The sequence below is a fragment of the Sceloporus occidentalis genome, unplaced genomic scaffold (assembly GCF_023333645.1).
Source record: "Sceloporus occidentalis isolate IW3139 unplaced genomic scaffold, rSceOcc1.0.p SCAF_2, whole genome shotgun sequence".
NCBI lineage: Eukaryota > Metazoa > Chordata > Lepidosauria > Squamata > Phrynosomatidae > Sceloporus > Sceloporus occidentalis.
Window position 1 is genome coordinate 53,267,655 of NW_028316982.1, and position 129,215 is coordinate 53,396,869.

Below are 129,215 nucleotides of genomic sequence, written 5' to 3' on the forward strand. Positions count from 1 at the left end.
CACAGCTCCATCCTACAGACTCCTGGGATTTATAATTTTGCAAGAATCAGCGAATCTCCAAAGTAGACTCCACTACACTCCAAGAATTTTAACCTTGGCAGAGAAGGTTAAAATTCTTGTAAAACTACAAATCCCAAAATCCCATAGGATGGAGCAACAACAACCAAAGTAATGTAAAGCATTGTTTCTACAGTGTAGATGCAACCTTAGTTATTTCTAGAACAAGGTTGTTCTTTTGCTGACACCAGGCATGAATAAGGATGACTGATAATTTTGTTTCCTTAAAAAGGGAATGTAGAAGAAAACAAAATTGATAGATCTCTGGACCTGAAGAAGGTTTGAAATGTGTCTGATTAATGTGTATTATCTCTCTCATTCTGTCTCTCTCTCTTTTTAAAGAACCTGGAGTTGAATTTCCACCACCTTATGAACACCTTATCTCAGAAAGGAATACTCGAGATTAGACAATTAAATTACGTACTAGTATCAATCACATGGGTCCATGAAAGCCTTTTTCGGGAGTGACCACACTCTTCAGTGACTGGGACTACTCTCCCCTGTTAAAGAGATTCCAACTATTTCCAGAGTCCACCCAGTCAAGGCTCTTCTTTTAGATATAACCAGCCATCATAGGTAACAGTCAAGCAAGCCGAGGTTGGCTCATCAAGAAATCCTACTGCAATTCTTTTAGGATGCCCAGGTAAAGGTAATATGGCAAGGAGCAGAACTTTCAAGCTCCTTGCCATATTACCTTTCCCTGGACATCCTAAAAGAATTGTAATAGGATTCCTTGATGAATCTTTGCATTTTGTAATTTTGCTTTTTCTTTTTTTATGAAGAGAAATAAATAAATGCAATAGCTAAATGAATAAATGTTCTTTCCATGAAACTGGACCACATCCATAGAGACTGCCTTAACTGCAGTGCCTAGATTGGATATAAATGACTTTATCCTTCAGGTGTCACAGCAGGCTTCTGAAGGCCCTTTCATTTCTTCTACTGGGTCTAACTGAAAACAAGTCCATAAAACCATAAATCACTCTTCTGGATAACTTCCAAAGGATTCAATGGCCATGGAGTAATATTGTTTTTCTGCTGCTCTCCTAAAAGAACATAAGAGAAAATTGATTTGTATAACATGTGCGTGATACAATATAAACATATGGGTGCAGATTTATAAATAATGACTATAATTTAAAGAGAAATATGTATAATCAGAGTGGGGAATACTATGACCAGGTGACCCAATTGCCTGTTTAGTCGATCATCCTAGTGCCAAGTTCACAGTCAATTCCTCTGAATTCACATCCTGTGATCCAGGACTTGGACCAGACTTGTCATCAAACTAAATTCAGCACCCTGGATGGCTTCATAAATTTGGACTCAAACCCAGAAGACATCCATTGACTCTGACACAATAACCACCAGATGCCATGATTTATAACTGTCTGTGTCAGAGAAATGTATCAGGGTATTTCTGTGACATTCCCAATGAAAAGGTGGAAATGCTAACTATTCTCTGAACAATAAAAACACAGGAGGTTCAAAGCCAGGCAATTGCAGTAGTTGTTGTCCACATCTGTGCTTCCTCAGCCTACCTGTGATATGGATAGATCCTATAGTAGTTCCAGTTTTAATGCACACCCACTGACTGATCAACTGGATTATCATGGTTCCGAAATCCAGTTCATAGAGCTACACATCCTAAAGTTCTTTGAAGAAATAATGACTAAAGATAGAGGAGTAGTAGTAGTAGTAAGATTTATTCGGTTGTTGACATGTATACAAAATAACTTGATAAAATAATAATTGCAAAATACAATTATTAATCATTGTTAAAAGCAATTTCAGATCAAATTCAAGGTCATGTTCTACACATATCAATTTTCACCAACCAATTGGGAGCATATTTTACATACAGTGTAACAAAACTTTGCTACATTGTGAACATCACTTGGCTTCTGATTGTCCACGTAAATAGAAAGTATCAGTATGTCCAGGATGTTTGTTTAGAAGAGGAGTAATCAGCTGGTGATGACTGTCTTTGTAGAATTGACAGTACAATAGAACATGTGCTGTAGTTTCAATAACAACTTCTTTGCAAGGACAAAGCCGAGTTTCATAAGGTGTTTTTTTTATATCTCCCTTCTAGCACTGCTGTTGGGAGAGCATTAAATCGAGCTAAAGATAGAGCTCTCCTAAATTTGGGTATTGTAACATGATATTGATAAGGAGTAGGGGATGAAACTGAGATTTGGTTATTTACCACTAGGAAAGTCAGAAATTTCCATCTAGCCTTCAGTGTCTAGGATTCTTTGTTTTGTAACCAATTTTGCTTGATCAATTTCTAACTTTAAAATGGTATCCCTAGAGAGTCCAAGAAGATTCAGATTCTTAAGTATAGCTGTTTCCCAAGAGGATTTATGGTTGTCTACCAAAATTAGCTGAGATAATCCTCCAATATTTTTATTTATCTTAAACCAATATGTGAAGATGTTAATCCACAAACAAGACTCTATTTTACTAATCCCTGCTTCCATTCGCATTACAGCATTTGGTACACAGCAAGCAACCTGAAATATATTCCTCAGAAACTTTGTACTCATTCAAGGGTAGTTATACCATTATAGGGTCCTAGTTGGGCTCCATATAACAATTGTGATCGTGCTTTGGCCGTAAAAAGTTTAATTGTGGCGGGAATAAACTGAGCTCCCTTGGTGAAAAAATAGTTGTGAATAGCATTAGCCATTCTTTGGGCATTGCAAATAACATAATCTAAGTGACCATTTCTACTTCCTGAAGCTTGGAATACAATCCCCAAATATTTAAAGGTTTTAACCTGTTCAATAGACTGCCCTTCCAACATCCATTTTCTCAGTTTAGGGCATTTTGAAAAGGTAAGAATCTTAGAGTAATTTACTATTAATTTTTCTTCAGCACAGAAGTGAGCAAGAGATTTTAATCCTCTCTTAAGGCCTGTAGGGGTCAATGATAACATAACTGCATCGTCAGCATATAATAGTAAATGAATATGTCTATTAGCTAATTTGGGAGGGGGGGGTGGAAAGAAGAGTTGCTCAAAAAGGAGATTAACGAGTTTATATAATAGTTGAATAGGATTGGAGCCAAAACACATCCCTGTCTGACTTCCTTCCTGACTTGTATCTCCTTCGTGACATGTCCTTGGGGGCTACATCTCACCTTTAAACTATTGTTCTCGTGGATTTTAACAAGTAACAAGAGAAAGAGAAGATAGATATAGAAGAGGCATCAAGTTCCTAATGCATCCCTTTGTAAGTCCAGCTCATGCTCTCTCTCTTATCTTCACAACTAACATGGCAGATTTGAATACGAGTAAAGTGAATACTGGTTCAAAGATCCTTCTGCCATATTTCAGCTCAGCTCAGCTAGTGTCCTGGACTGCGGCCAGCACACACAGACACACGCCGATAAGAATGGCTTAGCCCAGCAAGTGGAAGGAGGACATAGACCTTGCAAGGAGTAAGCATGAGAGCAGTCCGAGAAGCCAAGCCGAAGTCAGGATACCAGAAGTCAGAGCAGTCCGAAAGCCAAGCCGAAGTCAGGATACCGGGAGTCAGGGTAGTCAAAGCAGTCCAAGGTCAAAGCAGCCAGAAGATAACAAGGGTCCAGTCTGAGGTCAAAGCAACGAGGAGTCAAGATACAAGGAGCCAGTGCCAGCAGCAATCACACCAAGGGATCATGCAATAAACTCTGGCACTGAGTGGAGGCCTCTCTACAGTTTAAGTAAGGAAACTCTCCCCCGTGCAACCTGAGACTGGTTGGCTAATTGCCTCTCTGCAATCCTCTTGGATCTGCGCCTGCAAGCACTCTCAGCCCTTCTCTGTTTGTAAGTAGGCACATCCAGGCAAGCTTCCTCCCCAGAGTCACCACTAGACTGTTGCACCACAGGAGGCCTCTCACTAGCACTAGGACCTGGTTGGGCCTCCTTCTCTGGGGCTGGGAGAGCACAGCTGGGACCTGGCAGAGCAGGATTACCACCTGGTGTAGCCTCAATTAGCTCTTGCTCTGGAGGAGGCTCGTCCTCATCCTAATCCTCCGAGAGCTGATCTTGGCTGGCCATGACAGCTAGTGTATTATTATTATTATTATTATTATTATTATTATCAGCACATTATATGCATTTCTCTGTTGATTGATTGATTCATTGATTCATTCAATATTTTATGGAATTTTAAAATTATTTTTAAATTTTTTAATTTTTTTAAATTGTGCAATTGCTTTGCAACAGAAACAGCAAGTGGCTTCCATGTCAACTATAACTCTAGGTTTTATTTCATATTTAAAGGAAACTGTCCAAGGGCCTGAACTTCTTTGGAAAAGAGAGTAGCTCCTTTAAAGCCTCAAATGAAACCTAGAACAAATTCATTTCACCATTCCACAGAAGCTAGCAGCTGCCATTGCATCTGACGTCTTGAAAAAATTGCAGGTGTTATCCAGTCAACACTGTACATAGCCAGCATCTTTTCAGAACTTGATTTTTTTATAAAGCATGGCTTGAATCTGGAGAGAAATAGGTTTATTAATATTTTTATATAACAAAATTAATCAACATACTTGAATCAAAGGTCTTTTGCACATCATTCCAAAGTGGCCTGAAGCAGCTTCATTTTGGCCTGTCTGTTCGGGCCCATAGTTGCAACTTTAAAGGCAATTCATGTTTCTCAGAAGTGATAGATTTAGCTAATCCCTCCCTCATAAATCTGCATGCTACAAACTAAGAGCCCTGGTGGCACAATGGTTAAATGCCTGTACTGCAGCCACTCGTTCACAAAACTACAAGATTGTGAGTTCAATACTGTCCGGGAAAGCTGTCAAGACTGCTGATTATGGCTCAGAACAGCCTACCAGAGCTTTACAAGCTAAACCAAAGGTCTTTACAAATGCAAGAAATCAAATATAGTATCCAAGTACCAGAGCAGTACCCAATAGAGGTTTCAGGTGACAAGTCCAAGGGAGTCAGAGAAACATGATTTCACCAGGAAGCTCAGATAAGCTCTGAGAAAGGAGCTCAGCTTCCTGCACCTGTTTATATTACTCTGTTCCTAATCACAGGTGCTTCCCGATTTCTGAACATTTCTCATAAAGCCTCCTAGACCAGTGGAGGCATACCTTTTCAGACCTTCACTGACTAAAATTAGGTATCTCATTGTCCTGCTTGTCCATATCTTCTGTGCCTGGAATCTCTGCTGTTGGGAGGCTGGGCTGCTGAGTATCTTGACACAGAACAGGCTCTACTTGAGCTGGCAGAGCAGAGCTAGGACGCGGCTCAGCTTCAGATTCCCCCCTCCACCTGGGGCTCAAATACACACACAGACACACACATACACACGTATATATCTTCTGAGTCCTCAGCCTGGCTGAGCATGACAAATACCAGTCAGGGGCTCAGCCTCGACTCAGCCTTCTGAGGTTGCTAAAATGAGTACTCAGCTTCCTGGGAGCAATTATCTTACCCCTTATAAACTGCTTAGGGAGTGCTTAAGTGCACTGATAAGCAGTATAGAAATGTACTTGCTATTGTTGTGTGGTACAACATGTATTATCTCTCACACACACTCACTGTCACTTCAACACCTCCTGCAACAGATGGGAGCAGCATAAGCCAATAAATTAACCACAGATTGAATCTCCCTTATCCAAAATACTTGGGGCCAGACATGTTTTGGATTTTGGATTGTTGTTGCTGCTGCTGCTGCTGTTCTTGCTATGGGTTTTGGAATACTTTTATTTGCATATGCTACATAATGAAACATCTTGGAGATGGGACCCAAGTCTAAACACAAAATTCATTTAGGTTTCTTATATACCTTATACACATAACCTGAAGGTAATTTTATACAACTTTTTATATCATTTTGTGCATTCAACAAAGTTTGTGTAAACTGAGCCATTAGAAAGCAAAGATGTTAGTATCTCAGCCACTTATGAAAAATATTTCGGATTTTAGAATTCCAGATAAAGGAGACTCAACCTGTGCATGACTCTCCTCTTCCATCATTTAGCGAGCCCACATCCCATAACTATAAAAGGAACTAAAACTTGCCTTTGTATCACTAAAGGAGTGGAGGCATCTGTCGTTATGTTACAATTGTAAAACAATATAGTTGCCTCATCATTACTGTGGGAAAAGATTTTAAGAGTAACTAGTCATTTACATTTATATACTCTAAACTCTGCATCTTACTACATTTCCATTGATTCTTGCACCTCACCAAGACTGAAGCTGAGCTCCTCTTTCTTGGCCCCATGAGGGAGTGTTTCCTGCTTGGCCAGTCCCTAATTAACAGTGTATTCACAGAGGCTATATTATTATTGTAGCCACTGACAAGTATCACATACCCTGCTTCATTGCTCCATAATAACCTCATATATCAAACTGGAAGAGACTGCAGGGCCCTTGCTAGGAAAGTGCACACTTTTTACACCGAATATCATTATCCAAAGTCCCCCAACCCCTTGCTTGATATGCAAAAATGCTTAGGTTCCCTAGTGAAAATGCCCAACAAAACAGACATTTGTTATTTTCTAAGACTTGAGGCATAAGGTAATGGGAGAGGGAGGTAGAGATGGATTTCATCACATTGTTCCAGATGTTTAGGAACAAAGATAAAGGGTGACATCAGGTGGCAAAGAGGAGAAACACACTTGTTCAGAACTTTTAAAAATGTAGGTGTTTTAAGCTGAGAGAAATTATTAGAAAAAACAATAATGCTGAGAAAGTTGGAGGGAAGTAGAGAGAAAGGCTGCATACTAGATGGATGGACTCTATTAAGGAGGTCACGGGTATGAATTTACAGAAACTGAACAGTGGAGGACAGGGAGTCTTGGAGATGTCTCATTCACAGGGTTGCCATGGGTCAAGATCGACTCAAGGACAGTTAACAACAACAACGTTGAGAAGAGAGGGGAAGCAATATGATGTGTGTAGTAGTAAGAAAGTGTCGGATCAAGACTGGGGAGAGTTAGATGCAAATCCTGATTTGGCCAAGAAAGTGACCTTCAGCCAGATACTATCTTTTGGCTTAGCCTAACCTTCTTCACAGGGCTGAAGTGGGGGGAGAAAAGAAGAAACATGTGTGTCATTGTGACCTCCCCAGAGAAGGGAAAACACAATTGTAACAAACAAATGTGAGGTGCCATCAGGGATGGAAGGAATGACTTATTTCTATAGATTCCAAGGTACATATGTGTAGTTGCCTTTCTCTAGCCTCTCCGTTTCCTAACTAGAGGGAAGGCAAAAGAGTTGGTTGTACAATGGTTCTTAGAGAGCCTTGGCCTGCTGGCCTACAAATGAAATTCAGAGATACTAGATTTCTTTTCCAACTGCTGCTCCCAGGCGACAAGATCAACAGGACAAACTTCAAGCATTATTTGTCTTATTTCACTTTAACCCTCTTGGCTTCCAACCAAGTGGCACAGTGAACCATTCTGGAACATAAATGCACTCTGATACACTTTTTCACACAGCACATGCTTAAACTGTGGGATTTACTAACAGAAGTATTCACACTTGTTGATGTTAGCTGTTGCCATTGCTTGCCATTGTTAGTTGCTGTCAAGTTGGCTTTGACTTATGGCAATTCTATGAATGAGAGATCTCCAAGACATCTTGTTGTCAACAGCCCTACTCAGATTATGCAAACTCAGTGCTGTGGCTCCTTGATTGAATATGTGCACCTGTAATGAGGTCTTCCTCTTTTCTTACTGCCTCCCACTTTATTAAATCTTATAGTCTTTCTCAGAAAATAATGCCATCTCATTTCATGGCCAAAATGTGATAGTCTCAGTCTAGTCATTTTGGCTTCTAGGGAGAATCCAGGCTTAATTTGCTCTAAGACCCATTTATGGATAATTCTGTCAGTCCATGATAGCCGTTTGTTTTAAAGAAAAATATTGCAGTAACTGCCACTGATCAAGCATTGTTGTCTGAGGTTGTACAGGGCTGCAGGTTGTTAGACATGTACTTCAAGGTCTAGCCCTAGCAGTGCCACCTAGCTACAATCTTTATCACCCATGATCTTTCAGAATAACCATCCTAATGTCTGGAGCAATGTTCAGAGTAAATGGCTTGATGATGCTATCCAAAATATTTTTGTAATGCAACCTCACTCCTGCATCTCCATCATTCTCCTACAATACACACAGCAATACAATTACTGAAAATCTTGAAGAGGAGTAAAGAACTCTAACAGAGCCAGCTCAAATGTGCAAAGTTGTATACAGTACAACTAACATCATGTCACACCTCCCACTGGGAGAAGGGAGTGAGTCAATTGTTTGAAGGTACATTCTCTCACACACATGGACACATTAAAAGCTTTTCCCTCCCTCCCCATGCATAGACAGCCAACATGTTTTTTCTCTTCATACTAGGAATTTTATTTTGTAAGAGCATCAAAGTTTGGTATTTTACAAGACCAGCATAGACAGGAAAGTTTTGTGTCTAGACAGTCACATCCAAAAGTACTCCATCACTGTTGCAGTGTCGTGGGAGGGATTGCGCCCCCATGCAATGGTGCTTGCCTTTTTTATTATTGCATGGTTTTCACACCTAACAAGAGAGCATGGCAAGGTATTGGGCTGGATATGCCCTGAGGCCTTTTCAGATGCATCTCCCCACACTTTCATATTCTTTCTCTCTCTCTCTCTCTCTCTCTCTGCAATGGAAGGACAGTAGAACCTTACATTCCATTGAATGTGTTAAAAAGAGTCTCTGACTAGCTGCAACTTCCAGGTAATTGAGAACCCATCTGTGGAGAAGCCTGGTCTACATCCACAGCTATATCCCAATGTACTCATTTGGTCTACTACCTATAAGGGGGTTGCTGGCAGTGGGCCAACTAACATCCAGGTCTCCATCAGCATACTCAGATGCACTCCCACATGGTGAATGTGAATGTAATGAGAAGGGACCTCAGGATGCTTAGTGAGGATTGTGAAAGGGAATCTCTGAAATGGCTTCTGACCTCAAGAGGCTCCTGAGTTGACAAAGGGTGATTCTGCAGGCCTTCCCAGTCGCTAAATTCAAACAATGTTTGAATTGTGTAGAGGAGGGAGGGAGGGAGGGAAGGAGGGAGGAAGGAAGGAAGGAAGGAAGGAAGGAAGGAAGGAAGGAAGGAAGGACGGACCCACCTTTTGACTCCCCCTGCCAACCTTAGTCAACTATTATCTCCCTTCTAAAAACAGTAACTATTGCTCCCTGTCCCATAAAGAAGAGGTGGTTCTCCACATGGTGGGCTGCAATTTTCATGACCACTCACACCACTGGCTGCTATTGGTGGGAGTTATAGGCTAAAAACTATTTGCCCACTCCTGAGATAAAGGGAGAAAGATACCTCTGTTCTTGCTGTAATTCAGTCACTGTGCTAAATCTAGAATCCTATTGAGATGACATGCCTGAATAGGGTATAAATGTACACAAGTAAAATGAATGGGATGCGTACTCCACCTACATCCCCCTACATACCCTTTTTACATGCACAAAGCATGGCAAAGCAAGTTTTCTATTCACAGGGAAGCTTTAACTTATTCAAATGAACATAAGTAGAAGTCTTATGCAGACTTTCAAACTTATAGCTAGGTAGCAAACACTGGGGCTGCTATAGGCAACCCGCCCTTCTGTTATGTTCCAGCATTAATGCCTGAATGCCTAACACCTGAATCAGACCTTGGAAAAATTATCTTTCTGGAATATAGTTCCCACAGTCCCCCCACCCTCCAACTCCATTGACTGGAAGATTCTTAAAGTTATAGTCCAAAAAAGTAACCTTTCTAAGATTTATCCTGAACAGGGTGGAAGGGTGCCTGAAACAATGAGCCAGTTCCCTTAAAGGAAAAAAATGCTCAGAGACACACATTTCTCACAAACAACAACAGGCAGCATCAGGCCCACAAGTGCTTTATTGATGGCATCAAGTCAGCTGTGACTTCGGTTTTAGACTTCTTGTGGCTTATTAATCTGCAACACGACGGAAGGACTGGACCACTGGGGATGCAGCCCCCCATTCCATGGGCTTGTTGTACTCCCCTCTCTCCAGGAAATACTGCCTGCCACGGAAGTTGGGATGCTCATAGAAAACCCAGGCCCCATCCAGGACTTTGCAAGAGTGGATTTCCCGGAAATGAAACTGCTCCATGACAGAAGGGCAATCATCTGTGGATTCATACATCTGGCCACTAAAATCACCTTTCTCAAAGAACTGGATGTGGTATTTGCCTCCACCAGGCTGCAAGAAGAAAGAAAAAGAACACAAAAATGAGCATAAGGAGATGATTGCTTCATTGGCAGGCCATTGTACACAGCTGGCTATTGTGTGATTGGGTCTATTCTCATCAGCTTGTGTCTATTCTCATCAGATCTCCACTTTCTAAAGGTGAATAGTAAAAAGCTCTAGGAGTATTTCCATCCTGTAATGTGGGGGTGGGAAACTTGGGGCCATCCAGATGTTGGGCTCAAACTTCCATTGTTCCTGTCTACTGACTATGCTGGCTGGGCAAGCTGGAATTATCAACATCTGCTTTAATGAGTGTGTGTCTGTGTGAGCAAATGAATACAGACAAAAGGGAGGTGGATTCTCTTTCACTGGAAGTTTTTAAACAAAGGTAATCTCCTGGAGATAGTGTTAGCAGTGGGTGGCAGGGAATTAGACTAAAGGGGCCTTGAGGTCCTTTCCAGCTCTAGGATTCTAAATGTGTTGTCATTATTATTATTCACTTATGTGAAATAAAAGTGTATGAATACCTGGGCAAGTGAAGAATGGAGATATCATGTGCAAACATTTCTACTATCATTATCTAAGAATATCCAATTCATTCATGGAGATTTAGGCTGCATCTACACAGCAGAAATGCAGTTTGACACTACTTTAACTCCAATAGCTCAATGCTATCGAATTCTGGGATTTATAATTTTATACAATATTTAGCCTTCCCTGTCCCAGAAAACTCAGAATTCCATAGCATGAGTCATGGCAGTTAAAATGTTATCAAATTGTATTATTTCTGCTGTGCAGATGCAGCCTTATAGATAATCAAAGAAAAATCCAACTTACTAACTGAATGAACTTGCATGAGCTGACACGGTCATTCAGGCCCATCCAGCGCTGGTACTCAGGATACTCTCCATGAGTCAGCACATACATATTCCCAGCGAAGTTTGGCCTCTCATAAACCACCCAGGCACCTCCCTCCACACGGATGGAATTGCAACGGCTCAAGTCAGTGTGGAAATCCAAGCAGTCCCTGTCGGACTCATAGCGGCGTCCTTGGAAATTCTTGCTTTCATAAAAGGTGATCTGAAAAAACAAGCAGAGAAGAAAGGAAACATATTTCCCACTGAATGCAGCATAGTTTGGTTGAACTTCATGGAAAACATGCCTCCTGGCAACTTCTCTTGCATCTAAACATTAAAAGGAGTTCCACAAGAGCACTTGCTATAAAATATATACATACAAACACATATATGTACATGCCATGGCAATGCCCAAGCTGACAGGAAACATTTATGTGCTCTTTTTAAGGAAATATACCAATGGCTGTACACATAAGCATGAACAGTTATTGTGTGGTAAGCTGTGGTTATACATGATTTCAGCAATCAATCAAAGTGGGGTGAGGGTGGGTGTTGTTTCTGCATTCATTCTATGTGATGAGACTAAGTGAAAAATAATTAACTCAAGACGGTGCCATCTCATCCACTCACCTCTGTTCCACTGGCAAAGAAATGTTTCCTTCTCTAAATGTTCTTGAGTTCAGAAGTGTTTCTTTCTCTAATTGTGTTCTTAATTCCAGTTCAATCCTATTTCTTGTTTTCCTTGGAATGGGCTTGTGAATTAAATAGCTTTTTAAAAGGTGGGGTAAAGAGTGCAATTTTAAACATCTGCTCTTTTCAGAAGATGTAGTAAACAGGGCCAGACCTACAAATGGGTAGAGTGAGGCAGGTGCTTCAAGTAACAGCGAATGTAAATATGGAGGAGGCGGAGGAAACATGCAGTGCTGGCTGCTCCTTCCTGTTGGGAACAGAGTTATGTGTCCATTCTCCCTATCTTACACACATACAAACACATGCGCGCACGCGCGCACACACCTCAGTTTGATGATGAAACTGTCTCATCACCAGTGGTTTATATGTCAAGCCAATGAGCTTCTGTGGGTAGAATGGGGGCATCTCTGAAACATTGTCTGGGCCAGCGCTAACAGAAATCCCGTTCACACAATCTCTATTCATATAATGCCTCCAAGACTAAAACCATGTGAATGGAGGGAGGGGGAGATGAGATCACACCCACTGGCCCTGCTCCATTCCACTTTTGCCTATGAATTCTATGCAGAACTATTAACAGAGATTATGTGAGGCCAGGTTGTACAAAACATTCAGGAGATGCATAAGTGGTCACCTGGCAGCAAGAGGAAGGGGTTGTTCTCACATCCATTTTTCAGTTTAGATCCTTCTCTCTACAGAAGGACACAGTAACTGGTCTACCTTCCAGCACAGGAACAAACAAATTATATTTCTGTCAGCTCATTTCCCAACAGAAAATCCATCTCCTGGTTTTGCTAAGGTTTCATATTTTCTGAGGTCAGAAGCTGGGGACCACTACTGATCTGCACCATGCTTTTGGTGCAGAAAATGTTCTCATTTCAGGCCAACCTTCTACACCAATTACTTAACATGTTGTTAAATAGTTAACCACATGTCTTTAATTTTTTAAGCACAGTGGGATCCTGTTTTGATTGCAATCACAATGGGATAGAGGCTTGCTCTCTCTCTCTCTCTCTCTCACACACACACACACACACACACTCATTCACTGATAGAGAGAGAAGAGCTTTTTTTCTCTTGTAGCCACCAAAGTTATTATTTGCACTGGAGAGGTACTGCTACTGGTGCAAATGGCATGGGGGTGAGGGGTGTATTTTCATTGAGCAATTGGTGTCAGGGAGAGGAATGAGTTAATCATTCATGGGTTTGGATTTTGGCACTAACAACATCACAGATAATATCTGACAGGCACCCATTACTCTCACACAACCCTCCGCATTGCAATTACAGTCACAAAAGATATGCTATCTCTGGGAAACATACAATCTTCCCCAAGGAATGAAATATAACACATCCAGTGCTCCGAAAACAAAATAATTCAGCAACTGTTCTGTTACATCCAGAAAGCCACATGGACCACACATAACAGATGGATAACACATACACAATATCTGGCCTGGCAGAGAGGACTGGTACCCAAACCCACTGAAAGGCTATATGTGCTTTTAGGAATAATCATATAGTACAACACAAACACTGTAAAGGCACCCAATTCTATCTGATTTTGAAAGCTAAGCAGTCTGCTCTGGCCAATACTTGGATGGGAGAACACCGATGGCTACCAGGTGTCATAGGCTACATTTCAGACAAAGGAACTGGCAAAATCACTTCTGAGTATTCCCTAAAAAAATCCTAGGAAAGTCATGGAGTCACCATAAATCAACAAGAAATTTGAAGGTGTGTGTGTGTGAGCACACACACACAGAGACCCTTTGGAAACAGCCAGTGAAGTGTAAGCAATGTTAGACTAGGATTCTAGGACACCAGGGTCTAATCTATGCTCAGCTGTTGAAATCCAGTGAGCAACCTTGGGCAAATCACTCTTTCTCAGCCTAAGAAGACAGCAATAGCAAGTTCCTCTGAAAAAATCTTACCAAGAAAACCTCCATAAGTTGGAATCCACTTCCAGGCACATAACATCAACAAACAACCCTTACTGGGACACTGTACCTCTGGAGACATCAGATGGTAGGTTTCAACTCTGAATGTTCCCCCATGCAAATGACAAATGTCATGTGTGTAGTTTTAAAAGCTAGCAATCAAGGTGCCAGTCATAAACCAGACCTTCTCCATGTCATGGCTAGTTTGTCATCCTCCATTTGCATTTTAAGTGGTAGTCTGAACCATACAATGATTGCTCTCTTGTCACAAGGCTTCCAGAAAAACTTGGCTACAGGACTGTGCAGTGTTAGTGAGTCAATGCTAGGCCTAAATACACAGGCAAATCTGCCCCCTTGGTTTCTATTTTCCATTCTCATGATCATAAGTGGATAAATTATGAATTGCCTATACTGAGATTCTAATCCTGAATCTGCAGCCATTTGTGAACAGCTGCAGTTTGGCTTTCCAGTGATGTGAATAAAGAAACAATAATTTAGATAGTATTTCAAATACAACTGTTAACCTCACTACACATCTCCTATACCTTGTAAATGAATACAATTGCAGAAGCAGATGGAGGACTTATATCCTACAATGCATGTTGTACATGTTTTATCAAGTTGAAACACATCTTCTCAACACAATAATTCACCCTACAGCAAGAATATATCGGTATTTTAAAATCACCCCAGTAAATCTGGGTTCCTCTGTATTCCTCTTCCATATCTTCAGAAGAAGAAACAAACAAAAAGTAGGATTCATTTGGTACTTTCTAGTGTTGCCATTTCAGATATTGGTCCTAATTTCAAAAAATTTAGAATACTAGAGCTTTTAGAAGGAAAGCTAAGAAAAACCACCAGTATAGGTCCAATAGTTCATTTGTCCTTTAACTTAGTATGTCTTTAACTTAAAAAGGAGTAGACTGGTTTTTCCTAAGGCAGAGATACACTATCCCTCTGCTCTTTTCTCAGTTCTGCCAAGCTTGTGAACTTTTTTTATCAATAGATGGAAGAAAGAGGGGTAGCCAGAAGCTGCAAGCATACTTACCCGGTTTCCACTTTTGGACATGGTCAGTGCTGGATCCAATACTCCTGGAGGAGACGACAACCTAGAAACAACTGCAAGAACAAGAACCAGGAAGCCTAATTTTATAGTGAGCTCATTTTTAGACTAAACATTCGCTTTGTCATGAAAACAGGATCCAAAAATTGAGTCAGTGATTCTGAGGCTATTCATCAGTTCTAGAAAAGCAAACAGGATTACAAAATAATGACAAGCTTCATTGCTTCCTTTATTTTTCAGCATTTGGCTGTTGCATTACTAGGTTATGAACACTTTGCTGAGTCAGAAAATTGAACTTCTGTCAGAAATAGTCAAAATAAAGAGCTGTTGCAATCTTAGTGAAGGAGGGCATCCTTGTTCCCATCCACTAGAGTTCCCATAGAGGAACAGAGAACAACTTCTGAACTCTGTGTAAGTCAGAAAGTAAACTAGAGAACATCATCATAGTAGAGGGACAAAGGTGCTTTTACTTCATTTTAACAGGGTACCATCTGAAAGACATCACAAGGAACACTGGTAGGGCACTTACAGTCCCTGCCATTTTGCTGAAACACTTTCCTTCAGTTCACATACAGATTCATTTAGCTCCACAGACCCTTATGCAAAGGGATATTATGAGCCACAGGAGTTCTTTTTCTGGCCCAATTGAAACCTTTAAATATGAAAATGGAAACACTTTTACTTGAATAATCCCATTTTACTAACATTTAAAGTCTAAAAAGTCCCTTCCTATTGTAACCGCACATTATGATTGCCTGTTTTATTTCCTTAATAATTCAAGATAAAGGACACTATATCAAAAAGTAGAGGTTATTAAAACTGTAGGCTGCAAACCAGTGGCGGTTCATGGGTTCCATTCAGGTGGTCCAGGTAAAGGCTGCAGTCAATAATTGCTCTACTTGGCCCAGCATTCATCCAGATCAAGACCATTTTGAGCAGGATGTGATTAATGACTAGACTAGGAAGGCCTAGGTCCTGATACAATAATAATATAATGCTTCTTTTACCAATGACAACTGGCAATAGGTAGGTAGGTAGGTAGGTAGGTAGATAATCTTAGTTATATGTTTTACTTCATAGAACAAAAACATTACTAAAACATCCACTGAGCACCTGTCATATTCAATTGGTCCATGGAATGTGTGTGTGGGGGGAGAGGGATGAGGAGAAAGTTTGACATTGAGAACTGCTGCCTACAAGAGTAATACTTCCCACACTCCAAAAGAGGAGAGGTGTTTCATTTTGGTAAACTTTCCCCCTGAATTCTTTAGCGGCATCTTCATTTCCAGTGTAAACATGTTAAGACTGAAACAATTCCCTTTGAGATCATGTCTGGTCCACAAAATAAACACCATGAAGCGTTGTTATACTGCGAACTACAGACCCTTTGTTCTTGAATAATTCTAGCCAACTGGGTTAACTGTTCCCAGAACATACAGTAACTTAGAAATTATAGCCCTAAATGGGGCCCACTTACTAACTACTTCTTTCTCTGTCTTGATATTATATTCAAGATTAAAGATGAATATGCAACATAATCTATGAATATGTAATATAATCTATCTTCCACTTTATTATTTTACAGCATTGTATCAGAGCACACAAAAGTTGATTTCTTGGACTACAAATCTAGAATTCTCCAAATCAGCATGACCTGCACTATCAGTACATCTCATGATTGCCTCACTCAGCTGGTCAAGAAAGCTGCGCACAAAGTATTGCAGTTTCCATATGCAAGGCTTGGGCATCACTGTGAGACTATCTCTGCCAATTCTCCTTGCCTATATAGTAGAATAGAAGTTCTCTCACTATTGCAAGAACAACTTCTTTGGCTGTAACCTGTGGTAGGCTATAGCTTCCATAGACAGTGTAACAGTGAATGTCCTCCAGGTTTTAATCTAAACTTTAAAAAGAGCTATCCAAGCTGAACCCATCTGGGGGATATGGTTCACTAGCTTGGATCACTTCCTTTAAACCTGGAGTAGATTCACCAGCCCACTGATAGGGAAGCCACCATTTCTGTAAGCTCAGTGTGTGCAAATACACACACGCATTAGAATCACCTTCTTGTAGCATCCTGCAGTAAGATCCCTCATCCCTTAAAAATTGAAAATTCAAATGCTACATTCAGAAATCCACATTATAAACATCAGTTCTCCACAATATAATTTGGGGCATAAAGATTGAGATCAACCTCCAAGATCAGCTTCAATGCTCTCTTTGCCCTTCTTATCCATGAAACTCAGGGTCAGAAATATCCAAATACCACCAACAGAGGCAGAAGGATTGAGCAACTTTACAGAGGGTGGGGGAAACATAGGCCCCATACAGACAGGCCAAAATAAAGCTGCTTAGAGTCACTTTGGAGGTATGCTGTTTAAATGATTCAGGTGTACTAAGAGTCCAGAGGTTGCTCCAAAGCTGCGCTCCAGTCCTTAGGACTGGATCGTGGCTTTGGCTGGGCTTTCGGACTCTTAGTATGTATGTATAATTTAAACAGCATACCTTCAAAGTGACCCGAAGCAGCTTTATTTTGGCCTGTCTGTATGGGGCCATACACAGTCCCAAGATTTGTTCCTTGGTTCCAGTAATGTGTGCAGAGCAGGTCTGACAGACAACTAAGTCTAAGCTTCTAGGGGTCGCATGTTTCTGAAGACAACAATGTGATGTACAGCATACACAGAAATGCAGACAAAGCTCCTCTCATTTTAATGAACCAAATGTTGACAACAATATTTTCTAACATGTCAATTGGCAAGAAAACAAAAAGATGTGGTATGTGAAATAATACACACAATTGCTCTTGTATTGAATTTCAGTATAGAACTCTTCAAACCAATTTTTACATAATACATTGAGCTTTAATTATCTGCCTTTGTGAGAGAAGATATTGTTTTTAAAAGTCTATCAATGTCCACAGCTGAAAAATCAGCTAGAAACTTATTACCCTTCTTATTTATACTAGGTAGCAAAATATCCCTATATGCTTGGGACATTTTTTAACACTAAAATCCCAAGGAGGATTTATTGCAAGGGAAGAACAGGAAAATAAGACAGTAATTTCAAAAGACTGATAACACCCAGGAAATATTGGTCTCCAACCCAACAACAAAAACTTCCAAAACCCTCCTTGTACTCTCCTTCTTGCTATTTTACAATTATTTAGCACTTAAGAATACAACAAAGGTTTATAAGCATTCAGAAATTGAGACTAATAACTTCTTTGTGTTGCATTCAGGTGCCCCAAATCAATGAAAATAAGTTAGTGAGGACTAACTTAAGTCCCAGTGATCTCAATGTGTCTACTCTAAGGCACGTTACAAACGGGCATAAAGTATGGACTGGGTCCGTATTAGGATTGGAAAGGGGCGTCACTTCCGTACAAAATGACGGCGCCTGTTCCACACAGGGCCGCCATGTTTACGTAGCGGATGCGCTGCGTCCGCACATCACGCGGTGCAAATGATGCTGCAAGTGCGCCATTGGCATCTCACGGCATCATATCCGTGCCGCAAAGAGAAGCACCATTTTGGTGCTTCTTATTTGCAGTGCGGAGGAGCCTCATGGTTTGGACGCTGGGGCTCCTCCGCGCTGCAAATGGCGGCGGCGGCAGACCGCCCCTTCTAGGTGGTTTGTAACACGCCTAAGTATGACCAAATCTGGATCTAACCCATTGAGATTTCTTCCATTAATAAGTAAAACAGATTTAGGGGATTACTGGGACAAAATTTCTTTTAATCCCCCACCTAAGAAGCTAGTTGTGCAGAAAAACAATTTTTGATATTTATCTGTTCCATTATTTTCTAAAAACTACCAACTCTCAATTCATCTGGATGTAAACGTTGAAGGAGGCAGAGCATGCTTTCTTATTTGTGGAGAAATTTTTCATCTTGTCCATTACCTTCCCACCTTCCTCCACTTCGGTTGAATGAAACTTTCCACTAAATGAAGCTGCAATTGTCTAGTTTGAATTATTCCCTTTCCCATGCACCCAAAAAGCCATTGTGCCCTTTGCACATGACTGCATCAAATTCAAAAGGGTGAGAGGTGAGCAATGCTAACAGCTCTTATGAAACAAGTGGGATTGCTTCCAGCAAAAGCATTGTTATGTTTGGGTTGCACGTATCTTCATTCCTGCTTGGCCCTAACTTGAACTAAATCCAGACGCATCTCTTTGTGCTTTAAATGTATATCAAGTCAGAGCTTGGAAAAGTTACTTTTCTGAATGACAATTCTCAATATCCTACAGCAACATGCTCACTGGCTTGGAATTTCTAGAACTTACAGTTTTTAATAAAAGAACTGTTCCAAGCTCTAGTCAAGATTACAGTCTCCTTCATGTCTATTTCATGTTCACACTACACAGCCCGAATATGGGAATTCATATCTGGCAGAAAAACCATGAGAGGCAGCCTTTCTGTCATGGTAGGATCTAGTATGAATATTTCATTTTGAGCTACTGTAACCCAAGTCATCATGCTAAGGCACAACAAAAATTCAGATGTTCTTGAAAGGGCTTTTCTTCACCAAAGAGATAAGTAAAACTGCAACAAAGATAGTTAATTTCAATCTGGTGGTGATGACCCCAATACAATTAGAAAGAAAACAATCCCTCCAAACATGATGAAATGGATTTAGTTACTTAATTTCATCTTGGATGCCAAGATACCCATTAAACTTAGTTTTTGGTGTGCACTGCCTTGATTTCCTAAAAAAACCTCTGCAACAACTAAACCTTGTACAAGTAAATCCTCTTTTGCAAATATGACTCAGCTAGGAAAGTCTCTGCCACTTTAAATACATAGGAGTGTAAGTGGAAAATTTTGAGATAGCTCTTGCAATGCTGTGAATCCCAAGGATTAATCAGAACCGACATTTGTAGCATTAGACCAATTAGGCATCCATGCTTTGAAGCCATTATAGATGAGAAGCATAACAAAGCACTTCTGGGGTTGGGCGTTTTGAAAAGCAACCATATTAAAACCCTACCTCCCATGGATAGTTCTTCCCATCTGAAATGGAATTTGATGGTTTACTTTCATTACAAAAATGACCATAGTTTCAGAAGAGAACTATTGATTTTTGTTTAAATCATGTCACTTGATGTTTGTGACCACATACAGATAAAGCACAAGAATCATTTCCCCTCTTTTATTCATGAAGTGACATACAATCCATCGACAAGTTTTTTAAAAGAACACACTGCAATACTATCCTTGTCTCAAAAATAAACCTTAAGAATTTAACAGTACTCACTCTCAAGAAAGTCTGGATAGCATTGCAGCAAAAAGCTCAAATCCAACTGCTAGTTCCAACTAAAGTAGACCTGCTAAATTAAAGGGCTATATATAATTGTTTATTGATCATTCAGCAACAGATTTAAAGGGTCAACTCTGTTTGGGACTAGCAACTGGATTTAGGCCAAAGTGACTCCCCGTTTTACAATGAGCCATAGGAGATACCCGAAGACTAACTAACTTTTCATTATGACCGCCAGTTTTCAGAAGTAATCTAAAAAATTCCACTTTTATTTCTTCATCTTCCTATTTCTAACACTTTCCTGAGCCACCTTACTCTTCCACATCCGGGGGGGGGGGGGGGGGGGGGGCAAATAAGTCATCTTATGGATGCACACAAGTCCATACCCAATGCCTGCTTTAGTTTTGTAAGAAGGTGCGGCAGGTCTTGGGCAAAATGCATCTTATCCTCATTACTGCTGCATCTCCCAGTTTGCTTGATCTCACTCTCTACTTACAATCCACAAAACCATCTAGTGCTGGATTGGGCAGAGTGCAGTCCATGGGCCATGCATTGCCCTTCCAAGGCCTGCCCATCCCTTTAAAAGAGGTTCTCTACATTTTAAATGGAGAATAGAAGGTAGAAAGAGACTGCAAATCCTCTTCCTTATTCCTGTCACTGGTTCCTTAATTGAAACAGAGAGAGGGGAACACACAACAGCAAAGTCAAGGCACTGTAGCCACTGGCAGTAGGTTGCTCACTGGGGAACAATACTTGGCATCTGCCCAGCAATGCCTACCTGTCAAACTAAGTATGTTTCAGCTGGAAACATTTTCTGTTCTTTTATATCTGTACAGCATATTAAGGGAGAGAGGAACCGAACACAAGACCTGCTTCTTTGAAAGAAGGGAAGGGAAGCAAAGAAAGGGATCCACACATAGTAGTACTTAGGAGTATTACACTAACCTAGGCCCTATCTACTTCAATGGGCCATATAATTTAAATATTAATAAGTCTAAATCCAACTCACCAATTCCAAGACCCTTATCCTGATTTATGAAGATGGTAGTGAATATTTTCATCTCTCAACAACATTTAGGGGGGAAATGAAACACACACACACAAAATCCAGCTAATTTAATTAAATGTCATAGTTCAATTGTTAAACAGTGCTATAAAAATACATCTAGTTTTTATACACGTTAATCAGTTTTTAGTTAATACTAGTCAAAATATTCAATTAAAAACCAGAATCTTGCCTGTATCTTCATACCCAAAAATGTAACTCCTTTTCATATGCTACAAAGCTCAATTTTGGTCTCAGCTGCATGTAGATGTGTTAATAGCAAGGCTTGTTAATTTCTTATGAATTACGTTTTCCTAAGAAGAGTGCAGAACAAGGAAAGATACCACAACAGCTGGAAAGGAAGAGGAAGTTCATCTCTTCCTTCAGAATGCTGCCAAGCAAGTCCGAATTTCCAAATTCATTAGCAATGTCAGAAAAATCTTCAAACTGATGTAGCCCCAGTTTATTGAGGGGAAAATACTTCCACCTTGGCAGAATGCAGTCACAGAACTGTAACAAACAAAAAAATTGTACTTATTAAACACCATAATTAACAAACCCATCCACTGTAAACACACACCAGGAGTTTACTGGACCACATTAATCACAAACATTTCATTTTGAAAGAAAAGTCTGAACAAAGCTTAACCACATGGCCTGAAACACATGGGCAAAAAAGGGCAGCTTTCAGCCGCTTCGGGGGCATGGCGTGCAGATGATGCATACCCCCCAGATCGGCTGGACGCTGTTCTGGACCATTGCAGTGGCTTGCTTTAAGAGCAGACCATGTAGTTGCCATGGTCCCTGAGCGATCGCAATCATCTGCTTGCCCCCCCCCCCCATGTTAAGCAGCTAAAATGTTCACAGTTAAGTTAAGAATGAAATGAAGCATCAAGAATCTGCTTGAAATACCAATGTTAGACATATTAAGCATCAGCTGTACATTCCTGCTGTATTGATCTTAAGCCCCTGCCCTTGCAATCTTAAATAGACAGTGATAATAGGGAAATGACACTAGGATGTAACCAGGAGCAGAAGGTGTAGCTAAGCTGGCAGCACAATGGTTCAGAAAAAACTTTGGTGAAGTAGAATGTCTTTAAAAAGTTCCATAGAGTGGCAAGGATGATCCTTGTCCTTTTCCAGTCAGCTGTCCAATTTCTCTAAAGCCCAACATACCATATATACTCGTGTACAAGTCAAATCAAGGGAAGGTTTCAGGATAAAAATCATGAATTTTTATATGACCCATGGATAAGTTGAGGGTAAAACATAGGGAGCTATAACAAATGAAGGAAAGGGGTAAACACCACTTCTGTACCCCTTCTCCTTCTCTGAGCCTCTCCTGACTACCTAACACCACTTCCCAGGTGCTGGAGGAGAGGTTTTAACATTGGGTTAGGGAGGAAAGGAAGTGGAGTTAAATGGGTATTTCTCTGATGGGAAGAGAAGGCATTAAAATCAGATTGGGAAGGGAAATAAGTGGAACTAAAACGGGTGTTTCTTAGATGGGAAGAGAAGGCTTTCAAATAGGATTGGAAAGGGAAAGAAGTGAAGTTGAAAGTGCTGTTTCTTTGATGGGAAGAGAAGGCTTTCAAATCGGACTGTGAAGGGTAAGAAGAGGCGTTTAAAGGGGTGTTTCTTTGCTAGGAAGAGAAGGCTTTCAAATTGGACTGGGAACCTCTTTTTCACACGCACACACACAGACACACTCCTGCCTTGAGGCACAAAGAGTGGGGCATCAGGCAGCGCTTGTTGCAGGACATTTCTAAGCAACATTAGTGTACTGACCTGTATATAAGACAACCCAGGATTTTAGGGTCAATTATGGGGCATAAACTTCTCAACTTATAGCTGAGTATATACGGTAACTGTAAGCAAGAATGCCTACCTTTCACCAAAGTAAAAAGAAACAAGAAAATATCCTTGCATTTTTGCTGAACCACCAAGACTTCTGAGTACCTCTGGAGCTCAAATAAGGCTCCACCACTCCTGACATCGGGGAAGAAGCAGAATATTTTTGGAAGATGAAAACCTTTCCATGCATATCCAAAGTCAAAATCTGTAATACTTTGCCTTGGAATAACAATTGTAAGATCGATAGTAAAACAGTTTAGAAGAATTATTTATGTCAATAATTAATAATTAGTTGACTGTATAAATTGACAACCAAGAAGACAAATCCATTTCTTTTCAAATAAATGTCACTGATATAATTATAGGAAGCAGGGTTATATACATGAGAACTACTGCTCTATGACAGATGTAGAAATAATAAGCTCTCCAGCAGTTGTTGAACACCCAGTATTCATCCCAATTGCCTATGCTAGCTATGGCTACTGCGAGGTGCTATCCATTATCTGGAGAGCTGCATAATTCCTGCTCTATCATCTAGCATACAGGGAGACATACGCTATAGGACCAACATGCTTGACTTCATCTCTCTACACATTTGTAGTTATCACACATTCAGAGTAACACTTGGACAGGAATACTGCCAGTAAGCATTCTAGGAACATTTTTCTAAACTCCAGGTCAATCAAGTATCAGACAAAATGAACCTCTGATTAGATCTACCAGGAATGGATCTTAGTGTACAAGCTAATATTCAGGGCTCTGGAGTTTGTTTGTTTTACACACACAGTTGCATTATGTAACAGAATATTTGAACTCACCTAACCATTGTGTTCACTTCAAATATTCTTCTATCCTGCTGCCTGCTTAGAACCTGCAGCAGGAAGCACCAGGCTGTCAAGTTGTTGAAGACTGCCAGTTTGGACTAGCCATTCATAGAACTTATTTTCCACCAACATCTGGAATGCCTTCCTCTGGTCTCTGAAATGCATTAAAATATTAGTACTGCGGTATATGCCGTTTTGTGCATGTTACCATTCATGTTCTCTCTGGTGCTTAAAAGGCCAGCTTCTTCATCCACAGTGAACCCAAGAAATCACACATCTGATCGCTTATGCATACTGGCCAATAGTCCAAGTTAACATGAGCAATTTTCATTCTCCCTTACTTATTTACTACTTTAAGATTTTTATCCTGTTGCATGGTTCAGGTCTAGTTAGCTTGACTAGACTATTTTATACATAAAATAATAAAAATGATCACAAAACTAACATTAAGTTTTAGAAACCCTTAAAATCCTATAAAAACACAAATTCCACAGAACATCTGAAATAACTGACGTTCTGCTAGCAGCTCCAAAGTATGCAAGTACAAAGAAATCTCATGCTTCCAACATGTACAGAAAAGCAGACCCAACAAATAGTTCTACAGAAAGAACTACAAAGGAAATATGACAAAGATACTAAAGTGAAAATATGCACTGTAAAACAAGAGTCCCACACCAGGCCAATGGTTACAGACACACAACCTAATCCTACTCAGAAAAAAGCCACACTGAATTCAATGGATCTTATTCCCAGGCAATTGTTCACCAGACTGCAGCCTACAAAAAGAGAAGTATGTATCATCCCAAAGAGCAAGCTGTTAAAGCAACAGGTTCAGTTGTGTATATGACAAAGAGGAGCAGATTTTACAGTATTTCAGAATTTCATTCATCAGTTTAAAAAATCTCTATGGCTTGGGAGTTAGGTGGCTTAATGAAGCAGATTATAAAATAGTCCAGACCAAACAATAAAAATCAAAGACAGACCAAAGTAATGTTTAGTATTGCAATATTATTATTAGTGTTTTGCTCCAAAGTTGCTACAGCAGCTGGTCCCTCCCTCTTCAGAGCAAGCTGTCACTTACTTTGTCAAGCCTGTCTCTTTCACAGTTTTCTGCCAGATCTGGATTCTCTGTTCTCGTTGATTTACTGCCTTTTGGTATGCAGGTGGCAGCCCACCAGGTATTTCTGTTGTGTCTCCTTCCATTTCAAATGGAACAACAAAGGGGTAAAATTCCAACGGTGGAAGGAGTCTAACTACATTTTCATCATAGTTCTCTCTGCATACTAACATTGGATTATCCCAGTAATTGGGAACGGTAGCCAATCCAGTCCTCCCCATGTGGTCCTCAAGCATTGGATAATGAGTGTGGAAGGGAGCAAAAGTTATTGCTTCATTACCCAATAAGATGAGAGGTCTAGTTGGAGTGAGAACATGCAATGTACAATTGGTGGTTGATGAAAGAGAAAGACGATGGCAAACAACAATAACTTTGACGTTGTCACAGCTATGAAGATGAACAACTGTCCGTACTGGGCCCAGAACAAAGGTGCTACTCCTGCACTTCTCTATGGTCACAGACCTGAAAGAGAGAGAAATAAAGTCTGTTAATGCTGGAGGGAAAGTGGGGGGGACCCAAAGACAGCACATCTTTGAAATAAGATTGCTAAGACTTCCTGAAGCACCCTAACTTACCTCAGTGGAGACAGCAAATAGATGAAGGATTCACAGCAGCGATGAATCTTGACATGCGTTTCTTCTAGGGTACGGGAGCTCTTTGCCAGTGTCTGCTTATAAACTTGGCTCATCACAACTATGCGGTGTGCTGAAGGAACCATATGAATATTACAGGCTATCCTGGCTCGTTTGGCTGTTCCTTCAGCTATAAGAACAATGAAACAATTGTTAAACAATTTTTTAAAAAATTAAAAATTAAAATTAAAACATAGTTCAGCCTTAGCTAAAACTATCCATTACAATTAATTGTGTGTCTCTCATTCTACCAATAATTTCAGAATAAGCAAGTGGACTTTCATTAAGGACTATCCGTAAATACATTCATACCTTTCCAAAAAATTTTCTGATAGAAAGCACAACTCAAACAGGTTGGCACTTTTTACAAGCAGAAAGCTGAACCTACTTAGGCAATTTATTATCACAATAAAGGAGACCAGATGTTGTCATGTCATCCAATTATGCACCTGCATACCATCCATGCATATACAATACTTCTCTCTGAAACCTATATATATATTTACATAGCCTTTTACTTTTACAGGTGTTATAAAAATGTGCCCCCCCAAAAAATGGTTTCTTTCCTCCCACTTGGAAGCCTGCATTCTAGTCACATCACACATTAAATAACAGTAATGGAGTCACTATAGACTTCTTGTCTCCTTACAAATATCAGTTCTTAATTCACAGACAAGTATCTATCAGGAGATAATTACCATTTATTTATTTTTATGTAATTTAAATCATTTCTGTATTGTCTCCCGGTCCACAAAGGCTCAGACCTTGATGGGCTCCAAACAGTGTATAACCCTGGACAAACAATTACACTCCCCATATATGGCATGAAAACAGTCAGTGTAAGATTTTTTTTACTATGTACCTAATGAGAATAGTAAGAAACAGCATATATGTACAATCAAATAGCAAGTTAACACTCATAAGAGTTGATAGTTAATGACACCAAATTCCTAAATTGCTTTGATGTAAGAAGTGGATACCAGTACATAACATCTGGTAGGAATGCAATCACATGTATAACTGAATTGTAAGCTTAGTGCTTACTTTATCTATACCACTTTGAAATTGCCAGGTTTTACAAACATTTTATGAGATTATCTTGCTTACTAAATTCTTTTAACTCTATCTTTATTGAAATTCATTGCGAATGAGCAAGGAACCAAACTATCTGAATAAATGAACAGTTTAGAGGCTGTGATTGTATGCATAAGTATACCCACTCATAATCCACACACACACATGTAGTATGTACATCACCATGCTTCAGCTAATAGCAAACATGCAACAATCCATACATAGGTTGTCACTGCTCTCAAGATGTTGATTACTCCAGTTTAACCAGACGCTGATGGTTAAAAGCAGTACAGTGAGTGAATTCAGCTGTGGATCCGATCAAGTTCCAATACTATTTACTAGATAACTGTACCACCATATATGGACAAATGTACCAATTCAATTTATGTAACACCAACAGAGTTTAGACAGCTGAAAACATTTTAGATATTTTGATAAACAATATGATCTGTTCATAATCTTGTAAAAATTCTCCAGTCAATTAATATCTAATGCATAGTAAATTCTATCAATACAAATTCATCTCAAATACTATTCATATATTTCTGTGCCAAATTCTCTTTCCCAGTTATATTTAACATTTAGAGATTGTGAGTTATTTATGTGCAGGGGCAGAAGACAAATTCTTAAAAGGAGACCTTTTTGTACTCCAAGGAATTTTTTTTCCCCAAATAAAGTACGATCTCTAGGCACATTTGTTCCTCTACTTCCTAAATGCAACTCCTCATCTGCACATACTGGGAAAACATTAGACATGAAGTTGCACTGCATGTATGAAATGGTTATTCTGTAAACTATGAGAGGACTTTAAATTTAGTCAGCTGGCCTTTTTAACAAATAAGTCAGTTCCCCTACCCAAGTTCTATCAAGTTCAGACACTCTATAAACTGATTTAAATTATTTTCATAACTATGTTAAATACACTTTCTTGTGAACTGTCATTCAACTGATGACCAAACCTAAAATTGTAAGTAAGAACTTTTAAAACTTAGGGCTATGGCTTTTAAACTAAAAAGTCTGAAAATAACAATTAGATCAGACTAACTGTGAATGAGGTAACTTATCAAGTGGCTAGTAGGAAAGAATGAAATTCTAAATTCATTCTGTTCATAGATGCTGGTGGTTAAAAGCTGCTATCTTTACAATACAGGAATTCTAGAAATAAAACAAAACATTTTGCTTAAATGACAAGAGCTGATGACCAGAGATAACTGTACCTTGCTGTCCCCATGCAAGTTTCTTTCCAGACTTTAGACAGGCTGATGTCCCAAATGGGTTGCCAATAAGGCAAGTCCTCAACCATGACTCTAGTTTGGGGAAAGAGAAGGCTTTGGAGATCTTTGAGTAGCCAGTCTTAGCATGTAATGGCTGCCAGAGTGCCAGCTCATGCAAACTGTGAACAGTCCTGTTTTTGTTCACACATCCCTCAATAAGGAAGCTAAGTGCTCGAACGGCATCAGGAGATACCAGACTATAGTGGGTAGAGTGAGAGGAGGCAGTTAGCTGATCTGGGTCCAGCAACAATTCCAGAAGATCCTGGAGATGGTTTTGGACAAACTCTTGATGGTAGCTGTCATTCCAATTCTTGTACCCAAAACAACAAAATACAGAAAACTTATTATACATGGGAAGGATGTTCACAAAACCCAAATACCAGTCTATTAAACCCATCCGTAAGTTAATGGCTCTAAGTGAAAATATAGAGTTATTTCCATCCAGCTTTTGTTCAGTTGAGACATTCTGCTAACAAGCATCCATATAAAAGGAACAAAAAGCAACCAACCAGTTTCCATACATCAATTAGGAATCACGAAACACCCAAAGGCCTTTGTATAGGTCCTGAGCTGCTCCCTCTGAAAAAAATCACCAGCCAAAAAAGGAGAATTGCCACTCATGGAAGCTCCCTTTCAGTTTAAAGTCGAAAAAAAGCATTTTTACAAAACTGGAAATGAACCCCTTGCCACTTTCAGGTTTGTTTTGAAAGGCTGGTGTGCCCCTTGGTTCATCCTGGGCAGGAAAACAACCTTCAGGAACTTGCCTAACTCTGCCCTACCTCCTTATGGGAAAGTCAAAGTAACAGGAGCAGAAGCTTCATTCCAAACTTTTTTAAAACGAGGACATAGCATTTGCATTCTTAGAATATTAAATGAGATTAATACTTTGCATTTATGAAAATGTTGTAAAAATATAATGAAAACAAAGTAATTTGATATGAAGCAGTGTGGTGTAGTGGTTTGAGTGTTGAACTATAACTATGGAGACCAGGGTTCAAATCCCTGCTCAGCCAATGGGCAGTCACACTCTCTCAGCCTCAGAGTGGCGAAGTCAAAGCACCTGTGAAAGGTTCACTTTAGGGTCGCCCTAAGTCAGAAACAACTTGAAGACACACGGCAACAATAACAACCACAACAACAAGGCAATAGTGGCCCTTTAGATGTTACACTGCAACTCCCAGAGACCTTCACCATTGGCAATGCTGGCTAAAGAGATGATAGCTGTAGTCCAACAATATCTGAAAAGTTGTCCACCTATGACATTATCTTTTTGGCATGCACCTTACACTGAGGGAGATTGTACATGTATGCGTACATGTTTAGACACAGACAAACATAATACCTATCAACTTGGATGTTTTCTGTCAAGCAAACAGAGAAGCTGAATTTTATGCATTTTCCCCCAGACGTCAGCCTGGTGCAATGATTTCAGGCATATGAAGCAAAGCTCGGTTGTTTCAATACACTAAAACAGATGCAGCAATTTTTTGGCCTTCCAAATGTTGACGAACTGTAACTCCTAGCATTCCTCAACATTCACTTTGCCTGACAAGGCCTGATAAATTACAGTCCAACAACATCTGGGGGACTGCATAGCTTCTACCCTAAAGGTAATACTGGATGCCAGTCAGTTGAGACTGACTGGGTGGGGGGGGGGGAGGCTTTCGGGCTCAGCTCTGAAACAACCTCCTTCCCATGTTCTTACCAACCCTAATCAGGATCTCTTTAGCACCATTCTTCTTCCATACAAATCAGCTGAGTTACAGAAAAAGATATTGGGGATTGCAGATTAAATAACAGAGAGTTGCATACAATTCTTGGTCTCCAGGCTGTGCACCCATTATTGTTGTGTGCCTTCAAGTCATTTTCCACTCACGGTAACTTGAAGATGAACCTATCACAGGGTTTTCTTGGCAAGATTTGTTCAGATGTGATTTGACTTAGCCTTCCTCTGAGGCTGAGAGTGTGACTTGCGCAAGGTCACCCAATGGGTTTTCACTGCTGAGTGGGGATTTGAACCCTGGTCTTCCAAAGTCCTAGTCCAATGCTCAACCCACTGGCTTTCCCGTACACACATACACAAGACTAAAATCAGATCCAAAAAACAAGCAATATGTGCTAGAAGACAGCATAGCTACAAAACTATGCTACACCTTATTCAGATCATTATCTTTATATGGTTTATTTCAAAAGTGTGTGCTGACAAATTCGTAGACTATACTTTTTTAAGAATAATTCTACAGGTGTTTAGAAGAGTCATAATACCACCTTTCTTAAAGTCACCAAAGTGAATTTTAGAAAATAGCAAATATTCCACTGAACTAAAACACTGATGGTTGATTTTTTTAAGAGTTACCTTGCAGAACAATTCTTTTACAATGCACAATGTTAAACTGATGTTGAATGAAATTGAGAAGTGCAACAAAATTTTATGAGGTACTTTCTACTTATTCCAAGTTCTCATCTTCAAACAAATGTCTGAAGATGGCTACTGTAATTGTTAAAAATTCTTTAATTAAAAATTAATTCAAAGAGCAATTCAAACCTTAATTTGATTGGTGGATTCTCCAGTTAGACTATAAGACCTAGATCTAGGACTTGGCCATTCTTCTCCAAGCAGAGATGTTCTCAGGGAAACCTTGTTTAGTTGCTGGATATAAAGGAACAGCAGGAATTGAAGGGTATCCACAGATAACTAAAAAGACAAAAAAAAATTAACATTTTCAAAAATTCACTTAAAAGCCACATTATTTCACTGAGATAGATGTTACATTCAGCACCAGGTCAATGCAGTGAAACAGAGAAAAGACCGACTATGGATGTGAAGCGGATTTTTAAAAAATAATAGTACATTTTAGGACACAGAATAAATGACAAACCGGGGCCAATAAAATTGCAATGGAGGGTCCACACAGATCTTACAATATTATAAGTCACAGTATCACTACTTCATGCCTTATTCCTTTGCTTCTCTGCCTCCTCTTCTGTTGCACAGCTGGATATCATCTCTGCCCACTCCAATCTCTCCTCTGAGGTCCGTTCAACAAGACTGTCAAATAATTCGAAGTAAAGCCAAGCCAGATCTTTCTCCAACTGCAGCTTTCCACAAGCAATGTGTCTCCACATAGGCCACAAGAGGTATGGATAATAGCCTTCACTAGAACGTATCCGGACATATGTTGACATCTTACGGAGATAATGCATGCTAAACTTGGATGGAGGTGGAATTTGCAAGGCTCCCACTATGAAAGGTTCCATCTTCACCCACAGATTGACTGTGGGTTGATCCATTTTAGCCCACCGCAGGACCTTCACATCTGTATTATTAAGAGAAAATAAAAAAATAAGTTGCAAACCACTAGGCAAAGTAATATGTGTCATTAACTGATATTATTGATTTACCTTCTTCCACCCATCTTGTTTTTTTGATTATCTTTTTCTTAGATTTAAATATTCCCCTGTGACATCTTTTCCCCCAGTTCTTTCTTATGAATACATATGTTCCCCATCTCTTCCCAAGATCTTCAAGATCTACTCCTACTGTGTGCCACTGTATATTCTTACAACTATTAATTCTTAGCCCACCAAGTGGAATAACTCTGCCCCACTAAACAAGTATTTCCTATTAATAACTGTGATCCAAAACATTCAAGATAGATTTCCAATTCAATGAAGCTTCAGACTCAGTATTATTATTTTCCCTCCATGTGAAAAGTGCATACAATTAATAGAAAACAGTAACCACCTTTCTATGGCTCAGATAAGGTTTTGGATGGATTGAACTAGAGTCCTGTAGCTACTTATTTTGTTTGTTTAACAACTGGAAAAGCAAAGAATTTCTTCTATTTTGTGCTGACTTTATTTCATAGATGTACTGAACTATCCAGTATCTTTTAAATAAACTACTATTTTTAACATTAATACTGTGTCCAGACTTAGACTCTTCAAATTAAATACTTTCATATGCTTACATAGCTTATTATTATCACCCGAGAGTTATTTTACAGACCATCTGTTCCATTTTTGAATGGCCTTAATAAAATACATTAAATTATTGTTGTTGCTTTTAATAGTCATGAGAAAGCAGATGAGGATGTAAAATAATGGGACCTGGTATAATTATCCTGTTCCTTCCTAACAGCCAAACCTTTCAATTCCTTCCAACTTTGCTTAAGGATCTGGGACCAGGAAACCATCATATGCTCACAGGATGGATTTTGCACTTGAAACATTGCAATCCTTGGGATTCTCCCCTGTCCCACAGTTACAGAGTTTGATCAGCTGTCTCTGTTATATGAGACCTGGCCCCAACTCCTTGGGCCCTTTTAAACTACATATTGTTGTGGTTGTTGTTGTGTGCCTTCAAGTCATTTCTGATTTATGGTGACCCTAAGGTAAACCATTCATGGGGTTTTCTTGGCAAGTTTCATCAGAGGAGGGGAGCCATGGCCTTCCTCTGAGGTTAAGAGACTGTGATTTGCCCAAGACCACCCAGTGGGTTTCATGGTCAAGCTGGGATTCGAATCCCAGTCTCCAGAGTCGTAGTCCAACACTCAAACCCAAACGCCACATTGTTCTAGGACCCATTAATTTAGCTTTTTAGTAGTCTACAGTATCCACAGGTCTCTTCTCCAGCACCACATTTCAAATGAGTGAATTTTCTTCCTATCAGCATTCTTCACTGTGCAACTTTCACAATCATACATAGAAATTTCACAACCATATGAAGAAAGTGGATTTCATAGCCAAGCTGGGAATCAAACCCTGGTCTCCAGAGTCGTAGTCTAACATTCAAACCACTACACTATGCTAGTTGTCTCTCAAACTACGTTACTGTTGTTGTTGTTGTTAAGTGCCCTCAAGTCGTCCCTGACTCATGGCAACCTTGTGGATGAGACATCTTCAAGATCTCCCATCCTCTGCTCTAATGAGATCCTAAAAATGCATGCTCATAACCTCCCTGATTGAATCTAGTGTACAGTTTTCTGCTCTGTTTCTCTCCACCTTTCCCAGCATTATTGTCTTTTCTAGTGATCTCATGAAGTAGCCAAAGTTTGACAGCTTCAGTTTGATCATCTTGGCTTCCAAGGAAGTCATAGAATCATATACTTATAGAGATGGAAGAGACCACAAGGGCCATCTAGTCCAACCCCCTTCTGCCATGCAGGGACTCTCAATCAAAGCATCCCCAACAGATGGCCAGCAAGCCTCTGTTTGAAGACCTCTAAGGAAGGAGACTCCACTACACTCCGAGGAAGGAGTGTGTTCCACTGTCGAACAGCCCTTACTGTCAGGAAGTTCCTCCTGATGTTGAGGTGGAATCTCTTTTCCTGCAGTTTGCATCCATTGTTCCGGGTTCTGTTCTCTGGAGCAGCAGAAAACAAGCTTGCTCCCTCCTCAATATGACATCCCTTCAAATATTTAAACAGGGCCATCATATCACCTCTTAACCTTCTCTTCTCCAGGCTAAACATCCCCAGCTCCCTAAGGCATTCCTCATAGGGCATGGCTTACAGACCCTTCATCATTTTGGTGGTTCTCCTTTGGACACGCTCCAGTTTCTCAATGTCCTTTTTGAATTGTGGTGCCCAGAACTGGACACAGTATTCCAGGTGGGCCCTGACCAAAGCAGAATAGAGTGGCACTATTACTTCCCTTGAACTAGACACTAAACTTCTATTGATGCACTGGCCTTTTTAGCTACCACAAAGGTTTCAAGCTTTACCTGCCTGAACTGTAGTCGTCCCTCCACATTCACTGGGGTTAGGGGTACAGGACCCCCGTGAATGTGGAAAAACTGCAAATAACAAAAAACCCTATGTTTTTACCTGAGCGAACACCTCTCTAGGAATCTCTAGGAGCTACAAATGCCTAGTAGAGCATTCTCTCTAGGGATCTCTAGGGCCTTCAGTGCAACTTTTGGTTAACGTTGACCACAGAGTTGCGCTGGAGGACCTAGATATTCCTAGAGAGAACATATTAATTAAAAGCCGTGAATAATCAAATCCGCAAAAGTCAAAGCCGCAAATGTGGAGGGACAAGTGTACATTGCTCTATGGCACTCTTATTCTAGTGGTCCCCAAACTGTGCTCTTTAAAGGATGTTGGACTTCAGCTCCCAGAATCCCAGGCTGTTGGCCAACAAGGCTGAGGCTTCTGGGAGATGGAGTCTAAAATCTCTTAAAGGACACAGTTTGCGGACCACTTCTGAACCCTTTATAGTCTAACAGTTTTCCCCAAACTATGCTCTTTGAGGGTTTTTGGACTCCAGCTCCCAGAATCCCAGACTATTGGCCAACAAGGCTGAGGCTTCTGGGAGCTGAAGTCCAAAATCTCTTAAAGGTCACAGTTTGGGGCCCACTGAAGATGCAGCCAGAAAAAGAGAGAGAGAGATAAATTTAAACAAATACAGCACCCGCCGCCTGCTGAGGTGTCTCTCTCACTGGAAGAGAGGGGTCGTCAAACCGCCACTGACGTCACTACATTCTGGGCGGGGCATTCTAGGCGCCTCTGCAACCACACGCCTCAGCCAGCCTCCCAACACGCATGCGCGCGGAGAATTTGGTCAAGGCGGTGCCTCTACTGTATTTCAACACATTCATCCGCTGAGACCTCTTCCATAGAGATGCCCCGCCTAGAGTGACCGGATGTTTGTTTGTTTCTTTTCCAGTAACCGGAAGAGCAGCCCACATCCATGGCCCCGCCCACTCGGAAAGCTTCCGACGAGGCTTTTTTTAAACCCGTCAGTCCTTGCCCACGGCTAGACTTCATCTCCCAGAATTCCTGTTGTTCAACCCAGCTAAGTGTTTCTGGGAGTTGAAGTCCCAAAAATAAAACTCTACTAGAAGATTAAAGTTTGGGAAGCACTGTTTTATTCCGTACTTGAAACTTAACAAAATAAACCATTTGACAGCCTTCGTTTCTTGATGAATTTATTTATTTATTTAATCTATTTTATTTTTATATTTTTATTTATTTATTTAATATATTTTAATTTTAAATTTAATCTATTTTATTTTTGTGTATATATATATATATATTAAAATTAATCTATTATATATATATATTTCATCTATGTTATTTTTATATATTTTATTTAATTATTTTATCTAGTTCATATTTATTAATTTATTTATTTCATCTATTTTATTTTTGTATATTTTTATTTATTTATTTATTTATTTATCTATCAGGGTTTTGTTGTTGTTTTTAAAGAGACATAATCTGTCCCTTCGAAACGGCTGTTTTCAAACCGCAGAAATAAAAAAAGATCCCCACAGGAGGCAGGACAGAGACCGCTTTCGAAGCCAGCGGCCGAACGCTCCTCCTCCCTCTCTGACGAATATTTCCTAGGCGCTCCCTCGCTGCCTCCAGCGTCCCACTTTGCTGACGTCTCCGCATTTGATTGGGCGAACCTCGCCGGGTGGCGGGTGAAGTGTGCGATTGTGATTGGCCGGCGTCGAGTGACGCGGCTGCGCTGTGCCGGGCGCTGATTGGCTGGCTCCCCTCACCGGGTTCTCTCTCTTGCCTATGGTTACCGGCGAAGGAGCCAGGCAGCGGGACTCCACTGCAGCAGAAGAGCCGGCCCAGCCATGTCCCCCCGGTCGCTCGGAGGCCTCCTCCTCTTCCTGCTCTGCCTCCTCGGGGACGCCGTCGCTGGGTGAGCCTCGTCGGAGACGGCTGCCCCCCTTCCTTCCTTCCTTCCTTCCTTTCTTCCTTTCTTCCCTCCCCGTGGCTTCCCCTTCTCCTCCTCCTCCGCCATTCTCGGCCTCCTTCTTCTGACTCTCCTCGCAAGGGCTGCTTCCGCACTGCAGAAACAACGCAGTTTGAGTCCGCTTTAAGTGCCATGACTCCATTGCTATGGAATGCCATAGCAATGTCAAAGGAGAACATGCGGAGGGACGAGTGTATATACATATATGTGCGTGTGTCTCTCTCTCTATATATATATATATGTGTGTATATATATATATATATATATATACACACACACACATCCATATATGTGTATATATCTGTAAATGTAGATACATATATGTGTGTGTATCTCTCTATATATGTGTATATAAATATATATGTATATACACACACACACACACTCACTCGCCCCTCCACATTTGCAGCTTGCTTTGACTTTACTATGGCGTATATGTGTGTGTGTGTGTATACTTGTGTGTGTAGAGAGGGGGGGGAGCCAGTGTGGCATTGTGGTTTGAGTGTTGGACTAGGCCTCTAGAGACCAGGGGTGTGATTCCCTGCACGAACATAAAAACCCACTGGGTGACACTCTCTCAGCCCCAGAGGGTGGGCATGTCAACCCCCCTCTGAAGACACTTGCCAAGAAAACCCTGTGATAAGTTCAGAAAGGACTGGAGGCACCCAACAACAAAACTAGAGGGATCTATCTGAAAGACTTTGTAAAACTACAAATCCCAGAATTCCATAGGATGGAGCTACAGCACTTAGAGGCTACATCCACGCAACGGAAATAATGCACATTGAGACCACTTTAACTGCCATGGCTCCATGCTATGAAATCCTGGAGTTGGTAGTCTGTTGTGGCACCAGAGCATTCTGACCACAAAGGCTAAAATACCTCACAAAACTACACATCCCAGGGCTCTTAGCATGGTATCCGTGGCAGTTAGAGCAGTGTCAGAATGGATTATTCCTCCGTTGTGGGTGCAGCCTAGGTACTCTTTCCTCTCTCTTCTTTCTTCCTGGGGGATGGATGTTCTCACCTCTGCCCCCTCCACCACCATTCTCTCATCTTTGGCTACATTTGCACTGCAGGAATAATCCAGATTAACACTGCTTTAACTGCCATGGATCCATTTTATGAAATCTTGGGATTTGTAGTTTGTCATGGCACTAAAGTTCTCAGACAGAGACAGCTAAATACCCCTCAAAACTTCAAATCCCAGGATTCAGTGGCATTGAGCCATGGCAGGAGATTACCACACTACACTGTTACAGTACCACTATTCAACTTTAACTGGGCTGGCTGCCTCCTGTTGCATTCTGGAGTTTGTAGTTCAGTGAGGCCTAAGAGCTCTAAATGCCCTTCCCTGAACTGTAAATCCCAGAATGCCACAGGAGGCAGCCAGAGCAGTTACAGTGGAATAGCAGCACTAATAAGAGTGTAGTGCGGTACTCTTCTGTTAAAGTGGTGTCAAAATGCATTATTTCTACACTGGAGATGCTGTTATGGCTCCTCTTTCATCTGCCTCTCTAGATGATCAGGAAGAGATTGGGGTTTTCCATGGCTTGTGTGGGCAAGGGACTTCTGCTAACTGTCATGTAGGAATGTAGGTGCTATTTTGGTCCATCTTAGCTCAATAGTGTTAACTCTGACTGGCAGCAGAAACTTTCTATGGGTTCTGTGAGGTTCTTTCTCAGCCCAGACCTAGAAATGTTTGCCATCCCATCTAGGTACTAATTAGACCCAACCCTGTTTAGTTTCCCAAATGAGATGAAACTGCCTGTGTCCAGGGTGGTATCATGGCATTGGCTGGCATGATGTAATAGGTGGAGCGTTGAGCTCAGCCAATTACTATCTTTAAACCTAACCTGCCTCGGGTGGAGTGTTTATTTTAAAAATTAAATGGGGGGCACGAAGCAGAGCGCCTTGAAGTTCTTGGAGGAAATGTCAGGTATAAATGTGGCAAGTATTTCATGAATCTCTCTTGTCATGCTCACAGGAAATGAGAAGATGTTTATCATACAGATAATTCCCCTTCTGAGGACGATAAACCACTTATTGTCAGTGCAGTTGAAAGGTTGAAATGGGAGCTAAAAAAGGAGGAGAGTGCTCTGGGAGGGTGGTTTGTCTGTCTAGGTAATTGGTGCTTTTTATTTTATTTTTATTTCATTTATATGCCACCTTTCTTCCAGAATGAGACCCAAGGCAGCTCCCTGAAGAGTCACTTTAAAAAAAAAAACCTCACCGTTTCCCCTCTGTTTTGATAGATTACACTCTGAACAAACAAGATTGCAGCGTGGAGATGATAATTCACCTGCCATGGTCTCTGTGCCATGGAATGCATTTACTTTGTATCAGTTGTTACCTGACCTTACCAAAAAAGCTTACCTTACCAATACTAGCTATGTATACAGTGGGCCCTTGATATTCATTGGGGTTTGGTTCCAGCCCCCCCCCCCCCCCACATGGATACCAAAATTCTGTTTAATATAATGGATAGTAAAATAGTATCCCTTATATAAAATTTCAAAATCAAGGTTTGTTATATATTTTCAAGCCATGCATGCATGAATCCATGGATATGGAGGGCTGATGGTACAAGCTTATTAAACTCATGTTTGAAAATAGGTGCCTGTACCTTCAAATATCCTGTAACTGGAAGTTTTTGAAACTTCCTTGGAAGCCAGATACCTGCCATCCAGAGCTTTCACAGTGGGTTACAGTTGTTGTTGTTGTTGTTATCATCAGTTTTGGAGAGAGAAAAAGGAACTAACCATCTTGCTTCCCTTTAACCTGTGGCCTGGAGATAAGCTGACATTAAAGAAAGGGAAACACAACCAGCAACAGCTTTATTTTTTTTTCCAGGAGAGACTTCTACAAGATATTAGGTGTACCTCGCAGTGCATCTGTTAAAGACATTAAAAAGGCCTACCGAAAATTAGCCCTTCAACTTCACCCAGATCGGAACCCAGATGATCCTCGTGCGCAGGAAAAGTTTCAGGATCTTGGGGCAGCCTATGAGGTCAGTGTGTTTAGGACAATTATATAGTTAATATGAACATCTTTTGCTACCTGTAATACTGTTTTTTTCAGTGAATTCTTCATAGAGATAGCATTAGCTGGAACTTGTTGGATTAACTGGGAAAAATTGGGTAAGACATGGATCATATTTACAGTAGATTAGCATTAAGAGACTTGTTCTTGAAAAGTCATCTCAATCCCTTTTCCAATCTGTTTGTTGTTTAGGATGATATAATAGTTTTGAAATAAATTGCTACATGGTCTTAAATCTGGTGAACAAACAATACAGGATTTTTTAAACAATTTTGCTTCCAAATATTCCACTGTTGAATAAAATAGCTAACAATGCTCTCCTATTAATAAATTTGTACTGTTTAGTAAAAATATAAAACTATTTTAAAACTGTCTTATTGTTTTTTGGTATGCTCTATGGGGTGTGATTAATTGATATATAGAGATAGTTTCTTCAAGTTAATGACCCATGAAGACACCTTTATTTAGACTCACTTATACAGATAGAGCTTAGTCCAGCTGACAGTTCCTGAGACTCCAGAGTGAGCTCTCCTTCCTTAGGCACAGCTTTATGCTAGATTTTTGCATAGTTTATGTGAATACTGTACGCCTTCAGAAGGATTTAATGCCTTAAATTAATTGTATATGTAAAGTGCCATGCAAATTTATGGTGCTATACAAATAAACAATTATAATAATATATGATGTGACATATTAATATTCAGTTATTTGCACCTTTATGCAGTTGTGTGATACATATAGAGGGTGAGCATTCCTATTGTGAAAATCTGAAACCCAAAATGCTCCCCAAAAAATCTGATTTTTTTTCATTGCCAGTATGATGCCACAAGTAGATAATTCCACGGCTGACCTCATGTGATAGGTCGCAGTTAGAATGAAGGCCCACAGTGTTTATTTAGCAACCCCAAAGGAAAAAAGAAAAAAGATGCTCCCCAGCCCCCTTCAGCTGTGATACGTGTATAGTAGGCTTGCCATATCCACAGAGGTTTGGTTCCATAAAATGGCATATTGTAGCAACAAAGGGGGCAGTAAGCCTCAGCAGCCAGATGTGCTTTCTTCAGGCTCCGCCACTTCCTGGGAACCTGCCAGCAGCCTGCTCCTACCTTCAGTGCAGCAACAGCAGCACTTGTGCTCACTTGTTCATTTTCAGGGTGGAAGTGTGTGGCTGGTGGGCTCCCCAGAGGCGTGTTTAGATTTGGGTCCAATCACCAAGATAATATCATTATGTTTATGCAAATATTCAAAAATCCGGAATATGGGGGCAGATTCCAAAACACCTCTGGCCCCAAGCATTTCAGATAAGGGATACTCAACTTGTATGTGGCGGGGAAAAACATGCCAGCTGACATGTTACAGAAGTCAAGCTAGGGTCTGCACAATGTGGGAGTGAGGTGGGGGACACATTAAGTTCTAAACGCTTCATTTCTCCTTCTTTTGTCTGCTTGTTTCTAAATTCATAAGTATCCCTTTTCTCTGAAGCAGAGAAAACAGAAATGTCACTTTGATAATTATAAGTTATAAATTGCCCTTGCAAAATAAATCCTGTAAATATCCTAACGATATATTTTTAACAGGCTGCAGCATGTGTTATGCTGTGATATGGCCTGACCCTCCCCCCCACCAGTCCCAAAACTGCTATACTGTGATCTTACAAGCTATGTTTATGTAGTGAACTGTTGTTCAAATTGAGACTAAGATCTGCATCATTAAGTGAGCACAGAATTTTATCCATAATGTGAAAATTCACATAGGTGAATTATCTGCGATTTGTGAATAAAATACAGGATCAACTGAGTGGGACAAAATCCTCTGATGGGGGTGGGGAATGTGGGATCCTCCAGATCTTGCTGGACTGCAGCCTTGGCAGTGTGAGAAAAACTACCTGCTCTCTCGACCCTTGCCCATCATGGCTGACCGTCCAGGGGGGAGGAACAACTAGGATGCTTTTATGTCATATAATTAATGCATCCTTTAGGGAAGGTTGTTTACGATCTTGCCTGAAAGAAGTGGTGGTCAAACCGCTCCTGAAAAAGCCTTCCCTTGACCCCCTGGACAAAAATAACCATAAGCCGGTCTCACTTCTGCTATTTTTAAGCAAGGTAATCAAGAGAGAGGTCGCTAATCAACTCCAAGCAGTCTTGGAGGAAGCAGATTGTCTAGATCCATTTCAAACCGGTTTTAGGATGGGATATAAAGTAGAGACTGCCATGGTTGCCTTAGGTGATGATCTCTGTCTGGGTATCGACAGGGGAAGTGTGACCCTGTTGGTGCTCTTGAACTTCTCAGTGGCCTTAGGTACCATTGTCCATGGTATCCTTCTGGAATGCCTGAGAGAGTTAGGTTCGGAGACACTGCGCTCCAGCAGATTCCAGATGGTGATGCTTGGAGACACTTATTCCGCCAACAGGGAGCTTAAATCAGGCATCGCTCATGGCGCTATTCTGTCCCCAATGCTATTTAACATGTACATGAAGCCGCTGAGCGAGATCATCCGGAGACATGGGGCGGGGTGTTATCAGTATGCTGATGACACCCAAATATATTTCTCCATGCCTCAGACTGCTGCAGTGACTAAGGATGACATCTCTCCTCTAAATGATTGTCTTAAGGTGGTAATGGACTGGATGAGGGAAAACTAACTAAAACTGAATCCAGATAAGATGGAGATACTTGCTGTGGGAACACCGAATTTGGGTATGGAGATATGTTCACTGGTCCGGGACGGGGTCACACTTCCCCTAAAGACTGTGTTTGTAGTTTGGGAGTGCTCCTGGACTCATCCCTCCAGTTGTCAGCTCAGATAGATGCGACGGCCAGGAGCGCTTGCTATCAGCTTCAGCTGATACGCCAACTACAACCCTACCTGGAGCCGGGTGACCTAGAAACAATAGTGCATGCTCTGGTAACCTCTCAATTGGACTTCTGTAATGTGTTCTACATGGGGCTAGCCTTGTACCTAACTCGGAAGCTCCAGTTAATCCAAAATATGGCTGCCAGGTTGCTCGATGGAACATCCAGAGGCGACCACATAACTCCAGTTTTAAAATCTTTACACTGGCTGCCAATCAGTTTCCAGACACAGTACTAAGTGTTGGTAATAACCTTTAAAACCCTACATGGCTTAGGTCCAGCTTACTTGCAGGAGCATCTTCTTCCATACAATCCACCCTGCACATTCAGGTCCTCCGGGAGCAATTTACTACAGCCAAAGAAGACCAGGCTTGCTGTGGTTACCCAGAGGACCTTTTCATCAGCCGTTCCTAAACTTTGGAATGACCTACTGGAGGAGATCCGCCAATTTACAACTCTTGAGGCATTCAAGAAGGCCATTAAGATGGATCTGTTCTGGCAGGCATTCCCAGACTGATAAACGAGCTCTGCCATTGCCCCACAACTGTGGTTGCTTCATCTCTTTTAATGGAGGTTAATTTTTTAGATTAACTTTTAGACTGATTTTAATTGTATTTAAGATGTTTTGTGTTTTAATGAGGGGGACAGGGGATTTTGTTAATTATGCTATTATGTTTTTATGATTGTTACCTGCTTTGATCTTTCGAGGAGAGGCAGGCTATAAATTATTATTATTATTATTATTATTATTATCACTATTATTATTCAGCTATCATAGACATGGAGAGGATTCATGGGAGTTGTAGCCTTAAGCATCTGGGAAACCATGGCTTCTCCATTGATTTTTTAGTGTTTGATAAAAGTAATGGAGAAGAAATTAGAACTATTATATATTGCAGCCCTTCCTACAACTATGTTTGTATTACAAACTGAGTTTGGAAACTGGTGTGTGTTGGCTCTGGCAGCTGTAGTGTCAATGTAACACTACAAACTATTGCTTAAATAGCATGGAGGGCATTGCGATTATAGCTTATGTTGTTACGTCTCAAACATTCCCAAGTATAACCAGCATTCAAAATCTTCCATCCTCCTTAAAATGTTTGCCATGCATTTTAGTCTGACAGTTCATACATTTTATGCTACTAAATGTTTAAACTGAAGACATTTTTTTCTGATGGGGATCAGTGGGACATGTTGGTACTGGGGGAGGAGCTTTAGCATTATATGATGGCTCAAAAACATGCCAAACTATCTGCTTGGGAACAGTTATGGCAGTATGTTAATGAATCATTGTTTAAAACATGAATGAACATTCTCACCTTCAGGTGTTGTCAGATGAGGAAAAGCGAAAGCAATATGATGCATATGGGGAAGAAGGCCTGAAAGAAGGTCACCAGAGTTCCCATGGTGACATTTTTTCACAGTAAGTCTGTCTTGTTCCTCCATGTTTGCATGACAGAGAAAGCTTTACTTCTAAATAAAGTTTGAGAATGTTGCTGTTCTTTGCAGCCAGGATTACTGACATAGTTTATTGTTTTCTTGAGGCTCTTCTTTGGCATTCTTGCCTGATGATTGAATTGTGAGAATACCAGGGATGTTAATCTTATTTTCTTGCCACATATAAAAGCAAATACTTCCATTCTTGTAATTTGATCATTTCTCCTAATCAGTTTTAATCCAGTTTAGGTTTGCCATCATAAACAGTTTGCATTCATATTTGCATTGCAATTCTGTTTTGGCAAAAGTGAGTAAATGCACCACTTTTCTATTTAAAATATTACTCCCTTCTTTACAGTTTCTTTGGAGACTTTGGTTTCATGTTTGGAGGCAATCCTCGTCAGCAAGACAGGAACATTCCAAGAGGAAGTGACATTATTGTGGACCTAGAAGTTACACTGGAAGAGGTGTATTCAGGAAACTTCGTAGAAGTAAGTTTGCCAAACTGCTTTGATGAGCCGCCTTACTTTTTTAAGCCTGTTTGACAGCTGCTACTGTTTTGTTTTTGTTTAATGAGCAGTTGTGCTCATGTGGCAAAGGTGAACAGAGGCATTTGTGTGGAATGTATAGCAAACAGTTAGAGACCATGCAGAAATAATACATTTGCTCATATGTGGGATATATCTCTGCTTCGTGAAAGATCGGTGTGCTTCTTTTGAATACAAGGTATAGAAAACTGTAGTTATCTGCTTTCACTTTTATATCACTACTGAAAGGAAGTGGTTTTCCTGAAACTGCAGTGTTTCAGAAACTAATCAGTGTGAGGGAGCTTGCTTTTGTCTGTACTGATATTTATGCCTTTGGCAGCTACACAATGAAGTGTTGCTGTGTCAGTGCCAGATGGCTTAGTCTTGAAGTTATTAAACAACAACAAATAGTAGTTCTAACATTCCAGTGAAATAGTTGTAGCAGGAAACTATTCAACGAAGATTCACAATAAGTGAACTACCTGCTGCTTCCAGTTATACAGGGAAGTGGCATTTGCTCCTTGCCTTTTCCAATGCCCTCTGTGAAATTAAAAAAGAGCATGCCTATCCTTTGTCTCCTGTGCATTTGGAGTTAACTCAAGTTGGGGGGGGGGGGGGCGTAGGGATTAAGCCCTATTTAATTTCATTATTTCAGAGAGAAATATTTCAGCAAAATGAGTCTCATGAATTGCTTCTGCAAAGAGAAAGGCATCTTCTCTCTTAATCCATAACATATTCCGAAGATACAGAGAGAGAAGGATTGGTGACAACCACAAGTAAGGACTGCATAGTAAGCCAGGCCAAAATTCATAGGTCCTTTGTCAAACTGCCGTGTCTTGGAAATAAATTACGATTATAATCAGTTTTCACCTGCTGTGAGAGAAAGCAGTTTAGGATGGCTGCTAGGCAACTGTTTTAATATCTGTGATATTCCATGTGACAAACTGAGGTAGCTGAGATGTTTGTTTCTTTTATCTATCCTATCAGAACTAAAGTGCTCTATAGGGATGAGCTCAAATTATTGGAATGAGAGGGAATAATTCTGTATCTCTTTGCAGGTTATTCGAAACAAACCAGTAGCAAGACAGGCACCAGGCAAGCGAAAATGCAATTGCCGGCAGGAGATGAGGACAACCCAGTTAGGTCCAGGGCGTTTCCAGATGACCCAGGAAGTTGTCTGTGATGAGTGTCCCAATGTCAAGTGAGTCTAAGGTCCTCTGGCTCTTTGTTGCATATGTCATTAGTGCATGCTTATTGAAATTACAAAGGAGGGAAGATTGGTTACATTACCAGTTCAAACCACATGGGGGTATAATGTATTGCTCATTTATGGGAATGAAAGCAGGAAGGAGAAGGTGTTGAAGCTGGAAATTTTCCTGGATTTTTGAGAGAAGCTTGAATAGTTGTCCATCAAGTCAGTTTCCCAGATAAAACTTACTCTTCGAAACAGCAAACGTGTTTTACGTGTGTTGAGCAGTAGCATTCTTGTATATGGGTTTGAGTAATTAGGAATTGCCCTGGATCTAGCTGGGCTTTCTGTTGTTTCCCCAGCACTGCTACTGTGCAAACTGAGCAGCAAAATATAGTCTGATTGAAATTACAAAGTAAGAAATTCTCCATAGTGCAGACACCAAAAGAAAAAACACATTTGCCTGCAATATTGTTTTTATTGTTCACTGCCTTTCTCTCCTGTTTCTCAGGCTTGTGAACGAAGAACGAACCCTAGAAGTGGAGATAGAACCTGGTGTGAGAGATGGCATGGAGTATCCCTTTATTGGAGAAGGTACAATAATAATAATAATAATAATAATAATAATAATAATAGGTTTTATTTATATACCGCCCAATCACTGGGAATCCGAGCGGTTTACAACAGAGGGGATAACAGACGGTTTCTTGCCCTCAGGCTTACAATCTAAAAGACACGACACAAAAGGAGAAGGGAATGGTGAGGGGGGGAGGGAATCAGGTCCAGCATTCTTCTCTCCCTCTGAGGTCTGGACCAAGGGAGATGGACCGGAGGGAGGGCGCTCTATCTTCAGGCTAGCCCCTGATGATGCTGGGCCAGCCTGTTCTCTCCCTCACAGGCCGAGAGATGACAGTTATGGAGGGAGGGTGCTCTATCTTCAGGCTAGCCCCTGAATACGCTGGGCCAGCCTGTTCTCTCCCTCACAGGCCGAGAGATGACAGTTATGGAGGGAGGGCGCTCTATCTTCAGGCTAGCCCCTGATGACGCTGGGCCAGCCTGTTCTCTCCCTCCACAAGCTGAAGGATGACAGTTATGGAGGGAGGGCGCTCTATCTTCAGGCTAGCCCTTGATGACGCTGGGCCAGCCTGTTCTCTCCCTCACAGGCCGAAACTCATGTTCTAACAATTTCAGTATTTTGTTGGAGCTGAGATACTTTTCTTTTTAAAAAAAATCAGGTGGATTTATGGAACTTGAAAGAAAGTCAGTAAACTACCTTAGTTTCCAATTTGAGAGAAAATTTACAGTTCCGACCCTGATCTATGTACAAAGCACATTATTTTTGTACTTTTATTGGTATATTGGAATTCCCAGGTGAGTCCTACAAAGTGAATATAGCTCCTAGAGGTTGAATAATTTCTATTTGTGTAAAAAACTGCTTTCTTGGCCTACACTGACTCAGTCATTGCAACTGTAATTTTTACAAGATTTTAGTTTTGTGCTTTATCAGTATGTGAGCAATTCTTATTAACAGAGGTTTGGATAGGAAGTCTTGTGAGCTTGGATTGCTCTTTGCAATTAGTCATCCTTATGTTTCTGTTAGTTGTTTGTTAGCAGTTTGTTTGGGATTTCACAGTTAAATTTATTCAGATCCTGAATCAATGCAATGTTCTTTATCCATATTCTTCAGGTGAACCACATGTTGATGGGGAGCCTGGAGATTTGCGTTTCCGAATAAAAGTTCTTAAGTAAGATCTCTCTTCCTTGTCATTCCTATGTTAACTCATAACTGAATAAACTTTGTTGGATAATACTTGCATATTTTTTAAAATATGTATGCATTTCCTCAGACAAAAAATGTGCACACAAAAATGACAAAGCTGTAGAAAAAGTGGTAGAAAAAGAATTCCCTTTTTAACAGTGGTTCTGTGGCTGTTGAGTATAATTGCATTGTTGGTGTGGGTGCAAGTCACACTGGGTACCAGAAACATATTTATGATTATGTCCCCAAAAGAGATAATCAAATACCTGGGTGAGTTGAATGCCTCTTCGCCAAAGGTTCTCAGTGGCTGTGTTTCTGTGTGGCTGTAGGGCAGAACCAGAGATTTTATATTCCTTGGGATTCCAGTACTGAATTAGGACCTCAGTCCAAATATATACCAGCTTGTTGCATAGTACCTAGTGTGACCATCTCCATTGCATCCACCTGCAGAACAGATTTAGGTGTTACACTGAGGAACTGTATAGTAAAGGAACTTGAGAAGGGGAGACTCAAGTTCAAAAGGTGTGAGAAACAATGGTTTATAAAAATATTGCTCTCATCTGCAAGATATTCAGATAATAAAGAAGAAAATCTTACAAGTCACAACTGACAAGTGGGACTAACTGACAACTCTATCTAGGCCAGTCATTTAAATCGAATTTACCCCTTTTAAATTTCCAGTAGCTACTAAACAGCTAATAAGTACTACTAAAAATCATCTCCCTGTCAGGTTAGGGCAATTGCCATAACTGTACTGCAATATGTTATGTTCTATTCTGAAGAGGAAAATAGACTCCTTCTCCTTGTACATTTTTTCTGTTCTTTAAGCTGTGAAGTGTTTTGCTGGATCCTTCTAGAAAACTTTAAACTTCAGCAAAAACTGGGATAGATATAATGGCTTTGGGAAGTTAGTCATTATTCATAAGCTAATCCCACATAGAAAGTTTTTTCAAGTAGATTGTGTAGCAAACTCACCATGCAGGAACAGAAATATGCTGGTTATTAGATAAAGTAAAAAAAGAGAGATATTAATATTTCCTTAATCCTTTGTCTACAGGCACCCAGTCTTTGAGCGAAGAGCAGATGATTTATATACAAATGTGACTATCTCCCTAGTGGAGGCTCTCATTGGCTTTGAAATGGATATTGCTCATTTAGATGGACATAAGGTGAGGCAGAAGATTACTTCTGTTGTGAACACTTTCCAAATTGTGTCCTATATTATTTCCATGATCCTCCTGTCAGTGTAAAATATACTGTTAAGTTATATTACTACTATCTGTGAGCATCCCTGGTTAAAAAAATGCTAACCTGGTTAAAAAAATAAATAACCAACATTGTCCATCCACTAGGTACATATTGCCCGGGATAAAATCACAAAGCCTGGAGCCAAGCTGTGGAAGAAAGGAGAAGGTCTTCCCAATTTTGACAACAACAACATTAAAGGCTCATTAATAATTACATTTGATGTAGATTTTCCCAAAGAACAATTAACAAATGAACAGCGGGAAGGTTTGTATCTTTGGTGTCCTATAATTTATTATAATAATAGATACATTTGGGGTACTATAATGACAGTTTCTCAAAGCTATTTTGTTCTTTTATTTACCCATCCTGTAGTGACCATTTAGGTAATGTTAGGACCACCACAGTTGTTTAACTCTCTTCTTCAGATTTTGTATCCTACATTCAGAAAAAACATTGATTTCATTGGACTAGGAAAGCCATATGACAGCATACATTTCTGAAACCAACTAGCTGTAACCTGTCTGTGGAGTGGTCCCTTCTTTTCCACAAATTATTCTACTGATTTTTTGTTACAGGCCTCCTGTTCACATTTACTGCAAACATGGTAAAAAACTTCCTTATAGATTTATTGCACAATCTGAAAGGGCAAAGGTCATCAGGGAGATTGCAGCCATTCCTGCTTTGCCTAAATGTTAAATATTGCTTGTTCCTGTACACTGAGGCTTGATTAAAAATTTGTCAGATATATTTTCCAGGTGCAGTCTGCTATAGTTAACAGCCAATATAATTACCTTTGTGTGACAGCTGGTTTTAAGTACTTTTCTATATCTCACTGTAGTAGATTTGTTTAGAGAAAGTCATTTTCATGGGTTATATGTGGAATCTGCTGGCTGAGTGTCAAAACTTACTTGAATTCAATTTAATATTTTTACATGAGGAACATTGCATATTTTGTTGAATTATTGTTCTTATATTCTTTTGCAGGTCTCAAACAACTGCTAAAACAGTCATCTGTTCAGAAAGTGTACAATGGACTGCAGGGATATTGAGACTTGGAACAAATGGACTTGTAGATAAATGAAATCAGTGCTGTAAACTGCAGTCGTCTACTTCTGGTCATTGTAGAACAAAGTTGAGGGTTATTGGAGTGACCATTGAAACCTCCATTTTTACAGATAGTGGGGGTGATTCTGGGACTGATCAGAAGATGACAAAGGAATTTCCTTATGCAGGACACAACTGGTGCTCTAATTGGAGCGGTTAAAGCTCCAGCAGTTAAGAGTTGGAGGGATTTTAACAAAAGTACCACATTGAAATTCTGGTTTTAAAATATATTTTGATGTTACTTTTTTTCTTGCCCTTCTGAATGAATTTTCTTGACTTTTCACTCTCCCTCTATTTTGTCTTGTATCACCTCTTGTATTACTGGACCTGATGTAAAGCTGTTAGTTAAAAACATTTCCTTTTTTCAGATTGGTGTCATCTTCCAAAAATGCTTAGTCCTTAATAACTGTTATTCTAATGGGTTTGAGACATGAAACAATCCTACCTCTGCAAATTTCACTTGTTACCCAAATTTGACCTCTTTTAAGGGTCCTCATGAATCCATATACTTCCTGTTATTTCCAACATGGAAATGTTCTTTGGAGTGGCTCTTAGTTCTACATTAGGCATTGTTCATGAAACTGTGGCAGCTTAATGCATCTCTGACAGCAGGAGTTACCATTTTACATCTATAAACTATAGTGAACATGTTGAATACATAACGTGGTGTCATAAACAGATAATGCAGCAAACAGTAATTGTAATTCCCTTAGGTAGAGCAAGTGGCTTTAACTGTGGAATTGCAGAGGATGCAGGAGCTATGAGTGTGGACAAAGAAGGAAATCCCTTCCCATCATTTTTCTTAAGAACTTGTTGCATGTAGGTAGTCTGTTTCATGCACCTAAGGTAAAGATGGAAAAGGTGTGGCTCATCAGATGATGCTGTAGCTTGGCCTGATCTCTCACTATTGACTTTACTGACTGGAGCTGATGAGAGCTGGAATCCAACAGCATCTTAAAAGAGAAGTGTACCATCCTATCTTCAGCTCCATCTACAGATTGCAGCTGCCATTTCCCTCTATTTCTTCAAGTTAAACTATGTAAATACATTTTCTCTCTAGGCTGTGGTTCAGCAAAATTGTTTTTGCATTTTAAGCATCCAATTAAACCAGGATACTAAGTTATCATTTTGTGGGAACCTTTGGGCAATTTGTGTTTTATGTATTGAGTATGTTTTCAACAGTAAACACCATAAAATGCCAAGCAGGGACATACTCTTAATTCCAACTTTTTAACAAGGTTTTAAGGCAGAGGTGAGAACTGTGAAACCTGTAAAACACATGCAGCCTGTGGAACAAAGATTTAAGGGCTCGTTGGCTACATATACATTAATTTAAAATATGATTATAGTGGTTTGTAGGCTGTTTTTCCAGATAGTCTTTTAGCTAACATACACAGTTAGAACTGGCATACAATGAGGTGTGTGTGTGTTAGTTCAGTTCTACTTATATATTGGTTTGTAAAAGTTCAGCTGGAATTTCTCTTCCCAGATCATTTCCCTCTACTGGATTGTGGCCTAAGGGGCCATTCAGACTACCTTTTAACCCGGATCAGAACCTGAATTAACCACGGGAAGTTCATATTGGCCCCAATGCTTCCACAATCAAATCTAAGGCTTGCACACCCATTCAGGGGCAAATGCCCCTTGGCGCGGGTCTTTTAAAAGTGGACTTTAAGCTGTATCCAGTTCCATCCAGGGCAAATAAGTGAATGTGAATGAGGCCAAAGTAAAACGGTGTTTTCTCAATGATGAACATGCTGGGTAGTGGCTTCTAGAATTTTCTGAAACGAACACCGTTGAAATTGCCAGTAGCAAAGAAATGTCATGATGTAACTTACAGAAAAAACTATACGTTTGAATGATTTTATAAGAACTATTTTGCATTTGATAACATTCACAAAGCCAGTTCTTCTTCCACTTACTCCATATTGTTAGAAATACTTTTATGAGCTTTGATCCATAAACAGAAAAAATAGTCAAGGTGAAATGGAGGGAATTCATATACTGTTGTTATTTTTTTTTTTTCCTTTAGTTTTTTCATCCCAGTCAGCTGAGATCTGAAATCCACAAGTCTGCTGTTCTACAGAAAGCAATTTGGGGTATAATCCAGACAGGGTTAACAGCACAGTTTTCAAGTGGATTTTCAATGCACTTGCAAATGTCATACATGTACTACTTAACAATTTTTGACTTCCTACTCAGTATTGTTGCAAGGATAAAATATGTGGAGTTACTACCAATGTTAGAATTTCTGCTGTAGTCTAAAGGAGATATGGGGTGGGGAAGGGAAGTAACTGCATCTTGATTTCTTGTAAGTTCTGTTTGAAGGAGAGGCTTGATAGTAGCTTCTCTGAGAAGCATTATTTTTATTCTCCAATTGAGATAAAGTAGGAAGTCTCTGCTACTGCGAATTCTCCTGATAGTCACACTTCTCCTCCTACTATTCCTAAATGCTTGTTTTGCCTTTGGTGTAAATTATCACTGTGTATAGTACTGCCTTCTATTCAATTGGAGATAGGATAGGGAGAGTATTGAAGCTATAAACAGAACAGTCACTAAGGTATATCATATTGCCTTGAATATAACTTCCCAGTTCACATTCATGCTATCTGATGTAAATGCCTTTTCTGAAGATAAACTATACATAATGTGATGCCCAACTCTACATCTAGAATTATCAAGAACATTCCTGGTAGATCAGACAATGAGACCCATCTTGTCTTGCATCCTATTTTTACAGGGATCATTTCAAATACTGGTAGATGATTCCCTTAAGTCCACAAATAAGGCAATATTTCTCCTCTCCCTGCCATCTGATATTAAGTGACATACTGCCTCTAGGGATGGAGATTTAATTTAGTCTAGCTGCTTAATAGCCACAGATAACTTATTCTTCATGAATTGTTCTATCCCAGTGGTCATTATCACAGCATGTCAGTAAATTCCATTTTAAGTCCATTCATAAATCCCATTTGTCCATTTTTCAAGTTCTTGGTATGAAATAAAAAGGGGGGTCATAGTTCTATCCTTCAAGAGAATACTAGAGAAAAACTGAAGAACAAGATGTCTAAGCATGTGGTCCTTTTTATGCTATGCATTGTTGTTCTTGCTCCCACCCTGTCCATTTATGTGCATGTCCAAATGTACTTGCTAAATGCTTCAACAAATACTTTACACTAGGCATTATACAGTACAGTGTGAAAATGTCACCTTTCAACTTACGGTGACCCTATGACTTTTGTAGAATTTTCTTAGGGAATGATTCCTCAGAGGCAATTTTGCAAATCTCCTCTTCTAAAATATAGCCTAACAGTAGTTGGTACAGCTTGGTATCCATAGGCATTTGGTTCCAGGACTCCCCATGGATACCAAAATCTCTGAATGCTCAAGTCCCATTAAATATAACTGCATAATAAAATGGTGTCCCTTATATAAAATGGCAAAATCAAGATTTGCTTTTTGGACTGTATATATTTTTAAATACTTTCAAGCCATGGGTGAAGTATCTGTGGATACACAGGGCTCTCTGTATTTGTTTGTAGTCTCCCATGTAAGTACTGACAAGGGCTGACACTGCTTACCGTCCAAGATCAGATGGGATCTGGTGCTTTTAGGCCCACTGAAAGAATATATCAACATACAAATAAAATAATTAAAATACATTCATCCAAATGGGACACGCTGCCCCTTGTGCCCCACACAGCTTGAGCAAATATGCTCAAAGCCATGTATAGCATGGCCGTGCTGTATAACAATACAATAAATTTCAGCACAACGTGAAACCAAACTTAGTGACACAACATTATAAATATAATATGGATACTAAAAAATATAAACAAATACAAAAGCTAAAGACACTGCAAGGACTAAAACTCTAGATCTGAAATACTGATAATGCCAGAATTCTTTTGCTTTGTGCCTACAAGTCATTTTTTTTAACTTATGGTGACCTTAAGGTGAATCTATCAGGATTTTCTTGTCAAGTTTCTTCAGAGGGGGGTTGTCATTGCCATCCTCCAAGGCTGAGAGAATGCCCAAGGTTACCTAGTGGGTTTGTATGCTCAAGTGGAGAATCAAATGCTGATCTCCAAGATCATAATTCAAACCACTATACCACGCTGGCTTTCAGCCTACAAAGACGGGGAAAATGTAGGCTGGTACTAAAATGATAGTAATGTAGGAGGTAGGGAATTTCAACATCCCTAGCCCACCCCACCCAAAAAAGCATTCCAGAATGAAGCAATAGCAATGAAGAAACATGCTTGTTGCCAACCTCTGAGTTTCACAAAGAGGGGACTTTCAAAGGGCTCTTCTGGATTAGCATGAGGCATTGGTAGATACATATGTGAGGAAACATTCTGTTAGGTACCATGATCCCAAGCTGTTCAGAGCTTTATAGGCCAAAATCAACCTTGTGAATTGGGCCATGTGAGGACTAGTGCAACATGATTATAACGCCTGGTACCAGTTGGGTTCTCCAAGCCACAGAATGCTCAAATGAATCCTCAGGCACTTCAGAGGCTGAGTGAATGAGTCATTTCTCCAGGTTGTTAATACGAAATATTCCTTTGTTACTGGTGGTTTTGCTGCTTCTGTAGAGCTCACCATGCACATAGGTACAACATGAAGGTGGAAGGTGTGCATATCTAGTTACTGCAAGTATAAGTCTGCATCTTCCCCCTTCTGTTAACTGGGCTAGGCAATCTAGAGAGCTGGTAGTTCATATGGAGTAGTGACTGGTGCTATCTCCTCCCGCCTGTGCATAGGAAGATACAAACAGCCAGACCCATTACAGCAAGGACACCAATGCTGATGCCTAACACCAGTGGAGTATGTGAGCGTGAGCGTCCTTCATGTTTCCCTGTAAAGCAAAAAGATACTATGAGAGTCTTTCCATTCAGTAGATGCAATTTTAGTATATAATGCTGCTGTCCAAATGGCTGGATTCAAGGCATAAGGAGCATCTGTCTGAGCTAACTACATAGCTGGAACATGTTGCAGTTTTAGATCTACAGTACTTTTAAAATGAGCCTTGTAGGTGATGAGCTGGGGCTTTCGTAGTGGGAATAAGTGGCTTACCTTTCAGCTGAAACCACTTCAGCCAAAAAATAGAGCATCCATGTGTCTGCACAAGAGAGAATTTGGTGGTGATGTACATTCTCTATGCCAAGAACACTTGGATGAGTTTGAGTATTAATTACACAACACTGATTTATATGCAAACTCCATAATACAATGCTTTCTATATGCACAGAATTTATTGTGCATATTTTTGCTGCTACTTGGTTAGGATGAAGAGCTGGTGGATAAAGTCCTGTCACACATCTTGTCTCTTTCTCCTATTAATCCCTTTCTGTGGCTGTGTTGTTTTATGGGCTTGTTGTGGCAAGCATAACCTTTATCAGGCTTGATGGAGAATGCTAGAGACAATTTAAAACAAAGAATAATAAGTGGAAGTTTATTAAGACACAGGAAATACCATGTTAGACCCCTGAACTCGGTCACAGCTCCCCAAAACCAGGCAGTTCTCCCTTCTTACTGATTGTCCTGTGTCTGTTACAGCTCTCCTCCCTGTCTGTCTGAAATCAAAACCCTGTCTCATCTATCATCATCATCAATTTTCCTTTCTACTGGAAAGTTGGTGCAATCTCCCCTCTCACTTTCTGAAACTGTTGAGGTTTGTTTGTTTGTTTGTTTCCCTTGCTCTTGTTAGACTTGGCAAGCTATTTTTATGTGAGTTACCTAGGCATTTATTTTGTGAAACACTGAAACTTGGTTCTTAGTGTGTCAAACTTCGCATTTCATCCCACTGTTTGCATTTCTAGTGTTGCAGCATCACAAGAAGATACATGAGATTATCACATTGTATTTAATGCAACTTATCCCCAACAGGATACAGTAGCGTTTAATTTTAAAACTGGGTGTTATCACACGCAGCCACAGATGGGCAAATGCAAACCAAATACAGCCCGGATCTCATCCATGCTTATCCAGCCGCTTTTCAAAAACAGGAGCTTGCCATTTTTGAAAAGCTGCAGGATAAGTCTGGTTGGGATTCAGACTGCATACGGGTTGCACTCACCCGGCCTCAGCTTCATGCAATAACACTTGGTTTTAAAATTAAACACAATTGTATCCCGTCTGGGATAAGTCGCTTTAAACACAATGCAATAATCTGCACAGATACCCACCTAGAGTATTCTGTGAATAAGAGTTTTTGACTAACATAATATCTGGTTGTGCCTTGGGCATCCTTTGTAACAGGAACCAGTACGGAAAGGGATCATTGCTTAGAGGTGATACAAATACTTTTCACATACCAATCAAGGCTCCTTTCACATCAGTGTGTTCCCTGATGAAGTTGATGCAAGTTTCCTGTAGGAAGAACTGTAGATCTGTGCTGGTCTCATTGTATTTGTTCAGGTTTGTACTGGCATAGATGGCTGCAGATGTTTTTTGTAACGGTTTCCAGTGATTCTTGGCTGCGTGAAATCTCAGGAATTTAGTCTTATTGAGCAAAACTTCATAGAAATTGTTGGTGCCATTCTCAGACAGCTGGCATTCTGCAGTGCAATATACATCTAGGGGATCTGCAATCCAAATGTGTACATTAGAAAGATACTCCTAAGACATTGCCTATTCTATCTTTCTCACATGTACACCTGTAATATACTGAAGTGTCCAAGAAAGCATTGCCGTCTTTGCCAGTATGCTTAAAATTAGTGCTTTCCCTTCTACCAAGGGCTATTTCATACATCCTATGGCAACCAATCAAGTTTTGCCACCAAATATACACTCAGAATGAAGCTGGGGAGCTGTTGCTGGCTCTCCAAAAAGTGCACCTGTATGACACAAGCCTGTTACAGACTGTCAAAATAAAGCTGCTTTGGGTCTCTTTGGAAGTATGCTATTTAAATGATGCATGGGTCCTAAGAGTCCGGAGGTCACGCCAAAGCCACACTCCATTCCTAAGCACTGGAGTGCAGCTTTGGTGCAGCTTCCGGATTCTTAGGATGCATGCATCATTTAAACAGCATACCTCCAAAGAGACCCGAAGCAGCTTTAATTTGGCAGTCTGTAACAGGCCTCAGTTTCAAATAGCTGTTTTATCACATTCTCACTTTACTTTTTGAAGTGTGTATGTGTGGTATAAGTGGAACAGTAATGAGGGTAAAACAGCATTGGCCAGTGTGTGTGAATGTACAAGAATTAAAAATATGCAGAGTATAGGGTTGGAGGAACCAATGGCCCCTTGTATGTGGGCTCCTCTAATGAGGAGCCCACATACATTCAGATCTTTCTCTGAATGAAGGTCTGAAAAGAATGGAATTGAATGCACTTAGCCTCTGCAGTCAAGAACTTTTGCGTGGCAGAACTGCTAATAGTGTGGAAGCATCTGAGCCCATGCAGACTATTGGGCTTAGAAGCCTTGTGCAGAACTTTACTCTGAATACACAATGGTCTACAGAGGAGCTTCTGTGCATGCCCCATGTGCTTGTCCCCACTCTCCTGCATGTTTTAGCCCTTGAACATTCAGGCAAATGCCTATTGGAACAGAACTAGAGAGATCCTGTAAATACAGAGCTGTTTTACGGGATTTCCATTCCTTGTTAAAAATCTGACCTCCCTTTGGCCTAGAAAGTTTGATCTTTTATAGAGGTCTCAAAGCACTTATTAGCAACTGCAGTATCGAAGAGCTGGGTTTACTTGGGCACAGCAATGCATTCTTGCAATACAACCCAGCTTTCCTGCTAAGAAATTACACCTTGTGGAAGACATGTGGCTGAATGAAATCAAACCACTTTGCAACCTCTTGGCTTCTTTCCTGAGGAAAGCTATAGTAAACCTGTTTTTCTCCACAAATATTACAAGCAAACCTTAACCCAGTTTACAAACTAGGCAGACAATGCTTAGACTGGTGTTTGCAAATGAAATAAACCAACAGAAATTGCAATTCGATGTTTAGCTCTAAAGCGCAGCCATAAAAAGCACTTGAATAGCTTTAAAGATATGATACACTTAATAATGATTATGCATGCTAAGTTTAAAAAATACAATAAAAAACCAAGATCAAATACAGAAGCAGTGCTATGGGGTCCGTAAGAAAAATACAGCTGGCACCAAATTTCTTTCTCAGCAGCAACTTTCAGCAACTGACACATTTCTTTCATGGAGGTTTTTTTGGGGGGGAAATTGTCTGTTGGCCATTTTTCCAAACAATAAGACAGCTGGTACTACATCTCCTGCAAGTCATTACCTGTACCATTCTACTTCCAGTTCATTACTCACATGATACATTCCTTTCCCTAGTAAGTACTTGGACCAGAGCCTTCAATTGACTTAGATATTCACGGAGCCTGCTCCTCCTCAACTCCCAGCAGTCTGAAGACTCCAGTGAAAGGAGTTGGCTTACGTTGACATGGTCATTATGGCTCTCCAGGCTGTGGGTCCGTCTCCCATCCAGAGTGGCGTGACCAACAATTTTCACTGAAGTATCATTTGAAAAATAAGCATGCTGGACCATGGTGAAGGTATGAGATTCTGGCAGAAAAAAACAGAAGGAAATGGAGATCATGAAAGTAATACAGAGACCATAGCTCCACCCCACACTGTAGTCTACTGCTGCCCTTAAACATGTTCAACCCAAACTTTTGCCATTCCTCATTTATAAACAGAACTGAAAAGGAAATACATTAGTCAGTCCTAATAATAATAATAATATTTTTTATTTCTATCTTCCCGCCTCTCCCAATGGATCGAAGCAGGATCACAAGGTTAAAATTACAACACCATTAAAACCACAGTAAAAATAAAATAAAAACATAAGAATCTAAAAACAGTAACATCAATCAATCAAGGGGTCAGCTGGTCTCGTTCCATACTAGTGATCTTCATAGGAGGTCAGGAGGATAAGCACGGTGGAAGAGCTCTGTCTTTACCGCCTTCTTAAAGATTTCTAAAGATTTAATAAGGTGGGTCTCCTCTGGGAGTCCATTCCAAAGTCTGGGGGCAGCTATGCTAAATGTCTTTAGGGAAGTAGAAACATGTTTGGATGATGGTATCTCCAACAAATTCTTCCCACTTGTTCTAAGAGTGCGGAGCGGATTATATAGGGAGATGCGTTCCCGTAAGTAACCCGGGCCCAAGCCATGTAGGGCTTTAAAGGTAATAACCAACACCTTGTATTTTGCCTGGAAGCTAATTGGGAGCCAGTGTAGATCTTTCAAAATGGGTGTTACAGTGGATCCTTGTTATACGCTGGGGTTTGGTTCCAAGATCCCCCGTGTATAACAAAATCCGTGTATGCTCAAGTCCCATTAAGTATAATGACATAGCAAAATGGTGTCCCTAATAAAAAATGGAACATCAAGGTAAATTTATACTTTTTTGGAACATTTTCAAACCATGTATGCTTAAATCCGTGTATAAAAAATCTGTGTATAAGACGGGCCGACTGTATATGGTCAAGTCTCGAAGAGCTAGTGACCAATCTGGCTGCCGCATTTTGCACTAGTTGAAGCTTCCGAACTTGATACAAGGGTAGCCCCATGTAGAGCGCATTGTAGAAGTCGAGACGAGAGATTACCAGAGCGTGCACTACAGCTTCCAGGTCCTTTCAGTTGAGGTAGGGTCGCAGTTGGCGTATCAACCGAAGTTGGTACCAAGCACTTCTGGCCGTCTCATCCACTTGAGATGACAAACGTAGAGATGGATCCAGAAGTACTCCCAAACTGCGAACTTCATCCTTCAGGGGAAGTGTGACCCCATCAAGGAGTGGTGGACAAATTTCCCTCCCCGGACCTAAGGAACCTATGGCAAGTACCTCCGTTTTCTCTGGATTCAGCTTGAGTTTGTTTTTCCTTTTCCAGCCCATTACTGACTCAAGGCAGGGATTCAGAGGGGAGAAGTCATCCTTAGTCACTGTAGCAGTTGGGAACATAGAGAAGCATATTTGGGTGTCATCAGCGTACTGATAACCCCGTGTCCCATGTCTTTGGATGATCTCTCCCAGCAGTTTCATGTAAATGCTAAATAGCATGGAGGACAGAATGGCGCCTTGAGGGACACCAGATGTCAGCTCTTTTCTAGAAGAGCAACTGTCCCCTAGCCTCACCATCTGGAACCTGCCCAAGAGGTAGGATTAGAGCCACTAGAGCGCAGTGCCCCCTATACCCAACTCCCTCAGGTGCTCCAGAAGGATACTAGGGTCGATGGTATCGAAAGCCGCTGAGATGTCCAAGAGCCCTAACAGGGTCACACTTCCCCTGTCTGTGCCCAGATGGAGGTCATCGATTAAGGCGACCATGGCCGTCTCCACTCCATACCCTGCCCTAAAGCCAGTTTGAAATGGGTCCAGATAATCGGTTTCATCCAAGACAGCCTGGAGTTGGAAGCCGATTGCTCTCTAGATCACCTTGTCCTCCATATCCACACATTTTTTATCCATGGGCTCAAGCATTCATGACTTTGATATAGATATAGATATGAAGAGCACCATCTTACTATCCAGTGTATTTAATGGGACTTGAACATCCATGGCAGGTGTCTTAGAGCCAAACCCCAGCAGATACATAGCGCCCAGTGTATTTGTTTTATTTATTATACTTACTTAGTGCCATTCCACTAAAAAATAGCACTCAAAGCAGCTATTGTGCCTTGTTAAAAACCAATTAAAGACAATTTAGACACCAAAAGAATGGAAACCATTAAAAATCACAATAAACATTAAATGGAACTAGCAGCAGGGCTTCTCTTTCATATTTTGATCTCTTCTTCTGCCCATAGACATAATGACAAGGGAAAATGTTGAGAGACTGCCAAAGGAAATATCCTATATTCAGGAAGGAATTCCCTGCTTGGTTTCTCCTCTGGAGAGATGCTTTTGTGTTCACAGCATCAAGCAGGGCATGGGCTGGCTGGCTGCCCTCCCATTATATTTCCCAGACTGAACGGCACCATATTTCCTGTGGCCCCTTTGGCAGCTCAGATGCTTTTCTGGCAGTGGAATAAAAGGACCAACAATGTCAGAGATTAGTCGGCTGCTTCCTCTCACACAGAGGGACATGCTGCATGCTGACCCCTTTTGCCTGTGTTAAATAGCCTCACCTTATCATTAGAAGGCCAGCCTTGCCATGAAGTAAAGTGAGGCTGCTGCCTTGGGAAGCCTTTCTTTGCCCTTCCTGTCATTAAAAAGAAGCAGCTGTGAAGTGAACAGAACTAGTTCAGTAGTGCTGTGCGGTCAAGCTGATAAAAGCTATGCTGAGGTAGTACAGCAGATCCCATAGAGGGGCTGCCAAGAAACAAGCATCTGCTTGCTGTTCAGAATTATGCTAGTAGCCACACCAAAAACACCAGAGGTGACTTAACTTGTGGTCACTGGCTTGCAACTACTATCTGCTGGAAGTGGAGAAATTTGTTTTATTATCAAATGACTATGTGCCAGTAGGGAATGATCATGAAAAGGCAGGTGCTATACAGCATTGTTTGGTCCGCTCTGTGGGACATATAGAACAATATCCAGGCTTGACTTCAGTTCTCTTCCCACGTAGCCCAGTGTTCCTTAAGCAGATTGACAGAGACATTTTCCCCCAATGTGTCAGACACTGGCACCATATTTGTGCCCACTGGCTATTAACTATTTCTTTCATGGAAACTTGCTGCAGATTGGCAGCCAATGTCTCACACACCAGCAACACCCACATACCTCAGCCTTTGAGCAATACAGGTGTAGTCTCATACTAGATCTCATCCTTCCATTATATGCTCTAATGCAGTGGTTCCCAAACTTTCATTTTCCAGGTGTTCTGGACTTCAGATTCCAGAAACCGTAGCCAATTTGGCCAACATTCAGGAATCCTGGAAATTAAAGTCCAAATCACCTGGAGAACCAAAGTTTGGGAACCATTACTCTAATGAATGCATTATATACATTCCCACCTTCATTTTCATGTGGCTGATGAGGTTAAAACACCTCTCTTCAATCTGTTGCCCAAACAGTTTTGGCTGATGTACCCAGAAATAGAGTTTCAAAATCACACTAATTCTGGGATATTTACTACCTACTTCTTCACATGGGGCCCATTCACATCACATACTTATAGTGCTATTATTCCCCTTTTAATTGCCCCATGGTTCCATTCTGTGGAATCCTGGGATTTGTAATCTGGTGGGGTACTAAAGTGCTCTAGATGCTGCAATCCCAGGAATTCCTAGGATGAAAACATGGTAGTTAGTGTGGTATAATAATGCTATACTTCTGTAGTGTGAATGGGCATGCAATCGAGGTGGGGGTTGCATGACTTTTAAGGCAGCTGTTGGTATGGGGGTTGATAAATCACTCCATATACGATAGCAAGCCAAATGCAGCAGATTCCACTACTCCTGACTTGCAGCCAAACTTCCCAAATGTCTGTTTGAGTGTCAATGCTCAGAAGTGACCAAAATTGAGATTCGCCACAAGAAACCTAAACAGCAAAAGAACAACCTGTGGTAATTGTAGCAGCTTTGGAAAGTAGCCCACCATAGTCCTGGGGAGGGGAAAAAAGAACACATTTCTGATTCAGATTAATAAAAAGGGAGTTGCATTCAAGATTGGGAAGTAGCACTTTTTGTACAACAGAGATTACGCAGCATTTGTGTGTGCAATAAATATGCATTGGAGAAGAGGCTGAATGTATGCTTGCGTGGGAAGCAGCCGCAAGGATTAATAACAGCAGCTTATTGAAAGATTGCTCACAATCTACTGAGACTGCCTACTAACCTTGTGGGTGCACCTTATCTTAAGGATTGTTCTTTATTTCAAAAAACCATTGTTCCATAGAACATAATAGGTATTTCCAGTTGCACAATGATAACCCAGCAGTTTTGTTCTTCCTTTTAAATAATCAGCAAGCTTGTTGTAGTTGGGTTAAAAAGATCTATTGCTAGCAGATTTTTATACACAAGGCTGTTTATTCCTATCAGATTTCAGGTTTGAACAACAACAAAAAGCCAAATCTCTTTTAATCAGAAGGAAGTCCCTCTGTGCTCACTGCTCAGATTGTTTACAGGGGTTTAAGACTGACTTAGTAGGTGTGTTTAGAACTGCCAACTAAACTTGCTCAAATTCACCCAGTAAATTCTATTTAATTAATTAATGGGTAATTGGCCATTTCATTGCTAGACACCTACAAAAATCCATCAGATCAATTTGGAAGGGCATCCAGTCAGAGTAAGACAAGACAGTAAGAAAATACATGCAGAGAGTACTGACAGTTATAATCAGATTACCAGTGGCTAATCACAAAACTTTTGCTGATAACACAAAAATCCAGGCACTTATTAAGCTAATTAATACATGTACTGTGAACTTGTTGTCACAGATCAAACGTCTGCTAGATATTCCTAATGTTATGTTACTTAACCTAGCCACCTCTTTGCCCACTCCCATCTGCCATTTGAAATTTCTTTTCCTGGACGTTCAGTGACTGGGTATCTTATCTGCCAGAACTTGGAAAAGTTTGTTTTTTGGCTTTCAAAATCCTGCAGCCAGCATGACTATGAGATTCTAGAAGTTGTAGTCCAAAAAAACTTTCCCAAAGCCGGATGGTACCCTAAATAAAAACCATGCCCACCTTCTCAAAAGCTGTATGAAACAAATGCCTCCTCAGCTGCATCAACCTGTACATACACTCCTAGCCTGAATGATAGCCTTAGGTCAGCTATTTTATGCCAGCCACTTCAGAAAGCAAGGCATTGCCACTTACCTGCCCCATATGCCCAGTGGCAGAAGGACCAAGACAGGAAGAACAGGAGCAGCATTCTTGTGGGGTCACAAAGGCCAAGAGGGCTTAAGAGCCAAGGTGTCCTGAGGTGTTCAGAGTCCTGGAAATGGGAGCCAAACTCTTGTAAACTTCAGGACCCTGAGCTGGATTCTTTGGGGAAAGCAAACACAAGCAGCCTGCCTCTAGCTTGCCCAGCTAGGACTGGGAGGGGGAAGCCAGCTGGCTGGCTGGGACTGGGCGGGTGGGGCATGTTTTCCATCTTCCTTCATATTTCCTCATCTGCAGCTGAGGAACTGACTCCTTTTCCTTGTCAGACCTTTCCCTTTTGCTCCCATGCCCCAAACTATAGCTAGGAAATGGTCTTTAAAATACTTAGCATTTCCTTGATGTTGCTGAGAAATGAAACGAAAAGATCTTGCTAAAATGGCACTCTTACAGGGGACAAAAGGCAGTGCTTTCTGCAGTGAATTGAGCCTCTGGCATGGCATTCTGGACCAGAGTAACTTTTGCATCAGAGTGACTTTAGCAATCTGCACACAATTTTGAGGAGGCAATATGTAAAGCAGATATTTGTGGCAAACCTCCCCAAGTAATAAGAGGTCCCAGAGGCTGCACTAGTGACTTCATCTCCAGACAGAACTGGAGAAATGTTAGTTTGCTGTAATTGTTACTTTGTTTACAACTATGGAGATTATCGCATGGGGGAAAGTAGTTTGAGGAGGTACAGCTGCGCAATTCCACCAAATGCTTTCACACGGCATCCATTCATGCAATTGCACACTTGAAATAATATCGTAATGGTGTTTCGCACACATCTACAAATGAATTGTTGTTATATTGCTATTGATCGTTTTGTACATGCCTGGTATATTGGCGCATATCTGCTAATCATGTTCCTGGACTGCAAAGAATAAAGACAGCCAAATAAAATTTATTACAGTGCGCCTGTCATATGTGGGTTTGAGTATACACTCAAACCTGTGTAGAGCTGCACATGGGGCGCAAGGGGTGGCACATCCCATTGGAATGAATGGGGCGTGCGGCCATGGCGCACGTGCCACTGCACCACCGCATGCATGAGCCCCATTCAAGTGAATGGGGCTCGAGCATATGCACTATTTGGCTCATGCAGGGGGGTCTGCTTCTTTTCCCCCGTGGGATAATCTCATAAGTGCCCCTGCCTCTATACCCATCTTTCCTCTTCAATCAATTCACCAGTTTCCTTTTGTTTCTCTCAGTACTATTCACTGTGTTACTGTTTTGCCAGCGTTGCCAATTTCTGGGGAATTCCCCAGAATCCGGGGAATTTAATTAATTTCTTTCCAGGGATTTTGACTGAATATTCCGGTAAATATTGGGGAATTCTGGAGATTTTGGATTTTGGTAAAACATTCCAGCGAATATCTTCAAGGCTTGTTGGCAACACTGCTGGTTGCACATGTGCATCTATCACCTCCTTCATTCCATTCAGAATCAGATTCCCAGCTATCAAAGGGCCAGGCCTCTTAACTCTTCATTATCCTCTCCTTAGCCTCTTTTATTTTGGTGTACCTTGAAGCACAGTTTTAACTGGTGAAGATGTCCAAGGTCCAGGAGAGCCACTCCCAGCATAGGTATGCTGGAAATTACTCCGGACTACCCTCATTGACCTTTGATCTGGCATTCTAGCTGTGTTTCTTTGAGCAGAAGGTTTAGATCTGAGAAAACTCCCACCTCCTCCCTAATTTCACCTATTCTCTTGTTTTTACACAGAGAATGGAGCTTCTCCATCTTCTGCTTCCAATCATAGGCCTGAAAATTGAGGATCCCAAAAACTTTTTTTTAAAATGTATGCTGATTTATAGGAATTCAGATTCCACATCCAAAAATTACATCAGATTTGCCTGTCATGTACAGTTTTTTCACAACTTACTTTGATGTTTCTAATATGTGACTGAATGAAATGATTGTGCAAAGAATTATCCTGCAAAGAGTTAGAAAGAGTTTAAAATCTTCTAATAAACATTCAAAAACACTTTAATTTGCTGATATGAAACACAAAAATCTGTTCCAAAGCACTAAAAGAAATCGCACTGGCACATGCACAGTTGATCAAAACTGAGTAACTCCTCATTTGCCATGCAGACAGTTTCAATGTCCAGAAGGTGGAAGAGGCAATAAGGGGATCAACTATTTTAGATCTGACCCTAACCAGCAATGATTACCTATGTAAAGGGGTGGAAGCGGTGGGAACTTTAGATGGGAGTGACCATGTTCTCCTGGAGTTTCTTATACAGAAGAAAGGGAAAGCCAAGCATAAGCAGGCAGGCATTCCAGAGTTTGAGAAAGATGATTTCAGTAAAGTTAGGGAAACAGTGGCGCACTCGTGACGAAACTGGTGCGGTGTGACATACGGACGCTATGCATCCATTACGTCTTAATGGCGGTGTTCATGTGCATGGGACACCACCATTACTGTGCCGCCAGCTGGTATTAGGGTTAGGGACCGTGCAGTTGCTGCGCAGTCCCTAACCCTAAAACCGGCGCCAGCACGGTGCTTTTGCGCAGTCTGTACCATGCCATAGTTAATGATGGATGGGAGTACAAAGTCTCTGACTGCACTGGGAGCTGACAAAAGATATTCTGGGATAAACAAAATATGTATGGATCTCCAAAATAATATCAGAAAGAACAGGAACAAAATCTGGGACATTCTGTTCTTTTAAATCAGTCCAGATGGTCAGTTTATTACAGTCCATTTTGCACTTATTCCTAACACTCAGTTTTGACTTCAAAATCTCAGGTCTTGAGATTCTTCTGACCAGGCAACCCTGATTGGAGGTGAGGTGACAACTCAGCTCACCTAAATCAATAGGTTCTTTGTAAACACATTGTTTTGCCTTTAGGTTAACAGAATATGTGAAAAGGCATTTCACAAATTAGTTGCATTTTCCTTTGTAAACAGCTTTAAACATTTTAAATATGTTTATCTCATATTAGCCCACGGTTGCAAAGTTAAAACAGTAGCATTTTTCCCCCTTTCACCCTTGATTAATCCTGTCAGGAATGTCTAACTTTATTTCAAGGTACCAGATCTTACAAGAAAAAGAATAGCTTCCTTTCAGTAGATAACAAAATCTTAGCCATGTGATGCAAGCTCCAACCTTGACTGAACAATAGCTTCTACCATCCCACTGTAAACCTTTTAGCAACCAAGCCTAGGAACCTTTAGCTTTTAGTGAGATAGTAAGATAAGGAGGTTGCAACCCTTTTCTATTAAATATGATGAGCTGGACCTACATGAGTAGTATATTTCTATCTGAAGCTAGAAAGGGCTGAGATATCCATTTGAGCATGTTTCATTTTATAACACAAATCTTGTTATGCACAGGGATGTCCTATTATCTGTTGTATTATATAGCAACTAAAAGCACATCCTTTGATTGAACTTGCATTACAAAAGCATCCATTTATTTTCTTCTTTGTTGTTGTTAGCTGCCCTCAAGTTGACCTCAACTCATGCAGACCTTGTGAATGAGACATCTCCAAGACCCCAAACCTTGTGAAGGGTCTGGAAACCATGCCTTATGAGGAGAGACTTAGGGAGCTGGCTATGTTTAACCTGGAGAAGAGACGGTTAAGGGATGATATGATAGCCCTGTTTAAGTATTTGAAGGATGGAGCAAGCTTGTTTTCTGCTGCTCCCAAGAATAGTAATGGATGCAAGCTACAGGAAAAGAGATTCCACCTCAACATTAAGAGGAACTTCCTGGCAGTAAGGGCTGTTCCACAGTGGAACAAACTCCCTCGGAGAGTGGTGGAGTCTCCTTCTTTGGAGGTCTTTAAACAGGGGCTGCATGGCCATCTGTCAGGGATGCTTTGGTTGTATATTCCTGCATGGCAGAATGGGGTTGGACTGGATGGCCCTTGAGGTCTCTTCCAAATCTATGATTCTGTGCCGTGGCCCAATGCTATGGAATTATGGGAACTGTAGTTTTGTGAGACATTTTAGCCTTCTCTGTCAGAGACCTCTGGTGCCACAATAAACTACAATTCCCAGAATTCCATAGCATGCAGCCATGGCAGTTAAAGTGGTGTCAAACTGGATTATTCCTGAATTGTGGAGGCAGCCTCTGTGAAAGAACTCTGGAGCCATTGCTGTTGTGGGCTTTCAAGGCGTTTTAGACATATGTCAACCCTAAGGCTGTGAACCTAGCTTGGCAAGTTTCTTCAGAGGTGGGCACGATGATTGGTTTAGTGTTCTTCTTTAGCTATAGGTATATGTGTGTGTGTGTATTTGTTACTGTTGCGTGCCTTTGAGTCATTTCTGACTTATGACGCCCCTAAGGCATTGAATCTATCATAGGGGTTTCTTGGCAGGTTTTTTCAGAGGGGGACATAATGGTTGGTATAGTGTTCATATATATATATATATATATATGTATGTATATATGTGTGTGTGTATGTGTGTGTGTGTGTGTGTGTATATATATATTGTTGTGTGCCTTTAAGTCATTTCTGACTTATAGTGACCCTAAGGCAGTGAACCTATCATGGCTTTTTCTTGGCAAGTTTCTTCAGAGTGGGTTTGCCATTGCAGCCCTCTGAGGCTAAAATCATAGAATCATAGAGTTGGAAGAGACCGCAAGGGCCCTCCAGCCCAACCCCTTCTGCCATGCAGGAACTCTCAATCAAAGCACCCCAACACAGGGACGTAGCCAAGGGGGGGAGTTCTTGGGGTCTGGACCCCCCCCCTTCCATTAGAAAAATGAATGGTGTGTGCTGCTGCGCCGCTGCACCCAAGCCCCATTATAATGGTGGCACTTAGTCTAGACCCCCCCCCTTCCTAAAATCCTAGCTACGTCCCTGCCCAACAGATGGACATCCAGCCTCCGTTTGAAGACCTCCAAGGAGGGAGACTCCACTACACTCCGAGGGAGTGTGTTCCACTGTCGAACAGCCCTTACTGTCGGGAAGTTCCTCCTAATGTTGAGGTGGAATTTCTTTTCCTGCAGCTTGCATCCATTGCTCCGGGTCCTAGTCTCTGGAGCAGCAGAAAACAAGCTTGCTCCCTCCTCAATATGACATCCCTTCAAGTACTTAAACAGGGCTATCATATCACCTCTTAACCTTCTCTTCTCCAGGCTGAGAGGGTGTGAGCTGCGTAAGGTCACCAAGTAGGTTTTATATAGTCGGACCAGGATGCCTGGTGCTACTACAAGCTACAAATCCCAGGATTCCATAGTCATGACAGTTAAAGCGGCAACCAACCGCGTTAATGCTTCTGTGTGTGGCAGAAGGGCAGCCCTCCCCTCCTGCATCATTGAGGCGCTTGAGCCTTCTGCGAGGATTTTGGCCCAGCGTTGACGTCTGCCCCAGGTAGCTCCGCCCTCTGTGGGCGGGGCTAGAGGCCTTTGAGTAGATAGGGGCGGGGCTTGAGGGACCCGGCTGGGACGACACTGGTGCTGCTTTTCTTGCCGCTGCTTGTCATTCTCTGCTGGGGGGCTCTGGGTGCTTTGGACGCGTCCAGGAAAATGGCGGGAACCGGGCTGGGCTCGCCGGGGCTGGATTTGGAGAAGCTGCGGATGGCCGGCGCTGGCCTTGCTTTGGCTGTCCTTACCAGCGGCGGCGATGCGCAAGGTCAGTCAAAAGCGAGGGAAGAGGGGAAGAGAACCAGCCAGCTCCCCCCCCCCCGCTTAGAAGAAGTTGGATTCGTCCATGCGCTCGAGACCCGGAGGGGGCGGGGAGGGAGGGGGCTGCCTCTCGCGCGGTCAGTTGGGACGAGGAGGACGTGCAGCGGACCACGGCGAGCCAAGGCGCGAGGCGCCTCTAGACATGAGCAATCGAACGCCAGACAGGGGGAGGGGATGGGTGGGTGGGTGGGTGAAGAAGGACGCTGTGAGGAGGGGGCTTGTTCAATCGATGCCAGAGAAATGGAGCACAAAGCCCTAAAGCCGTCATAGCGGAGAGAGGCGGGGCTTATGGAAGCTCCGCCCCACCGGCCCCGCCTCTTTCCTTAGTGCCTCGAGGCATCCATAATCATTGCCCAAGGCGATGGAATTCTGGGAATTGTAGTTTGTTGTGGCACCAGAGCGCTCTTTCTCTCACACTGAGTCACACATGGAAGGCTAAATAGCTCACAAAGCCACCATTCCCCCAGAGTTCCATAGCCTTGGTTTAAGACACAAACTGTGGTTAACACAAACTATGGCTTACTGTAACATGAAAATATGTGTTCACTCTATTCTGCATTAATATAAGCATCTTCTATTCTTGTAATGAAGGAAATTCCCCCACCCGACAAACAACAGAGGTGTTTCTGCTGGAGCAAAACTGTTCTCCTTCCTTACATCTGTGCTTCTATAATATCAGGCTACAAAAGGGGCATCAATGCTAGTGCTATCATAGCAAGAAAATCAGCTCATTGATCCCTAAAATAATTGTCCATGCTCAGACTTGTAATTATCCACTACTAAGAGCACCTTTCCACTTGTTACAAAAATCTGAAACACACACAAGTATGATTATTCTCAAGTCAAGACTATAGTAAGTAGTCTCCATATAGTCTTGCCACAAATGTTGGGCTCTCTGGGTTTCATTTTTTGACACATTCAACCAGAATCTCCAGGATAGTGATGAGTGTCTTGCAACATACACAGCCAGCGGCATAGAATATAAGTAGTGATTGTCCAAAACAGACTGCAGAAATAATCCAGTTTGGGACCACTTTAACTGCCCTGGCTCAATGCAAGGGAATTCTGGGAACTGTAGTTTTGTGAGACATTTAGCCTCCTCTGTCAGAGAGCTCTGGTGCCACAATAAACTACAAGTCTCACAGTCCCATCGCCTTGAGCCACAGTAGTTCAAGTGTCAAACTGCATTGTTTCTCCAGTCCAGATGCAACCAGAAAAACAAACTGCAAATCCCAAGATTTCATAGCCATGACAACAAACTACAGTTCCTAGGATTCCATAGCCTTGAGCCATGATAATTAAAATGGTGTCAAACTGGATTATTTTTGCAGCGCAGATGCAGGCCTTAGTTTAGATTTAAGGGTCCATTTCTGGCAATAGCTTTCAGAATACCTCTGAGCACGTGAAGAGTGCACTCCCTTTTCACTGCGGAGGGCGCAGGCAGCCCTTGTGGCGGATCCAGGTGGAAAAAGGAGGTCCTCATTTCCAAATCAGTGCAGCTGCCCTCTTTAAAACTCAGGCTGCATCCGCACTGCAGAAATAATCCACTTTGACACTGCTTTAACTGCCATGATTCAATGCTATATATATCTGGGAAATGTAGTTTTGTAAGACAGTCTGTCAGAGAGCTCTGGTGCCACAATAAACTACAGTTCCCAGAATTTGCTAGCACTGAGCCAGGGCAGTTAAAGCAGTCTCAAACTGGATTATTTCTGCAGTGTGGATGCAGCCTTAGTAGTTAAAGGTGCAGTTTTTAATGATGGAAGTCTTAGTCCTCTGATGCGCCTCAGTCATGGCACAAACTCAATAACTGCCCATAGATTATCCACTTATGTTTTTCCCCTCCCTGATTTTTTATGTCTGCAATATAAGCACATACTTTTCCAATATTAGGTATACAGTGGGCTCTTGGTATCCCCCATGGATAACAAAATCTGTGGATGCTCAAGTCCCATTAAATACAATGGTATAGTGAAGTGATGTCCCTTATACAAAATGGCAAAATCAATGGAATGCATATATTTTTGAATATTTTCAAACCATGGATGCTTGAATCCGTCGTTAAAAAATCCATAGATACAGAGGGCTAGCTGTATGTTGTAAGGATTACAGGAAAAATGCTTGGAAATCTGAAGTAATATCACAACAGTATATAGACATCAGGCTCCAGTGCACTGGACTGTACTTCTCTCTGGCTGTTCTAGCCAAGGCTGATCAGAATTGCATATGGAGAGACACATGTTCACCAACTGGCTTTACCAATTTGGTCATGGCAGGAAAGTAATTCATAGTGGTTTGGGTTTGAGCCTTGGACTATTACTTTGGAGACCAGGGTTCAATACCCAGCTCAGCCTTGAAACCCACCTTAGGCAAGTCACATGCTCTCAGCTTCAGGGGAAGGCAATGGCAAACTTCCTCTGAACAAATCTTGCCAAGAAAACCCCATAATTGGGTTGCCTTAGAGTTTCCATATGCTGGATACCACTTGAAATTTGAACTTCAAATTATTGAGTGTTTTGCATGTTGCTTATGGAACATACTTTGCTGATTATTAATACTAGAAACCTCTCATGAGGTATGAAATATTTTCCATTCATTGGATTTGAACTCTATACCTCGGGGGGGGGGGGCTGAATGAGGCCCACCTTTTTGCTGTATGATTTCAGCCTGACTCTCAGCAAGCTAAAATTGTATCTGACTGTTATACTTATGCTTTGCTGCAAATACAGTAATTGCATTTGCAAGTAATGGCAAATCTAATGTAACTTGCCTAAATTCCCTATTGCGCTGCATCTGTAGAACTGAAGATTTTCCTATGTCAGTAATTTTGTTTTCTCATTAACTTGTAAAAGTCATCTGTGGTGCTAAATTTGTTAGTCCTTGTGACCATCATCGACATTGATTAGGAGTAGACATGTGGCTATTCTTATCAGATCAATATGCTTAGACCTTTAGGTGATAGAGCTATGTTTGTATGTCTATATGTCTGGAAGAGGAGCTATGTCTGTGTATAGGCACAGAACATTAATAAATTAAAGACAACAACAACCCTCCCACCTCAGTGTGTCCCACAGGATTGCCCCCCCCCATTCCCATTGTTCTGAGTCCCCAAAATAGCAAATTGGGCCCAGAGACTTGGAGAGGAATGGATTTCCCCACTAAATGTAATGTCTCTTTGGGGCTTCAGGGAGAAACTCTGGAAGTGACTGGCTGACGACTTAAAAGTTGTGCCCTTTGGAGCCTTGCCTTTCTTTGGGAATTCAAAATCAGGGGCGTAGGGGGTGTTATCCAAAAATATCCACTGGACTTCTCATCCACAGGGTCGCCATGACTTGACATCAACTCAAGGGCAGATAACAGCAACAGCTTCAGAAGTAACCTACCCCTGTTGGGATGAATTATTGTTCTTATTTTTATGTCGTATTTACAAATTTATTTTTAAAATCAATAAATACAGTATTCTCCTTTATAGTCAAGGCAGTGGGTGAAAAATATTTATCATGCTTTGTCACTGGTGATCATCCAAACAGCTTGAAATACTTCTCATTGTGATGTTTATGATCTAAATTTCTTTCACAGATCAACACTTTAAAAAAAGCCTTCATCAGCTATTGGATCTTGGTTGGATATTATAGTCTCATCCAATCTTCTCACCCTTCTGAATGTCAACTTCATTTTCCTTGCCATTTCAGTAACAAAGCAGAGCATTACAGAAAATGAAAAGAAATTAAAATGTGCCACACAGTAAAGGCATAGTAGGTTTAGTTTTTTATTATGGTAAAACAAACAAACAAACTTTTCATTTCCAGATTGTTTCTTTCTCAAAATGAAAATTCTAGGAAAATAGAACTTGTTCTCTCTCTCTCTCTCTCTCTCTCTCTCTCTCTCTCTCTGTGTGTGTGTGTGTGTTCGTGTTCGTGTTCGTGTTCATATGCATATGCTGGTGTTCTGGAACAGCCTTTTGCCCTTTCACAGCTTTCTCTTTGCTCTTGTTTTGTGTTCAGTGGTTTCTGAGGTCATTTATAATGAAGTAATCTCTCTAGTTTTAGAATAAAAAATGTTGTGACATACACCTTGTCTGTACAGTGTAATACATTCATGATACTTATGAATAATTATCTTAATATTGTTAAGGTATCCTTGAAACCACTTCCCTCTCTAGGTTATATGTTTCAGAAGCATGGAACTGGGACACTCAATCAATAGCCAGTTAGCAAGTCCTTTAGTCTCACTAATTTGTCCTTTAGTCTGACTCACTTGTCTCGGTTTCTCATCCTTACTGTTGACATGATTTATATTTGTGTATAACACAAAAGTATTCTGCTGCTGAGACGTCAGCTGTTCTTCAGCTGTAAGTAGAGGCAGGCACTTTCAGGGGAACTATGCTAACATAAATTAGCAAATAAAGACATTTAGTAAGAAGTATTACATAACTGCTGTGAATCTGAGCATATTAGTAGACCTATGAACAGAACTGGGCCTTATGACAGATTATTGGGGAAGTGAATATTCATCACCTAAGAAAATCCTATGAAATTCATGGGGTTGCCATAAATCAACAGGCAACTAGAAAGCATATGTACAGAAATATGGCATATGCATATGCACATACACAAATATGAAGCCCATTTATTACATAAGTTCCAGACGAAATGTTTTCTGGTGTGGGCAAGCCTTCCATTGTACAATTGCCCTCAGGGAATTGGGTGTGTTTCCATGGCAAAGCAAAGGAATGCAGTATAATAACCTGTATTTTGTAACCAAAACCTGTGTGTCTATATCTTGCTAGGAACAGCAGGAGGCCCATCAGTAAGATTTTGCCTACTGTTGAACAGGGCATCCTGAGAAACTGGTGGGATATGTGAATGGAAGGTTCTTTCTTGTACAGTCCAGACATACTGAGGATGGTGGCATATTAGAATAGTTTGACATAGAATTGAAAGGTACCATGGATGTAATCTGATCTGTTCCACTGCCGTATGCGGCATTTTCATTGTACAATGCAGCTATAGGCATCCTTGAGAAGTGACTGCCTAATCTCAATTTAAATAACTTTGTGAATCCTTTGCCATTCTGGTGCCTAACATGTCCCTTCCTGTGCTACTTTCTAGAACAGTCTTCTGAATGTAACCTAATAGATATACAAGGGTTTAGAAAAAAATAACTAATCTCTACTCTAAATATAGCACTGTACTACTGAGACTTACTTTACCTGTATGTATATACTTGCCTTCAAGTTGCCTGCTGTCTATTGCAGCCCCATGAATTTCACAGGGTTTTCTTAGGCAAGGGATACATAGAGGTGGTTTTACCTGTTCCTTCCTCTGACATGTAGCCTACAGCTGGTATCTGTTGGTGGTTTCCCATCCAAGTACTCACCAGTTCTCATAAGCTGACCCTGCTTGCTTGCAAGATCAGATCCATATTGAAATTTAAAATGCTAGCTTTTAACCATAAGATAGCCTTAACTTGTGCATTGGCTCCATGAATGATTTTGGAGCCATTTTAGCTTAAACATATTAGCAACTCCTTTACAGAATTTTTGTGGAATAGACTAAGTAGTAATTTTTCTCCTACTTAGCTCTGATTGGATTCTGAAATCCTTGTGGAGAAGGAGGAGAGATGGACTGAGTCATTGGATAGAACCTTGATCATGGGTACAAGACCTGGGTTCAGATTCCAGTACCCCTGTAGATTTTCTAAAACGCCCTTTTCCAGCTAGTAGCTTCTATGGCTGCTTGCTGGGAGATGATGTGGATTTTAGTCAATGCACCTAGAAGGTACAGGGTTGAATAAAACTGCTCATATATTTTTCTTGTAATAGTGAAGTAATAACAATTGCTTCCTTTGTTTCTCGCTTTCTCTCTCTCCATATCTGATGTTAAATCACAGTACCAAGGAATGAAGATTATGTTCTTCCATGTGGTTTGTCTGTGGTTTCATATTTATTGTTGTGTGCCATCAAGTCATTTCCAACTTACGGCCACCCTAAGGTGAACCTATCACAGGGTTTTCTGGGGCTGAAAGTGTGTGACTCACCGAAGGTCACCCAGGGTATTGAACTATAGTCTCCAAAGTCATAGTCAAACGCTCAAACCACTACACTATGCTGGCTCCTGGTTTCACATTCAGCTATATGAAAATACCACAAACTGTTTTTCCCTGCTACAGAGTAACGTGTGTCTACAACCAAGGATTAGTTAATACTGGATTCAGCTAAATATAGAAAATTTTATAAGGACTGTGTGGTGAAGTAATACAGAAGAATACATGGAAGATAATATTAACTAATTTGTTTCTAGTATAATTAATGCTTCCAGCAACAGGATACAATCAGCTCTCTTTATCCATGGATTCTGCATACACAGATTCAACCATCCATGGCTTGAAAATATATTTTTTCTTAAATCCAAAAAGCAAACCTTGACTTTATATAAATGGCATCATTTTACCACCCCATTGTATAAAATAATATAATTTGCCAAAAAAACATAAAAGATATTCCAGTTTCAACTTCCCTAATGGTTACAGACATTGAGCTACAATGCAACTGAAATTAGTTTAATAAAATTTTCAAATGGGGTGTTATTCATCTTTGCATTTAATTTTGCCCTTGATACTGTACACAACAGAGAAATCCGTTTAAGCAAGAAAGTATGCCGTTGGAGAAGGAACACATCACTTTTTTCCTTTTCTGCAGCTGTTTCCAGCACTAGAGACAGATGAGGAGTTGTGAAATGTTCCATCCCCTGATCCTCTTTACTTTTTAATCAGTAGAATTTAGTTGATGCTACGTTCATCTTTTTCACCTTTCAGTGAGATCTAGGAATTCATCGCTTGGTGTGATGATGAGACTCACTCACCCAACTTCTTTTCTTGGATGGACGCACAATGGTCTTTTTGATCCCACCGCTGGGGTGTGAAGATGATGTCTGCTATCCCACCAATTCTTCACTGTGAGACTCAAACCCAGAACTCTCTTAAGAGTCTCCTGCACTATAACTCTCTTCAGATGTCAGCACTCTGCATTTTAAATTTTTCTCCAGCATGGCACCAACTATTTTTTAACAGCCACACACCCACCATCTAATCTGTCCCAAATCTAAATGACTTTTCTCAATGTTGATATTATTATTATTATTATTATTATTATTATCATGATATTTATTTATATCCCACCTTCCTCCAGCTATAGGGACTCAAGGCAGCTAACAAAATTTAAAACAGTCTAAGTTAAACCAATATGAAACATTAAAAATACAAAAGTTTAAAAAACAAACAATTTCAAAAGATTAAAAACATTACATTATTTTTTTTTAAAAAACCCTCTTATATAACCATATACAGCCCCCATGTCAGTGGGCAAAAGCCTGGTGTTTTTTATGTACTTCTGAAATCAATTCAGACACCTGCTTGTTGAAGCAAAGTAATATATTTACAAGTCAGGCTGAATACAGTGTCTCTTTTAATGGATGGTGTTCCCAATAGATTCTGTGTATAAATACTTCATTAGTTACACAGTTTAAGAGTTTCTTTAGCTTGTTTTTGTAATTGTTTCTCTATAGCTTTATATATGTTTCCTTACAGACTAAGTTCTCGCAGAACTTTTATTAAATTTTTGTATCTTATAACCCTCCTGGTTACCTGTGACTCCACTAGTCACCAAACACTGTGTCTTGCACAGGACACTACAACAATTTATTTAAGGACAATCTTGGTCCCTTTCTTGGGTACCTAAAACCCTTTCTAACTGCCCTCACAGCAACCTAACCTAGCCTCCATGGCTCTTCACCCCTCAGGGCACACTAAACAGCAACAATTCCTTTCAAACCTGCTCCTCCCTCTTATATACTCACTCCTGGAAGCAGCCTCCACCTTTTCCTGGCTATCCTACTATTGGCTAGTGCCAAGGTTTTTATCTGTCTGTTGTCTCCACACTTTGTTTTTTGTTTGGTTTGTTTAAACAGAGAGTGGATCTTCACAGACATTATAAATATCCTAAAGGCACAAGATTCTGTCTGATCTTGGAAGTCAAGCATAGTCAGCCCTGGTTAGTACTTAGAGAGGAAGACTGCCAGTGAATACCAGATGCTGTAGGCTATATTTCATAGGAAGGAACTGGCAGAACCACCTCCAAATATTCCTTGCCTAAGAAAACCCTATGACATTCATGGGGTCTCCATAGGTTGACAGGCAACTTGAAGGCATGTGCATTCACATACAAGCATGTTAGAATTCTGTGCTAAAGGCTCAGCTCAGTGGCTTGTGGCATGGCTGCGGCATATTCCACTAAACCAGCATCTCCATGGATGCTTTGCACACCCGGGAGGAAAGCTGCAGAAGTGAAGAGGAGCACAGTATGGTTTTGGCAAGAACTGGATGTGTGTAACTGATGTAGCCTGTGAGCAAAGTATAGCATGGCGACAGCTAGACAGATGGCCCCAGGCAGATGGCTAGCCATGATTAATGCCTCTAATCAGTTAAGTCACTGTATGTGCAGTAACACATCTAATCTTAATATTTAAAAACAGATTTAAGATGTTGCATACATTGTGCCTTCCATAGCTTCAACTTGCTGCAGGCTCTTGTTTACAATGGAAAACCTTTGTATCTTGAATAGAGAGGCAGGGGTGATCCAGAGAATTCAACAGTGATTCTTTTCCTGTAGAGACATCTGCCTGATATCCCTCCAGACTAACAATAAAAATACCATCTTGACAAAATGTAGGCCCATGACTCTAACATCGTTGTTTTCTTCTTCTCCAATATCAGTGATGGTGAACCTTTTGGAGGCCGAGTGCCCAAACTGCAACCCAAAACCCACTTATTTACTGCACAGTGCCATGTCCCTCTGGCTTTCTAGTAACAAACTCTGGCAAACTCTGTGCTGGGATGATGGCACATGTGCCCACAGAGAGAGCTCTGAGTGCCACCTCTGGCACACGTGCCATAGGTTCGCCATCACTGTCCTATATGATCTTTAATACCTTTGCCTGATGAAGAAGCCAGTGAACCTTCAAAAGCTTGCATGATGTATTTTGTACATTTTTGGTTGGTCTAATAAAGGTATTGCTGTTTGGATATTGTTGTATTTTGTTGTATAGCCAACCCCTGGATATGTTGCTTTATAGTTTTCAGAGATTTACCTTAACTTCCTCTGCATTGGTTTTGACACTTATTGTTTGTTTGTTTTTGTAAACCTCTCTTAAGCTTCTAATTTAATATTTACTTTACCTTGATTATTGCTTTGGTGTTACATAGCAACAAAGTAAAATATGTGAGATATCCCTCAATATGGTATATAAGTTAAGTAACTGGGATGGGTTACACATCTTAGCCCCAGCCCAGAGATGACTCACATTCCAAGAAGTGCTGCTTGGGAGTTGATTTACATGCAGAACCTAAGAGCTATAGCCTAAGGGCAGATGGCATGGAGATCAGAAGCAAGGTAGCAATTTGTATTTGAGTACAGAATAGAATCCCTTGTCATCACTCCCAGGGATTATTTAATGCATTGGAGTTTATAGCTACTTCAGTATGTATTTGGAGATAAAGCAGTCCTCCTTCATGCTGTATGATCTGATGGTTTGTTTTTTTAAATGTTCATTTGGATTCTGTATAGGTTTACAGGAGACATACAGCTGGATTTCTCTTTTCTTTTGCAAGTGGTAAAGTGAAAGTGGGCAAAGGGTGGAGTAATCTCCAAGGTAAATCAGGCACAGAGACATCCACTGTGAATTGGCAGCATTCATATGACAAGCAGTGAGAATAATGCCTAGATTTCTAGACTAGTTCACTTCTCCATCAGAAAGATGTTTGTTATTACCATTTGCTTGAAGCATCTTTGTTCAGTCTGCTTGACATCTTTTGATAGGGAGGCAGACAAACATTCCCTACAGCTTGTCTGGTTTGCAGTTCTCTGCTTTTCCTTTCCTCCCACAGTTCTTGTAAGTGGCTTCCCCCCCCCCCCCAAAAAAAAAAAGGTGGATGCATAGACAGTGTGGACATAATGAAACAAGCTTGTTGAGTGTTTTCCCCTCAGAGAAAGGGGTATATGCAGCATTTTCCAAGCAGGCCAATGACAGGCTCAGTTATACCCTTAAAGAAGGAATAAGGAGGAAAATGAGACACAACTGTAGACAAATGATGTTAGAATTAAGCCTTTCAGTGATAGTGAAACAGTGGAATGTAGAGACAGCAGCATTAATCATAAGACACATTTCAAAGTCCAAACTGCAGAAATGTTTATTTTAGTAGGGAAAAAAAACCCCAGGAAAATGCCTGTGCCAGCCTTCAAAACCACATGTTTCTTCATCAGGCAAATATGTTTTTAAAAGTATGCAGGGAAAGATTTTTGTGTGTTTTTCAGGCTATGTGGCCATGTTCTAGAAGAGTTTATTCCTGATGTTTTGCCTGCATCTACGGCTGGTTCAGGGTGCCACTAATGCTCACCTTGTGTCCCATCTCTCTAGGTATGAATGCTGCTGTTCGAGCTGTGACTCGCATGGGGATATATGTCGGAGCTAGAGTGTTCCTGATCTATGAGGTTCAATTTTTATTTCTTTTCTGGATGAAATGGTACAGCCGGAACCTTTGAACAGTGCTGCATAGCTTCTGGGGAACTGTGAGGGTATTAAGAGGAAAGTAAAGCCTGGATGATACAGTTCCGTACATTCTTTTCCTGTATGCAGGGAGGGGAAGATTACACTTACTTCCCTACCCACCAGCCATACCCATCCAAGTCTTGAATGTACTAGATGTGCAGAATGCACATACACAAATTCCAGCACAAGGCCAATCCCTAAATATTTGTGAAAAAATCAGCTGTGTGATTTAGATTGATGCTTGTGGGATTTTATCTATGCAAACCCTATTCAATCCTTGTGGCCATCAGAAATGGGTCATGTGTACCTGGAGGAAAGAGCAGAGAGGCACAAACTTGTTTTCCCACCACACACAGAAAGAATGAAGTTTGGAAAAGTTACTTGTTTTGGATTATTAGAGAGCCCCAAATCTCCCCACCAGCATAGACACTGACCTTGCTTGCTATGGGACTCTGGGAGCTGTAACTCAAAAAGTAGCATTTCCAAGGTGTGGTACACACTGTGCCAAGCACCACATTGTGCCAAGCTCCTGTTGATGTGATTCAGCAGTTTCTTTCACTGAAAGTCAGTGAAAAACAGAAAACATGTCCTGCCAAGTTGTGTAATTAAGAAACATAACTGACAGTTTTGTCAGCTTAATTGTATAATTAAGAAACATAATTGACATCTTTGCCTTCTTTCTCACATCCACAGCCTAGAAGAGTAGATTCTGCAAGTTTGGAATTAGGTGGAATTAGTACCATTAAATATATTGTGAGCTTTAAGAGAGTGTAAAGGGGACACTTGGGAACTTGGGGAGCCATTCCTGGAGTGGATGTACAGCAGGATTGGCAATTGTGGTGCAGTGTTCTGCCCTTGGGACCATCTGGGGGGGCCTCTGAAGTGGCAAAAATCCTCCCATAAAGAAACAAAACTGAAAGCCAGAAGTGACCAGAGGTCCACTTCTGGTTTTGAAAAGTGGGCATTTTTATGGTAAAGAGTACATAAGGGGACTTTGAAATGATAATTGCTGCTTATGGTTGGAGCAATTGACCCTGCCCTTCTCCCACCTTTTTTTTTAACTTAAAAAAAGGTCTGGAGACTGGAAAGATTGAAGATCTGAATGCAGACCCAGAGCTGCATTTTACCCATGCTGATGTACAAGATAAAGAATCAGATGTGTTTGTGAAACATGTGACATTTGGATCTTAGATCACATAGTATTTCCATACTGATCACAGTTGTTACCTTTTTGATTGTATCTCCCATCAACTATTTGATTAAGAACCTTGTTTAATTAAAGCTGAAAACGGGAATATAATACATGCACTGGAAACATGTGAAGACAGATTTTACAATTCACAGCATGATTGGATATATACTTAACTAGTGTTCTTGCAAGTATTTATGCTACAGTTTGACCAATATTTTCACAAACTGCAAGACATGATACTGTTGTTCAAGAGTACAGGGCAACTAAAAGAGAGAGGATGGGAACATGATGTTCAGATTAAAATATTATTATTGTGGAGAAGGTGACAATGAAACTGGAAATTGTGAAATGAAAGCAGTTGTCATATAAGAATTTAACAATATACTATTCAAAAAATCCAAATATCTAATACCTTAAAATGTTTTTTTGAAAAGAGCAGCAGATAAGGAACTCTGATAACTGAACAAAACAGAAGCCCATAAGTGTTTTCATGAGAAAGTTTAAGTTAAACTAGCAAAAGCATTTTCATTTTTTGTGATAATCTCAAACTATAAATCCACAATAAATCCCACTCTAACTGTAAATTTTGTCAGGCAGTTATAAACAGAGGTGAAAGAACCAAACAAGTCAGATTCAGTAATATAGTGGAATTAAGATGTTTTTGATCTCCATTCCATAACTCAAATCAGCCATCACTATAGCCATTGGTCAAGGATGATGAGAATTATATTCCAACATCTTCTGCAGGACTAAAATGATTCCAGTGCCCCATTCCAATAACACTTTGCATGCTGGCTTAGCTGATTTAGTTCTATAATTTATTTTTATTTTATTTTATTTTTGTGAGCTTTTTGCAGTTCAGCAAACCTCACAAGAAATACTGGTATGTTGTTGTAAAAACATGGTCTCTTAGCAGTCAAGATGAAATGTTGTATTGTAGAAATATTATTATAATGCCTCTGCATTATATATTAAGTTTCATATTTCATGCTATCGTAGGTTTATTTTTATTTGTTTGCTATATTTTATTATTTAAGGTTAATATGTATTAATATGTATTTTGTTAAATTATTTTAGTAGAATGTATACCTTAGGCAGGTTTATTTTATTTTATTTTAAACTGATTGTATGTACTGCGCTGTGTAAATTTACAGCAGTCTATAAATAAAACTTAATAATAATAATAATAATAATAATAATAATTTTAAAAAATATTTGTGGGAAAGTGTATATCACTTCTTCAGCTCAGAGGTAGTACATGTAAAAGTACAACACTATAAAACAACTTAAAAATCTAAACTACAATGTTGAGGGGTCTGATTTTAAAAGTACAACTTTAAAGTTTTAAAAAATTCTCTACAAAGAATAAATTTTTTGACTTGCTCCCAAAAAATGCAATGGTGGTGCCAGGCAAAACCACACTTGGGAGAGCATTTCAGATCTGCACTACCAGAGTAATGGCTCTCTATTTTGTGGTTAAATACACTTCTCTTGCATGAGGCAGACAGAGAAGGGTCTTCTTTGATTATCTCAGTAGACAAACAAGTTAATGTATCAGAGAGCTGTCAATTTAGCTGTCAGTCTTTATGTATTGTGACCTTGAGGAGAAGCAATTGGAGAAAGTGCAACCAAGGATTGGAAGTTTTGTGTTACGGTCTATTATAGAAAAGCCCTATTCTACACAGTTACTTTTAAAATGCAAGAAGGATTATTTTAAATAGATTTAAGGGTTTCTTCTAGCATCTATCTATCTATCTATCTATCTATCTATCTATCTGAATCATATCTAGCCTTTGTCCCAATATGGAACTTAAAGCAGCTTACAACAGATGCTAAAATACAATAGTGAAAACATTTAGAATAGGGAAAACAGTTAAAATAGTTTAAACAGTTAATAAGTTAAAACAAAATAGCCAATGTTCCCTATGCAGGATATTAATTTTAATGAAATATCAAGCAAGATTTCCAGATGTAATGCTGCCTTCACATTTCTGTCTTTCCTTTCTCTTTGCAGGGTTATGAGGGACTGGTGGAAGGAGGCGATAATATCAAGCAGGCAAACTGGCTGAGTGTATCCAACATCATTCAGTTGGTAAGGCTTGAATGATTATCCTTTTTGACTCCTTATTGTGCTGGTAGACAGGCCTTACTATGCTTTTGGTCTTAGGTCTGGCTATGGTCACATATAGCTTCAGGAATGCAGAAATTGACTTACCGGTAGTACCAGAAATCACTTACACATTTTAATTAATGCCCTGTAGTAAAGTGACTAGTTTTAAGTTGTAAGCTATATTGGCAGCTGCTAAGAAACCTAGGTATAAGCTGCACTGCAGAAATAATGCAATTTGACATTGCTTTAACTGCCATTGCTCAATGCTGTGGAATTCTGGATTTATAGTTTATTGTGGCACCAGGCCTCTCTGACAGAGAAGGCTAATCTCACAAAACTAGAAATGCCAGGATTCCAAAAGATACAGGCATGGCAGTTAAACTAGTGTCAAACTGCATTATTTCTCCAGTTCAGATTAGACTGTAACTTAAAATGAGCAGTGCACTAATGCACATAACCTATCTAACCCTTCTTCATGTGAGCAGGTCAAGAAAGAAGCAGGTAGTATTGTTTTGTGACTGAACAAAAGAAGTGTGTCTTATTTCTCTCAACCAGCTGGGATTCATATTCCAAGATTTCCATAATTATAGTGACTATTCCTATACTTAAAACATGTTACATACCTATCAGTTACTTTCTCTGCTGCCACTGGCTGCAAATAACACACACAAACACTAGCGAGAGTGTATAGAGGTTGGATTATTTAGAAGACTAGATGGATAAACATCTAATCTTTTTTGCCAAGCACTTGATTCATCTTCCTTTACTGTCCTCTGTTTACTGTTTCATTCAATAAGAGTATCTAAGCGGCCTAGGAATGTGCAGGTTGAATTAGTCCTTGAAGATACAAATAGAAAATCACATTGATCCCAATAGTTCAATCAAGAAAGCTTGTAAAAGTAGGGATACAAATTAGTAAAGGAAGGGAAGTAGTGGTATCCACAGTAAAAGATCATAGAGATTCAAGCAGTGAGTACCACAAGGGCATTCGGTCCAACCCCCTGTCATGCAGGAATACACAATTAAAGCTCCCCCAACAGATGGTCATGCAGCCTTTGTTTAAAAACCTCCAAAGGAGGAGACTCCACCACTCTCTGAGGCAGTATATTCCACTGTTGAACAGTTCTTATACTAGGAAGTTCTTCCTAGTGTTTAGGTGGGATCTCTTTTCCTGTAGCTTGGATCCATTGCTCCATGCTCTGTCTTTGAGGCAGCAGAAAACAAGCTGAAAAACAAAACCTGTGATGCTGATCTGCCTAAAATCTGATACTGTGAAAACTAGGAGAGCGACTAGAATTGACTTCAGGGTCTCTCGTTGATATTCTTTGTAAGCATCCCTCTGTCATGGTGAAGAGAAACAAAGAAGGTAACCTTTTGCTAGGGTTTATGCTAGTCTTTTAGAAATTTCTTTGGTAGCAGCCACATCCTTGGCCAGTGGTTAGAGGTTCACCAAGGCATGAGATTACCAAGGACTCCTCCTTGGCATTCAGTACCAGCCTTCATGTGGGAAAAAGGAGGTGTGGTACAGGAAGGGCTAATCCCTTCCTGGCAGACTTAGTATACTTGTGGGAGAAACAGATAGATGTGACTGGGAACATCACACCGAATGGAACCTACTATTCTACTCACAACAGGAAAAGCTAAAATGAACACCCTGGTCTGTTAAGGCAAGTGGGGAAAAACATGGTTCATTAACCCTGCTTGATTAGGTGGGGAACACCCCCCCCCCCCCCACACACACACACATAATCCTAGTTTAAGAGGTAATGTGAAACTGCGCCCTTCCTGCAGGGCTTTGGATACATTGGTCCTTCAGATGTTTTGGCCTACAAAATCAGCCACTTCCCATCACAGCCAATGGTGTGTGGATTCTGAGAAATGTAGGAACATGGAAAGTGTAATCCAAAATATCTGGAAGGCTAAAGATTTCTTACCTTATTTTCCTTGTTTTTTTACCTGTTGGCATAAAGAGAAGAGCAAGTATGCTGTATGCACCAGCAAGGCTGCTTATTTTTCACACTGTGGTTTATCAACCCAGGATTCCTAGCACAAAATTTCTAGCACAGTATCACTGGCATGCACCGATGATACTGAATAAGAACAGTAAGAAAAATATCTGTCATCATTAACAAAAGCTCTTTAAATTCTCAGGAAGAAATCTTTCGTGTTCCTGATATGAGCCCCTGAATGGGATATTTAGCTTCAGCTTTGCAGCAGTTAACAAAGGATTGTTTCTTAATGGAAAGTGCACAGAAGAGCTGCAAGTGGGACAGATAATTCTCCCAATCAATTGCTTTCAAATTCTTTCATTTCCATTATATATCCCAATCCAAATATCCTGAGCAGAAGTAATAATACTTTCATTGTTTGCATGCAGTAATAACAACATCCTCTCCAGAGAGTCCCCCCTTTTGTTCAGCTGATACCCTGACATGTCTAACTAGTCCCTTTAAATTCAACCCATTTCAAACGGCGGATAGCAGCTTTGTTAGATTTTTATTTATTAGGTGGATGGGATAATTATAGTCTTGACTCATCGTGTCAGCCAGCCTCAAATACTATGGAATAATTTCTGATGGTACAGTTTGAAATAGGTTGTGTCATGTAAATCCAACATTTGTTTTACTGAGATATTGCTAAATTAACTTTTTTCCCTCTTCAGGTTCAAGAAAGGGTGTTTTGTTACAAAGATGATCATCAGGGCCTTGTCAGTTTTTAGATCAGATCCCCAGCTGGCATAGATCTATAAAATGGGCAAATTAATGACAGCTGTCTCTTCCCCACCCCAGGTAACATGAAACAGGGTCGTTGTCCTCATTTTCAATCACAGGATCTTATGAGTGGGAGGGTCTGGTTGAGCATTGTGAGATGGCACGTCTGTTTCCATTAACTGGTAGCAGCCACACTGCTTTTTAACCCAGTGGAAAAGGGTTTTTTAAGACCACTAATTGCCTGATGAGTAGAAAACATTTGCACTGTCAGATGAGTACAAAATGCACACACATAAGCTATGTTTATCAGGTAGGCCTGGATTCTTTAGATGGAACATGCTTAACATGCACATGACTGCTCCTGAAACTGGAAGCAGCTAAACCAGGGTATTTGGAAATTTTGGCTCTCTTGATCATGTGGGACACCAGTTCACATAATCTCTCACTTTTGGCTGTTTTACCCAGAGTTGAGGGAACTTTCAATCCAACATCATCTAACAGGCTTCAGGTTCCCTACTCCTGAGCTAAACAATCTGTGCCCCCTCTGTGCATGGTTTATTTATGATAACATGTGAAGTATGGGCTTAACCCTTTCCAGACAAGTGAATCATGATCCATAGTTTTCTGTACTCTTATGTCTCTTGTTCAAACTAGACCTCGCAATTCACATGTCACAATAGACTAACAACAAATTGCAGGAGGATGAAAGCAGGAGTGACTAAGCAGCATGCACCAGCACTCTAATGAATCCTGATATTGTGATGTGTAAATTGCAGTGTAAATTGTGAAGGGCACATATTTAAATTACATTGTTGCACTACATGCTAATGGAAGGATCAGAATGACCCTATCTTGGAATGAGGATCAGATTTCTGCTTGCTTCAGAAAAAGGAAAGTTTATACACATTTTTATATTTTATACACACGTGTACCCTATCTGACATAATGTGTGTGTATTTTGTACTTGGTTATCTAAGGCCCAAGACAGACCACCCAAAAATGGCGGGCTGGAGGCACCTGTTTTAACTCTGGAGGGACACCACAGCAGCCATATCGCATGGTGTCCCTCTAGAGTAAAAAGAACCCAAAAAAACCAGGTTCTTTTTACTGTGCACAGCATATGTCACAAGTGCGCCATTGGCGCGCTGGTGACGTAAGTGACTCACAGTGATGTATATATGCTGCACGTCCCTTATGTCAAGATGGCAGTGCCCGTGTGGACAGGATGCCACCATGATGCCACCGCTAGGGTGTCGGCGATGGCACGCCCCTTTTGGCCCGTCTGTCTCGGGCCTAAAACAAAATATAAAATGTCTCATGAGAATAACCCCTTAAACTTAAAAGATGTATGTGAATAACTAAAGCCCTGAATATCCATTGCCTTTTGCATTGTGTACTGTGTGAGGGAAAGGTGTATTTTCGCCTTATATTGGGATGAAATAGTCTTGCCTTGTGTAAGAGGTCCAAGTATGACTAAGGGTGAGTTGAAAGAGCAGCAACAATTTCTGAATTTCCATTGTATTATGCTTCATTTATTTCAACCTGATTTGACATGTCTGTGCTGGTGCCTTTTTTCTGGGCATCTTGAGAAAATTATTTCACCCTAACTGGAAGTACTCCTGCAGTCTGGGTCCAGATCTGCTCTGCTCATTTGGATATAAGCAGTCAGTTTGGGACAGGGCTATGGTTAACATGTTGCTGTGCTGCCATTGTTTGTAAGTGGATCTAACTGTCAGGAACTTACCCAAATTGCTTATAAAGGTATTTGTTTCTCCCCTTCTTAGAACCTTTCCCAATTTGATTGGTGTGTCTCCTTTTCCCTCAGGTAACAGTCTGGTGTTGCATGCCTCTGCAGGATTGTCCCCTCCTGTCTCTCACTCTTTCATGTCCGTCTGGTGTGCTGCTGTTGATGCAGCTGCTATTCTAATGGCTTAAGCAAAGCTGACGTGTTGAATATGGCATTTTAGTCACATTGGCTAGCCTAAACCCTTATGCTGAAAGAGGGGGACAAAGATGGCAGCTTTGCTATTTCCTGGGTGCTGTTAACACCTCCTCAGCTAGCTATGACAAGCATCCAGTCAAGACGCTAATTGTGCTAACAGCATGTTGCCTCTTCTCAGATCCTTTCAGCATTTTGCTGTTTCTTGACTTCTTGTGCCTTCTTTCAAGTGATGCTTAGTGGTAGTAGTCAAAAGTTTTAGCTCAGTGAAGGTTTGTAATGCTAATCCCATTACTGTTTTTGCTTTTTGTGGTAAAGCAGGGAGAATGTTAGGGAGGATCATTCCCCATCACAGCAGTGTTCATCAACATTGTGAGGAGCTAGCAGTCATTCTTCATACAGAGCATAAAGAAATGAGTGTGGTTTCTGAGTGCATAGAGAGACACCTCTGGGGATGGCTTAGAACCTTCTGGACTGAACTGTGGAAAGCCAATGTTTTCCTAGGCTCATTGCTCAAGCTGCTTTCAAAAGGAGACATTGTTTAATGGCACATATCACTTTAGCAATATCCATTAAAAAGCAGTATAAATGTTGCATCAGCAAGTCCAGTGAAGACCACAAATCTATTGACATAGAGGAAAAAGATTCCATCCTTGATATTTTATTATCTCTCCCTGTCAGTTCCGGACCTTAAGAAAGAAATTTCATGTCTTGGAGTGATTGCACTTATTATCATAGCTAAAGACAGTGGCATTCCATAGATAAAATGAGATAAGAATTCAACACTCTTTTTCAGGGTCTGCATGGCATGTGTCTTCTGTATATAGAGAATATGTCAACCCTGATCTGGGACTATGAAACCATTTAATATCCTCTGCCAGAAAGTCACCATTCTGAACTCGCATTGGAAAGCTCAGGTCAACTAGTCATATGTTGTTGACCACTGGGCTGATCAGGGAATTTGTCTGCTGATTTTTTATTTGTACTTTGAATTTCTTTCTCATCTGCTGTCTTTACTTATAGGGTGGCACCATCATTGGTAGTGCTCGCTGCAAAGCTTTCACCACCTGGGAGGGTCGCCTCCAAGCTGCCTACAACCTGGTACAGCATGGCATCACCAACTTGTGTGTCATTGGAGGGGATGGGAGCCTGACTGGGGCAAATATCTTCCGAACAGAGTGGGGTGGACTTCTGGAGGAACTGGTCAAAGAAGGTATGTGTGAATCTTGCCATCATTCCCTGATACCAGTGCTCTACTGCCTTCCTCAGGAAACTCCCATGCCAATTTTAGGCACTGTCACATCCCCCAGTAACTGAGATGATGCGTGGCGACATACTGGTGCCAAAATAAGGCCTGTTAAGAATAATACAGGAGGTTTTAGTGTGCCCAGATAACATGAAGTTTGCAGAAGTAACAAAAACAAACAAAAGACCTATCAAATACTGTATACCCTAAGAGGATTCCCGTCTCACAGAGGCCTTATCTCGTCTTTCCAGTTGAAGAGAGAATCTTGAATGTCAGTTGGAAAGGAAAAGGGAAGAAACAGGGTGGATCTGAATGAGGAAAAACTGAGCAGCTAAATCAACTAAAAACATATTGCTGGCTAGCTAGAACTCTGAACTGGAGCACTTTTGTTGTGCAGTGAAGACACGCTTCAACATCTAGTTGTAGATCCCACTTATTAGTGTGTGATTTATGACCTTCTGTTCATTGTTGAATAAGCATGGATTTCTGTGGAGGACTGCGTAACAATCAGATATAACCTACTGTAGTTGATGTGACTGATGGCTTTTCTGAGCATGTACGGAGAATGTGGCATGGACACATTTTACCTTTAGTAGCCTTGTGCCTCCAGGTGACTTTTCAGTGGTGACAGAATTACATTCTCTTTGCAGTTGTTGGATTTGAGTTGTTTAGAATAATAGTAAACTTTCTGTAGCATTAAAACCACATGACTAAAAATAAATAATGAAAGTAATACAGCATGCTAAGAAAAGCCCTTATCTTGTAAACAGTAAACTCTCCTAATGTGTATTAAAATAAAAAGATTGTCACCTGTTAATGAAAGGACAGCAAGGAGGGAAGCAGCTTAGCTTTCTTAGGAAGGGAGAGCCTGGGAGATACCACAGAGAAAGTATTTTAGTACGCTCCCTGTGGGGGTGTGGGATCAAGAGGACTGTGTCTCCTGAAGGTGTTAGAGCTTGGACTAGCTCATATGGGAGGATATAGTCTTTCAGATAGCCTGGATTCAGGCCATGTCGGGCTTTGTAGGTCATAACCTGCACTTTGCACTGTGCTCAGAAATATATTGCTAGCTTGTTGTAACATGGCAGTAAAAACAACAAACGGTTACAGTTTCTGGGATAAGTATTATAACTTACTGCATATAATAACTGACCTCTGAGTGTTTGGAAAAACACATGAGTAAAAACTGCTTTGAAACAATTTCATATGCATTTTTAAAAAATACCTATTTAATCAAAACAGAAATCATCCCCCTGTCCTTTCAATTTCAGCCTTCTATAAAAGTTATTATTAAGAAGTATGAATTTTGTGATTTTCTTGTCATCAGCTATATATTTCTTGCCCTTTCATTTCACAATAATGAAGAACATATGAACAGGAAGGAAGGAAAAATAAATTTCAGTCTCATAGAAACATTACCTGGGATTCAGGTTGAGGCCAGATGTGTTTGAAAAGTTTTCAAACCAAGTGAAATCAGTGCTAAGTTGAGATGTTATACCTCATTCTCCACCCTGTTCTGTTTTAATTCTTTATTTGAGCTTAAGAAATTAATCTGCAGTCAAGCTAGCTACAGTGATAATGAACAACAAGATTTACAATTTCTCAATATACCATTGGAAATCAGATCGAAGATACAATGAAATTAGAATCCCATTTTCAGCATCTCATTTTAAAAAATAATATTTTAGATAAATCATCAACTTTATCTAGTTTAGCTAAACCCAGTTAGATAGCCCTCCACTGTCCTCTGTTCTTGATCTTTGAAGCATCTTTGGAAATAAGCATTTCATTTGTGGTATTACCAGAATAAAGGAGCTTTGCTAATTTTCTCTTTCTTTCTAAGGGAAGATCACAGAGGAGGTGTCTCAGACATACAGTCATTTAAACATTGTAGGCTTAGTGGGTTCCATCGACAATGACTTCTGTGGCACAGATATGACCATTGGCACTGACTCTGCCCTACACCGTATTATGGAGGTGATTGATGCAATCACCACTACTGCCCAGAGGTGAGAATAGGTCTTTCATTTCCTATCTTCATTTTCATAAGAATACATCATGTCTAGAACTAGTGTGATATCTGCATGATCTGCAATTATTTCTTAATGTGCAGTAGCATTTTTGTAGGTGTGGGTAGTGCAATGAAACTGCTTTCTATTGTCCGAAAAAACAAAATAAAATTGAGAATAATCTGCATTTTACCTAAAATGGAGAATCATTTTGGTTAGAAATCTTCATTCAAAGTCACTCCCCACCCACCTCTTTTTAGGGACACAAATATTTATTTATTTTATTTTTATTTAGGTATTTATATCCCGCCCTTCAGCCCTAATGGCTATCAGGGCAGCTTACATTTATTATTATTTTTAACCAGACAGTTCCCTGCCCGCAGGCTTACAATCTAAAAGACATGACATAAAAGGAGAAGGGAATGGTGAGGGGGGAGGGGATCAGGTCCAGCATTCTTCTCTCCCTCTGAGGCCTGGACCAAGGCAGATGGACCGGAGGGAGGGCTCTGCTTCTTCCAGGCAGGCCTGGTGGAGCTCGCCTGCCTCTATCTCCCATATGGTGGCTGAAGGGAGGGCTGGTCTTCTTCGAGGAAGGCAGTTGGAGCTCACCTGCCTCTCTCTCCCAGATGGTGGCTGAAGGGAGGGCTGGTCCTCTTCGAGGAAGGCAGTTGGAGCTCGCCTGCCCCTCTCTCCCCTTCCAGATGGTGGCTGGAGGGAGGGCTGGTCCTCTTCGAGAAAATAGACTTTTTTCCTGGTCACTTCATCTTTAGAGGCAAAAATGTGCGGCTTGCAAGGGATCAAAGGGGCTGGGAAATGGAAAGGGTGTGGTTTCTAGATCTTCTGTGAATGGCCATCCTAGTGTTAGAACTTTTCTTTATATTGATTTGAGATTTTTCCTAATTTGTTTGGCACTATATCAGCAAATAAGGAACCCTGATAGCTCAATCCAGGGTATGGTATTTGTTGTTCATACACGCACCTCACTTTAGAGCAAATGTGACCTTAACCACTGAAACTGTCCCTTCCCCAGAAGAAGAAGTTAGGCTGCTGACTGCATGACCAAATTTCCATGTCCTTGTGTAATTTCAAGTCTGAAAACATCTTGCTTCTTTTCAAAGTTCTGCACAAGATGTGGCATATATCTTCATCTTTCTTCAGGATTAGGAGATCTTGCCAGAATTTGTAAAGTCGAAGGCTTTCATGGCCGGCATCCATATTTTTTTGTGGGTTTTTTGGGCTATGTGGCCATGTTCTAGCAGAAAGAAACTCTGCTAGAACATGGCCACATAGCCCGAAAAACCCACAAAAAACTATTGCCAGAATTTGTTTTTAAAAACATGTTTTCAAACAGTATGCTGGGCTCCTGTGCCCAGCATTAATGTTTTCTATTACCTAGTCCTGGAAACTTATGTGTGGATATTTCCATAAAAAGATGTAATTTAGACAGGGATTGAAAAATCATCTAGATAAACCTTTCTTCTTTAATTTTGCTTTGCAGTCATCAAAGGACGTTTGTTCTGGAAGTGATGGGCAGACATTGTGGGTAAGAAAAGATTTCTGTTGTTAAATTGAAAGAGGCTTGGGATGGGATTTCCAGTTTTTCAGTTATAGGGTTAAATCTAGAGATGTATGTAGTATGGACTGACCTCCACCCCATCCCCCATCATGGTGAGTGTTCTGAATTACCCCATTCTTCCATTTGATTCAAGTTCATTCTCTTCTTCCTCTCTAGATATCTTGCATTAGTTTCAGCTTTGGCTTCTGGTGCTGACTGGCTTTTCATCCCTGAGTCACCTCCTGAGGATGGTTGGGAGGATTTTATGTGTGAGAGGCTTGGTGAGGTGAGTGGTTGTGGTGGTGGTAGTATCTGATACTTAACAGTATAACTAGCAAAAACTCTTAGCAAAATTAGGGCTAGTTAAGTTTTATTCACTTTTGCAATGAAATGTTTAGCTAGTAGCTCTGTCATAGCTCATGAGCTGTATTTCTTTCAGAGTGTATCTATTAAGGCACCAACTCAGCCTTAGATATATCTCTGGTGCAAATGTGTTGTTCTTAAAAACATTGGTTACAAACTGCTGAAAGATGGGATATAAATTAATTTAATAAAATAAACTGTTAATAAATTATTTTATATACAGTTGGTCCTCCATATCCGCAGATTCAACCATCCACAGCTTGAAAATATATATATTTTTAAAATTCTCAAAAACAAACCTTGATTTTGTAATTTTATTATAAGGGACACCATTTTGCTACACCATTGTATATAATAGGACTTGAGCATCCATGGATTTTGGTACCCAGTGGATACCAAGGGCCCACTGTATCTTTTGCTTTGCCTACTTCTGTGTAACAAAACATAGCTGGCAAAACCCTGACCAGGAGGAAGTAGGACAAGGGAGGATCTCCCACCATTGAAGATTACAGTTGTAAAGTATGTAGGATCACCTGGCTATGTTCAAGCATACTTTTCTTCACCTATTTTGGCATGCAGGAAGTACAAGCTCCTTAGTAAACAGATGAAAATCCTGGGTGTCAAACCATGATGTTAATGTTAGGATTATCTCAATATCCCAGAGAGTGAAGCCTCTTGCTTTTGTTTAAATAAATAAATAAATAAATAAATAAATAAAACTTTTATTTTTATCCCGCTTTTCTGTAACTAGACAATCAAAGTGGCTCACAACATATTAAAATATCCACATTTACAACATTATATCCCAAATTCCCCCCCTTAAAACAGGATTAAACATGTTACGATTAAAATATCTATTAAAAACACAATTAAAAAACACAATAAAAATATAACAAGGACAGAGCGTTGGGCTAATACATGATGTAGGGGCTGTCACTCTGTGGTTTGATTTGTCAGTCATTGTCTTCTGTATTTTAATTTGAACAGACACGAAGCAGAGGCTCCCGACTGAATATTATCATCATTGCTGAAGGTGCCATTGACAGGAATGGGAAACCCATCACTTCTAACTATGTGAAAGATGTGAGTGACCAATTTTAATGAATTAAAACCAGAACAGTCAAAAATATTAATCAGTTCAGAAATCTGCAGGCTTTTTGAGATTCTGGAAATACATCCAGTAAAAGATTCCCTGGGTACTTGCCTTATATCTATTTTTTATCTGGATTTACCAAATGTCTTCAGGCTTCAGATCAACTCAGAAAAGCTTTATTAGGATACTTTTGGCTCTATTGCAGTTACAGGCCTAGATCCAATTGCTCTTCACAGATAGAATAGGATAGAAACATTTAATACATTTGCACGTGAATACGATTGATTTAATCAATCTAATGTAGCTGGGACAAGCATTTGGGTTTAGGCAAGAGTAAATACCTCTGATCTATAGCCCCTCTCTCAGTTTGCTATGGGAAAAGGAATTTGATGGACAGAAGAGTGTATTAATATAAAAACTCTGTCCTTTCTATTTCTTTCCCTTACCAGCTGGTTGTGAAGCGCCTTGGATTTGACACCCGTGTGACTGTGCTTGGCCATGTGCAGCGTGGTGGGACCCCCTCAGCATTTGATCGTGTCTTGGTAAATATGACTTCTTTTTTGTTTAGCTAATTTTTCTACTCCCAATCTCTGGCATTTCCCCACCCCTATCTTAGAGAAATTGCTGACTTTGAGCAATAGATCCTACTGTATATAATAGAGACAGACTTAGACTGTATCATGCCTCACTAAGCAGTCATATCAAATTACACTTTTAGGCCTGTTACAGACTGCCAAAATAAAGCTGCTTCGGGTCTCTTTGGAGGTATGCTATTTAAATGATGCATGGATCCTAAGAGTCCGGAGTTCGCACCAAAGCCACACTCCATTCCTAAGTACCGGAGTGCAGCTTTTGGTGCAGCTTCCGGATTCTTAGGATGCATGCATCATGTAAATAGCATACCTCCAAAGAGACCCGAAGCAGCTTTATTTTGGCAGTCTGTAACAGGCCCTTGATCATTTTTACTAGGAAATAGTGAGAAAGGGAGAAAAAAATATATGACCGATTGGCTATGCAGGAGAAAGAAAATTGATGGGAGACAGTGGAGTCAATAGTCTTAATGAATTCTAATCAATGTTCTTCAGGGTGGTGCTTTCCATGTATGTGACTATAAGCCTTACAGTCCCAGCAAATGGTTGTGGTTCCCTTGAGTTTTCCCCACATTCTTTGTGGTGTGTGCTCCCTCTCAAGGGAAAACATAGGCCAAAAGAGTTTGAGTATTGCTTGTGATCCTGTGTCCATTGCTGTTATGTTTTCGTTTTCAAAAATGGCTCAGAAGATATGGTGATATTGCTTTTAAAGATAATATTTTGACAGTTTGTCAGCCTTGTGTTCCAAGAGCTTATCTTGCAGGCTTATTCAGTGCTTCAGGATGGGAGGGGTTCTTTTCCAGTTTTTGGTGCAGTCTGGCAGTGGCTGCCTTGGCACTTTTGGACTGATCTTGCCTGTGTCGTAGAGGAAGCACTGTTTCCAATGTAGAGACTGCTCCACCCTGGCACTATCAAGAATGGGAATTCACAGTTAAAAGGTTAATTTGAAAGAGGAATGGTTGGATAAACAGTGTTACTAAACTTCATAGTCAGCTAATCGTTCCTCCCATATTTTTAAAGGCTTGTTTTTTGAACATATTAAACAATATCTGTGTATCTGGCAGTGAAAATAGTATATTAATGAGAGAGGAAATTGTTTGGAAAAATAGCTGATGTGAGCAGGTGTCGGATAGTAATGTAGAACAAACATTAGTAAAGAGAGAGCAGCTGTGTGCTTAATCTGTTGCAGTCTTCCTAATGTGTGAATTCACAGAAGGGAAGGTATTTGCCTGCAGAATTACTTTGACATCTGTCTGTTCCCTCCATCCCAATTGATACTCCTGTTATTGCAACTCTTTGTCCCGGCTACATCTTCATTGTAGACTTTTCTCCATTAGAACTTGTTTACAAAGTCTTGCTTCTTGGTGTGTGCTCCTTGCAACATTGGAAGTAATTCTGTAGTAGAGAGTAGTTTCTACTTTTATAGACCATGCTTCAACTAAAATAGTGGAATACAGATCACAGATTCCCATTAGTGTTATGATCTACCCAGCTTTCTGTCTTCATAGTATGTTTGATGGGTGAGGAATGACTTCCAGTGCTTAGTGAGACAAGACTTCTCAACCTCCAAATAGGATGCTTACAAGAAATATGATATGTGTTTCCTAGAGCAGCAAAATGGGCATGGAAGCTGTGATGGCTTTACTGGAAGCAACACCAGACACTCCAGCCTGTGTGGTGAGCCTCTCTGGGAACCAGTCTGTGCGCCTACCCCTAATGGAATGTGTGCAAGTGGTGAGTACTGCATAAGACTCATAGAAATCAAATATGTACATGACAGGGAGCTGTAGCTTTATTTTTATCCAGGTTTTAAGGCCTCTGTTTTATATATGAGTAGGGAGACTGCCAGTTCTCACATTATGATATAGAAAATATAAAATATATTTTAAAATACCTAAAAAATGAGTATAACCTACCATAGTTGGTGAATCATGATGTACTCCTCATTCAACAACTGTGAAGGAGCAGCTGCATAGTGGTATTCCTTTTTCTTTTCTGTCACTGGAATTCCAAGTGAATTACATGGGTTCCTGAGGCCAGCTTTGACTGGCTTGCCAGCTGCAGACTTTCCTGGACAGGAATAAACTACTCACAGTAGTTCATGTGCTGTTAACTCTGCAGTGTTTTATATATGAGGCTGAAGGTTACTTGGAAGCTCCATCTAGTGCAGTATGCAGCAACTAGTTTGGTGATGGGAAGATTGTATGTCATTGATTTTAAAGGACTTGCTCTAGTGTCCATTGTACTTCTGGTCTGAATTCAAGGTGCTCTTAATGATATATAAATTTTAAACTGCCTGCCGCCTAGACAGTTGGGTTAAATCCTTGAGGGCGTGCCACCAGAAGGAACACTATAGTGTGTGAAAATGTGGAAGAAGGTCTTCTCTGCTTTGATGCCCTAGCTGTAGAAATTCCTCTTATTGGAAGCCTAATTGGTGCCAACACTAGCTTCTTTCCTGTGCCAAGTTAAAACATGGTTCTTTATTAACACCTTGGAGGGGAAGGGTCTTTGCTTGAATCTGTACAGGTACATAATTTTAAAATTGTTTTAATTTGCTAAGTTATTCAATATGATTTTAGACTGTTCAATTTGTTTTTTACTTTTTTACTTTTTAAACTTTCATTCCTCTTTCAAATCTTGTGACATAGGACTGTGTATAAGTACTTCAATAAATATAATAAAATTATATATTGCTTACCATGCCTGGGGGGAAAACACTGTTAAGTGCTTTGCAGTACACAAATGTAAGAAACCAAAACAGATATTACAATATAGACATCTTCACTAGTTAAACAATGCAAAGTTAGATAAGAAGATACGCCTCCCAAATTAACTATGTGAAAACCATACAGACCTGTTTCATTTGCATATTTTTTCTGTCATACAGTATGTGTTAGTGAGAAGAGTTTTAGATTTTTCAGCCTAGAACAGCCAAACCTAGTCCTTTCCAGAAGAAGCAGTGAACCATGTATTGTGGATCCTGATGTGTGTGACAGAGACTGGCTGTGTCAATGGCATTCCACTGCAGGACAGAGGGTGCCTCTGTGAAAATACAGCAAGAGCCATACTGGATCAGATCAAATAACTATCTCAGAGTCAACAACATACAGTTTTCATCTATCTCAGGGTTCCAACATACAGTATTGGACTGCCACTTCCATTGTCCTTCACCATTGACATTTGTAGCTACAGCTGGTGGGAGTGGATGTTCAGCAAATTGAAGGGACACAGGTTGCTTACTCCAGTCTTTCTAATCCAGTGTTCTTTTTCTTTGCTTAACTTTAGCTGAGAAGAAGAGTTTCTACAGTTTCTTTCCCCCTCCTACTTTACAATTGATGATGTTTTTCTCTTTTTCTTTTTGAAGTAATAATATGGCACAGCTGCCTTTGGGCTCAGTTTGGGGGTTTCTGAATTGGATTAGACAAAATTAATACAGTTATATGCTTCATTGCATTAGATTGCCGCTATGGTTCCTGTCACTGTTGTTCTTTGTCTTTATAGACCAAAGATGTCCAGAAAGCAATGGATGAGAAAAGATTTGATGAAGCAATTCAGCTCAGAGGGAGGTGAGATATCTCTTTGGAATCTGACAGGAAATTGAATTTTCATCATCTGTTTATGTCATAAGTTCCTCCACATGAAAGAAGAAGCCAGTTAGTTGAAAACCCAAATTTGCAGCAGACCCTAGATGTCAGTTAAAGAATCAATGAATTTTGGACTCTTAATATTTTAGAATTGCAGAAGCCCTTTTCTCTGTCCTCAGTAATATTCTGACATACAAGTATTCCATATTTCTTCTATGTCCTTCATGCACAATCAGATAACATCTCTTGATGTCACTAGATCTGTGCTGTGCTGGGCCTGTTTGTTGTGCTCTAAAGTGATGGTACATTTAAGAGACAGTGCTCCACTCTGTAACTATATACTATTCTACTAAATGAGAAGAAATTATATAAGAACCTATACCAAAATAGTGTATTGTGGAGTGGTGTCCTTGAAGATTCCAGACAAGTTATTCTTCTTACTCACCTCTACTCCCTCTTATAGCTGTCAGTATAAGAGATGTAAAGAATACTCACAAATTCTCTTGCCCTTGTTTTTTTTTCTTCTTCAAAAAAAGACTAACCACTGTGATTATTTATTTATTTTTGCATTTCAGGACTGTTTGTATAAAACCCACCAACTTTTGTGCAAGCTTTTTTGCCATTTTTTTTCAAAAAGAGATTCCTGAAATGTGAAAAATAATAAACAAAAATGTGAAGATTCATGGTAATTTTGCTAAACAGAGAGAAGACTTTTGAAAGTCTCTATTCTTCTATGTAAAATGGAAACAAGCATAAATTTCCATTTCTAGTAAGTGTGGATTTTGTGGCCACTTGGGCATGTTAGTCCTGGTTGTATTGTTTTGGGAAGTTTTTTCCTTTAGTATTTTTCCCCTGAAGATTTCTTGAGTTTCATTCAAACCTGCCGATATGTTTCTCTAGTGCATGAGGTAGTAATAATTTAGCTCCATAAGGAGCAGTGCCTCAAAACTTGAACACTGCAGGTCGATGGTATGATTTCATTTTTATTCTGGTCATGTCATTTGTTGAAGCAAATTCTTCATGTTTTAAGGAATAAATTACAAGTGCAAAGCTATTTCCTGTGACAAGTGAGGTTACTTTGTAGTAATAGTTATATCAGACTAAGGATGATATATCAGCCAAACTATTTTAAACATGGGTGTAACTTTTTAAGGAAATGACTGATAATCAGTGAAATAAGTCATAATTACTTTTGTACACCTTATGTAATCTCATTGCCAAGGAGAATGAGTCTCATTTTTGAGAATGCAGATATTTTTGTTCTTTTATATGTCAGATAACGACTAAGAGTTGTCTTTAGATGCAGAGCTGAGAATTCACTCACTTGAACTGAAATAAATGGAAATCTTCCACTGATGGCTTTCAGGCAAAAGTGAAATAAATAGATTCTACACAGACATATACCTATTTGCACAATTCATTTCATTTAGTATATATATAAAGGTAAAGGTTTCCCCTTTGACAAGGTTGTCAAGTCGTGTCTAATTGTAGGAAACAGTGCTTATCTCTCTTAGTAAACCAAAGGAGCCAGTGTTATCAAAGAAGACTCTATAGTCACATGGCCAGCATGACTGCATGGAATGCTGTTACCTTCCCACCAAAGTGGTACCTATTTATCTACTTGCACTTTTACATGTTTTTGAACTGCTAGGTTGGCAGAAGCTGGGACTAGTGAAGGGAGCTCACTCCGTCCTGCAGCGCTTGGGTCTTGAACTGCCAGCCTGGCGATCGTTAGAGTCAGCATCTTAACTGCTGAGCCACCATGTCCCACATTTAGTATATATACCTTGATAGAAAAGTCCATGTCTTCATATTTCATGGTGTCATGTTTCACTTATCTGAAGTGTTCTTGAGGCTAAACATTTGTTGTTTTGTTGTTATCTGCCATCAAGTTGACTTTGGCTTACAACAACCCTATGAATGTGAGGTCGCCAAGTCACCCTATTATCAACAGCCATGCTCAGGTCTTCCAGACTCAGGAACATGACTTCCTTAATTGAGTCTATACATTTGTAATGTGTTCATCCTCGTTTCCTACTGCCTTCCGACCTTGCCAAGCATTATTATCTTTTCTAGTGAATCATGTTTTCTCATATGTCCAATGTATAACAGTCTTGGTTTAGTCATCTTGGCTTCTAGGGAGAGTTCAGGTTTGTTTTGTTTCTAGAACCCATATATTTGTCTTTTTAGCAGTCCATGGTATCTGCAGAACTCTTTTCCAGCAACACATTTCAGATGCATTGATTTTCTTTACTATCCAGCTTTCACAGTCATATATCGAAATTGGAAATACATTGTCATGGGCCCAGAAGGAGCGGCTGGAGGTAGCTCTGGCTGTGATTGGCCTGGGACCATGTGACAGCACGACCCACTCCTGGTGGCCAGCACCACCAGGAGTTGGATTTAATCCATTCATTTTTGATCCAGCCCAAAGGATCGGATCACAGTGCCAGAGTGGCTTCCAGCCACTTTGGGGGCACGCATATTTGAAGCTGCCTTATTTGGCCTGTGCGTTTCGAGTCATGGACAGTCGTGGCTGTAGTATTCAGTAATATATCTTTATACTTGAGGATCTTGTTTTGTTCCTTTATAACTGCCCTTCCAAGTACTAGTCATTTTCTGATTTCTTGATTGCAGTCTCCCTTTTGATTAATGACTGAGGCAAGGTAATGAAAATCTTTCACCATTTCAGTGTCTTCATCGCCCTTTAAGATTAGGTACATCATCTGTGAACAGTATTTTTGTTTTCTTCAATAGTTCACTGTAGACTTGTATTTGCACTTTCTTCCTTGACTTGCTTCAATGTTCGTTTCAAGTTTTTGCTAATTTTTTGCTGGTAATATCTCATTTCTTAAATTGTTGATGTTCTTTCAATTTTCACTCCTCCTTCCTCCAAGTCTAATTCTGTTTTATGTATGATAGGTTCAGCGTACAGGTTAAACAGATATGGTGATAAAATGCAGCCTTCCTGAGCACCTTGACAATTGAAAACCATTCTGCTTCTCCGTATTCTGTCTTGATGGTAGCCTCTTGTCTACAGTACAGATTACACATCAGGACCATTAAATGTTGTGGCAGACTCATTTCTTTAAGAGCAAACTATAGTTTTTTATGATCTACACAATCAAAAATCTATAAAGCACAGGCCGATTTTCTTCTGAAGTTCTTTGATGCATTCCATTATCCCACATATGTTTGCAGTATGTTCCTTTGTGCCTCTTCCTTTCCTGAACCCAATTTGGACATCTGGAATTTTTTGCTCTGTATACGGAGTTGAAAAGTAGCAAAGAGAAAAAGACAAGAGATTTTAGCAATGTCAGTGAGATGCTTAAGATGGAAGGTAACTGAGGCAATTGTTTTTACAGGAGCTTTGAAAACAACTGGAACATTTATAAGCTACTTGCACACCAGAAACCAGCACATGAAAAGGTGAGGAGTGAGATAGGATTTGAGTGCCTGTTTTGAAAGTGCTTTGTTAGGGGCTTTAAAAGCTTAGTGTTTTGGAGTCTAACTCCCAGAATCCCCCAGCCAGTGGAAAAAGTAACTTCTTCAGGCTCTGCTTCTGATGTGAAAAAGAATCTTTCTTAAACCAAGTGTGAATAAATCCATTTTAGAAAGCATACAAAGCAAAGCGGGGATGATTAAAGTTTTGTGAGAATGCCAGATGTAGGTGCATGTGCAAAGCTGAAAAGAGAACTGCTCAGAGCAATGGCAGTTGGCCTAGACGATATGTTGATTATATTCTCATTATAGAATTTAAAAGTGAATAAATTGCACTTAACAGTATATGTTTACAAACAATAAAAACAGCAGGCGAATGCTATAGTTTCATTTTCACCTGGAATCACCTGTTTATAGTAGACTCCATACTGTGTTCTCAATAGAGGCCTGTCATTCTGGCTGAGAAAGGAGGACTCTCTCATGAACATCTGAATTTCCCATTTGTGGACACTTACATTTTCAGAGCATTTGTTTACATACCCAGTTTCTCTGAATACAGTTTGGATGTGTCTGAACAGAACAGGAAAAAACTGCCATCAGTACTAGAAATGTGTATTGACCTGTTTCCAAGGGATAGATGAAGACATCCAAAAGCAACACACCAGTTCCTGCAGGAAATTGCATTAGTCTTATTGTGTACTCCACCCAAAGGTATGGAGAACATTATAATCTTTTCTCATCACCCTCGATTTTTTGCCATCCATTGAACATACCATATGGATTCTACTATAATCAGGGGATTCCAAGTGAGAAGAAAACCTGTACATTCACCAGCTGTTTTTAATATTTGTGCTGAAACATGAAATGTTAAGTGTAATTTATTCAGGAGCTTTAAAACTCCATTATGAGAATATAGTCAACATATTGTCTGAGAGGTATAAGGAATATAATCAATGTATTGTTTGAAAGGTATAAGGAGTCAGAGAACCATGTGGAAGGAGGACATGGATAAAATAAAAATAATAAAATATTTTTATCCTGCTTTTTGCCAAGCAATCAAAGTGGCGTACTGGATGTAGCATGTTCTTGGTTTGTTTGTTTTTAAAGGAATTCATTGCTTTTTAAAACTTATTCCTTCCCATTTCTGGTAGGTATTATAAGAATATTTCAGCTACTTAAATTGGGGAAGCTGTGAAAGTATTTTATCATCTCCTAAAGCCAAGATTTGGGCAGAGACCTGCTGAGCTATAACTGGAATGTAACAAGGGCCTGTCCTTGATCATTTGGTTTAGATGGCTTTGTAGGAAAGGGAGGCTACTCTGAGGTGACCTTTACTGCTAGACTCTTCAAGATATTTATCTGAAGTATTTCAAGGAAAGATACCCAGATTGATTCTAGACTGCTCCTCAAACATCCATTTCTGCTTAACTTCTTAAGGCAGGAGCAGAGAACTTTTGGCCCTCCAGATGTTTTGAACATCAACATCCAGATTCTGGAAGATTTCTGGAAGATTTTAAGCTCCCAAAAAGGGAGAGCCAAAAGTTTCCCAGCTGTTTCTTCAGGACAGCTTCCTCATTTCTGAGAATACTTCAGTGGCTTCTTCAGGCTTTCTGTGGACTGTTGACATCTCCTTTCCTCCTCCGGGACAGAGCAATTTCAGCATTGCAATTCTCAATGTGGGAGCCCCTGCAGCAGGCATGAATGCAGCAGTCCGGTCAGCTGTGAGGATTGGGATTTGCCAAGGACACACAATGTATGCAGTGAATGATGGTTTTGAAGGCTTGAGCAAAGGGCAGGTAAGTGTATCTGATTAAAAGGGAAGCAGCCTTTCCTCCTGTTGAACCATTAGCCATGTTTCCTTTTTTTTTTTTTTTTGCCACTAGAATATCCACAAACCAATATTCATTTGGCAGGTAACCCTGTTAAATGTGTTGAATTGTAAAATATGCTCCCCAAACAAGTTTACTTAGGGCCTCTGTTACTGATATTTTTGGTGTCAGGTGAACATCTTTTTATTGTCTTAGGCCACCGGTACAGACCACCCAAAAAGGGTGGTCTGCTGGCGTCTATAGCTTTGCTCTGCGAGGAATCCACAGCCTCCAGACCCTGGGTTCTTTCTGCAGCGTGATTATGATGCCGCAGTGAACCAGTGGCACACTCACAACATCATAAGGGTGCTGCAACGTGTGGACGCTAGGCGTTCTGCACGTAACAATGGCAGTGCCCATCTGTATAGGGCGCTGCCATTGTTATGCCTTCGTCATGTGCTAGGGTTGAGGCATGTGTGGGCGGAACGCCCTCAGCCAACCCCTAGCATGTGACAAGGGCGCCCAATAGTCCCGTCTGTATCGGGCTTTAGAGCCCATACAGACAGGCCAAATTAAAGCTGCTTCAGGTCACTTCGGAGGTATGCTGTTTAAATGATGCACGCATCCTATGAGTCCGAAAGCCCCACCAAAGCTACGTTCTAGTCCTTAGGACTGGAGCGTGGCTTTGGCGTGGCTTCTGGACTCTTATGATGCATGCATCATTTAAACATCATACTTCCAAAGTGACCCGAAGCAGCTTTATTTTGGCCTGTCTGTACAGGGCCTCAGAAATTTAAAGAGTTACGTAAGTGTTTTTACTTCTCTGACCTCTTCTGAGTTTTTTTTCCTAGTTTTTAGTGTGGTTTTGTTATAATGCAGGTTTTAAACCATGCTGCTGATTTTACTTTGTGCTACTGGTGCTGTAAAATACCTTGTAGTGTTTTATTTTGTTTTTGTATCTTAGATGTTTAATTGGAGATATAAAATCTTGGGAACTGTCCAGAGAACTTTGGTTATGGGGCAGTCTAGAAGTTGAATTAATAACAACTTTTTAAAAATGGAACTCTATGTATTGTGCTCACGGTAAACTATTACCATTTTCAAGTGAAGCTTTGAATTTTTGTTAGAATGCTGTAGTAGAAGGAATTGATATTAAGAGGCTGTCAGGAGACAAAATACCAATGTTATCGTCACTAATAAAAGGACACTGGCTTCAACTCTAGTTCCAGGGCGTGACAGAATATGTTAATTATGTGTAATTCAACAAATCAGAAGGGAGCTAACTACATTTTCTCTCCCATAGATTCGAGAGGTGGGGTGGCATGATGTTGCAGGATGGCTGGGCCGTGGAGGATCCATGCTGGGGACCAAGCGGTAAGTGCTGTCAAATCCTGGAAGATAATCTCTAAAGAGGAAGAAACTTTGCTATTACAGACAAAGGTAGCTCAGAGAAATTCAGGCTCATATTTTCCTGTAACTGTAAAATGTGTGGAACATGCTATCTGCCCTTGTCCTAAAATAGAATATTCTGACCCTCCCTTTTTCCCTCAAAACAGACAATAATGGATTGCTTCGTTGAATTATTTTTGCAGTTAAGAAATTGTTTATCTTCCTTTTGCTTTTCTGTTGTGGAAATGATTGTTTATATTCTGCTTTCTGTATAATCTCTTCAAAAATAGTTTTCCCACTTCTGTCTTCCATTGGCATTTAGTTAATTATAGTATTGTCAAAATCCGTCTCAGTACATAACTGGTCTTATCATGACAAACTCCATTTTATGACTGCCTTCTATTGAGATGTTTCTCTCCTTTTTACATTCTAGAATCAGTTTCCCCATTGTTTCCTTGATTCAAAGCCTATCATTGCCAAACCTCTGTCTTAATTTCTCAGCTGTTACAAATGGAAATATGATTTCAGTACATGTGAAAAATTTTGTGGATGCATGTTGCCATCATTATCGTTAGTTCGTGTCCTGTGGAGATTTTGTTTCTCTTTCACTGGAAGTATTGCTTTGTGCCCTGTATCCTTTGGTGATATATAGTAAAGTTCTTGCCATTCCACTTCTCTGTCAGTTCTTCATTATCATGATTGGAAGGGATAGCTGTATTATCATATTATGAGCATTCTTTTGTATTTCCTGCCTATCCTCGATTCTGACATTTGACTTGTGGAATGTCAGGGATGCCATAGTTTAATACCACCTTGCTCTTGCATGAGAATGTGATGATAATACTCCAGACATAATATAAGTTCCAAGCACCGCATCAGCCTGGCTTGTGCCATGAGATAATAATACTGAAGGAGTGTCACAATGTGTGACACAATGGCATCAGTATTGGTTGGTTTTGGAATCTGATAGATTCTGTATGTATAGAGATATTCGCCTTTATTTTTTATTTATTCGTACAATTTATATTTCACTTGATATAGGGATAAACAGTTTACATTCAAATACATCCATCACATAAAACACTGTTGACACTGTGTACATAGTTTCCAAAAGAAGCCAATTTTGACAGCTAGATCATGAATACAAATCTGAAGTATGGCTCAATCAGATTTGTCTCCTTGCAATAATCTGAGCTGTGCTCTGATTGCTCCCTAGCAGATCAGTTTCAGTAACATTCTGCCTCACTTCAGAGAATACATGACTGGGTTAGTCACAGGTTGCACCTGCATGGCAGAAATGCTGCAACAATTTTGCCTATTTCGTTTTTTCTCTTTCCCATATATACACTGCTTCACTTGTGCTTGAAGTGACCATCAACTGCCTTAACTGGGTGGATTATTTTCTTCCAAAGGTGGCTGCTTCTTTGCTTTGCTCTAGAGCAGATGACTGGCCACACTTTTGGGATGTTTATCTGAGCATATGAATCTTTTCCAAGATCTTTGGAGAATGCCTGAACTATACTCTCCAATTATTAACTTGGACAAAATAAGAACAAGTGGGTTATTTAACACATTTCCTCTTTTTGTTAGTCACTGAGCTATTTATTATGGGAGAAGCAATATAAAGTCCACATTGTGTCTGCGTAATTTTGCCATCCTGTATGAGTCTATCAGTTTCTCTGCTCACTTGCCAAAGAACATATTACTTGAAAGGCTGGTTATTAGTGCACCTTATCTTTGTTTTGTATTATTATTTGAAAAGTACAACGGCAACAAATTAATTTGAAACATTTCAAAGGATCTCTCTACTTGTTTCACATAATTGATGTTTCTTCTTTACCCTTCACTGTACTAAGGCAATCATACTGTAAAGCAGATTCCATAAAATTAGGGTCATAAATGCCACACACTATGACATAACTTTTTAAAAAGCTTCTTTTGTTCTTGTTTTGCCAGAACTCTTCCAAAGACGTGCATGGAAAAGATTGTTGAAAATGTTCGGAAATTTAACATCCAGGCACTGATGGTTATTGGAGGATTTGAGGTATGGAGAAACTCATTGGGTCCTTGAATAAGGACAACCTTTCCCTTTTGTGTAAAAGACTTAAACCAGTCATCTTTACCCTTAAGTTAGTACTTCAATGTGCAGACAAAATGCAAGGCTACAATTAGACTGGGCGAGCAGCATCAGTTGGTCCAGTGAATTTTTGCCCTTTGGGCCTTCTAGAGCTGCATGGACAGCTTTAAAAAAGAAATATCAAAGAACAAAATCAGAAATAAAAATAGATTTTTAAAAAATGTGAAACAGTGAAGAACCTGCAACCTGTGTTAAAGGTGAATTGTCACACCAGAGTGCTTCCAGGAGGGACAATTCACATTTCCTTGCTGGAATAGGAGAAGGTCTGGGTTATTGGGATCACAAAAAACAAATCAAAAGCCTTTATCACAGTCAACAGAGAATTAGGCAAAAATAAAACTGTTGGGGTGAACACCTGAATTAAACCCATGCCACTGGGAAAATAGTTGTATTGAATTTGCTGTAGCTCTGAGAAGAATACATGTATAATGTTGCAGTTTCTGTCCCCAGCATCTCTAGTTAGGGGTGGAGATGCTTCTATCTGAAACCCCCCTGAAAGGCTGTTAGTGGTCCATTTTGCATAACACTGATCTAGATGGACCTGTAATCTTTACTAGTTATAAGGCAGCTACCTCTGTTCAAGCATGCATTTTTTTCAATAATCCTTCTGTTTTTTAACTATTTAGTAGAGATATAAAGAATACTAACAATTTTTTTCATCCTTCACTAAAATGGGTGTCTCAATATAGATTCAAAGAACATCCTCCATTGAAAAATGGTCAACCATCACAAGAGGTTTTGCATTTGCAAAGTTTTTTGCACCTTTTCAAAAGTGGCACAAAGATATGCCAAACAAAATTATATGTACTAAATAATGTGTTTTGTGCAACTCTCCCACATTTTTTACACAAATAATTTTCAATTTTGCAAAAAAGTCCTGAAATGAAAAATGCACAAAAATGTTCATAATTTGCCAGGTGAAGGAAAAACATTTGAAATTATTCATTGCTGCATGAGACTGAAATAAATGATGATTTACTTCTTTATAATTTAGTAAATTACTCAGAGCGGTGGTTCATGGACCAGTGCTAGTGCACAGCAAATGTCCAGCAAAGAAAGAAACATTTGTATCCAATGGGGCCAAATATGGTGCTGACACATTAAGAGAAAAAAGATTGCCAATCCCCTGTATTAGATAGCCTGAGTAATATTGCACTGAATTACTGTGTGTCAGATACCTCTGAAGTGATAAATATCTAGCCATTGAGACTCAGGTTTATTCAAGACAAACATCTCTCATCAGGTTCAGAGGTTAAATCAAAACTCTTTGTTGTGGTGCTAGAAAGTGCTAGATTTTTGTACTATTAGCAATTTGGGATTTGGGCTTAATTATGTGTTTTATGTTTCCAACTGTTGTTAGATCTTTTTGTGTTTTTGCAGGCTTATGAGGGAGTGCTACAGTTGGTGGAAGCACGTGGACAGTATGATGAACTTTGTATCATCATGTGTGTGATACCAGCTACCATCAGTAATAATGTTCCTGGCACTGATTTCAGTCTGGGATCTGATACAGCTGTCAATGCTGCCATGGAGGTGAGCTAGGGGTGTTGATAGTATTATGGGGGGCAGGACATGTTTGGATACCAGTTATATAACATTTCTTGCATCAATATATTTTTCTTGCATCCACTAAGAATCTAAGTAAGAAAGAGCTAAAGAAAGTGTGGGGAGAAAGAATATAAGTAATATAGTATATTAACTACCCTCCTCTCCTGAGAAGAGAGGTGCTCCAGCTGTTTTGATCATTGTGGTTGCATCATTCAGCACTTTTTCTAGTTCCTTTTTGAGTGAACAAATTACACAAAATATAGAAATGATATGGCATATAAAAATCCCAAATATCTCTGCATCATAGATTGATATAAAGGCATTATGATATTTATTTTCAGACTTATTCCTAGTAATCTTTAATATGGAATTCTTCCTTTTTCATTGTCTTTATACACTGAGTTGAACCTTTCTTTCTGGATGGTTACTGTCAGTTGAAATCCTTTCCACATATGTCAGGAGTCAAGGATTTCAGCCCCAGTACTGTAAATCCCTGCTTGCCTGCAGCTCTCCACTGCCTTTCAATATCTGGGCAACTAAAGTTTTATTTTCCTTCTTTTGCCATATAGAGCTGTGACCGCATCAAGCAATCTGCTTCTGGCACAAAACGGCGTGTGTTCATTGTGGAAACAATGGGGGGCTATTGTGGCTACTTGTCAACTGTGACTGGCATTGCAGTGGGAGCGGATGCTGCCTATGTCTATGAAGAGCCTTTCACTATTCATGACCTAAAGGTGTGATGGTGTTGAAATGTTATGTATACAATGGTCTTTCTATAGTGTTAATTTTTGTAATGGAGCAAAGAAGATAGGCTCTCTTCATGTTAAATGTGTTGTGGTCAGGATACACTCTAGAAGGGAGGGAGAGAGAATTCTGCAACTATATGGCTATGGGAAGTGAATTGGCAGAGACAGAAGACTTAGGGCTTTCTGTAGTAGTAACCTCTTCTATAACAATTCCGGTGACATTAAAAATAAGGCAGAAAAAATGGCATCTTCTTTGTAATTCTTCCCTGCAATAGCAGCTGTTAGCCTCCAAGTTCAGGGCCAATGGAAATGTAGTAAAAATGATGGCAAGGTAAACAAACAGCCTTCCTTGAATCCCCTGCTCAGCCATGGAAACCCATTGGGTGACCTTGGGCAAGTCACACTCTCTCAACCTCAGAGAATGGCAAACCCCCTCTGAAGAAACTTGTCAAGGAAACCCTATGATAGGTTCATCTTTAGGGTAATCATAAATAAAAAATAACTTGAAGGTACACAACAACAATAAGACTACTACTATATATGTTTGATAGGGATCACAGTCCAATGGAGCAAATGAAATTCTTGGTCCTGTTCTTCAGTCTCCCTCCTGTATTTTGTTATCTAACCATCAAAAGTAGCCTTTGCTGGATACTCCCCTCCATTTCAGTATACTGGGGTAAACCAAATTCAAGAAGGTAAGGTGGAAAATGCCAGAAGGTAGAATAAATACCCCCTATGAGTAAACTACAAGTAGACTTGCACTGTACGGTGCCTCATATTTCAATAATACTTAAATCAGTGACACCAGTGACCATTGATCTCAGTCACAGGCAAATGTCTGGATAAGAACAAGCTAGGATGGTAAGCATTTCTCTCACTTAGATATTTATGTCCTTTCAGTACTTACTCTGAATGTATTAGAATCATTACGATATGGGCCTGTTTACTTTGGGATTTGTTCCCTTGATATCAGCATAACTAGTGTGTATATGAACATGTGATGGACTGATAGTTGTAGATTCTGGATTATAAGAATGAAGGTGATTGGGATTTTTTGAGTGCTAAAAATTGCTCTCTTCCTGACTAAGGGCTTCTTGTCAGTTGTTTGTTACACTGATAAGTGTTGATTCTAATGCCAATTATACTGACATCAAGGGAACAAATGCCAAAGTAAATAGACCTATAAGGATGTAAGCAAAACAATTGTATTTTATCTCATTTTCTCTCCAGTTCAAATATTTCCTTCTCTTTTTGTCTAAAAATCTCATGCTTTCTCTTTAATCAGCAAAAGTGAATCTAATAAAAGCTGTTGTTCTTTGTGTCTTTCCAGGCAAATGTTGAACATTTGACTGACAAAATGAAAACAGACATTCAGAGAGGTCTGGTATTGCGGTGAGTTGTAGAAAGACCTCTGAAATGACATTGTTGAGGAAAAGGATGTAAATTTTTATAAGCTTAAACTCCATAGCTTTGCATGTTAGTTTGACCCTACAGTAGCAGTTGTTTGTACAGTGGATGAGATGTTTGTGATAAATGATTAGACCAGTAAGAGATTTTGGCCCAGTCTTAGCAATGATACTGTAATGATGATGAAGACCATCATCATTATTATTCAAGTGTCCAAGAAATGAGGGGAAAAACATATTGTACTCAGTAGAATTAAGGGGACAGATCTAGATCTATGGGCAAATGGGGGCTGATAGTACCATCAAATGCTGGAACACAGGATTGGCATGGCCCTGTGTACTCTGCTGATCCATTGCTTGATCTGATGTTAAAATGAACACAGCAATTGCATTGCTGAATTCAGCACAAATGAAGGGGTTGCACCTTATTATTTATTTATTTCCAGGATTTATATCCCGCCTTTCTCCCACAGTGGGATTCAAGATGGGTCACAAAATATAAAAGAGATTGATGATGTGTAAATGTGATGAGATTGGACTTGGCTTTCTGCCATGTGGAGGTCTAATGGACTCCTCCATAGTTCAGCCAAAAAGAAAAAAAGGAGGAGGAGATCTCTCAAGAGCAAGGCTAGCACAGTGGATGCTGTTGTTTTGCCAGTGTTCAGCAGCTGGTTTTGTCACAGCTCATTTAGTTGTTGGAGTCCACTATGTAAATATTTGCCAGCTGCTCCTCAGACCCAGTTCCTCATGTGGGCCAGTGAAGGCAAAAGATTGCTTGCATTCCATTTTGTTCACTTACTGAAGTTTTGTTTTACATTTACAAGCAATATATTTCATTTTTTGTACTTTACTGTGAAGGCTATGGACAGATTCCAAATATCTGCATATATGAACGGTTTAAAAAATAATGGATAGCCAATTAGAAATTCAGCATAATGCAACAATAAAAATACTAAAATAACAATACCTTCATTTCCCTTCAAAAGGTTAATAATTATTGTCTTTGTTTTTCTGATGGATGCTCCACAGAGTTGGAGCTCCAACCAAGAAAGCCCTGCCCTTTCCTTTTTCTGAAAAGCAATGGAGCCACCAGACTAAGGCCCAAACCAGGTGGCCTGGAAGGAGCGATCTTCAGCCTTCCTGGCTGTAATCGCTCTGGGTCTGTGGTGACTAGATGGACTGCTTCTTTTTACCAATGGCTTTGTGCTGCCTTAGGCGACCTCGGAGCAGGTTTCAGCCGCTTCAGGGGCATGCATTGTCTAAACACCATGCCACCAAAACAGCCAGAAGCCGCTCTATTTAGCCCATCTGTTTCGGCTTAAGCCATTAAAGGCTTACATTTCAAAATCAGCACCTTGAATAGGAGCCAGAATACTGATACCTTGTCTTTTATGGAACAGATGTGTGTCTAAGAAGGATTTTTGCCCTTCCTTGTGCTCTCTCCTTAGCAATGAGAAGTGCCACGAGCACTATACCACTGAGTTCCTCTACAACTTATACTCCTCAGAGGGGAAAGGCATATTTGATTGCAGGATCAACGTTCTAGGCCATCTCCAGCAGGTAGGTCAACCTGGATAGTGAGTCAGCAAGAGTCCACATGAGCAATGAGGAGGGGCACATCATTTGAAGATAGACCAGATTTACAGTTTGTGGTGGAGGAAGAGAATAACAGCAGATGTTGCCTGGGAGGTACTTACTGCCTGAAAGTATGTCCTTAAAATAGTCAGCAATCTACTCCACCTTAGAGGTTTGGTGTACATTAACAGGGTCAAATTTTCCATTCTGTAACTGACTTTTGGGGGGGTGAGCATTTATTACACAGTCACAGATCATTAAAGTATATTCATCATATGAAATCTAATAAAACCGTTAAAGACTATAAAACAAACAGAACACAGACAATTGAGCAGTTAATTAAGATCTTAAAACACATAAACATAATGAAGAGTGGAAACCCCCGAATATTGCTTATAGGTATGAATAATAATTTTATCAGTAGCTTTGTATCAGAGAAAAAAACCTTTGCAATATTTCTTACATGTTTATTCCATCTGTTAATAAGTATAGTAAGTATACATCAGAAGATGGTGAACTGTCTGGAAACCATGTCCTATGAGGAAAGACTCAGGGAGCTGGGGATGTTTTAGTCTGGAGAAAATAAGGTTAAGAGGTGATATGATAGCCCTGTTTAAATATTTGAAGGGATGTCATATTGAGGAGGGAGCAAGCTTGTTTTCTGCTGCTCCAGAGAACAGGGCCCGGAACAATGGATGCAAGCAACAGGAAAAGAGATTCCACTTTAACATTCGGAGGAACTTCCTGACAGTAAGGTCTGTTTGACAGTTGAACACACTCCCTCGGAATGTGGTGGAGTCTCCTTCCTTGGAAGTCTTTAAACAGAGGCTGGATGGCCATCTGTCGGGTATGCTTTGATTGAGATTTCCTGCATGGCAGAATGGGGTTGGATGGCCCTTGTGGTCTCTTCCAACTCTACGATTCTATGGTCTTCCAAGGACTTTATTTGAGTTGTAATATGTTTTACTTGCTCGTTCCTGTAAAAATTATGAAAAAAGTACATAGGGTAGGGCGTCTTCTTACCCATAGCAATGAGTGAAGCTTTCATAAGGATTATACATATTTAAGAATAGTCAGAGTTTCAGGTTTTCACTCCTACTAGTGTTAAATGATAGTCCTAGGCAATGTGAGGAACAGATGGTATGAGCAGTGGGAAAGTATTTTGAGGAGCTTTGATCTGGCATTTAAGAATAAACTTTGCATTAGCAAAGTCCTGGGTAGAAAGAAATTTATCAGATAAACATATGGGCCGTTCATCAGATGCCCCCAACCCTAGTACATACAGAGTACGTACAAAATGGTGGCACCCATTCTACATGGGCATCGCCATTACGTCAAGGCCGTGCTGCCTCCAAACAGAGTGGTGTGGACGTGACGGCCTAGTGCTGCAGAAAGGTGCCAGAAGGAGCTCCGAAATGGAGCTTTTTCCTTCATTTGTGTCGCTGGCACAGCCTTTACACGAGCGGCCCCTTTCTCTTTTCCCCGCCGCTGTCGGGGTTTCCTTGGGGCTTGAAGCCCCAAGGACACCCCTTTCCAGGCCGTGGGGAAGCAGCCTTTTGCTGCTTCCCCGTGGCCTGGAAAAGCAGCGGATCAGGGCCTCAGGGCTGCCACTGTGGCAGCTGAGGCCCCAATCCGTCAGGGAAAGGGGCGGGTACAGGCCGCCCCAAAGGGGCAGTCTGTAAACCGCCACTATCTATAAAAAAAGGGAATAAGAATGAGCCTTCGAGTTACCAACCTAATAGTCTATTTTCAGTAGTGGAAAAACTCTATGCCCAGTGCCTCAACAACAAACTCGTTGCTTGAACTGAGGATGAAAATATCCGTAGAGACATGCAGAGTGGCTTTAGAAAGAGCAGGTCAGTTCTTGCCTATTGTCTAGTCTTAAGCCACCTGTATGAGAATTTTGTTTTGCATTTCACAATCTTCCAGCAGAGGTATGTGTAAAATATCTGTCAAGTAGGATACCCTAGCCATCTGTTCAGATCAGCATGGCTGTTCCCACAGCAGGAGGAACATGGGACACTCTTTGGGCTCTATTTTCAATTTTCGGTCTCTGCCTCTAGGGAGGTGCTCCAACTCCTTTTGACCGCAACTATGGCACCAAGCTGGGTGTGAAGGCTGTACTGTGGATGTCAGAGCAGCTGAAAGAAGCTTATCGCAAAGGTATGTTAAAAGTACTGCCTCCAGGACAGAAAGCCTTTGCTGCTGCTTTTTATAGTAAGGAGCAGAATGTCCAGAAGAACTTTGAGGGAATGGCATGAAGTTTTTATGGAACAGACTGCATCCTGTTGACTCTTTGCCTCTCAACTAGTTTTACAGACTGTATGTCCTTAGTTAGGCAGCTGAGGCTGGTGTGGTGGTAAGCTGAAGGGGAGAATCACTGCCCACTTGAAGGACAATGACCCTGAGTCTGCTCTCCCCGGAGCTTTCCTATTGCCATGAGAGATGGGTAAGTGGAAGCCTACCCAGTTTTTGAGCTGAGGTACAGCCAAGTCTTCATCCCAAGCAGAAGCCATCTATGCATTCAGCATGCTTGTTGCCTTGCATCCAGGTGGGATTCCAGCAGCTCTAGTATATGCCTCTCTTTTATGATATGTGATAGTTAATACATCTCTTCTTCCCTCTCATTTTCCTTGTTCCTCCTACTATAGCCATTTCTGATTCTACTCCTCTCTTCCTGAGACACCACTGACATGTTAAACAGAACTAATCTCTTCCCAAAGCATGTTTGCCTTTTGAATTATGGAAAATATTTATTCTGCCCTGTTTTGCAAAAGAAAGAATTAACCACGTTTATCAGAGTCTAGATGTGGTAATCTTGCAGAGAGCTGTTGAAATTTGGGATACGTTGCTGTACACAGAAAGATTACCCTAACCTAAAGTTAGGTTTTCTTGGTGTATTGTGTAGGACTGTTCTTGAGTCTAGTATAGGCTTTCCCAACCTGATGCCCTTCAGATGTGTGGGGCTACAAATCTCATAATGGCACATCCAGCATTTGGGAGTTGTGCTTTAACACATCTGGTGGCACAGTTGGATGAAAACTAGGTTAAGTAGTTTTGTTTGCCAGTATTTAGTGGAAAGCATGGGAAAGCCATTTTCTTTTAGTTTTCTCTGTCTGCTGACTTTCTTCTGTAGACTTCTCTGGCACCTCAAGTAAAAAGTTCTTCTCTTTTCACAGGCCGTGTATTTGCCAATTCTGCAGAATCCGCCTGTGTTATAGGCCTGAGGAGAAAGACTCTGTCCTTTAGTCCTGTGACTGAACTGAAGAAAGTCACAGACTTTGAGTAAGTAGTATTCCTTTCAATATTCAAGTTGTGGGATGTGAGATTCTGGCAATAGGAAGGACACTTCTCACAGTTTAAAACAGGTCCCTTAGGGACACGTGGTAAAGCAGCAGTTGTATTTACCAAGGTTCTATCAGATTCAGCTGCATTTTGCATTTCCTTTCTGAGGGAATGGGAACAATGCCCAGATATGCTGGAAAATTGGGAGCTAGGTGATGCTTCCAGGTGTCCTCTCACTTTACTGGCCAGCCTTGTTGCCTCCCTTTCTGTGTGCCAGTGTGGAAAATTTAAGCACATTTCTTTACAAGACTTCCCAGCACTTAAATAGTGAGCTATAGGGTGGGCTTTTTTCCTCTTCTCTAATTAATGCTTAGTTTTAAAAGAGAGATGTTAGAATTCAGATATTCCTGTAAGCTTTCCTCCAGGGATGGGCAACTACCAGGAGAGGCCTTTTAAACAACAAAACAAAACAGAAAAGAGGAGTAAAGTAAAAGACTCACTTCCTGTTTTAAAAAAAACCTCTCTGGGCTTAAAATGGCACAGTGTAAATTGGTAGAAAAATTATTTGGAAAATTGTGTGGCTGAGGACCACAAAGACAGACGTACGTCATCTGCATGTGGCATACAGACCACATTCTCTCTTCCCCTGCACCCCTCCAGGTCCCCAGATCATGGAAGCTGGGTACGAGAGAGCCATACTCTACACTTGCCCAGACATGTTTGTGCACTATTAGAGTACATATTCCAGGATTGAACCCTGCCTCTAATTTTGCTATACCACTGACAGTGCTATTCTCTTTCTCTCCTGACAGGCATAGGCTCCCCCAGGAACAATGGTGGCTAAACCTGCGTCTTATGCTGAAGATGTTGGCCCAGTACCAGATTAGTCTGACAGAATATGTGTCTGGGAAGATAGAGCATGTCACCCGGCGCACTCTTAGTATCGAGAAGGGATTCTAATTACACTCTTTCCCTTCTCTTCACCGCTAGCCACCTCTATGTAGTCCCCTCCCTCTCTGGCCTTCTCATGACTTTTTGAGTACAGTGCTGGTGCCATTATGAGCCTACAGGAATGTGGCTAGGGGGCATCCTGGCTGTTGTTGCAGAAACACTCCATACCCACATCAGGAGCTTATATTCCTCCTTGCTGAGATTTTTGTGTGTGGTAGAGGAAAGCAGGTGTAAGCTCACCCTCTGGAGCCTATTTGCGCAAGTAACAGAGGGTGAAATGCTGTTTTATGAAATCATACACCACCTTGTCAAGCAGAATCTCATTCTGTTTCACAGGCTAATCTTTTATTCTTGATACTAAAAGAATCATGTACTGATTGTCATGTGGACAATGGGATGTCTTTCAGTTCTTTCTGGCCAGGTGCCAAGGAGAATGCAAGATTCCAGAAAGGCATTTCCCTTCATTTGGAAGTTATAGAATATAGTACTCCCCAAACAGTGGCAATCTGTAAGAAATCTGATCTAGGGCCTGAGAATTTCTGTTGCTGTCATTACAATACACAGCAAAGATTCAGGCACATTATGTTTGCAAAATTTAGGCTTCACTGTCAATGGATCAGCAAGCAGTAGGAAAACAATGTGCTGTGACTTTACATGGAGAGCCTTCTTTTCCATGCTGTCTGCCTGATGTGTCTAATTCATTATACCTGGCTACAGTTGTCATAGTGGCACCAGCTCTGTGGCTATACTGTATTGTGCTCTTCCTGATGCACTTCTGTGAAACTGGTGTCTTGTATTGCCTGTACGTGTCTCTGGCACAGCTTTGTGTCCTCTAGAAATATTTAAAAAATCACTGAATTAAACCTGTGTGTTGCATTTTATGATGCTCCTGATTGGGAACCAGATTCTGACCTTATAGCACAATACATACTGTAGCCCTTCAGATATTTTGGCTTACAGTTCCTATTAGCCTCACTCAGTAGCTAATACCCCAGAGGACAGGATCAAAATTCAAAATGACCTGAACAGACTAGAAAGCTGGGCCAAAGCTAACAAAATGAATTTCAACACAGAGAAACACAAGGTACTGCACTTGGGGCAGAAAAATGAAATGAACAGATATAGGATGGGTGACACCTGGCTGAATGAGACTACGTGTGAAAGGGATCTGGGAGTCCTAGACCACAAATTGAACATGAGCCAACAGTGCGATGCAGCAGCTAACAAGGCCAATGCAATTTTAGGTTGCATCAATAGAAGTATAGTGTCTAGATCAAGGGAAGTAATAGTCTATTCTGCTCTGGTCAGGCCCCACCTGGAATACTGTGTCTAGTTCTGGGGGCACCACAATTTATAAAGGATGTTGAGAAACGAGCGTGTCCAAAGGAGGGCGACTAAAATGAGGAACGACTTGGGGAGCTGGGGATGTTTAGCCTGGAGAAGAGGTTAAGAGGTGAGATGATAGCTCTGTTTAAATACTTGAAGGGATTGAGGAGGGAGCTAACTTGTTTTCTGCTGCTCCAGAGACTAGGACCTGGAGCAATGGATGCAAGCTACAGGAAAAGAGATTCCACCTCAGCATTAGGAGGAACTTCCTGACAGTAGGGGCTGTTCAGTGGAACAAACTCCCTCAGAGTGTAGTGGAATCTCCTTCCTTAGCAGTATTTAAACAGAGGCAAGATGGCCATCTGTCAGGGATGCTTTGATTTAGATTTCCTGCATAGTAGGAGGTTGGACTGGATGGCCCTTGGGGTCTCTTCCAACTCTGATTCTATGACTTCAGCTCCTATAGGCCTCAGCCATTTTGGCCAATCGTCTGGGAGCTGGAAGGCCAAGGTCTAGAGGAACCTAGGTATTGGGCTGATGGACCAACAGAGTGATTCTTTGTGTTTTCATTCCAAGTTTCCTATGGTGATATCCTTCTTTGAACTTGCTGAATAAGGAATAGAAAGAGTAGTAGTACCTGGTCTTTTTTTTTTTTTAATTTTTTAAAAAATTTATTATTAAAAAAGAAAAAGAAAATACAATGCAATACATACATACAACACAATACATACCTACCACTTATATATACATACATCTACTTACGTCTACTTACAGACTGTCATGCTTACTTTACACACAGATAAATTCATGCATCTATCACTCATATTCCTTCTTATTTTCCTAACATTCCCTTCTATACCCTTCTAAAGTAATACCTTTCACAATCGTTATATAGGAACGATTCCCCATTACTAAATATCTGCGTATCCTACCCCTTCTCTATCTTAACTTCACTACTTACACTCACCTTCTTCACTTACTTATACTTGCTATTAATTCCTATCTACCTTCCCTTCTCATCACTCCACTCTTCCTGTTCACATTCCATTATCTTACTCTCCATACATTCATACTTTCATACATTTTCTGACTTCTTCCTATCTCCTAGATTCCTCAACCTTTGTGACCTTCCGTGTTCAACTTTTTGTTTATATTTTTAAAGTGGATCTTATTTCCCTTTAACAATACAGTGTTCCTTTCTTTCCATATACTTCCCAATCAGCCAAGTTTAAATTACTAATCTACTCGAGTGATATTATCGCTATTTTGCTCCACTTCATCTCTATAAAATTAATTACCTTACTCCATTCATCCTCTGCCTGTACGCCATCTTCATGTCTCAGGGCTTTAGTTAGTCTGTCCATCATAATAGCCTCATAAAGTTTAAATATCCAGTCCTCCACATTTGGACTATTAACATTTTTCCATTTTTGTGCGAAACATACCCGTGCTAAAGTAGTCAGATAATATAGGATCTTCTTTTCCTTTCCTTTAATATCGTCCTCAAACATGCTCAATAGGAAGGTCTCAGGTTTCAACTGTACCTTCTTGTCCAGAATCTGATCAATCTGCCTACTAATTGCCCGCCAGTATTTCTTTGCCTCCTTACATACCCACCAACAGTGGTAAAAAGTGCCCACCTCTCTTTTGCACTTCCAACATAGATTGTTGTCTAGTTTGTAAATTTTCGCCATCTTAGCTGGGGTTACGTACCAATGAAAGAACATTTTATAATAATTTTCTCTCATATTCTGAGAAACTGTAAGCTCAAAATTATTTTTCCATGATTTCTCCCATTGTTCCAATTTTATAGGATGGCCTATCTCTCTTGCCCATCTGATCATGTCTTCTTTCACGCTCTCTTGCTCCATTTCGAATGTCAACAGGATTTTGTAAATTTTCCCAATCACTTTCGAATCATTTCCCAGTAAAATTTTCCCTAAATCCGAATTCCCTTGCGATGGTTCTACTTTATATGATCTAAGATCCTCCTTATATCTTAGAAGAATTTGGTTGTATTCAAACCAGTTGAATTTCCAGCCTTCTTCGTTGAGTTGCTCTCTAGATTTTAAGGTTATTTCCCCTCTTTTCGTTTCTAATAGGTTACTATATTTATACCATTTTGAATTTGATGTCATTTCTCTTCTATGGAAAGCTTCTTGGGGGGAGACCCATCCCTCAATGTTTTGTGAAATCCTATATTTGTATTTATTCCAAATTTTTATGAGGGCATTCCTAATACAATGCTTCTTGAATACTCTATTCGATTTATCCTTATCATAAATTAAATAGGCATGCCAACCAAAATTGTTGCCATCGCCCTCAATTTCTAGCAAGTTTGTATCTTCCAGTTTCATCCAATCTCTTAGCCACATCAGCCTGCATGCCTCGAAATACAATTTGAAATTTGGTAGGCTAAGTCCCCCTTTATATTTAGAATCTTGTAATAATTTGAATTCTTGGCTTCCTGCCCTTCCAAATAAAATGCGTCAGATCCTTGTCCCATTCTTTAAAGGGTTTCTCTGTTGAAATGATAGGAAGCATTTGGAATAAAAATAAAATTTTAGGTAGGACCATCATCTTAATACAAGCGATTCTACCAGTTATAGTAAGGTTTAGTTTGTTCCACTTGATCAGGTCTTGTTTAATTTTCGCCCAAGTTTTCTTATAATTGGTTTCAAATAGGGAATTAGTTTTGTTAGAGATCGTTAAGCCCAGGTATTTGACCTTTTTCCCTATATTAATACCAGATTTATCCACTAATTGTTTTTGTGCTTTAGGGTTCATGTTCTTCCTTAATATAATTGATTTGGATTTGTTAATCTTACACCCTGTCATTCTTCCAAATTTCCCTAGAATTTCCATAATCGGTCCTACGCTCTCTGTTGGGTCTTCAAGAAAAAAAATCAGATCGTCTGCAAACGCTCTAATTTTATAAGTTTGGTCCTTGATTTTTGTTCCTTTTACATGAACATTGCTTTTGGTTTCTTTTAGTAATAGATCCATTACTAATAAAAATAGAAGGGGAGAGAGCGGGCAGCCCTGTCTAGTACCTTTACTAATGTCTATAAAATTTGATTTTCCTCCATTTATTCTAATCTGAGCTTTTTGGTTTTCATAGATTCTTGTTATCCAATTAATAAAATTTGGTCCGACTTGAATTTTCTCTAGAATTTTTAGAAGGGTACCCCATTTGACTGAGTCAAATGCCTTTTCCAAATCAACAAACATTATTCCCAATTGCTTATCGCTATGTTTCTCGTAGTATTCCAAGATATTTAGGAGTAATCTTGAGTTATCTCTCATAAATCTATTAGGAAGGAATCCTCTCTGATCTTTATCAATTGAATCTTTGAGACAATATTTCAGACGATTTGCTAATATAGTAGTAAATATCTTATAGTCATTGTTCAAGAGTGAGATGGGACGGTAGTTCTTCAGTTCCAGACTATCTTTCTCCTCTTTAGGTAACATTATGATTTCAGCTTCTCTCCAGGAATTTGGGATATTGTCTTCTATGGCATTATTCATGAAGTCCTGTAGGATTCTGCCTAATTCGAATTTAAATGTTTTATAGAATTTGGCCGTTAGTCCGTCATTCCCTGGGGCTTTACCCACTTTGGTTGCATCAATTGCGTCCCACACTTCTTGAATCGTTATTGGTTGATTTAGATATGCTCTTTGGTCCTCAGATAAAGTTTCAATCGATGAGGAAGTAATGTAACTCCTGATTTCTTCTTGGATTTCAGGGGTTTCTGGGGTATCTTTATATAAATTTTGATAAAATTTAACAAAGGTTTCTCTGATTTTCTCTTGTTGAGTTACAATTCCTCTTTCAGAGTTGATCCTGTTTATGATTTTTTTACCCTTTTCTTTTTTTAATTTGTAGGCTAACCATTTGCCTGTTTTGTTAGCGTATTCGAATTGTTTTTGTTTAGCCAGTTTAAGTTTTTTTCCTAGTTCTTCTGTTGCTTCAATTTCTAATTGTTTCTGGATAGATTTGATTTCTCTTTGGGTTTTCTTATCATTTGGGAATCTCTTGAGCTCATTTTCTTTCTCTTTGAGTAAGTTGTTCAATTTCGTTAATTTTTGTTTTTTCTGCTTCTGGACTCTTATGTTCCATTGTGTAAAAAAACCCCTGATGACTGCCTTCCCTGCATCCCACACCATCGGTAGTCGTGTTCCTTTGTTTTTGTTCTCATCTAAAAAGTGGTGGAACATTATCTTAAAATCTTCCACTATTTCTTTGTCGTTCAGTAGCTCTTCGTTTAGGTACCAGTTTTTCGATTTATGCGTTTCCCTCAAATTTAAGATAATGGGGTTATGATCCGAAAATACCCTATTCAGGACTACCATATTAGTCACTTGACTAATTAAATTTTGCGATACGAAAAACATGTCCAATCTAGATAGCGATTGGTATCTATCAGAAAAGAAGGTGTAACATTTTTCTTTGGGGTATAAATGCCTCCAAACTTCTATCATACCTTGGCTCTCCATCAGATTAAAGAAACTATTCGGTAATTTACCCTGTAGGTCTTTAATGTGTTTATCTGAAGCTCTATCGATTTTAGGCTGGATTACCCCATTAAAGTCTCCTAAAATAATCAGATTTTCATAATCGGATTCTTGTAATAGCTTGTGCACCTTCTTATAAAAATTATTTTTATTGTCCTGAGGGCCATATATGCCCACTAACAGGCATTTCCTCCCGTTCCAGTGTATTTCAATCCCCAGATAGAAACCCTCCTTATCCCTAAATATTTCTTTAGACTCAATGTGGTTCTTAATGTAGATAATAACACCTCTCTTGCTTCTATCAATTAATGTGCTATACTCTTTACCTAATTTTGGGTTCTTGATCAATCTTATATCTTTGGTTCTAATACGGGATTCCTGCAGGCATGGTCTTTTTTTTTAGGACTGTTCACTATGTGAATATAGGAAGTTGCCTTGTGCCCAATCAATTACTTTTGTTTAACCTTTTTTGTTGTTATTCTCCAGACGTCCTCCACAGCCCCAAACAGAAACTTCCAGTTGGAGATGCCAGGGATTGATCTTAGAACTCTATGTGTTCTTCTGCCACTGAACTATGGCCCTTTCCAAACAAGAACCATTTGACAGAGATTTCAACCCAATCTCATATCTAGTTATTACCTTGCCCTTGTGGCTCTCCTAGTCAGAACAATTAATGGCAGTAACAACAAGAGTTATAGTCCTCCAGCATATCAGAGCCTATAGCTGCCTCAGCTCTGTTTCAAGGACAGATGATACTAGGGGTTTAAGACCACTATGTTTAGTGCTAATAAATCTGTAACCTGCTCAATGTTTTCCCAACTCCAGACCATGACTGGTTTCCATTACAGATTTAAATAAATTACAAGATGTTTAGATATTGTTACACCATGATGGTGGTATGTGTAAGTACACATGTAGAATCTAATGCAGACCTCCCTAACCTTCTAGATGTATTAGACTACAATTCTAAATCATTCATAGCAAAAGTGAGCAACCTATAAAAGTTGGGAGGGCCACCAGCCTCCCCTTTGGACTTCAGGGCCACCCCTCAAATTGCAGCCAATAGACCATACTTCCCCCACCCTGATCTAGAGGGCTGGAAAAGACTAATCTAATGCTGTTCTCCAGACTTGGCTCAAAGAACAGAGCAACAAATCTGTTAATATCTACATCAGCTTTCACTAGTCTAGTGCCCTCCAGGTGTGTTAAGAGTTCTTATTTTAATTCATCATAACTTTTGCTTATGGCTGAAAGCAACTGTTTCTCCATTGAAAAAGTCAGAATGAATGGTGTACCTCACCAGGAAGGGCAGAACAAGACTTAGGGTCTAAATCACAATCAGATTATAGTATACTGTCATGGACATGCTGGTGTGACAGTACAGCATGTCATGTTAGGACAACTGTCCACTAAACTCAGTTGCAACAGTACATCACGTGGTATGTTGGAATGTTAAAAAAATACTGAACTCTTCTGTCTCTTAAATCTGGGGGGTAGTCTGATTCATCTGTAATTACTTGGTTCAGGTCTTCTGTAGAAAAAGGAATTGCCACTAAAATAACTCCCACCAGAGTTCAGTAATGGGTTCTCCCAAAAATATATTCACAAACAAGCCCATCTACCAGAATCCATTCTAAATGAAGTCTGCTAAGCTGACAGGTGACAGCATCATCCTGCAAGTGGGAACAAGCTGATCCTCAGAGCCATCAACGCTCACTCCTTCAATTTTGTATCCTCCCCACAAAAAAGACTAATGGCAGACTATTTTTGCTAGAAACAATTAATGGAGTAATGATTTTATAAGAGGGAGACAGGCAACATGCAGTATCTAATATAGCTCTGGCAACATGGACATTTCAGGAATATTTTTTAAATTAAAAAAAACATTTTCTCTGACAAAGTTAGTTACAAATATCTTTTGAGTCTCACGTCAGTGTGTTAACAACTTCTACTTTTAACTATAACATTTAAACTTTTGTGGCTTTATATCACTGTTCATTTTTGCTATCTCTGTCCTAATTGTTTTTATATTGTCCTACCCTTCTTCCCAAGAGCTCAGAGTAGTGTACAGTTTCACTCCTTCCCATTTTTAACCTCACAACAGCTGATGAGATAGCTTAAAGCAATAAGTGGTGACTAGTTTGTAGTCACCTGTTGATCTTCATGGCTGCCAAGGGTTCAAATTCAAATCTCCCCACTCCTAGTCTGATGCTAGCAAGTCCATGTTGGCTTCTGAATAGCAACTGTCTCATATCTACATTATGAAAAGGAACATGTAGGGTACTCCTTTTGAAAGGGTCTAGAAAGGGCAAAAGTAGTTGTGTAGTATCCAAGATCTGTTTGTTTCCCCCATCTTTCTGTCTCAATTCTATAGCATAGCAAAAATTCAACAAGACATTGTCATATAGTCTGAACATATGTATGAATCTAGTGTTGCCAGGTGATGATTATCTGTGATCCCAGTGAATAAAATTGGGGAGTTCTGTTTAAAAAACAAAATCTATAAAATTTATAGTAAAAAAGTAACTTATTTTCTATGCTCAGAAAAATAAATTACATATACCACAAAAATGCTATACCTAAAGTCTCAAAAATAAATTAATAGCTCTAATGCACTCTTGTTGAGTTACCTACCAAACAATGACATGTAGTTGAGATTTTTATCTAATATTTAGCCTAACTAATAGCTATTTCTTTGGCCTTTCATCATCTGTTCTTTGAACAACTTGGAATGTGCAAAGACAAAAGTTGAGTAGATCACTGCTCCATGAGATGTAGAGCTAGGCCAATTAAGGCAAGTTAGTGAGTTAGAATAAAAATAATGCAGCAGAAAGGATTCAAAAAAGATATAGTGTAAGTGTTTTCTATACACCTGTAACAAAGATTTAAGATTAATATTAAATATACAATATTTCCTATATAGATTTTTTTTAAAAAGCATGCAAAATATATACAATAAAGCAAAGAAATGGTTTTAAGAATGAAACAGCATAAACAATACTCTAGTTATAAACTGGCTTGGCGGTCAGATTTGCAGCACTGTTCAGGGAATAATATGAAAAGGAATCAATTTGATGTTAAGTGACTACTTCCTTTGCTGCTTTAAATTGCCTCAGTTTAATCAATCTATCCTATCTATTATCCAGTAAGAGACATTTATAGTTATGTTAGTTTGTCGGATGATGTATCATGTGACCGTACCGTGGACATGGGGGCGCACATTTACTGTATATTTTGGCCATTGTACAAAAAAACAATCATATGGCAGTTTGCTTTTAGGTCGCTTGCTGTAATGAGTTTTCACTTTGATATTGTTTAATTATGCAAAAAAATATACAAAAAAGTGGCTGCACCGCCCCTAAATTTTGCCGCCCTATGCAGCTACCTAGTTTGCTTATATAGATGAGCCGGTCCTGACTGTACTACGATGAGATCTCATGGTGGATCCAATGACATACATGTGGTAGTTTTTAAAATACATTTTGCATTCCTAAGCAACAGAGTTGTAATGTACTACATGATCAAAGCACTTAGAAAGGAAGTCTGGTTTGTTAAGGAAAAAGATGATGGGGGATGAACCTAGAAATTAGAAGCATACAATCCTAAATTCATTGATTTTACATGGCAAAGACCAGGAGTGAAATGATCCCTCACAGTCAAGTTCAACTTGGTGAGTAACTTGTGAAGAAAGAAGCTATTTCCCCTCAATCCAGTTTTTGCCTTCTTTGCATATTGAATTAAAGGCCTCAATTTTAAAAACTATCTTTAACAGTCCTCTTCACTTTGTAAATATGTGTCTGTCTCCACCATACAGCTCCAGCCCATGAAACCTAGACCCTTTAAATTTATCACACAAGGGGCCCCAGGAATGGGAGCTTCAGGGTTATTGCATTTTTTTAAAAAAAAATCGTGTAACAGCCAATTTACATTTATTTATGGCCTACAGTATCACCTTCAGTCTTTAGGTGGTAGATGTCCCTAACCATTGATGCAGAAGCTTCAATGAGCTTGGCACATTCATTTCTCCATAAGGTATCTAAGAAGCTCCACAGGGGCCAAAGGCATGGTAGGGAAAGTAAGAAGACAGACTGCTGCTTCCCTTCTGTTGCACCACCACCATCCTTTTAACAAACAGGGAGGAAAGGCTGTGTACCTGGCATAAGGACATGGGGGGGGGGTTAGTAATGTTGGGAGAGACTAAAATATTAGCTTCACCATGTCAGCCCAGGTAAGACATGGAGCTGTGATGAAACCTGAATCTGGTAAGGAAGCAAGAAACATACACACAGATAGCATTTGTCAACATGTTCCAATCTTGCCCACTGAGCTTCCCAGTCCAATAAGAGCTCAGAGTGGTCAAGATGGACAACTTTATTCTGAAAACACTGGAACTTTTTAGCTTAAGCAAGCATTTGTAAATGTCAGGCATGAACCCAACACTCTTCCTGCCTCCCATGTCACCCCTCTGAGAACTGGGTCTGCTTGACCATTACAAGATGTGGCACTGCAATGTTTTGTTCTAATCCCAGGGCTGGGAAAGCTATCACTACTTTTTTGTTTAGCTGACTTTCAGTTCCAACAGATTTGAAAATGTCAAGCAACTTAGGCATTTACACACTGTATGCCCCCAAGCTGCAGAAGCCACCCTCGCCAAACAGACATGGCTGGTTTCACAGTGCTCCAGGGGCATGACATTTACATGCCATACGCTGTCAGACCACTGGGAAACTGTCTTGGGCTGTGGCGGGGCCAGAAAAGCTGGCTTTTTGTGGGGGATTGGGGCTGTGGTGTGCGGTTGCCACAACACGTGGCAACCCCAATCTGCCATTTTTGGCCAGTCTATTTCACCATTTAGCAATGATTAACAAATGTAAGAGAAAACAGTTCTAGTGTCCCTTAGGAAACTTAACAGCAATAAAATGAAACCTGCTTAAAATTTAGGATAAAAGACCCTAAAGATATGTTTCATGCTAACAGTAGCATGGTATACAGGAAGAAAGGCCAGCAAGAAAGTAAAATGTGGGGGCAGGAATGGGGGTCAGCAAAGAGAAAGAGCAAAATAAGAAAACGGGTGGGAGGAGGGTTGCCAGACTAAAGCTGGTGAGGGTACCTGTATTTTAATGATTATGTGGGTCGGGTCAGCAGGTGTTGCTTGTTAGCTGATTATGTGACAAGCAACAACACCTGCTGAAATTCTATCTTCTACCCACCTTTACAGGTAGAGGAGGCCTTCCTAGGTGTCAGTCTGGCAACTCTAGGTGGAAGAAATGATTACCTGAATAAGCATGTTGATGAGGAATAAGAAACCATCAGGATGGGCAGAGAAACAGAAAAAGCACTAGAAGTGAGTTAGTGAAAGGGCTGGAAGACCACCTGGGTCAGTGCATGGGTGAGAGGAGAGCAAGAGCCCCTAGAGAGGCAAGAGAAAAACAACACTGTGGTGGCAAGGGGGTTTCTGACACTGGTAGCACTAGGTAATTTCACTAGTTTTGAGTACAGTGATAGCATTCACAAGCAGCACGCTATACTCAAGTGTTCCTATTCTCAGGCTTTGCTGAATATTTTGCTGTAGACCTACGTAAAAGTATTTATTTCTTAAAATTATTAATACAAAACTCAAAAAAGCCAATTAAGAGGTTCATGAGAAAGAGCAATTAAAAATCACAGAATATATCTATGCCATGGCAAGGGAATTATAAAGTAGTGTGCAAGGTCCCTTTTATGGCTCATTAGTCTGTGCTGTTACTGGTTCAGATTCCTGGCAGTGTGGAAAACGTTACCTTGAGACATACCAGGTTTGATTTAACAGTCCATTTCTTTAGAAAAATATCAGATTCTTCAGCTTGGCAGGAGATGAGCATAGAATAATTTTATGGTTATTAGGGTCAGACTGGAATACAGAGGACTATGGCTCAGCCTTCTACTAGAAGACCACATTTATTCTAATTTACTTTCAGTATCTCTCATCAGAAGTCTTAAATTCCTCTGAGTATGTGGGATTTACCGCTAGGTGTCACAGGACTGTGCCCTTAGGGCTTCAGAGCAAGGATGGGCCACATGTAGTCCTCTGGCTTCCCATGGCCCTCAAAACACCCTGATCCCACACCCCAGCAAGAGCATGACTGAGTCCCCAACATTTTAAATGGGTAGAAGTGCTAAAAATGCTATGTGGGGAAATAATTTGCTATGTTTTGTTTGCTTCCTCATGGCCCAAAGAAGACATTTTTAAATGACTTCTGATTTATTTCAGTCCAAAAAAAGGCCTCTACTAGAACTAAAATGGCTCAGGCGTGGACAAAACATGGCAAAATGGATGCAGCCCTCCCTCCAAAGTCCTACGGAGAGCTATGTACACTCAAATTCCAAGAATAACATAGGAACTGGGACTCTGTGTGTGTCTGTAAAAGGAATACAATTGTTTAATTTTCTGCTCTGCCCAGCTACTGGCATAGCCTTCCAGCAATGCAGAAAACATTCCTTTGAGTACTATACGTACGTAATTTCAGTAGGGCAGCTAATATTCAACAAGTGATCCACAAACATTCTGCATTATTTCATAGTCAGTTTAACTACACTAACTTCAAAGGAACATTAGGAACACTAACAAAAGTTAGATTGATAACTATCTTTCCTCAAAAAACAGTAATGAGACAAGCTCTACATACACTGAGATGGTCAACATTTTTGTCGTTTTTAAAAAACAATGAATAAAACTGACAGTCTCAAAGCATTGTGCAGCTTGACACCTTACTGTTTTCTACTTTTAATGTGCTTTCCAGTACATTCTTTCTTCAGCCCAGTTTCCTTCCTTGAATACCTCCTTACTAGCTGTTCAGTCAACAAACAACTTATTCAAAATTTCCCTCTTTAAAATCCTCTTTGATGCTCTGTGACTTATTACAATTGCCTTTTAAAAAAATTACATTTGTCTACAACAGTCTATGTATGTATATTTGGGCAGGGGTAGGGTAGCAGATGTTAACAGTGCCAGTAAAGCAAGGAAAGAAAAGTAAGGATCATATGATGCAAATATTTTTCCATATGAAACTCTGAATAAAGTATTTTAAAAATTTTTAAAGAAATGTCTGATGTACACAGGCTCAAGACAACGCACTTACCTTCTGGAGTCTTGCCAGTACTAAAAGCATGTGCTGTTTCCCATCAAGAGAGTCTTCAAGCTTGAAGGGTTTAATTAACATGATTTAAAATATACTGGATTGGTAACTAAGTACAGATGAAAGGAAAGCAATGTATATTATCAAAACTACTAGGAGCCTCAGCTTTTTAAAAGCTCTTCCCCTCAAAATTATCTTGTTTTCCAATTTAAATTTAATTGGGGGTGGGGTGGGGAGTTTATAGCTGGTCAGTATAATTAAAACTAAAATTTTCCATAGTGGCTAAGAAAAACAGTTCTTTTCAGAAGGCAGGGAACTCAATTTGCCTTTGACTGTGTAAGCCCATCGCAAGGAACAGTGCTCAACAGAAACAAAATAACTTCTCTCTGGACTACGGATGCACACTCTGCATGGGGCTGCCTTTCAAAAATGTTTAGAAACTTCAGCAGGCCCAGAATGCTCGACATGGGCTTGTTATACCATAATTCAAAGTCCTGGTTATGATTTATAAAGCCCTATATGGCTGTATGACAAATACTTTAGGTCTTTTGCTGCTGCCAAGAAGTCCCTCCTAACTGGCAGGAAATGGCAGAGAAATCATACCAGTGGTTGCTCCCCACACTAGAATTCTGGAACCAAGGAGGCTTTTGTTGTTCTGCTGGCAGATAAAGGCATTTTCATACAGGATGAGATTCAGTTTTTGGGTGGATCTCCTGTTGCAAGGATCTACGTATTTCCATACTAGCTATGCTTTTTATTGTTGCATTTATTTTTATATTAATTTA

At 40.2% G+C, this 129,215-nt stretch overlaps 5 protein-coding genes across 10 annotated transcripts; 2 read left to right on the top strand and 3 right to left on the bottom strand.

Moving 5' to 3' along the window:
• Nucleotides 1-9,138: 9,138 nt before the first annotated feature.
• On the bottom strand, nt 9,139-21,530 carry CRYGS (crystallin gamma S). The gene is made up of 4 exons (XM_089509391.1): nt 21,455-21,530; nt 14,792-14,862; nt 11,094-11,336; nt 9,139-10,268 (listed from the first exon to the last, which is right to left on the bottom strand). The coding sequence occupies exons 1-4, from the start codon at nt 21,483-21,485 to the stop codon at nt 9,996-9,998; spliced, it is 618 nt and encodes a 205-aa protein (XP_089365517.1). The 5' UTR covers nt 21,486-21,530; the 3' UTR covers nt 9,139-9,995.
• Nucleotides 21,531-21,533: 3 nt separating this feature from the next.
• TBCCD1 (TBCC domain containing 1) lies at nt 21,534-35,182 on the bottom strand. 2 transcript variants are annotated; one of them, XM_089509390.1, is made up of 8 exons: nt 35,163-35,182; nt 30,841-31,202; nt 30,431-30,580; nt 27,829-28,195; nt 25,481-25,667; nt 24,870-25,367; nt 23,783-23,942; nt 21,534-21,620 (listed from the first exon to the last, which is right to left on the bottom strand). In XM_089509390.1, exons 2-7 carry the CDS (start codon nt 31,174-31,176, stop codon nt 23,813-23,815), a joined length of 1,668 nt encoding a protein of 555 aa, XP_089365516.1. In that variant the 5' UTR covers nt 31,177-31,202; nt 35,163-35,182; the 3' UTR covers nt 21,534-21,620; nt 23,783-23,812. The 2 variants fall into 2 exon arrangements, with proteins under 2 accessions (XP_089365516.1, XP_089365515.1); XM_089509389.1 differs by lacking the exon at nt 35,163-35,182 and adding an exon at nt 34,300-34,448.
• Nucleotides 35,183-35,397: 215 nt separating this feature from the next.
• Nucleotides 35,398-49,121, top strand: LOC149318307 (dnaJ homolog subfamily B member 11). The gene is made up of 10 exons (XM_089509394.1): nt 35,398-35,544; nt 38,452-38,608; nt 42,816-42,913; nt 43,286-43,418; nt 44,513-44,655; nt 45,155-45,237; nt 46,331-46,388; nt 47,460-47,571; nt 47,755-47,914; nt 48,635-49,121. The coding sequence occupies exons 1-10, from the start codon at nt 35,477-35,479 to the stop codon at nt 48,697-48,699; spliced, it is 1,077 nt and encodes a 358-aa protein (XP_089365520.1). The 5' UTR covers nt 35,398-35,476; the 3' UTR covers nt 48,700-49,121.
• A 1,438-nt stretch (nt 49,122-50,559) lies between these two features.
• On the bottom strand, nt 50,560-67,932 carry PROCR (protein C receptor). 4 transcript variants are annotated; one of them, XM_089509397.1, is made up of 5 exons: nt 67,768-67,932; nt 62,500-62,617; nt 57,044-57,295; nt 55,075-55,344; nt 53,877-54,174 (listed from the first exon to the last, which is right to left on the bottom strand). In XM_089509397.1, the coding sequence occupies exons 2-5, from the start codon at nt 62,552-62,554 to the stop codon at nt 54,041-54,043; spliced, it is 711 nt and encodes a 236-aa protein (XP_089365523.1). In that variant the 5' UTR covers nt 62,555-62,617; nt 67,768-67,932; the 3' UTR covers nt 53,877-54,040. The 4 variants fall into 4 exon arrangements, with proteins under 4 accessions (XP_089365524.1, XP_089365523.1, XP_089365525.1 ...); XM_089509398.1 differs by lacking the exons at nt 53,877-54,174; nt 67,768-67,932 and adding an exon at nt 50,560-53,615 and having other exon boundaries at nt 62,500-62,708; XM_089509399.1 differs by lacking the exon at nt 62,500-62,617.
• A 4-nt stretch (nt 67,933-67,936) lies between these two features.
• LOC149318309 (ATP-dependent 6-phosphofructokinase, liver type) lies at nt 67,937-116,334 on the top strand. 2 transcript variants are annotated; one of them, XM_089509392.1, is made up of 22 exons: nt 67,937-68,136; nt 78,662-78,735; nt 82,000-82,077; nt 87,769-87,958; nt 89,835-90,000; nt 91,499-91,543; nt 91,733-91,841; nt 92,906-93,001; nt 93,461-93,553; nt 95,210-95,335; nt 97,103-97,167; nt 100,551-100,614; nt 102,276-102,422; nt 103,738-103,808; nt 105,780-105,867; nt 107,341-107,493; nt 108,078-108,242; nt 109,585-109,646; nt 111,109-111,220; nt 113,299-113,398; nt 114,415-114,520; nt 115,333-116,334. In XM_089509392.1, exons 1-22 carry the CDS (start codon nt 68,031-68,033, stop codon nt 115,478-115,480), a joined length of 2,364 nt encoding a protein of 787 aa, XP_089365518.1. In that variant the 5' UTR covers nt 67,937-68,030; the 3' UTR covers nt 115,481-116,334. The 2 variants fall into 2 exon arrangements, with proteins under 2 accessions (XP_089365518.1, XP_089365519.1); XM_089509393.1 differs by lacking the exon at nt 78,662-78,735 and having other exon boundaries at nt 68,072-68,136.
• The last annotated feature ends 12,881 nt before the right edge of the window (nt 116,335-129,215 follow it).

Bases quoted from the DNA above. Each gene is read 5' to 3' on its own strand.
- LOC149318309 (XM_089509392.1), top strand. From the start codon at position 68,031: ATGGCGGGAACCGGGCTGGGCTCGCCGGGGCTGGATTTGGAGAAGCTG. The intron at 82,078-87,768 runs GTAAGGCTTGAA...CTTTACTTATAG, and splicing joins TATCCAACATCATTCAGTTG to GGTGGCACCATCATTGGTAG. The intron at 87,959-89,834 runs GTATGTGTGAAT...TTTCTTTCTAAG, and splicing joins GGAGGAACTGGTCAAAGAAG to GGAAGATCACAGAGGAGGTG.
- LOC149318307 (XM_089509394.1), top strand. From the start codon at position 35,477: ATGTCCCCCCGGTCGCTCGGAGGCCTCCTCCTCTTCCTGCTCTGCCTC. The intron at 46,389-47,459 runs GTAAGATCTCTC...CTTTGTCTACAG, and splicing joins TTCCGAATAAAAGTTCTTAA to GCACCCAGTCTTTGAGCGAA. The intron at 47,572-47,754 runs GTGAGGCAGAAG...TCCATCCACTAG, and splicing joins CTCATTTAGATGGACATAAG to GTACATATTGCCCGGGATAA.
- TBCCD1 (XM_089509390.1), bottom strand. From the start codon at position 31,176: ATGGATCAACCCACAGTCAATCTGTGGGTGAAGATGGAACCTTTCATA. The intron at 30,581-30,840 runs GCATGAAGTAGT...TTGTCTTTTTAG, and splicing joins CAGAGAAGCAAAGGAATAAG to TTATCTGTGGATACCCTTCA. The intron at 25,368-25,480 runs GTAAGTTAGGGT...TCTCTCTTTCAG, and splicing joins TATTTGCTGTCTCCACTGAG to GTCTGTGACCATAGAGAAGT.
- CRYGS (XM_089509391.1), bottom strand. From the start codon at position 21,485: ATGAACTTCCTCTTCCTTTCCAGCTGTTGTG. The intron at 11,337-14,791 runs GTAAGTATGCTT...TTGTTTTTTCAG, and splicing joins TGTCCAAAAGTGGAAACCGG to ATCACCTTTTATGAAAGCAA. The intron at 10,269-11,093 runs GTAAGTTGGATT...TTCTTCTTGCAG, and splicing joins CATGCAAGTTCATTCAGTTA to CCTGGTGGAGGCAAATACCA.
- PROCR (XM_089509397.1), bottom strand. From the start codon at position 62,554: ATGCTGCTCCTGTTCTTCCTGTCTTGGTCCTTCTGCCACTGGGCATAT. The intron at 55,345-57,043 runs GTGAGTAATGAA...TTTGGATTGCAG, and splicing joins TAGGGAAAGGAATGTATCAT to ATCCCCTAGATGTATATTGC. The intron at 54,175-55,074 runs GTATGTGAAAAG...AATTGTCTCTAG, and splicing joins TGTGAAAGGAGCCTTGATTG to CATTCTCCATCAAGCCTGAT.